The sequence below is a fragment of the Ahaetulla prasina genome, chromosome 12, assembly GCF_028640845.1.
Source record: "Ahaetulla prasina isolate Xishuangbanna chromosome 12, ASM2864084v1, whole genome shotgun sequence".
Lineage (NCBI taxonomy): Eukaryota > Metazoa > Chordata > Lepidosauria > Squamata > Colubridae > Ahaetulla > Ahaetulla prasina.
The window spans coordinates 5,990,752-6,134,930 of record NC_080550.1 but is presented as its reverse complement, the minus strand read 5'-3'; the positions used below and the strand labels follow the sequence as shown (position 1 = coordinate 6,134,930).

At 43.0% G+C, this 144,179-nt stretch overlaps 1 protein-coding gene across 1 annotated transcript; it reads right to left on the bottom strand.

Moving 5' to 3' along the window:
• Positions 1–32,273: 32,273 nt before the first annotated feature.
• TOX3 (TOX high mobility group box family member 3) lies at positions 32,274–138,461 on the bottom strand. The gene is made up of 8 exons (XM_058155571.1): positions 138,336–138,461; positions 65,122–65,184; positions 54,641–54,898; positions 40,959–41,228; positions 37,583–37,810; positions 36,462–36,542; positions 34,367–34,831; positions 32,274–34,022 (listed from the first exon to the last, which is right to left on the bottom strand). The coding sequence occupies exons 1-8, from the start codon at positions 138,435–138,437 to the stop codon at positions 33,717–33,719; spliced, it is 1,773 nt and encodes a 590-aa protein (XP_058011554.1). The 5' UTR covers positions 138,438–138,461; the 3' UTR covers positions 32,274–33,716.
• Between the last annotated feature and the right edge of the window lie 5,718 nt (positions 138,462–144,179).

The window sequence follows — 144,179 nt, the reverse complement described above, 5'->3', positions numbered from 1 at the left end:
TTTTACTTACACATTGAGTTTTGCTTCTTGGGAAGGATCCTGTCGCATCAGTAACCTCACGGCTCTGCTTTAAGATAATTATTGGGTTAGCTTGAAGCGTTCTTTTTTTTTTTCCCCTCCCGCTTCGAGAAATAAATGGTGGCAATTAAGTATGTTGATACAAGTCCCTTTAGCAGCTCAACAGCTGATGTGTAATGGTTAGCTCTGGAGCTGTGGCTGTTTTTTTAATAAGCGCACCTGGATACCTTGTTTTTCTTTTTCACCTACCTTTTGTCCTGTTGTCTTGCTACCTGCGTTATCATCCAGTCAAAAGACTATAATCAAATGTATTCTTTCAATTAAAGAAATATCCCTTTCCGTTATAACATCCCATCTCCTGCTGCAGGGAGCTTCATGCTTGCACGGGGGAGGCTTAAAAATAGCAATAGCAATAGCACTTAGACTTATATACCATAGTGCTTTACAGCCCTCTCTAAGTGGTTTTACAAAGCCAGACTCTTGCTCCCAACAATCTGGGTCCTCATTATTATAACTGGGAAGAGTAGGACAGGGATGGTAGACAATTTAAGGTAAAAGGTGTGGGGATTAACAACAGGATTAGATAGTGTTGTGTCTGCGCCCCCCGAGCCTAATTACCTAATTAAAATCATTATTTAACCCATGGGGGAAAGTAGGATGGCAACCCAGGAACGAGGGATCCAGTGGTTCCAAAATGAAACTCACAGCAAAAAACCATAATCTATTTCAAAGTTTCTTGACCTGGTCAACTTTAAATTGGGTGTACTTCAACTCCCAGAAAATTCCAGCCAGTGTATGTATGTATGTATGTATGTATGTATGTATTTATTTATTTATTTATTTATTTTGTCAAGCATGTATAAGATAACTGTTATGTCTGCACCCCCAGAGCTGGGCCCCCTGCCAGAAAGTGACTTGGAAAGTGAGGGGGAAGGGCCATCAGGACTTACCTCGGGAGCACCGGCTTCCCTGGCTCAGCTCCAGGAGTCAGAGGCAGGCCAGGTGGAGGAGATAACGAGGCCTCCGTCCCCTGACTCTTCCCCACCCCCAGGTCACACCTCCAGACCCAGCTGGCAACCAGGCAATCAGGCCTGGCTGGACCCTAGGTTTTGTAGGCAGGAGAGGCGGGAACAACAGAAGCAGGGGTGGGGCAGGCGTAGGAAGTGCTGAGTCATGGAGCCACACCCCACAGGATATAAAAGCAGCAAGGGCTGCTATGCCTCTTCGTAGCAGACAAATCAACTGCTTGACTAGAGCTGAAGTACTGTTTGTTGACTCATCGGCATCAAGGGAGATAACAGAGACACTTGGCAGATGCTCGCTAGTTTGCTGCCAGAGCTGATAGTGCCGGCTAATTAAGTCATCGCTCGGACTGAGGCGAGGGGGACAGAACAGGTAGAGTGTTCCAACATTTACTACTCTATTACAGAAGTCATATTTCCTACAATTAAGATTGGAGCAAATTACATTGAGTTTAAAATCTATTGATAGCCCTTGTGTTATTACGGTTGAAATTAAAGTACTCATTTACAGGTAGGACGTTTTGGTAAATAATCTTATGAACTAAGCACAGGTCGGAACGTAGACAACGTAGTTCGAGGCTATCCAGATCTAAAATTTCCAGCCTGGTGGTATAGGGAATTTTATTTCGAGCAGAAGATTTGAGTACTCTTCTAGTAAAATCAGCTTCAATTGCAACAATACACGAGCACACAATGGATTTAAACTTAATGTTAACCGCTCCAATGTTGATCGCAGAAAATATGACTTCAGTAACAGAGTTGTAAATACTTGGAATACACTACCAGACTCTGTGGTCTCTTCCCAAAATCCCCAAAGCTTCAACTAAAGACTATCTACTATTGACCTCCCCCCATTCCTAAGAGGTCTGTAAGGTGCGTGCATAAGAGCACAAGCGTGCCTACCGTTCCTGTCCTAATGTTTCCTTTCATTATATCCAATTAATATAGTTATTACGTACTTATGTTTATATATATGCTTATATATCGTATAGTTATTTCATGCTTATGCTTATATATACGGTTGTGACAAATAAATAAATAATAAAAAAATAAATAATAAAAATATCCCTCTCTAACGTAATGATGTCTGAAATACAGTGAGTTGCTGCATTTGACTCTAAAAACATGCTTTGGATCATGAGAGACTGTGGTTGAAACACCTTGTCTGCAACTCTTTAAAGTAGCTATGTCTTCATGTGAAACCATCACTGGAACATTATAATGCCTGACTTCCAAGATATATCAGGACAATAATGCCCGGAAGAGTGTAAGATTCAATTAATCACAGGGTGAGAGTGAGGGAGGAATCTTATTATCATCTTGCAATCCCTTCACTTACCTCTACCTGCTTTTTCCTTCTGCTTAATCTAATTACACATTAATTTCTGGAGAGATTTTTCTCATCACGTATCCGATGGGCAAAGACCAAGGAGTTCCTAGAGAAATAATTTCTGACATTAAATAGAACCTTCATACAATATATTACTCTAGGAATCCCTGACTTCTTTTTAAATATGCTATACAACATTTAAAGAAAACCGATTAGAATAATGGAAAGTTTGGTCTACTTAATACACTCTAATGACAGTTTTAAACGGCATCCTTTTGTTAAATGAATATGTTGGCAGACGTTACGGTTATTTTCTAATAATGAGATCTTAAGAATCGAGGGAGATTCTTTTTTTTTAAAAAAAAATTCAGCAATGTGGCTGAGCAGTCGTACTTAAATTTTACAAGCGTGCACCGACTCTTATTCTCTGGGTGTTGCGTGCATAATCTTCATAACACACCAATTTAATCAAGTTTGCTACAGTACCTTTGCTATCATTTAATTGAATGTGCTTTATATCTTGCATATTTAATACTTAGATTATTGAAAAAATGTAATGGTTTTAGTCCTTTAGCAAAGACACGCAAATATGAACACCTGTTGTACCCATTGCCTCCCAGGAGTTAAATTTTATGAGGGTTGTTTTTCAGATCGACCCAGTCTGGTTGTGGATGATGGGTCTTGCAGCCCAATGCAGAGGGAAGACACCCTATAGGGGAAAGTTACGCTCTACAGGTAGTCCTCGGTCTACGACTACAATTGAGGCTAGACTTTATGTTGATAAGAGAGACTCTTAGAAGAGTTTTGCCCCCATTTTATGACTTTTCCTGCCACATTTGTTAAGCAAATCATGGCAGTTGTCAGATTAGCACCACGGTTGTTAAGTAAATCTGGTTTCTCCATTGAATTTGCTTGTCTAAAGGTCGCAAAAGGCAGGAAAAGAAGCAATGGATGGAAACTATGGAGGTTCCCAGTCATCCAGGTCACGGTTGTCTCAAAGGTGCTTTTTCAAGAGACAACTGGACTTTCTGAAGAAGCTGAAGAAGCTTCTTGGATGAGAAACGAAATTTCTTCAAAGAAAAATCAGAAAGTCCAGTTGCCTCTTGAAAAAGCACCTTTGGTCCAACACTGGAGGTTTTTAAGAAGAGTTTGGACAGCCATTTGTCTGAAACGGTATTAGGGTCTCCTGCTTGAGCAGGGCATTGGACTGGAAGACCTCCAAGGTCCCTTCCAACTCTGTGACTTATATTGTAGAATATAATGGATTATTGCAATGCTCTCTACATGGGGCTCCCCTTGAGGTGCACCCGGAGGCTTCAGTTAGTCCAGAATGCAGCTGCGCGGGTGATAGAGGGAGCTTCACGTAGCTCCCACGTAACACCACTCCTGCGCAGACTGCACTGGCTACCGGTGGTCTTCCGGGTGCACTTTAAGCTTTTGGTTACTACCTTTAAAGCGCTCCATGGCTTGGGGCCTGGGTACTTACGGGACCGCCTACTGTTACCTCATGCCTCCCACCGACCCGTACGCTCACACAGAGAGGGACTTCTCAGGGTGCCGTCCGCCAAACAATGTCGGCTGGCGGCCCCCAGGGGAAGATCCTTCTCTGTGGGGGCTCCTACCCTCTGGAACGAGCTTCCCCCGGGCTTACGCCAAACACCTGACCTTTGGACCTTCCGCCGTGAATTAAAAACATATTTATTTATTCGTGCGGGGCTGGCTTAAATTTTATCGGTTTTAAATTTTTATTATTAATTTTTAGTGGGTTTTAGTTTTTATGTTCCAAAGTTTTAGGCCAATTATGTAATAAGTTTTTTAATTCGTATTTTAATTGTATATTACATTGTCTGTTTTACCTTGGCTGTACACTGCCCTGAGTCCTTCGGGAGAAGGGCGGTATAAGAATTGAATAAATAATAATAATAATAAATAATAAGGCCAAATATCAATGGTTGCTAAATGAACGACTTGTAAGTTGAAGTCTGCTACCTATATCTCACAGCTCCTTGTAGTTACAGTTTTTCTGAATTGATTTTTCACATAGGATGCAAGCCACCCTTTCAAAATGTCTTGCATGAGTCTGAATGGATGTTAAGAATGACCATCAGTAACATTTAGAGGTCTAACATTTCTCCACCCACCGCCAAGGACCAGTGGTGGGATTCAAATATTTTAACAACCGGTTCTCTGCCCCAATGACCGGCTGGTTTGGGTGTGGCCATGGTGGCCATGGCCAGGGGTGTGTGGCAGGTAGCAATCGGTCTCCTGCACCCCCCTGGGAGCAAAAACGGGCCACTGGGGGGACATGCCACCAGCCCGCACCACATTTTGGGCCAAGGAAGCCTCCCTGCACTTACCTGGGAACCAAAATCGGGTGCATGGGGACTCCTGGAAAGGAAGGGGAGGGGAGGGGCCAACCAGCAACTTAAATACCGGTTCTCCCAAACTGGCAGAATCCCACCACTACCGAGGATTTAGGAGAAGATCCGTCTTACTTGTGAGAACCATCAACTACGTAACACAGTTTTAATTACAACGTCAACCATTTGTGTATGTGGAGAACTTAGTGCACCATTTAAATGCTGCTTGAGTAAAAAAATAAAAATAACGCACAAACCCGCAGGAGCGTGAAGTGGGTCACCATTGTTTTCAATTATACTTGTCTTCCTAATATTATCTTAAATGATAATATTAGACCTACAAGCTAATTTTGTTGCTCCTGGATCAGAAGCAACAGGAATAAAACCCATCTTGATTTAATATTCCAAGTATAAAATATCCCGTTGGTTGTGTGGCCCTTCACAGACTGAATGTCAGCAGCTGGAAAGGGACCTTTAAAAAAAAAAATTACAGCAGAAAGAGAAATAGGCATGAATTCAAATACATTTGAAGAGGATGGAGAATAATTTTGGAACCGTTTAAGTCTCTCTCTCTCTCTCTCTCTCTCTCTCTCTTTGCATTCTGAAAATATTAAAAAAACTCTTCGCAAATCCAACACATCAGTATTTTATTTCTTTTAACCAAAATGGACAATATGTATTTCAGGGAAACATTTTGTCATTTATTATGTCACCGGCAGAAAAAGAATAAAATAAACTGTTTATTATCACACATAAAATGCTTTTGATCAGCCAACTGAAAAACTAATTTCATTTTCTCATTACACTGCCTCAGGCATCCTTTAACATCAATTTTTATTACAGACAAAGCTGGGGAAATTAAAATGATCAGTTACAGTGGAGGGAAAAATATTCATTTCAGGGTGTGTGTGTGTGTGTGTTTCAAAAAAAAGGTAAGAATAGCAAGTGGTGAACCCATTAGTCTTTGTAATTACAATTAATTTTGCAGAAACAGAGAGCCAGAGCTTATGAGCTCTCAATTGTTGTACTTCTTTTAGCAAAAAACTGATTAAAAGTTAAAAAAAAGAGAGAGAGAGAGATGTATCTGGGCAGCGTCTAACAAGAAATAATAAAATTTAGCTTAAATCAAGTTCATGGCATGTTCTATTATTTGCAGTCCTGAAGTCTATCCAGTTGCATTTCAGCCTTACAGTTCTACTCCCTTCTCTACTGATCTCACAAATTTGCCACCGATGGTTTAGTAACGCTGACCAGAGGTTCTCCCGAATGCCTGTGAACCCCCAGCAGCCCCACCCCTGGTCAAGATGTCTGTTCCGTAAACCATGGTTACCATACCTTGAAGCCCAACCTCGCTCAATAGATACCATCTATGAAAGACTACACCAATAAACCATTTTTATTTTTATTTTTATTTTGCAAAACCTCTAGTCTTTTTCTTCTTCTTCTTTTAATCTCTCTGGATGCTTGAAAGATTTGATAGCATTATCCTGTTCAAATGACAGCCGGATTTATTTATTTATTTATTGGCTGCTATTTTTAAGTGACTTTATAAGTGACAGCTATGTTACTTTTAGGATACACAGATCTACACCAGTCAGGATTTGAACTTGATCACAATAGGAGCTTTGTAACTGCTTGACAATGAAATGTCAAAAGATGTTGCCTGAAGCTTTCACTCAGTCCCTCTCCTTCTCAGAGTAGGCCCTAGTGAAGTGATGGGTCTTAGGTTAGATACGAAGCATAACCAAAGGACGCAATTACTTCACAGTTTCAGTTGGTAAATATATAGTAACCTAACTTCCCTCTTCCCCCTCCCTCTCTCTCTCTCTCTCTCATTCTCTCTCTCATTCTCTCTCTCTCTCTCTCTCTCTCTCTCTCTCTGTGTGTCTCATTCTCTCTTTCTCTGTCTCTCATTCTCTCTCTTTCTCTCATTCTCTCTCTCTCACTCACTCTCTCTCACTCTTTCTCTCTCTTTCTCTCTCTCTTTCTCTTTCTCTTTCTCTCTCTCTTTCTCTCCCTCTGCCTCTTGCTCTCTCTCCCCCTCTCTCCCTCCTTCCCTGTGTCTTTACTGCATGATGAACATCAATTATTGCAAAAATGGGGGGAGAGATTTGATTCCATCTTTCGTTTCCAACCCACCTGCTTTTCAATATAGCTTAGGAACTCTTTAGAGGTTCTTCCTCCTTTCTCATCACAACTCTGAGAATTGGCGCATTTATGACATTTGTTGAACTTTTAAGTCCGTGTTTTACAACCTTGGCAACTTGAAGATGGATGGATTTCAACCCCCAGAGTTCCCTGTGCTGGCTGGGGAATTCTGGAAGTCCCTACATCTTCAAGTTGCCAAGACTGAGAAATACTATTTTAGTAGTTTTAAGATGGCACACAATAGGATAGTTTTGGCCGGGATGTTTTGCAGGAGTCATTAACCCAACATCACCTAAAGGAATTAAACCCCAGGATTTGAACTTGGATCTCTAGGAGTGGTGCGGTGGCCTAGAGGTAGAGCTCTCACCTCACAATCAGGAGGCTGTGAGTTTGATCCTAGATAGAGGCAGATATTTCTCTCTCTGCTGAACAAAACTCTGTATTGGCGACAGGAAGGGCACCTGGCCAGTAAACACTCAGCTCCATTCCGTTGCTCAGACTCCACCCCCCAAATGATTATGGTGTCATTAAAAGATGATGCTGGTGATTGGAACCTGGGTCTCTCCAATTTTAATAAGACCTTTTAATCAGGATGCCATCCCAGCTCCTCCATATAGCTTGATTGCCTCTTTTCAGTAAAAAAAAAAAAAAAACATCATCTCACTGGAGTTTCGCATCAAGCACATCTGTTCCGATGTGCCTCGACACTGCTTAATTATTCTTTTATTTCAGATGTCACCACCTTTGATTCCAGCCCTAGTTGTTGATACAAAGACGGTGACAGATATCTTTCATGCTAATAAGATCTCTCTTTTTTAAAAAAAAAATCAAGAAAGCATGGGGGAAAATATATATTATTAAGCTTCCTTATCAGGATGTGATTCATCTTATATAAAGAACGGGAAGATCAATAGTGAATGCCCCAGGTGATGAGTTTAAAAAAAACAAAAAACCCACACAAACCCCAAAATGCAATTATTCCTTCCCCACCCCCCTCTCTCTCAATCTCTCTCTCTCTCTCTCTCTTTTCTTAGAATGTCATTCAAAATGGAAAAGTAAGAGATTCAGGCTGTTTCCCAGGCAAGAGAGAAATGGAGAAGGGAGAGGGGGGAAAAAACACACCACATTTCTCTTAACCAAAAGCAATATTCCTGAATACATCTTTTCTCATTTCCTTCCCTATTCTCCGGGGAGGTTAAAGCTTTTGATCAGAGGCATAATTAATGCCATCCTCTGACCGTTCTATTCCCTTGGATGGGAGTGAGCAATAGGTTACGGGGCAATAGAGCGAAATTAGATTTTAACTGAACATATGTCTTGACCTTTTCCTTAAAGCCAATCTATTTACTTCATAATGCAGCCCATCTTGCATCAACTTGTGTAGCCAAACGCAGTGTAAAGGTTAAGACATCTGCGAATCAGAAACTTTCTTTCTTTCTTTCTTTCTTTCTTTCTTTCTTTCTTTCTTTCTTTCTTTCTTTCTTTCTCTTTCCTTCCTTCCGTCTTTCTTTCTTTTTCTTTCCTTCCTTCCTTCCTTTCCTTCTTTCCTTCCCTTCCTTCCTTCCTTCCAGTGGTGGTATTCAGCAGGTTCTATCCGGTTTGGACAAACCAGTAGCGGTAGCTGTGGGAGGCTCCACCCACCTGCCTGGATGTAATCATGTCCCATTTACCCACCTTTTTGACACTCTGCGCATGTACAGAAGGCCCTGGGTGCAAGCTCACATTTGCAAACCGATACCTAAGGTAAGTAAATACCGCTCTTGCTTCCTTCCCTCTCCCCTCCACCCCTCTCTCTTTCTTTCTTTCTTTCTTTCCTTCCTTCTCTCCCTCCTTCCTTCCTTTCTTTTTCCTTTTTTTCCTTCCTTCCTTCCTTCCTTCCCTCCCTCCTTTCTTTCTTTCTTTCTTTCTTTCTTTCTTTCTTTCTTTCTTTCTTTCTTTCATGGAAAAACAAAGGAGAGAGAAGATTGAAAAAGAGATGCCATGAACAACCAGGTTGCAGTGAAGGTTATGGAGTTCACACAATGCTACAAGTCATTCCAAGTCATCTTTTTAGACAGCTCACTCTGAGTCCATTAGGAGGGCTCTTTGGGGAGCCAGCTGGAATGAGAATGGAAGACGTTAAGCCGATGGATGTTAAAGTTGATTCTCATGTTGCCAACACATGGGCCATGTTTACAGAACGTGAAAGGTTACAGGTAGTCCTTGATTTCTGTCCATTTGTTTAACATTTGTTCGAAGTTACAACAGCACTGAGTAAGTCACTTATGACAGGCCATGCGCTAATCCTCATGGTCATATGATCAAAATTTGAGCACCTGACATGTATTTACAATGGTTGCAGTTCCTGGATCATGTGATGCTGGCTGGAGGATTCTGGGAGCTGAAGTCCACAAGTCTTAAAAGTTGCCACGGTTGGACACCCCTGGTTTAGTGTGTCCTAAGAACTCAGATATTGCATTGTTAATAAATTAGAACACTGAGATCCTTTCTGGTTTTTATTCACTGTTATCCTGAGAGAATTAAGGGACACCAGCAGCCCCTGTTTGAATTCTTGGAGGAACTCAAAATAAAGAGACAACGATCCTCACAAAACAAACTTTATTTTTTGCAAGACTTGCTGGGAAGATGAGTCTATCGCATGCGCACAAATAGACACCCTCAAGTCTCCAACTATTAATCAGAAACGACAGCCTTTATTCATATATATTTAACTGAAGCTGCATAATTTTAAACTCCACTGGGCCTGGATAAATGACCCTAAGTATGGTACTTTTTCAAAATTGACAATGATTGATGACGGAGCAGGAAATTATGAACACAGTAACAGCCGATCAGAGTAAACAAGACAGGCCTTTTAAGATGGTGGGGACGGCGGATATTTGCATTTTCATTCTTGAGATTCTGTACAACACTTCTCCCACCACCACTCTTCATCTTCATCGTTCTGCTCAATACATTTCAGTACAGGGGATAGGGAGCTTGTGAAGATCCCTCCCCCACCCATTGAAACACAATTCAGTTTATTGTGTTATCTCATCGACTCCCCTATTCTCAACTTGGAGCCTGCAGGAGACAGCCAGGGTGGAGTCAAATGTGTCATCAGTTTGGAATCACTACGTTGCCACAAAAGTCCAGCCGCCCCTTGAAGTCCATTGTCTCTTATCTGCTGCCAATTCGCCTTGACTGCTAGTAGATCAGATTCTTGTTTATAGATAGCACGGAATAATAATAATAATAATAATAATAATAATAATAATAATAATAATAATAATAATAATAATAATAATAATAATAATATATTAAATAATAATATTAAATAATATTAATATTATTTAATATTAAATATTATTTAATATTATTTAATATTAATTTAATATTAATAATAATATAATAATATTTAAATTTTATACCGCCCTTCTCTCGAAGGACTCAGGGTGGTGAACAGCCAAGTAAAACCATACAATATATTACAATAAAAAACTATTTAAAAAACTTATTCCATATGGCCTAAATTTAAATATAAAATACATAATACATAATATAATACATAACATATAATGCATAATATAAAAATAAACCCCATTTAAATAAACTTGAAGGGCTTTGAACTCAACAGAAATGGAACAGAAATGGAACTGAGTTCATATTACCTCATATTCATATTACCTCATATTACCTCACCTTCATATTACTTTCATCAGAAATGGAACTGAGTTCATAATACCCAAACTGATATTAATGTTATTGTATCATCCCCATTGTTTTTTTTAAAAAAAAAACATTTCAGTTATAATATTTATCTGTTGTTGTTTTTTAATGTATCGTTCTGTACAAGATTATCTACAGACAAACATTATTATCCTCACATTTTCATCTCAACTGCTTTACTTTACTTTTCTCTGATGTGGGTTCGCTTTCACCATATTGCTGTTTTTACTTTTAATTAAGGTATAGTTGTTATGTTGAAAACCACTTTGGGCATTTTAGAAAGGCAAGAAGGCCAGTAAAAATGATTTGAGTGGAGAAATAAACATATACATAAGCAGCGTCTTTCTTCCCTCTCTTAAAAATACCTATAGCTAAGTAAGCCAAGATACATAGAAAGAAAAAAAGCAAAATAATTTCTAAAATTCGATATCCGGTACATGATTAAATCTCAGAAACATATTCATAGCTAACATGGCTTTGTTCAAATCTCCTGTAGCGATTCGGAAGAAATAACATTCCGTGTCTTCACATCAAATGAATATAATCTTTGACTTGCAGCCCCTGTTTGCTCTTTTGTAAATAAAGAGCCTTTCGTTCCAATTAAGCTGAAAACAGGCTCTTTCTGACTGCAGGTTTGGCTTGACGGCCTTGAAAAGTCATCAAATTACGAAAAAGAGAAGAAGAAAGATCGCCCACCTGGTTTGTAGGAAGCAATATCTGCTATCTTTTGAATCCTGTGTCATCGCTGGGTCAGGAGGCCCTGAGCCTATCAATGCTTTTCTGCCGGTGAATCCCTTGGCAAGCTCATCTACCTGCTGGCTTGCAAGAGATAAAGATAGCTCTGGTGTGTTTACCTAATCGCTGACCTTCTAATTGTCTAGAACATCCAAGCGGTAGACTCAGGAAAAAAATTTCCCCTAAGGTGCTATTGTTGTTCTCTCTCAGAGGAATTCTTCACGCTGTGGATTCCTTCAAACAGTTTTGTGCCCTTACAAGTCTCAAACGCCCAGAAGATATGAAGACAGGAGTAGCGGTTGGGACTATACGAAGCCTGGAACTGTGGCATGAAGTTGCTACAACTGAGTCCTCCATTGTAAAGTTCTCAACCTCCCCCCCACCCCCTGGAAAAAAAATCAGATTTGACTGGGTTATTTTTTTTATTTGCATTTATATCCCGCCCTTCTCCGAAGACTCAGGGCGGCTTACACTATGTCAAGCAATAGTCTTCATCCATTTGTATATTATATACAAAGTCAACTTATTGCCCCCAACAATCTGGGTCCACATTTTACCTACCTTATAAAGGATGGAAGGCTGAGTCAACCTTGGGCCTGGTGGGGCTTGAACCTGCAGTAATTGCAAGTAGCTGCTGTTAATAACAGACTGTCTTAGCAGTCTGAGCCACTCAAGGACCCTTCTCATCTTCAGCTATCTTTTTCAGTTATCTTTCCCTTTTTGTGTCTGGATGTTCTTCCCTCCATTCTCCACCATTCAATCAGAACCAAAGAAGCTTCTTGGATGAGAAGTGAAACCTCTTCAAAGAAAAACCAGAAAGTCCAGTGCCCTTTTGAAAAAACACCTTTGGGACAACTGTTACCTGGATGACTGATAATCTCCATATACTTTCAAATTTATGAGCTTCACAAGAAATGTCTTCCAACTTCCAGAAAACCTCCAGAAAGCCATGGTTTTCATCCCAAACTCTAAACAGAAAAACAGAGTAAAGCCCCAGCAGATATATGCTAAGCCAAGTTTGCTGTTAAACATAGAAATAGGGTGTGCTTTTTTTTTTTTTTGCTTTCTAAAACTTTTTAAGCTAAATTTTATGATCATCTTCTATAAGAAGCTTTGATAGCACTTTAAAATAATGAGGTTCGTTTTAATTAACGCAACATTAGTGAACATTTTGTAGGAACACTTAGCCAGAGCTATTGGAATATCAAATGAACTAATTTGGGATTCATTTTATTATAACATCAAATGAATAGCAAAGAGGGTCTTGCTATCCCTTCTTTAATTATTGATACTTCAAGATAAATCTTATGATGCCGGCTTCTGAGCGTTTGACTGACACAAGATTGGTCCATATTAACCATGAAACCTAAACATCTCTCACTTTTTTTTTAAAAAAAAAGGAGAATCTACACCATTAAAGCAACAGACCTGTACAATTTGCAAATGATCCAGCTGATCCAGTTCAGCTAGGCCTATGTATTCAGGAGAAGAGAGAAGAACAGAGTTAGAAGGGACCTTGGGGGGCTTCTAAGTCCAACCCACTGCTCATGCAGGAGACCCTAAAGGATTTCAGACAAATGGTTGTCCTGTCTCTTCTTAAAAACCTCCAGTGATGGAGTCACCCACAACTTCTGGAGGCAAGTTGTTCCACTGATTAATTGTCCTCACTCTCAGGAAGTTTCTCCTTAATTCCAGATTGCTTCTCACTTTGATTAGTTTCCAACCACTGCCCTTCCTTCCTTCCTTCCTTCCTTCCTTCCTTCCTTCCTTCCTTCCTTCCTTCCTTCCTTCCTTATTTTTATTTATTTATTTATTTTTGTCACACAGTATATATAAGCATAAGCATGCAATAACTATACAATATATAAGCATATATATGAGTATGTAATAACTGTATTAATTGGATATAACGAAAGGAAACAATAGGACAGGAACGATAGGCACGCTTGTGCTCTTAGGCATGCCCCTTACAGACCTCTTAGGAATGGGGAGAGGTCAATAATAGACAGTTTTTGGTTAAAGCTTTGGGGATTTTGGGAAGAGACCACAGAGTCAGGTAGTTTATTCCAAGCGTTAACAACTCTGTTACTGAAGTCATATTTTCTGCAATCAAGATTGGAGCGGTTCACATCAAGCTTAAATCTATTGTGTGCTCGTGTATTGTTGCAATTAAAACTGAAGTAGTCTTCGACAGGAAGGATATTGTAATAGATGATTCTATGAGTTAAACTCAGGTCATGCCATGTAGTTCTACATTTTCCTTCCTTCCTTCCCTCCCTCCCTCCTTCCTTCCATCCTTTCCTTCCTTCCTTCCTCCACCTCCCTTCTTCCATTCCCTCTACTCTTTGTCCTTCCTCCCTTCCCTCCCTCCCTCCTTCCTTCCATCCTTTCCTTCCTTCCTTCCTCCACCTCCCTTCTTCCATTCCCTCTACTCTTTGTCCTTCCTCCCTTCCTCCCTCCCTCCCTCCCTTCCTTCCTTCCTTCCTTCCTCCCTTCCTCCCTCCCTCCCTGCCCTCCCTTCCTCCATTCCCTCTCCTCTTTGTCCTTCTCTCCCTCCTTCCTTTCCTTTCCTTCCTTCCTTCCTCCCCCTCCCTTCCTCCCTTTCCTCTCCTCTTTGTCCTTTTTCCTCCCACCCACCCACCCACCCACCCTTCCTCCCTCCCTTCCTTCCTTCCTTCCTTCCTTCCATAGAACTATAGAATAACGAAATTGGAAGGGACTTTGGAGGTCTTCTAGTCCAACCCCCTGTACCAAGCAGGAGACCCTATACCATTTCAGACAAATGGTTATCCAATCTCTTCTTTAAAACCTCCACAACTGAGGCAAATTGTTCCACTGATTAATTGTCCTTCCTGTCAGGAAGTTTCTCCTTAATTCTAGGATGGATCTGTCTTTGATAGTCTTCCACCCGCTACTTCTTATCTTGCCTCCAGGGACTTTGTTCGGAGGATAGGCTGACTCAACTCTTCTTTTTGGCAGCCCCTTAGATAATGGAAGACTGCTATCACATCACCCCTATTTAACAGCCCCTCAAATATATTAAGCGGGTCTAAAATAACCAACCTTTTGTGCTGATGGAAGGAAACCAAAATGATGCCATCGCCACTGGTCCGAAGTCACACCTTCCAATTTCACATATAAGTGCTGTACGCAATTCTCCTGATTTGTATATTGGGGGGAGGGCCTTCTCTGTGGCGGCACCAGCCCTATGGAACGAGCTTCCTCCGGGGTTACGCCAACTCCCCGACCTCCGGGCCTTCAAACGTGAACCGAAGACGTTATTATTTCACCGAGCGGGACTAGCCTAAGACATATTTTAGCAAAATTTTAATGGGTTTTAATCGGTCTCTGACCGTTTTAGTGATTCGGCCAGTAAATATTTGTTTTTAATTGTTTTTAAATATTGTTATTTATTATATTTAAATTGTATTGGTGTGTGTATTTTAATTTTGGCTGTAAACCGCCCTGAGTCCTCCAGGAGATGGTGCGGTATAGAAATGTAATTATAAATAAAAATAAATAAAAATTTGTCCCCTTCCTCGTCCCGCCTCCCTTCAATGCACACCATCACCTCTCCCTCCAGCGTTCTCCCCTCAAGATTTATTTTCCTGAAGGCCTGAAGTTGAATCAAGTAGTGGGGGGGGGGAATAGTCTTCCAAAGTGTTCCATCACCCTCAGCTCCCACTTTTCGCCATGCTTAAAACTCTAAAAGGCCTATGTGAACAGATGCGTTTTGTGTCACCTCTTTAGCTGTAATAAGAGAGTCGGGAATTGGCTTTATCTCTTAGCAGAAATAAAAGAGCTGTTTTCTTCTCTCTCTCTCTTGGATTGATTGCATGGTCCTCTTTATTATTTCTTTCTTAGATTTATATCCTGCCTTTTCTTTGGGAGTTCGAAGCATCTTCTGTAGAAGTCCCAAAGGTGCTTTTTCTGGGTTTACTTTGAAGACGTTTCACTTCTCATCCTTCTTCAGTTCCAAGGAGGATGGATGAGAAGTGAAAGTTCTTCAGAGAAAAACAAAGAAAGTCCAGTTGTCTCTTGAAAAAGCACCTTTGGGACAGTAATGGGATTCAAATCCCAGCGCTACCGGTTCACTATTGGGAGTGTGTGAGCGCACGTGCGCGCTTGCTTTGAGAGCGTGTGGCACTTCTGCGCATGCACAGTGTAGGGTTCCAAGGGACACCCCCAACAAAATAAAGCTCTGAGGCCTGAGGATCCTCAAAGTTCCAATTTATTAGAGATGTCATGTTGGCACAGCTGGGAAAACCCAAATCTGAAAGCTTCCAGGTTTTCCACACCCAGCTGACAGTTCACAGCCCTGCCCCACACCTACAAGCTCATCACATTGTCCAATCAACTCTTCACACTCAACTGGATACAATCTTCAGGCAGTCTCCATCAGACGCAGGCAAAAGTCCTTGAATACGGAATGTTGTTACGACTAACTTTCTACCACTCCAACAACAACCCCCTTCCAAGTTCCCCAGCTAAAATATGTGGCAGTTAAGAAGCAAAAAAGAAAATTGTCTTCCAAAACTGACACGGTGCTTCTGCGCATGCGCAGAAGATTCTGCATATGTGCAGAACATTTTTGATGACGTCTAGGTGGATGATGGAGAATCCCGGTGCCACTACCGATTCGTCCGAACCGGGCCAAACCGATAGCAACCCACCCCTGCTTTGGGACAACCGCAGTCTGAATGATTGAGAATCTCCATAGTCATCCTTCTGTAGAGGTCTCATTTCACTTTTCCCCTATGATATTTAGGCTGAAGACAATGGGGCTGACCTACAACTCGTACCGGATACTCTTACAACTCCTGAACACAACCCTGAAAGTATTCACCTCCTACAGTATTTCTTCCTGCAGGCGGTCCTTTACTTCTGACCACAATCGAACCCAAAATTGATGTTGCTAAGTGAGACAATTGTTAAGTGAGCTTTGCCCCATTTTACCACCATTCTTGCCACAGTCGTCATTACTAAAATGGTTGTGAAGCGAATCTGGCTTGCCCATTGACTTGGCTTATCCGAAGGTCACAAAAGGGGATCACATAATCCAGGGAGATTGCAACCGTCATAAACACATGCCAGTTGTCAAGCATCTGAATGTCGATAATGTTACTATGGGACGCTGCGTAGTAATGGTCGCAAGTATGAAAAACGGTCATAAGTCGCTTTTTTCAGTGACAATTCCAAGCAGTCACTAAACGAATGGTTCCATTGGATGCTAAATAGCAATCATTGTAACGGAAGGGACAGTGTTTTTCTTCCTCGCGTTTCCTTCCAGAGCATCGGAGGGTAAATCCAATAAAATCAGCCATGTGGTTGTTTACAACATCCCACTCATTGTTAATAAATTAATCTAAGTGCAACCGCAACTCTAATTCCATAAAATGTTTAATATAACAGCTGAAATCCTCCAATTATGCAGTAGGAACTACAAATAATTTGGTTGTTGTTTTTTTAATCACTCTCTCGCCCTCTGTTCCTGCACGCTATCTAAACACCATCTGTAGAAAACATACAACCTTCCGTTTCTGTGTAATATTAGAGATTCTGAAGTGGGAAAGCAGATAAACAGTTACATATTATTTTTTCCCCTCCGTTCTCTTCCAGTCCCTGCAATTAAGTGGATCAATTACTCAGCTGCATTTACATTTCTCCTTTATCGGAGGGCCAAAGGCAAGCTGGGTGTTACCCATCGCCAGGATACCTGCCGCCTAGTTCTTTGCAACAGTTCCTTACATGCGTCCCGTGCCTCGACCCAAACCTACACCGAACTGCCTTAATTTGCACTCGAGTCTTGGTTCACCTGTCTTGCAAACTCTTCGCATGCTAAAGCCAGAGGTGGGCTTCAAAAATTTTAGCAACGGGTTCTCTGCCAGGAGTGAAATGCTTCCGGATCGGACGGGATCGCGCGATCCGGTAGCGATGGCGGCTGCTGGTTCGGAGGACCAGTAGCAAAAATCCCTGGCCCCGCCCCCCTGCCTCTGCTGAGCTGCAGCATCTGCAGAGGTTGTTTTTTTTTTACTTTTAAAAGCCAGTTTTGCTTCAGCCGAAACAGGCCTTTAAAAGTAAAAAACAGCAGAACCTTACTTGTACTCTTATTTGTAGAAAACATGTTTTCTACAAGTAAGAGTAGAGATTCTAAGGCACTTACCTGATTACTGAGGAACGCATGGCCACAGCCCGAAAGCAGTTTCAGTTTCAACCCAGACAGAATCAATCGCTCAGCTAATCTATTTCCTCAGTGATCAACTGGCTGGCTTTGCTGACTGAGGAACTCTGGGATTTGAAGTCCACAATAAAATAAAATAAAATAAAATAAAATAAAATAAAATAAAATAAAATAAAATAAAATAAAATAAAATAAAATATTTGTGCAGCTTTCTGAGATTTGGTGTGTTTTTGTAGTGTTTCACTCTAACTACACAAACACACAAAATCTCAGAAAGCTGTATTGTGTGTGTGTGTGTGGTGTGTGTGTGTTAGTTGTGTGTGTGTAAAGTGTGAAAGTTGGTTTTTGAGCTTTTTGTGGCTATGTGAAGTGTGAAATGCAGCTGCTTTTACATTGTGTGTGAGTCAGTTGTGTTGTGTGTGTGTAAAGTGTGAAAGTTGGTTTTTGGTATCTCTTATTGTTTTTTTATACTTTATTATTTTTATTATTTATTGTTATTGGCCACGCCCACCAAGCCATCTGACCACCAAGCCACGCCCACCAATTAAGCCACGCCCACAGAACCAGTAGGGGAAATTTTTAGATTTCACCCGTTCTCTGCCCAGTTGCTGGGTGGGCATGGCCATGGTGGGCGTGGCCTAGTCAGCCTCCTGCACCATGGGGGGGGGGAGTTTTTGCCCCCTCTGGGCTCTGGAGGCTTTCTTCGAGCCTCCAATAGGGCAAAAATGGCCTCCCCAGGCTCTGGAGGCCCTCTGGAGGCCAGAAACGGGCCCATTTCCACCCTTCCCAAACTTCCAGTAGGCCCGTTTTTCGCCCTCCCCTAGCTTCCGTGCGCACCCTGCATTTACCTGCATCCAAAACAGCCGTGTGGGGACACCTGGAAGGGGAGGGGAGGGGCCAGCCAGGAGTGGGATTTGGGGGTTCTCTGAACTGCACAGAATCTTAGCTAGAGGTTCTCCCGAACCCCTGCGAACCCCCAGCAGCCCACCCCTGGGAAAAGCCCATGTCAAAATGGTGAAGAAATGACCATTTTCCAGCTGAGACTTCTGGGGATTTTTACGAATCCTATAAAAAAGCTTTTCTCTCAATAAAAGGAAGGCTTCCTGTGAAGGTCAAGTATATGTAGGTTTTCGTTCTTACGTAAAAGTTTAAAAAGATGGAGAGAACGATTGATTTGGATTGGGAACTGCCCGGTATTGGTAAAGGTGCTTTTTCAAGAGGCAACTGGACTTTTTTTGTTTTTCCTTGAAGATGTCCAAGAAGCTTCTTCAGTTCTGACTGAAGAAGACTGAACTTCAGTCAGGACAGAAGAAGCTTCCTGGATGAGAACTGAAGTTGATGTGATGCACTAAAATTTCTTCTGACAACTGAGTATAACTCATAAAATCATCTGCTACAATGTCCTTCCTGTCAAAGACTACTTCATCTTCAATCGCAACAATACACGAGCACACAATAGATTTAAGCTTAACCTCTCCAATCTTGATTGTAGAAAATATGACTTTAGTAACAGAGTTGTTAATGCCTGGAATGCACTACCTGACTGTGGTTTCTTCCCCAAAATCCCCAAACCTTTAACCAAAGACTATCTACTACTGACCTCACCCCATTCCTAAGAGGTCTATAACGGGCGTGCATAAGAGCACCAGCGTGCTTACCGTTCCTATCCTAATGTTCCCTTTGATCGTATGGTTATTTCATGCTTATACTTATATATACTGTTGTGTTTGACAAATAAATAAATAAATAAAAAAATCTTGGTGAATCTCCTCTAGAAAGTTTATTTGGGGCCAGATTATTGAAAGGGCCACCTCTGCCCTATTACATCCATCCAGTCCATCAGGACGAGAAGGCAGGGTATGTTACAGGTTGTATTGAATGGAGATTCTTATTTGATGGGACAACGAAAAGGGCCCTTCTCGCTGATGGCCCCTTATTTATAGCAATAACACTTAGATTTATATACCGCTTTATAGTGCTTTACAGCAGTCTCGAAGCCAGTGATGGTGAACCTATGGCATGCGTGCCCAAAGGGGCATGTGAAGCCATGTTGCCCGGCACGTGCAGCCTTGCCTGTTGGTTTTCCAGGTTTCTGGTGTGCATTTATTATTTATTTATTATTTATTTATTATTTAGATTTTTATACCGCCCTTCTCCCGAAGGACTCAGGGCGGTGTACAGCCAGATTAAAACAATACAATATACAATTTTAAAACAACAAATTAAAATAACATATTCTATAATGGCCGAAAAATTTTAAAAAACCATCAAATTTGACCCAATAAAACAGAATACCCAATTTAAAATTATTAAAATTCAAAACATTCAAAATTTAAAAATTAAGAATTAAGCCAGTCCCGCTTGGATGAACAAGTATGTTTTCAATTCACGGCGAAAGGTCCGAAGGTCAGGTAATTGACGCAAACCAGGGGGAAGTTCGTTCCAGAGGGTAGGTGCTCCTACAGAGAAGGCCCTTCCCCTGGGGGCCGCCAGCCGACATTGCTTGGCGGACGGTACCCTGAGAAGACCCTCTCTGTGTGAGCGTACGGGTCGGTGGGAGGCATAGGGTAACAGCAGGCGGTCCCGTAAGTACCCGGGCCCTAAGCCATGGAGCGCTTTAAAGGTGGTAACCAACACCTTGAAGCGCACCCGAAAGACCACAGGTAGCCAGTGCAAACTGCGCAGGAGCGGTGTTACCCGGGAGCAACGTGTGGCTCCCTCAATCACCCGCGCAGCTGCATTCTGGACTAACTGAAGCCTCCGAGTGCACTTTAGGGGTAGCCCCATGTAGAGAGCATTGCAATAATCCAGACGAGAAGTGACTAGAGCGTGAGTGACCGTGAATAAGGCATCCTGGTCAAGGAAGGAGCGCAACTGGCGGACCAGGCATGTGCTGTCCTTTGCAGTACCGAAAACTGGTGTGCACATGTGCGCCGGCCAGCTAATTGTCGGGTGCGCATGTGCACCAGAACCCGCAAGTTCAGCTTTTCGGGAGTGCGATCCCTTCTCATGCATGGCAGTGCCAAAAACTGGTCTGCAAATGCACGCCAGCCAACTGATCATTGGGCACGCATGCTTGCTAGAACCCGGAGGTTCGCCATCACTGCTCTAAACCATTTACAGAGTCAGCCTCTTAACAATCTGGGTCCTCATTTTACCAAACTCAGAAAGGATGGAAGGCTGAGCCAACTTTGAACTGGTCAGGATTGAACTCCTGGGAGTGGGCAGAATTAGCCTGCAATACTGCATTCTAACCACTGCGCCACCACGGTTCAGTGGTGGAACATAATGTTCCACACACATCTGTGCGTGATTCGGGCAGCCTATTTGGTTAATAAAACGAATAGATAACATATAAAAGTGTAGATTTTGCTAACTCTTTGACAAGACTCTAAGGCGTAAAAAAATATACCCCGCACGTACATTTAGACAAAATGCACTTTACTCTCTCTGTACAGTTTGTAATGGGCGTGCTTCATTCTATGCAGGTTCTTCATTCTTTACTGTTCAATCACGTCTTTGTAGTTTACATTTATTACTATTTTGCTGCCCTTTTCCCCATCCTTAATTTATTGTTTGTTTGCGCAACCTCGCTACAGGGGTCCTTTAGGGTGAGAAAACGCGAGTTGATTTTATTCAAAGACAAAGCCACATAAATAGAGGTGGGGTGTGTTGTTGTTGTTTTTTTAAAAAAGTATGCAAACCCCACAATGCATTTCCTCCCCCCCCCTCCAAAAGCCAGCATTCCCCCACGCTTGCTCCTTACTACGCAGTTAATTAATGTATATTGTTACAGATTCATGTGTTCCTGGGACACAGGGAGGGGAGGAATTCCCATAGCACACCAGACAACCACTGTGATGGATTACTTCTACTTGCTGTGTCATATCCAATTAATTCAAATTGACTGTACACTCGCATTATGTGGTTAGTGCAAGGGGAGATCAATACGTCGGATGGAAATCCACCACGGTGCTCTTGGTTCCTCTCCGGCTGCAGGTTGGTCGGAGGGGAGATCGCGCGAGGCTGATCCGCAGCTGAAGGGGGCAGGTGGTTCATAGACACCATTCAAAGTTGGCCTATTCAACCCCGGCTTTTCTCACTCGCCATTCATGCATCGCAAAACACCATCTGGTCCTCTTTCGCCTCCAGCAATCACAGCTGACCAAAAAAACGATAATAACAGCTGTTGCGAAACAAAAGACAAACAAAGCAAGGAGGGAAAGGTTAGGATGAAATCCAGGGCTGGAAAATACTCCATGAATACTCCATGAAGTGAGAAATAGGGGAGAGGGGGAGGCCCCCCTCTTCATATGTCTTATTTTATTTTTATTTTAGTTTCAGCTTCTTCTTCCTCCTCCCCTTCTTCTTCTTCTTCTTCTTCTTCTTCTTCTTCTTCTTCTTCTTCTTCTTCTTCTTCTTCTTCTTCTTTTCTTTCTTCTTCTTCTTCTTCCTCCTCCTCCTCCTCCTCCTTCTCCCCTTCTTATCTTCCTTTTCCTTCCTTCCTTCCTTCCTTCCTTCCTTCCTTCCTTCCTTCCTTCCTTCCTTCCTTCCTTCTCCTTCTCCTCTTCCTCCTCCTCTTCCTCCTCCTCCTCCTCTTTCTCCTTCTTTAAGGCAACACTTGTATGGAATTTCCTCTGGTTAAGCTTGAAATATTCCATCCATCTGTTTCAACACAAGAAAAGAGAAAAAAGAAAGAAAAGGTGGGAGGGAAGGATGTGTATGAAAATACCCTTCAAGCCACAATGGGCAGGTGATCATATATCATGGAAACATTAAAAGGTTTATCATGTTTGAAAAGTAATGAACCTGTTTCCACGCAAAAAAAATAATAGTTAAAACTCCTTATGTTCCTTCATCATACGTCAGCTTGGGTTAATGTGAAAGTGGAATATAGTTAACGGGGTGATAAGTGGAGGGACCTTGGGAAAAAGCAGAGGGGGGAGAGGACTTATTAATGATAGGAGGGGAAAAAAAACATTATTTCACAGGTGTCAGATGGGAGAGTGGGGCTCCCTTAACCAACAACCGCCATTCCAGCACCGGTTGTACAGGAACACATTTTTAAGGGTATGTTGTAGCCTTGGAGGGGTGTGATAAACACTTAAGGATAGGGACAATTCAAAGGCAAGTTATGAACAGGAATGCAGCACATCTGCTGTGTCTGAGACTTAACAGGGATATCTTAGTGCTTAACTGCTTTGAAACTCATCAAATTCGGTACTCGATGCATTTTGGTGAGAAAATTTTTATCCCGGTACTCGTTGTTTGTTTGGTAATCAACGCACAAGCCAGAACGTCGGTGTCAGTTGCCTTGTATTCACTACATGAATTTGTACCCTATGACTATCATTAAGTGTTGTACCTTATGACTCTTGATGAACGCATTTTTTCTTTTATGTACACTGGGAGCATATGAACCAAAACAAATTCCTTGTGTGTCCAATCACACTTGTCCAATAAATTCTATTCTATTCTATTCTATTCTATTCTATTCTATTCTATTCTATTCTAGTCTAGTCTAGTCTAGTCTAGTCTAGTCTAGTCTAGTCTAGTCTAGTCTTGTCTTGTCTTGTCTTGTCTTGTCTTGTCTTGTCTTGTCCTGTCCTGTCCTAGTCTAGTCTAGTCTAGTCTAGTCTAGTCTAGTCTAGTCTAGTCTAGTCTAGTCTAGTCTAGTCTAGACTTGTCTTGTCTTGTCTTGTCCTGTCCTGTCCTATTCTATTCTATTCTATTCTATTCTATTCTATTCTATTCTATTCTATTCCATGATTCTACTCTCTACTCTACTCTACTTTACTCTACTCCTATTCTATTCTATTCTATTCTATTCTATTCTATTCTATTCTATTCTATTCTATTCTATTCTATTCTATTCTATTCTATTCTACATTATTCCTTATGGGGAAAATTGGTTTGGTACTCATCGTTTTTGGTACTCATCAACTGATTTAACAATGTATACTACTGTAGGAGCATTTTAGCAAAAAATCTATTAACAGGACAATGTTCTGCATATTGGAAGGTTCTCAGGTTATTTGCAGATGATATTTCCAAGCTCTTCTAGCTATGCGAAGATAGGATTTCATACCAGGTAGAAAGTTAGTCTAACTCTTCATACACACACATACACACCAGGGGTGGGATTCAACCGGTTCAGACCAGTTTGGGTGAACTGGTAGTTGTGACCTCTGGTGGCCACCTCAGCACTATGCCGTCCTATTTAGCTACGTTTTTAAGCCGCATGCGGGCAAGCACATGCGCAAACAAAGCGCATGCGCAGAAGGGGCACACATGAGCAAAGCGAGCATGCGGACATGCACCCTCATATTTTTGGTGTTGGGACGAACCAGTTGTTAAATTATGTGAAGTTCACCTCTGATACACACACACACACACACACACACACACACACCAAAAAAAACCAAGCCAAGGAAAAACTCAGTGTTTTCTCCTGCTTTACAGGTGATATGTTTTTTAACCTCTTCACTTTTCAGAGTTTTGAGGGTTAACAGTAACAGGGTTGGATGGGACCTTGGAGGTCATCTAGTCCAACCCCCTGCTCACGCAGGAGACCTGCACTAGGGATTCGAACTGCCGAACTGCCAACCTTTCTGATCGACAAGCTCAAGTGTCTTGTATCTGGTGGAGACGATGTTCCTCTCCTTCGTTGCTCTATTGCAAAGGTTCAAACACAAGGTACTACAGTACCCTAAAATGATACATGTATTCGTATGACCCGCCCCGGCATAACTACAGGTAGTCCTCGACTTGCAATCACAACGGAGCCCAACATTTCTGCTGTTAAGCGAGATATTTGTTAAGTGGAAATTTTGCCCCACTTTATGACATTTCTTGCCACCGTTGTTGAGTGAACCCCTGCAGTTGCTAAGTTAGTAACAAGGGGGTTAAGTGAATCTGGCTTCTCCATTGACGTCTCTTGTCAGGAGGTCGCAGAAGGAGATCACACGACACCGGAAATACTGCAACCGTCATAAATATGAGCCAATTGCCAAGCGTCTGAATTGTGATCACGTCACCGCATGAAACTCTCCCCTATTCTGTGAACTGAAGCTCTGCAATTTGGAAGACTCACATATATTCAGCTAGGATGGATGGATAGAAGGAAGGAAAGAAGGAGGGAGGGAGGGAGGGAGGGAGGAAGAAGGGAGGGAGGGAAGGAAGGAAGTAGGGAAAAAGGGGGGAGGGAGGGAGGGAGGAAGGAACGGAGGGAGAGAGAAAGAGTGGAGGAAGGAAGGGAGGGAGGGAGAGAGGAAGGAAGGAAGGAAGGAGGAAGGAGAGGGAGGAAGGAAAAGGAGGGAGGGAGGGAGGGAGGAACAGAGGGAGAGAGAGAGACAAAGTGTGGAGGAAGGAAGGGAGGGAGGAAGGAAGGAAGGAGGAAGGAGGGGGAGGAAGAAAAAGGAGGGAGGGAGGGAGGGAGGGAGGAAGGAACGGAGGTAGAGAGAGAGACAAAGTGTGGAGGAAGGAAGGGAGGGAGGGAGAGAGGAAGGAAGGAAGGAGGAAGGAGGGGGAGGAAGGAAGGAAGGAAGGAGGGGAGGTAGGAGGGAGGGAGGGAGGGAGGGAGGGAGGTGGGAGGGAGAAAGATGTCAAATCTACTTCAATCATAAATATATTTTGATGTTCTCATTTTTTTCAGCAGCATAATACTGACCCAGAATCAAATATGGTGTTCAACAGATCTCGCTCCTTTGCAACTAAGTTTGGATTTCAGGATGCCCTCGGTGATTTTAATGATCCCCATTTCCGTGCAAGACCGATCATCGATGGGTTTTCAGCCCTTCGTCTCATATGATAAAATGCAGGCTAGATGAGATTGGTTAATGGGTGGAATTGTACTGGCTTCTCTTCCCAAATGAAGGGAAACAGACTTGCTTTGTCATTAACTCTTATCGCTCGTGACATTTTCCTAGCAATGCAAGCCTGCAATTACAGGCCATATATACAATTACTGTCATATATGGTTTAGGTTTCATTGCTTGAAGGTAAGAATTTCAGGAGCTTTCAAGAGCATTGATTGCTATATTCAATTAGATGTAATTGAGGTGGGTGGATGTGTGTGTGTGTGTGTGTGTGTGTGTGTGTGTGTGTGTGCATATGCTTGGGGTTTTCTTCCATGTAAACCCCATTTAACTGAATGGTAACCATCCAACAACGAAAAGCTGAACTTCCATCATTTCAATGGGTCTTAAGACTTTTTTTTGCCTTGCTCAGTTAAAATGTTCAATTCAAAAATTCAAAGAACCTCAAATTTATTAGGTATCTTAGGAAAACTGCCCAATCTGTTTAGTCCAATGGAGCCTATTTTCCCAATGGAAACTTCTGTCTGGAGAAAGTTGATAGAACTGTGCTACGCTGTGATCCAATGGCTGGAACTTTTCTGTGATCGTGCTGGTCTGCAACTGAAAATGATCTTGATCTAGACATCCTGAGAAATGTCTAGATCAAGTATTTGCCGGTACTTGAGTTAGATTTAAATATAACATTTTTAAAAAATTAAGGTAGTTTACCTGAAGGTTGATTCTTTGTATTTACCATATTTATTTTATTATCACATTTTCTTTTATCTATTTTACCTGGAATTAGATCCTGTGTTTTATTTTCATTTTGATATGGTCGTAAGACAAATCAATTATTTCTCTCTCTCTCTCTCCATCTCACTATCCATCCATCTCTATTGATTGATCTATCAATCTGTCAGTCAATCACTCATTATCAATTCAACCAAGGAGAGTATCACAATAACAAAGTGGATCAAGGATTATCTATCTATCTATCTATCTATCTATCTATCTATCTATCTATCTATCTATCTATCTATCTATCTATCACCTACCTATCTATCTATCTATCTATCTATCTATCTATCTATCTATCTATCTATCTATCTTGTTTTCCCCAAAATAAGACATCCCTGATAATCTCCTGATAATATCTATCTATCTATCTATCATCTCCCACCCATTATTTATCTATCCTCTATCTAATCTATCTACTAATCTTTATGTACAAAATGTCATTATTTGCCTGCCTATTATCCATTTATCATTTAGCTGTATGTATGTCTACATCTACCTATTACCTATCATCCATCCATCCATCTATCTCTATCTAATCTATCTACTCTTTATGTCTAAAATATCATTATTTGCCTATCTGTCTACGTATCATCCATTTATCATCTATTTATCTGTATGTTTGTCTAAATCAATCTATCTATCTATCTATCTATCTATCTCTATCTATCTATCTATCTATCTATCTATCTAATCTATCTGCTCTTTATGTCCAAAATATCATTATTTGCCTATCTGCCTATTATCTATTTATCATCTATCTTTATTTACCTACCTCTGTCTGTCTATCATCTATCTATCTATCTATCTATCTATCTATCTATCTATCTATCTATCTATCTATCTATCTATCTATCTATCTAATCTCTCAAACTTTATGTACAAAATATCATTATTTACCTATCTGCCTATCATCCATTTATCATCTGTATATCTGTCTACATCAAATCTATCTATCTATCATCTATCTATCTATCTATCTATCTATCTATCTTCTCTCATCTCTTTCTCACTCATTTTCTGTCAGTCTATCAATCTGTTAAGGATGCTGATGCTGAAGATCTTCCAACTATCTATTTTTTTTCTCACTTTTGATTAAAGTTGACATATTCAAGGCATGAGCTAGGCATGCACATAATTAGTTCATTATTTTGACTTGAGAAATGGCTTCTTTTCTGAAACAAAAAAGTGCTTCTTCTCAAATAAAGCTTGATTGTTTGAAGGGAAGCCCCCCATTAAGTGCAGAGTGGAAAATCACCTAGTTGAGATGCAAAGATCATTCTTTGCATTGCTTCCCTAGCTGTATCGTTTCATCCTTTTATTTCTGCTACACTCCCGCAGTCTTTGAATGCTGGCCCTGTAGAAATGTGAGAAATAAATACCCGAATAAGTAAATAAATAAATAAATGAATTAATGGGGTCAAGACAAACATTTGATTTAATGAAGCAGCAGCTACCTCAAACAGCAGCTGCTGGAGCAGGATCCTTAATCCCTGCCATCTTGTCTCTTTCCAGGATAAAGAAATGGGTACCTTATGGCTTGCCCTGCAATCGCTAAATTAGATTAATACCCTCAGAAGAAGTTAAAAACTTTAATTTTTTGTTGCCAATAATTTTTTTCTTTTAGCTACACGTGACTTTTGAGGCACAATCCAAAAGTTAGGTAGAACTAGAGAGGAAAAAAAACCCAACAGATTTAAGGAAGGCTTGGAGGAGCTGAGAACTTAGGGTCTGCTGCACCATGTATGATGCCTTGGAGCTGGCTGCTATCGTTTCTATTCTTCTTGATGTGAATTTGTTAGGGAAATGGAGACTTATTTTCCCACCCTATTGGTGTTGGGAATCTTCAGAGTGGAGAGGTGATGAAGATGACAGATGTCACCTGACCAAAGAAGGTATCCAGTCAATCTCTTCTCTACCACAATATTTTTTGGAAGGCTGCAGTATCTTAAGTGCCTTGGATGCTGACTTGGGGTCCCACTGAAATTAACAACTTGCCTCCAGAGGTTGTGAATGCTACAACACTGGTAGTTCTTTTCTTTTCTATTCTGTTCTATTCTTTTTTTTTTTTTGCATTTATATCCGCCCTTCTCCGGAGACTCAGGGCGGCTAACACTATTTTAGCAATAGTCTTCATTCTATTTGTATATTTATATACAAAATCAACTTATTGCCCCCAACAATCTGGGTCCTCATTTTACCTACCTTATAAAGGATGGAAGGCTGAGTCAACCTTGGGCCCGGTGGGACTAGAACCTGCAATAATTGCAGGCAGTGCTGTTAATAACAGACTGCATTAGCAGCCTGAGCCACAGAGGTCTAGTCTAGTCTAGTCTAGTCTAGTCTAGTCTAGTCTATTTCTATTTCTATTTCTATTTCTATTTCTATTCTATTCTATTCTATTCTATTCTATTCTATTCTATTCTAGATAGGCTTAAGATACAGAAGGATCTTGACAGACCTGAACATTGGGCGCTGTCTAACAAAATGAAATTCAACAGTGAAAAAAGTAAGGTTCTACATTTAGGCAAGAAAAAAAAATGCACAGGTACAGTATATGTGGTATCTTGCTCAACAGTAGTAACTGTGAGAGGGATCTTGGAGTCCTAGTGGACAACCATTTAAATATGAGCCAGCTGTGTGTAGCAGCTGTTAAAAAAGCCAACACAGTTCTGGGTTGCATCAACCAAGGGATAGAATTAAGATCACGGTTGCAGGAACTGGGCATGTCTAGTTTAATGAAAAGAAGGACTAGGGGAGACATGATAGCAGAGTTCCGATATCTCAGGGGCTGCCACAAAGAAGAGGGAGTCAAGCTATTCTCCAAAGCACCTGAGGGCTGGACAAGAAGCAATGGGTGGAAACTAATCAAGGAGAGAAGCAACTTAGAACTAAGGAGAAATTTCCTAACAGTTAGAACAATTAATCAGTGGAACAACTTGTCAACAGAAATTGTGAATGCTCCAACATTGGAAGTTTTCAAGAAGATCTTGGATATCCATTTGCCTGAAGTGGTGTAAGGGTTTCCTGTCTAAGCTGCGGGTTGGACTAGAAGACCTCCAAGGTCCCTTCCAACTCTTATTATTCTATTCTATTCTATTCTATTCTATTCTATTCTATTCTATTCTATTCTATTCTATTCTATTCTATTCTATATTCCTATTCTGCGTTAAGCCTATTGATTTCACTGGGAATAAAATGCAATCAACTCAAATCTGTAAGCCACCCTGGCCTCCTACTAGGGCCATAATGCATGTAAACGGAAATTTCCTGCACTCTTTTTATGTTCTTCCTCCCAAAATTATTTAAAAGCTCCACAGAAGCCACAGTGGGGGAAAACACAGTGTAATATTTCTGGATGGATAGCAGCTTTAAAGCCAGTACTTTTGTGCATTTCATTTTTGATCCCCGTTTAAGAGGACGAGAGCCCTGGACGCTGCATCTATCTGATGTTGTTTTCCTCAAGATTAGGATTCTACTCAGGTTCCCGATTTGCTGTTTTTCCATTTTATGGTAAGCAGTTTAAGATGGTTTGCCAGTGGTAATTTGCAATTTTTATCAAGACCTCTTCATTATAGCTTCTGACAGGACAGATGCTGTAATTAATCATGCAAGGCAACTGGGGATAGTGGTCAAAATCTTTTCCTTGTATAGAGAAAAGAGAGGAGTGGGTAGGAGATGTAAAACAGTGAGTAAAACAGGGCTCCCAATTTCCTTTCTCATAGGACAGATACGATGATTTTTAAGGTCAACCTAGATAAAAGAGTTTGGTTTTTTTTTAAAAAAAACCCAATGGATTCTGAACTAAATACACAGAGGCAGATCTATGCAAAAAAAAAATAAATCTGTCACTGAGCATTATCCTAATTGCACTATAGATGTTGTTTTGTTGGTACGTAAGGCAAAAAAAAAATATACATGCATTTATTGACCCCAAAATGGGCAAAGATGGATTTCGACTTTTCTCCATCAGATACCCCCTTCTCGTGATTTTGGGGGGAAATTATTTTGCAATGTTGTCTTCATGAGCCAACTCTTCGCTCTTATCTATCACTAAGTGTTGCATTTATCACTGGGCTGTATCTTATGATTTATGATGAATGCATTTTTATGACGACTGTGATCCTCATTTATCACTGATAGCTTTTATGTACGAGAGCATATGCACCAAAGACAAATTCCTTGTGTGTCCAATTAACAATTCTATTCTATTCTATTCTTTATTCTATTCTTATTCTATTCTATTCTCCAATATATTAAAGGAGCTGGAAGATCTTCTCACCGTTTCTACACCTGCTTTAGAACTCTAGACAGAATGACTTATTGCATGGTCCTGCTTCTATTTTATGGGAATATTGAAAACTTGAAGAGTATAATTATATGTTGCTTACTCATGATGTAGATTGTTTACCCTGAGAGATCCAGAAATGCAATTCCTGCTTAAAGAGTATGCACTATTCATCAACATATTGCAACACAGTTTGGGGAGGAAACCCCCCAGGTTGTTGTAAAAGGCATTGATACATTCTGACGACTGTCTAACTAGCTTGCTCTGACTGATGAAGTACAATGAGAGCTGATGCACCAAAGACATAGTCCTTGTGTGTCCAAGCACACTTGGCCAACGAATAATTCTATTCTGTTCTAGAACTGCAGAAAAAAACAATGGCTATCAACCTGCCTTCCATTGAGGACCTGTATACTGCACGAGTCAAAAAGAGGGCTGGGAAAATATTGACAGATCCCTCGCATCCTGGACATAAACTGTTTCAACTCCCACCCTCAAAATGACGCTATAGAGCACTGCACACCAGAACAACTAGACACAAGAACAGTTTTTCCCAAACGCCATCACTCTGCTTAACAAATAATTCCCTCAACACTATCAAACTAGTTACTAAGTCTGCACTACTATTAATCTTCTCATCGTTCCCATCACCCATCTCCTTCCACTTATGACTGCATGACTTTAACTTTGTTGGTGGTACCCTTACGATTTATATTGATATTGACTGTTTCCTGATTGCTTACATGTATCCTACTATCATTAAGTATTGTACCTTATGATTCTTGATGAATGTATCTTTTCTTTTATGTACAGACAGCATATGCACCAAGACAAATTCCTTGTGTCCAATCACACTTGGCCAATAAAATTCAATTCAATTCAATTCAATTCAATTCAATTCAATTCAGTTCTGTTCTATTCTATTCTATTCTATTCTATTCTATTCTATTCTGCCACCTAATGAGAAGGAAGGACTCACTGGAGAAGAGCCTAATGCTGGGAAAGATTGAGGGCAAAAGAAGAAGGGGATGACAGAGAATGAGGTGGCTGGATGGAGTCACTGAAGCTTAAATGGACTCCAGGGGATTTGTAGAGGACAGGAAGGCCCGGAGGAACGCTATCCAGGGGGTTGCGATGGGTCGGATACGACTTCGCGACTGTTCTATTCTCATTCCCCCCTCCTCCTCCATTCTATTATTTTATTATTCTACCATGTTTCTCCAAAAATAAAACCCTGTCTTATATTTTTTTGAACCCCGAAATAAGTACTTGGCTTTTTCAGGGAGGTTTTATTATTTTGGGGCACATGGAGGAAACGAGAGGAAATGGGGGGGGGACCGGCTGCACATGTGTTTAAATATTTTCAGGGAGGGCTTATTTTAGTGCATGCACTCAAAAGCCCGATTTGGCTTATTATCAGGAGATGTCTTATTTTAGGGGAAACGGTATTGTTCTATTCTGTTCTGTTCTGTTCTGTTCTGTTCTGTTCTGTTCTGTTCTATTCTATTCTATTCTATTCTATTCTATTCTATTCTATTCTATTCTATTCTATTCTATTCTACTCTAGTCTACTGCTATTCCTCTTCCTCTTCCTCTTCCTATTTCTATTCTTCTAATAATATGTATTATTGGAATATGGCTGCATATTCCATAGTGTCAATATATTCCATAGTGTCAATAATTGTTGTTATTTTGGGCTCCATTGTGTTCATAAGTCAAGGAGTACAAGGTCGAAGGTTTCCAACCTTCGGTAGGTCACCATTGTCACCAGATGGACCCATCAAAAGTTCCATCCATATTCCATATTCAGCACTAATTACAATTTTGCAAACCTGGTTGGTGGTGGTAGTTTTTTTTTTCCTGAAATGTGTTTATTCTCTAGCAAGATAAAAGCATTTTTTTAGATAAGCAAAATACAAACAACTTAATTGCTGCTATTGTAACTCATAAAAAAGTATAAAACAGCATAAAAACACAATAAGCAATGCCGCAATTAAATCATTTGTGTTACCAGTGTTTACATTAAAGCCTCATTTATGAAAACTTTACAACACATGATCTGAAAACTTACAACCTTTTAAAGAAAATATTTACACTGATTATTCAGATGTGGCAACCCCCTTTAAATAATCTACTAATATTACATCGCATTTTAAAAACTCAACATTTTTTTTCCTTCTTACTTTTTTTTTTTTGTAATAACAGTTTATTTAAGTGCATTTCCTTTTTTTAAAAAATACAGTGTATTAAATCTGAAAGTTCACCCAAACACAGAATAGAATATTCAGTTTCTTTTTAATGGGTGGTTATGAGCAGAACTGAATTAAGTGTGTGTTTTATTCCAAAGTATTGGAGAATTTGGGGGAAAAAAAACAGGGTAAAATGAAAAGATGGCTTTTGATGTTGATGAGCTTCAGAAGACATTATTTAAAAAAGTGGGGGGAAAGACCTTTGGCAAAAGTCTGTGATATTTCTTTTACATCATTATTATCCATGGCAGAAAAACACTGTCACCTACTCATGTCATGGAAGCATGATTGTATGAAATCCAATCCACATTTTACAGGTAGTTACATCTGTGCTTTTAAGAGCTTCGTGGGTTCAAATGAATTCCAAAACTTAAACCGATCTGCCAATTTTGCAGGAAAGGAACGGTTTTAATCGGAAAATTGTAAAAAGGCCATCTTGTTTTTCTCAGTCTTCTTGCCCAGGCATTTCAGACTATTCAGTTCACATACTGTCAGTAAAGCTTGAAATAAATTAAAAATAGAAAATAAAAACGGGCCACATTAAAAAAAAAAAAGTGGAAAAAAGAGCACAGCTTATTTGCCTAAAAAAAAAGAGAGAGAGAGAAAAGGAAGGGGAAGGGGGGGAGGGGAAGAAGGAAGGGAAAGGGACAGGTGGAATGGAAGGAGGTAAAGAAGGGAACGGATGGGAGAAGGGGAAAGGGAAGGGAAAAGTGGGAATGAAAGGGGGAAGGGAAGGGAAGGAGGAAAAGAAGGGAAGGGAGAAGTTGGAATGAAAGGGGGAAGAGAAGGGGAGGGAAGGAGGAAAAGAAAGGAAGGGAGAAGGAGGAAGGGGAAAGGGAAGGGAGAAGGGGGAAGGGAAGGGGGAAGGGAAGGGAACCCTGGAAAACAAATATTTATAATTCAGCTAAAGGATTATACCCAGCTACACTGTAGTTCTTTTATTGCCTATCTAATAGACAGCTTAAAAGTCTCTTTTATGTGTTATGCATTCCTGCATAAACTCTTCCACAGCCCCGCACCATTTTCTGCCCCATTCACAGCTTTGCTTCCTCTGGGATGCAAAGCACGGGCTGACTTGGCAGGTCTTCAGAAAATACCGGCCTGCGATAAGAGCTGAGTTTGCGTCTGCCCTTGTATTTGGGATGGGTGCGGCTGGCTGGCTGGGGGCGGGCTGCCGATAGCCGCTATCGGCGAGGTGATCTGCGAGGAAGCCGGGGAAAGTTGTTGGGGGGAAGGCTGCGGCGGGTGCTGCTGCTGCTGCTGCTGCTGCATCTGTTGCAGCTGCATCTGTTGCAACTGCTGGAGCTGGATCTGCTGCAGCTGCTGCTGCATGTGGTGCTGGAAATGCTGCTGCTGCATCTGCTGCTGGATCTGCTGGTGGAGCTGCTGCTGGTGGAGCTGCTGCTGCTGCATTTGCTGCTGCTGCAGGTGCAGCTGCTGGAGATGCTGCAGCTGGTGCTGCTGGCTCTGCAAGGAAGGGCTGACTTGGGTGGGGGCCGAGGCCGGCGTGGGGGCCATGCTGGTCGTCATGGAGGTGGTCAGCGAGGGGAAATGTTTGCGGGCCGCTGGGGCGGCCTGCCGATAGCCGCTATCGGCGAGGTGATCTGCGAGGAAGCCGGGGAAAGTTGTTGGGGGGAAGGCTGCGGCGGGTGCTGCTGCTGCTGCTGCTGCTGCATCTGTTGCAGCTGCATCTGTTGCAACTGCTGGGGCTGGGTCTGCTGCAGCTGCTGGTGCATGTGGTGCTGGAAATGCTGCTGCTGCATCTGCTGCTGGATCTGCTGGTGGAGCTGCTGCTGGTGGAGCTGCTGCTGCTGCATTTGCTGCTGCTGCAGGTGCAGCTGCTGGAGATGCTGCAGCTGGTGCTGCTGGCTCTGCAAGGAAGGGCTGACTTGGGTGGGGGCCGAGGCCGGCGTGGGGGCCATGCTGGTCGTCATGGAGCTGATCAGCGAGGGGGAAATGTTTGCGGGCCCGCTGGGGGCGACGGAGGCGGGGGCGGCGATGGGGTTCCCGGGCAGCCTCATGGTTAACGGCTTGGGGGCGATGGCCCTGGGAAGGGGCTGCTGGAGAGTCTGCGGGGAGGTGACGACCGTGGCGTGTTGCGAAAGAGGGCTGTTCAGAAGCAAGGAAGAAGACAAATTCGTGGAGGCCAGAGTCTGCTGGACGGACCGGATCGTCTGCGCTTCCGCTGACTCAGCAGCAGCCTGTGCGCCAAAAAGAGAACGCAACAACAATTAAGGGGTTCGAGGTTAAGAGACCAGGATGGAAGAACTCCAGTGGTGGGATTCAAATAATTTAACAACCTCTGTCCTAATGATTTCTTCCAACAACCAGTTCAATCAACTGTTCAGAAAGTTAACCACCGGTTCGCCCGTTAAGTGGTACGAACCGGCTGAATCCCACCACTGAGGAACTCACTGGTAAGCCAATCCACCACGGCCAGCTCACAACGGGACAGCCCGCCATGGCCAACTTGCCAAGGGACAATTCGCTGCAGGACCATTCAACCATCCAATTTACATATTTAAAATAGTTTTTAAAAATGTTTTCATTTTTGTCATTCGCATTTCATTTTGTCCCTCCTTTGGCATCCTTTCTTTACTGATTCTATTCCGCTATTTTTTCAATCTTAGTGTAACTCTTGTGTTGTGGCAAGTTATTTATTTTATTTATTTAATTTTGTCAAAACAATATACACAAGCATAACACAAAAAGATTATATAATATATAAACATATATATGAGGAGAAACAAGGAAGTATAAACATATATATATATGTAGGGAAAGAAATAAAAGGACAGGAACGGTAGACACGTTTGTGCTCTTATGCACACCCCTTAGAGTCCTCTTAGGAATGGGGTGAGGTCAACAGTAGATAGATTTTGTTTAAAGCTTTTGGGGTTATGAGAAGAGATCACAGAGTCAGGTAATGCATTCCAAGCATAGATAATTCTGTTACAGAAATCATATTTTCTACAATCCAAACTGGAGCAGTTGACATTAAGTTTAAATCTATTGGTAGCTCTTGTGTTATTGTAGTTGAAACTGAAGTAGTCGTTGGCAGGAAGGACATTACAACGGATGATTCTATGAGCTAAAACCAGGTCCTGTCGAAGGTGACGGAGTTCCAAGTTTTCTAAACCCAGGTTTTCAAGTCTGGTGGAATAAGCTAATAAGTTAGCCGCAGCAAGTTGACTGCTGTTGAGTGGTTGTAGACCTTTAGGGATGAGGGTTATTTATGCAGTATAGGCAGCCTTGTCTCAGTATTAATGTATTTTGTCTTATCATAGTATGTTCTGTGATGGAGCGGCCTGGAGGCCTAGAGGTAGAGCTCTCGCCTGGAGATTATGTGAATTCAATCCTAGGAAACAGCAAATATTTATCTCTCTGGGAGCGGTGAGTAATTGTTTGCTGTGAACCCTGTGTAGGTGTCAGGAAGGGCATCTGGCTGGTAAACTCTCAGCTCCGTCGTCGTCCCGACTCCACCCCAATGCAAGGGATTACAGGGTCGTTTTTTAAAAAGTACATTCTGTGATGCTGCAGTGTTTTACATGACATTCCCTTGATCTTATTTGTTGAAGAAACTAAACCTGTTGGAGCTGCTATATAGCTCTTTTAAAAAGTCCTTATTTGTTTAACTCGCTCCTTCTTTTCTCACAGGTTTAGTTCCGCATTTGCAGGTAATTTTAGAAGGAACCGGAACCCCATTTCATACCTCAAGCAATGGGCTAGTTACTTATTTTTAAAAGCCTTTAACAAGATGATTGAAAAAGAAAATAAATCTGGATCAAAAACTGCTCCTATACATTGAACTGAAGTCGGCATTCAGCTCACCTTTGACACCAAACTGGCTCTGTAGGCTGCAAGGGCTTTCAGGTATTCCTTCTTGGCAGCTTCTGTTTTCCTTTTATATACCTGTTGAAAATGGTACAATGTTAACACCAGACCTTCAAGTCCAGAAGCTTCACAAAATACGGCGGTTCTTGCCTGAAGAGGAGCTGTTGGGGAGGGGGAGGAAGAGAAGGAGGAAAGGGAGAGGGAGGAGGAGGAGGAAGAGAAGGAGAAGAGGGAGAGGAAGGAGGAGGAAAGAGGAGAAAGAGAAGAAGGAGAAGAAGAATGAGGAGGAGGGGAGGAGGAAAGGAAGAGAAAGGAGAAGAAGGAGTGGGAGAGGGAGGAGGAGGAGGAGGAGGAGGAGGAGGAGGAGGAGAGGAAGAGAAGAGGGAGAGGAAGGAGGGGGAGGACGGGGAGGAGGAGGACAAGAAAAGGGAGAAGAGGGAGGAGGAGGAGGAGGAAGAGAAGGAGAAGAGGGAGAGGAAGAAGGAGAAGGAAGAAGAAAAGAAGGAGGAGAGAGAGGAGGAAGAAGGAGGAGGAGAGGAGGAGGAGGAGGAAAAGAAGGAGAAGAGAAAGAGGAAGGAGGAGGTAATAGTAGTAGTAGTAGGACAATTGCTGACATTATCAACACTGTAACTCCTTTTTAAAAGAATTTTTAAAAGGGGGATCAAAACAAAAATAACCAGAGTCCTTTTGTGAGATAGTAAAAAAACCTTTCTAAGAAAACCCCTATTTTGTACATGTGTGTGTGTGTGTGTGTGTTTCTACGTTTGTGCACCCGTGTGCGTGCACAAGCACTGCACCTACCAGGAGCACAGTATCGCCCGATAATCAAATGTCGGTGAAAAAATGAGGTTCTAATCAAGGTTCATCCATCGGTTCGTTAAAATCCTACCCCCGCAAATCCAAACCCATCGGGTAGATCTCGACTCTTTTTGAGTTTCTCAGGCGAGACTAAAAAGGCAGCCTGGTCGTGTCTCCCCCCACCCATCTGTGCTGGCTTCCTCATTAGCGAAGCCCCCCCCCCCAAAAAAAAAGATCAGCCCTCCACTGTTTTAATTAGCTGGGATTGTAATCCTTGGCGCCTTTCCCTCCGAACTCCAAGGCGGCTCCGCTCCGCTTACCTGTTTCTGCTCTTCTCCCAAGCTGTCCCACATCGAAGCCACGATTTTTGAAACCTCGCCAAAGGTAGCGTTGGGGTTCTGGCCTTTAATTGCGGCTTGCGTGTCCCTGAAGAACAGGGCATATGCGGACACCGGCTTCTGCGGTTCGTTAGGATCTTTCTTTTTCTTTTTCTTCGGCGTTTTGGGCTTCTTGCCAGGATCGGGGGCCGCTCGCTTTTCTCCGGCAACCTAGAAGAGCAGAAACGGGGGGATATTCACCCTTGTCTTTTCAGAGGCCAGATGTGATTAAAAAATAGCAGGCTTCGGATCTGAAGGGAAACAGATGTTTGGAAGGGAAGCCAGGATTTGTCTGCAGCTCGTTGAAACTATAGGGAGTCCTCAATTTACGAACACATATGTGGGGGTGGGGAAGAGTTTCTGTTGCTAAACAAGGAGGTTGATGGGGAGTCGGGCCTGATCTTGTGATCTTTATTTATTGGTATCCCTTTGTTACTTTTTGCAAATAAATCAAGGAAGCAGACTCAGACAACACACCTTCCTCCATCTATTTTCCTCCTCCAACAACAACAACAACCCTGTGAGGCGAGTTGGGATGAGAGGGAGGGAATGGCCCAAAGTCACCTGTCTGGATTTCATGGCTAAGGCGGGACTAGAACTCACTGTCTTCTGGTGATTGGCCCAAAGTCACCTGTCTGGCTTTCATGGCTAAGGCGGGACTAGAACTCACTGTCTTCTGGTGATTGGCCCTAAGTCACCTGTCTGGCTTTCATGGCTAAGGCGGGACTAGAACTGACTGACTCCTGGTGATTGGCCCAAAATCACCCTATCTAGTCAGTCAGTCAGTCAGTCAGTCAGTCAATCTGTCTATCTATCCATATTTGCCTGAAAATAAGACCCTGTCTTATATATTTTTTTTGCCAACAAAAAAGGCACCAGGTCTTATTTTCGCGGGGGAGGGGAGGAGGATGTCATCCACTGACTCACCTCACTTGTGCGCGTCACCACCGGCCTCCTTTTCGCTGTCAAAGGCCTTCAAGAACTTCTTCACCTGGCAAGGCTTTCCTGAAGGATCGATCTGGAGCTCTGTTATCGGCTGCAGAGGCCTTCGGGAAAGCCTTGCCGGCCGCAGAAGAAATGGGCCGGCAAGGCAGGTGTCGGGGTGTGCGAGGCCTGGCTGCAACTGTCCAAAGGTAAGTAGTATGGCAGCTCCACCACCACCCCATCCCCACCCTAGCTTAATTTTTACCTGTGCACCCTGGAATGGGTGAGGTCTTAATTAGGGCTTATTTTGGGTGCATGTGTAAAAATCAAGCCAGGACTTACTTTCGGAGAAGGTCGTATTTTCGGGGAAACTATCTATCTATCTATCTATCTATCTATCTATCTATCTATCTATCTATCTCTATCATTTCTCTATCTATATCTATCTATCTATTTATCTATCTATCTATCATCTCTATCATCTATCATCTCTGTCTGTCTATCATCTATCTCTATCATTTCTCGATCATCTCTCTATCATCTCTTTCATCTATATCTATCTATCTATCTATCTATCTATCTATCTATCTATCTATCTATCTATCTATCTATTTATCTATCTAGCTCTCTATCATCTATCTATCTATCTACTATCATCTTCTATATCTCTCTCTCTCTCTCTCTCATCTCTCTCTCTCATCTATATCTATCTATCTATCTATCTATCTATCTATCTATCTATCTATCTATCTATCTATCTATCTATCTATCTATCTCTTTCTTATCTATCTACCTTCCTACCTACCTACTATCTATCTGTCTGTCAGTCTTCTATCTATCTACCTACCTTCTATATCTATCTGTCTGTCTGTCTGTCTGTCTGTCTGTCTGTCTGTCTGTCTGTCTGTCTGTCTGTCTGTCTGTCTATCTATCTATCTATCTATCTATCTATCTATCTATCTATCTATCTATCTATCTATCTATCGACTCTGGACAGCCTATCACATTAAATTCTTCAGCTAGAACCTCTTAAGCATTAAAACTTTCTTTGGTGTCGGATGGACCCCCACTAATATTTGAGAAACAAGATATTACTCTGCATGAAAAGAAGAGGAAGAAACTCTTCGTACTTTTCCAGCCCTTTTGTTCGGCTGTTGCTAATGTCTCTGTTAATTCATCCAGGTCAAAGAGCAATGAGTAGAGTTATTTCTCAATCCTTTCTCACTGCCAATGTGTGTGTGTGTGTCTCTCTCTCTCTCTGCAGCTGCCCTGCATAGCTCGTAGGCTGAATTCTGATCAAAACGCCACTTGATAAGATCCACACCTTCTACATGTGTGCAAATCTCTTGGTTTTCACCCATTGACTGGCCTACCAATCTCTAGATGTAATTTGCCACAATCCTTTGGCTTAAAGTTAAATAATGGCAAAGATTTTCCTCCCCCCTCAAAGAAAAATAAGATGCTGTGCTAGAAACATGTATAAAACCCTGCTATTTGTTTCCAAAACGGATGGGCTGTGGGTTCAGATGTATTTCTCCACCTGCCATCTTTCTTTCGGATGGTCATTTACTCTTGAGATGAAAAACAAACTGAAGAGCACCACTTATGAAAAAGGAGAAGTCTGCTTTTTAAGGAAGCCATGCATCGGGTTTCTTGGTTTCTTTTTAAAGCATGAATACCCAACGAGAGGTGGCATGTGAAAATGTTCAAAAGCACTGCAGCCAGAGACGACAAACAAGAGGACTGCATTTATAAGGCAGGAATCTATTCATGAGGACCCTTATGTAGGTAACTTCCTTCTTTTGAAAAAGCCACAAAGGATCTCTGTGCGATAAAGCTGGATAAAAGTGGTGCCCATCTATATATTTAACTCGTTTTACAAAAACAAACAAACAATTAGCTAGCCAGCCAGCCAACCCACCCACCAATTACTATCTTGCTACTATCTGCTCATTTTCTCTTGCATGGTGTTTCAGGCCCTAGGTTATCCATCCTACCCACAGACAGGTAACTCCCCAAATTATCAGAAAATCTTGTTATTTGGGGCAACCAAGAGCAGTAGCACTTAGACTTATATACCGCTTCACAGTGCTTTTGCAGCCCTCTCCAAACAGTTTACAGAGTCAGCCTCTTGCCCCCAACAACCTGGCTCCTCATTTTACCCACCTCGGAAGGATGGAAGGCTGAGTCAACCTTCAGCCTGGTGAGATTCAAACTACCAAATTGCAGGCAGTCGGCAGTCGGCAGAAGTAGCCTGCAGTACTGCACTCTAACCACTGAGCCACCGAGGCACAAGGATTCTGAAATCTTTTCAGAGCGAAAGCATCAAAAATTTATGCAGAAAAAGCTTTGGATTGATTGATCGATTGGCTGATTGGCACATGCTGTAACTTACTCTGTTGGGATCGTCCGCATCTTCCTCGTTGATAGAACTGGACGGAGAAGGAGTCGCCGATTTGCTTGCAGGAGGGGAAGGAGACGTGTGTGGCAAGTTGGTACTCCCTAGATTTAATCCCAGTTGAGCACTTAGCTGGGACTGGTTAATAGTTGTAAGCTGGTTAGGAGTCATGATTCCTGAACGAGTAGCTTCCGTCATGTGGACTACAGATCTCATGATCAAAGAATGGTCCTGACGGTACTGAGGCATCCCTGTATGGGTATGATCCTGAAACAGAGAAAGAACGGAGGGCTGTTAATGGAATTCTTAATGTTAAGAGAGACAGGAGAGGAAGAATACCGACACTTTTGAACTTTGGTGTTGGGAGAACATCTGAGAAACCACACACAGAGAGAGAGAGCCAAGAAAACAAACTGATGGAACCTGGAATAGATCAGCCCAGAGTTGATTTGGGCACAAATGACCAGGCCTCCATTTCGCAAACACCTAGATCTCTGGAAATGGCTAGAATGTTCCCCCCTTCTGCATGGGGCTGCCCTTGAAGACTATACTCTAGCAATGTGGAGAGTGAGGGCAGCACTTGGGTAGGTCCATGTAAACACCTCTGTTGGGTGAGCTGCACTGGTTATCCGTAAGCTTCTGGGTACCAGTCAAGATGCTGGTTGTGATTTGGGGGCTTGGCTACTTGAAGGACCATCCAATAGTGGACTTGGCTATATGAGGGAGCACCCAACTTGCTCCAGGTCTTATCATTAAAGCAGTGTCATCTGATAGCTCCCAAGAGATGAGCGTTCTCTTGTTATAGCTCTCAATCTCTGGAATAGTATCACCTCCTCCATATTCTGAGTAGCCCCAAAACCTGCTGTCCCTTAAACGGGCCTTAAAGACTTGGCTTTACTTCCAAGCCCTAAGTGGAGATGTTATGCTATTCAGTAGATGAATAATTTTTTTCCTTGGCTTCCCGATTTCTTGATTGATCCCCCAAATTTGGTTTAGAAACAGTTCGCCATCACGGTTATATACCTTACATACAGACTTATATATAGACTTTTATACCGCCCCATAAAAGGGACGCAGTGGCTCAGTAGCTAAGACGCTGAGCTTGTCAATTGAAAGGTCGGCTGCTCAGCGGTTCAAATTCCTAGTGCCGCATAACAGGGTGAGCTCCCGTGACTTGTCCCAGCTTCTGCCAACCTAGCAGTTTCGAAAGCACATAAAAATGCAAGTAGAAAAAATAGGGACCACCTTTGGTGGGTAGGTAACAGCGTTCCGTGCACCTTTGGCGTTTAGTCATGCCGGCTACATGACCACAAAGACGTCTTCGGACAGCACTGGCTCTTCGGCTTTGAAACGGAGATGAGCACTGCCCCCTAGAGTCGGGAACAACTAGCACATATGTGCATGGGGAACCTTTACCTTTACTATACTGCCCCATAATGCTTTACAAATCTGGGAGATTTACAAAATCAGCTTATTGCCCCCAACAAACTGGGTCCTCATTTTACCGATCTCAGAAGGATGGATGGCTGAGTCAACCATTAGGATCGAACTCCAGGCTGTGGGCAGAATTTGCCTGCAATATTGCATTCTAAACACTGCACCACCAGGGCTCTTATAAAAGCTTTTTTTTAAAAAAAATCAATACTATTTAACAGTCCAAAAATATGATACTTGTCAGAATCGAGTAGGTAGGATTTCCAAATCTGCAATGAAACTTAACTTCAAATGTTTTGGGAAGCTATCCTTGTTTGTCTTTCTCCTTCTGCTGCTGTTTGCAAAAAGGCTGCAATTATATCCTTCCACTGTTTGGGGAAAACTATCTTGTTATATATTGCTATCTCTATATTCTGGATTTGCCAGCCAGCAAGCCATTCACAGATTCATCACAATCCCTTTTTCATACTAGAGAAGAGGAAATTTATTAAACACCTGAGGAAATCCAAGTTAAGGTAGGTAGTTAATGTTAAGTTAGATTGGAAAATATAAGAAGTAAATGAAGGTTAGGGATTTTTTTTGTGTGTGTTGGCTCTATCAACTCCTTTTTGGAAAGCGATTTGGTCTGGGCTGAATCAATGATGCACATTTTGGCTAGAAAATTGTGTTCCATAATTTTCTTCCCTTAGCAATGTCAATACGATAGCAACAATGTTGACAACACCTTTGAAATAACAAAGACTTTTTTTTACCAATCACTAAACATAGTAATGAAAGCTTGAAATAAAACGTTTTGGTTGTAATAGATGAAATAACACTGACGTTGTCCTAATTACAACCACACTCATTCAGACTATGAGAGAGTATATAATTAAAACAAATAAGACAACAAAATTGGAAGCATACATTTGATAAAGGAAGTAAGCTGCAATCGTGTCTACTACCCAGGTTTGCAATAACCTAAAGAACATAACCTAAAGAACAAAGAATAACCTAAAGAATCTACGGGACCATCTGCTGCCACCGATTGCCTCCCACCGACCCGTGCGCTCTCACAGGGAGGGACTCCTTAGGGTGCCGTCAGCCAGGCAGTGCCGACTGGCGACACCCAGAGGGAGAGCCTTTTCTGTGGGGGCTCCCACCCTCTGGAACGAACTTCCCCCAGGTCTTCGTCAACTTTCCGACCTTCGAACCTTTCGCCGCGAGCTTAAGACACATCTATTTATTTGCGCAGGACTGGTCTAGAATTTTAAATTTTAAATTTGGTTTTAATGGGGTTTTACTATTTTTATTGCCATTTTTAATATTCGGCCTTATTTAATAAGTTTTTTAAATTGGTGTTTTGTTCTGTATTCGTATGTATGTTTTTATTAGGCTGTAAACCGCCCTGAGTCCTCTGGGAGATAGGGCGGTATGCAAATGTGATTAAATAAATAAATAAATAAACATTCTCAAAAAAAAGGGGTAAGAATTTGAAAACCAATACAAATTTAGTTTTGTAGTGTTGTCTCCATAAAATTTCAAGTTATCTTCATTTGTTTCATTTGCAATGGCTCATTTCTTTTGTGCCATAACACAGTTAAAATTAAAATAAACAGATACAGACCAACATACAAAGATTAAGCTGAAAGATGCTTCAAACAACCTACAGCTGTTTCGTAACCTACATGGGTTAACAAGAATATTCAGTTTTATAAATCATGCTTTATTTAATGATATTCTTATAGCCCATCACCGATTCTTAAAAGAATAAGTTGATAATGCTGATTTGTAAACCATGGTAAACAGAAGATAAAATCTCCCTGTGTGTTGTATATCACAATGTGGGGTATTGTTTTAATAATGAAGCTAACACTTAGAAAGCAGGCATCTGGTGAATTTCCATGGAGTAGATGACAGAATTGGAGAGGGGGCCTTGGAGGCCTTCTAGTCCAACCCCCTATTCATGCAGGAGACCCTATACCATTTCAGACAAATGGTTTTTCCAATCTCTAGCTGTCTTGATGAACGTATCTTTTCTTTTATGTACACTGAGAGCATCTGCACCAAGACAAATTCCTTGTGTGTCCAATCACACTTGGCCAATAAAATTCTATTCTATTCTATTCTATTCTTAGCTTGATCAAAAAACCTTCTTCCTGGTGAATTTGATTCTTCTTTGATAAATGAAAGCGGCATAAATTTTACAGAGCAACATACCACATTATTCTTCCATAGTCTCCTCACAACATCTAAATTAAGACACAATCTCTAAGTTAAGATTGTGTCCCCAAAGCACTGTGATGTTTTTAAAATCTTCCAAAACCTCACATTTTTATAGGGAAAAATAATGTACACCGACCAACAGCCATACTACAAGAATGATGTATATATTTTTTTTTGTAAAAACCAGAGGTAATTTATTTTTAATAAAAAGAAAGAAAAAAAAAAAGACAGAAGAAAATAAAAACCTGGGCTGAAAAAAAAGTAATTATTTCCCCGTCTGTTTCTTAGATATCTGAAGGGAAGAGAAAAAAAAAAGAATTTCAAAATTCATCAAAGCTAACCTTCTCTTATGTACAACAGGCTAAGCTGAGAGAATGTTAACAAGTTCAATTTTCATTCAATCAGCACCACTGCTCCCTGAAATGTTTCATTGCAGGAAAGAAATAAAAAATAATCTATATGGTAATTATTAGGATGAATCCCTCAGTAACTTTCGGCAACATAAAAGGTCAGTTCTATTCAAGATATTTTATCAGTCCCTTGCACGTACTCTGGTGCTGTCATTTTAAATCTGAACAGCATTTTATTTTCCCATTTACAGCTACCTGCAGAATTAAGTATTTAAGCCAAATAAGAAAAGAGAGAGAGAGAGAGAGAGAGAGAGAGAGAGAGAGAGTGAGAGAGGGAAGAAAATCTTGAATGTTGGCAAAGGCTATAATAGCATGGAGATAAATTGTTCAGCTACTCTCTCCCAAGCCTCCAGGGCTACAGATTTTTCTTCTCCTGGTGCACTGTGGGTATTCAAAACTTGTTCAACATGATTTCATTTCATTTCAGGCAGTGCCTGAGAAAACTAAATTACAGAATCAATCATACAGAAGGTCAGAGTGAGACTTCATTACAAGTATTGCATGCTTGCATGAATATCTTTCATTTATGACTGACCCAATATGTCACAATAGCTGTCTGGTAAAAATAATCCACTTTCTGAAATTGATGTACTACTGATGTCAGTGCTACTCAGCGGGTTGGGCAGCTTATAGAGAGATGTTTAAAGGTTTGGGGATGTGGGGTGGGGGATGGAGAAACAGGGGACAAAAGGAGAAGAGAAGAATAAAAGTAAAATAATAAAATAAAATAAGGTAGAACCCTACGGAGCCCAAGGAACGGCTTTGTAGAACGGTCGTCCTTTGCGAATTAAAATAATTTCTCAAGTGATTGTCCACAGTCAAGTGATGCTTTGGTTTTGTAATGGCTTGTGATGGTGTTTGCTAACGGGTTTCCATCTGCTTATGTCTAGATGTATACATTTCCCCCCCACCATATTGTGATATGTGCCCTGGGTGCTTTTCTTAACACAAATGGTACTTTATTTAATTTCTCCCTCCAGTAATTCATTTAAGAATGTTGATATTTTGCATTACCATATTATTAAAATGCCAATGCTAATAATACTGTATGCCTTTTATCCCTCCCTCCCTCCCTCTCTCTCTCTCTCTTTTCAGAGAAAGAAAATCTCGACCAACAGAATGCTTTTAAATGAAGATAAATGGCTTTTTTCTTTCCTGTCCATAATCATAAACTAATCAGCAATATGAAAAATTGTCCCTTTCTGTTTACAAACACACACACACACACACACAAAGGCACAGGCTAGTTAGAGAATGTAAGACAAGGCGTCCTGGGCTGCTTTATTAATCTTTTCTTGAAAGAGGTAGGAAAATGTTAATCCAGTGGCAGCCATCTTTAATAATTGGGGAAACCGTTGAGTTTGACAATGAAACTGCTTACTTGCACTTAAAATACAGCCATCCAAACTTATTAATGGAATGTAAAGCATTATTTATTATTCCGATTGTCTTCTGGCAGCAAATCTAAGAGAAGTCTGTAAAGGTACCATTATGTAGCTAGTCAACTCAAGGCCCTGAGGGAAACATGGGTGAACCTTGACATAACCTATTTTTACTCGCGCCTCTGGCAGTTTTATATTCAAGTTTGTAGGTGCACATGTCAGGCAGTATTCAGAATAAATCTGGAGACATGGTATATTAATCATAGCTTTTGCCCAAGTAGATTTCATTTCTTCGCCGTTGACGCTTGAAAATTTCATGACATTTCTTCAAGGTGACATTCTGCTGGACATCTCAACAGGGTCAATCCATAAATCCAATTAAAAGAACGATCCGTGACTATATAAAACCGCCTGGAAGGGTGAGGTCTCCAAAAACATCCAGGGTTGCATGGGGTATATTAAAAGTTGTGTTCTCGGGGAACAACTCTGTTATATTTGGGGTATTGACGAGGCAGGAGACCAGGTTAGTGACAACAGCTCTTTAATATAGTGTGACCCAGCAAAACTCTGGAGAAAAACCTCTCCTTATATACACTTCAGCCTGAGGCTGCATCCAATCAGAGACGAGATATTTCCCGCCTAAAACTCCCGCCAAAACTTACAGTAATACATTACACTCCTTCCCTCCCAGAAGGCACTTTGCCCATATTTGCATACTACTTCTCTACGTAGTCCTGCAGGTACGTGGGCGTCTCCTGACTCTCCCGGACCTCGCAGTTCACTTTCTGGAGTTGAGTCGAGCTTGCGGAGGGACTTTTCGTTCCTCTGAGCTCCTCCTCCCGGCCATCCGGCCCTGGATTATTCGCCGGCTCGGACCTGCTGTCCTCTAGAGGGACCGGAGGGTGTCGCTGGACCTCGCCTGACTCAGATAAGTCTCTGTTTGGTTCTTGGCTTACGCTTTCTGTTTGTTCTCGGCTCCAGTCAGCTGTGGGGTTAATTATATCATAGTCAGGGCTGGTCTCGCCTAATTCCGTCTTATCGCTCAATCTGTTTCTTAATTGATCTATGTGGCGCCTCAGATTCTGCCATCGTCTATTTCCACTAGATAGATTTGGGGCCCGTTTGTCTATGATTCTCCCCTCTTCCAGCTAGGGCCGTCGCTGTAATTATGTGCCCACACTGAGTCTCCTATGTTTTCTCTGAGTTTCTATCTGGTTTTGTTTTGAACCCGTCCTGTATGTAGCTTGGGTGTAGCCGGTCTAGTGGGCATCTTAGCTTCCGCCCATTAATAGCTCGGCTGGGCTGCGGCGGTGGCCACACAGGGGTCCTGTGTTGGACAGTTAGGAATCGTCGATTTGTGCCTGCCAATCGCCGGGCCGCTTCGTGATAGCGCTTCTTCGCACTCGAACAAATCGTTCAGCAAGGCCGTTCGACGCAGGGTGGAACGGCGCTGAGAGGGCATGTCGGATGCCCTCTTCAGCCAGGTACCCTTCAAATAATGCTGCGGTGAACTGTGGGCGTTATCGGACACGAGGGTGTCCGGTAGCCCGTGTGGCGAAAAGGTGTTTTAGGGCTGCAGTGACAGCTCCAGCGGTTGTGGATTTCATTAGATGATCTCCAGCCATTTGGAGAATGCATCCACCACAATTAGAAATGTTTGGCCGTGGAATGGGCCGGCAAAATCAATATGTATGCGGGACCAAGGGCCTTGGGGTTTCTCCCACTCCAACACTGGGGCCGTGGGTGGTAGTGGTCTGGATTCCTGACAGACTTGGCATCGCCAACCCTGTCACTGATTTCCCTGTCCATTTGGGGCCACCAGACATAGCTCCTGGCTAACCCTTCATCCTCACAATTCCTGGGTGACCCTCATGCAGGAGTTCCAGGACTTTTTCCTTAGTTTTCGGGGACCACTACCCTATCCCCCAGAGCAGGCACCCCTTGTACAGACAATTCTTTTTCTTTACAAACTCTTTAAAACGCCGCTCGCGCAGCGGGCCATCCCTTGAACCCATCCAATCACAGTTCTTAATACAACGTCGGTATGAGGCCGAGCCACTTCCTGAGATGTGGCTGGGCCAGAGTCCAAAGAGTCAATTAGTAGAACGGGTGCGCCCGGGTGGGGTCCTCGATTTCCCTGGCAATGGGCATCTGCTCAGTGCGTCCGCATGCCCCAGCTCCTTTCCAGGCCGATGCTGTAGTTTGTAGGAGTAGGCGGCCAAAAAATAGTCCATCTGGTCAGTCTAGGTGAGAGTGCTACTGGCGTTGGGCGGTCGCCAGCCAGTAACCCCAATAGCGGTCTGTGATCAGTGATAATTTCAAAGTCTCGCCCAAAACGTATTCGTGAAATTTTTCACCCTGACACTATTGCGAGAGCCTCCTATCTAGCTGGCTGTAATTTCTTTCAGCCGGGACATCGTTCGTGAATAGAACGCTATAGGGGCTTCAGTGCCGTTTGGGAGTCTGTGGCTAAGTACAGCTCCTACTCCATAGGGGATGCATCACAAACCAATACTAACGGCAGCCTGCTACTGTACTGGACTAACAGGCTATCGCTTGATAGCAAGTTTTGACTGCCTCAAATGCTCTGTTTTCTGTCTTTCCCCAAGACCAAACAGTGTTTTCCTAACAACTTGTGCAACGGTTCAGCAACGGTTGCTTTGTTTCTTAAAAATACAGCATAAAAGTTTACCAGACCCAGGAAAGCCTGAGTTCTGTCTTGTTTTTGGGTGCTGGGGCTCTCTTTATCGCTTTGACCTTACTCTCAGTGGGGTGAATTCCATTCTTATCTATCCTATATCCCAAAAATTCCACTGACTCGACCCCCACCTGGCATTTTTGCTTTAACTGTCAGGCCGGCTGACCGGAAAATGGCCAAAACTTTCCTCAGCCGCTCCCCAGTTCTTAAATCTTCCCTGATACCAACACATCATCGAAATAGGGCACGACTCCTGGTAGCCTTGTAGGAGTCGCTCCATCAAATTTTGAATAGCCCAGGGCCACACTCACCCCAAACTGTAACCGGGTGCATTTAAAGGCACCCGGTGCGTTACAATGGTCTGGGCTTCAGCTGTGCTAGCATCTACGGGTAGCTGTTGGTACGCTTGTGCCAAGTCTAATTTGGCGAAAACTTGTCCGTGCCCTAGTGAGTGCAATAAGTGTTGCACTACTGGAACTGGGTAGGCGCTCTTTTGCAATGCTTTGTTCAAGGTAGCCTTGTAATCAGCGCAAATTCTTATGGACCCGTCTGGTTTTATAGGGTGACGATTGGCGTCTCCCATTTGGCATGGTCAACTGGCACTAGTATCCCTGGCTGACTAATTTATCTAACTCTTTGTCGATTTTAGGTTTGAGTGCAAAGGAACCCTCCTTGCCTTTAACCTAATGGGAGCTATTTGGGGTCTAAATTGAAGGAGATAGGGGTCCCTTGTACTTGCCTAAACGGTCCTCGAATACGCCTGCGAATTCCTCCATTAGGTGTTTTGCAGGTTGCATCCGTCCGTGGACGCCAGTCACCCCATTCCCAACGCCTGAACCAGTCTAGCCCCAGCAAGCTTGGCAAGGTTCCTCGACTAACGTGATGGGCAGGGTCTTTTCGTATGTCCCGTACTTGACCTCGACGGTCGTTGTCCTCGAACAGGGATGCGGTTGCCCTGGTAATCCTGCACCCGGAGCCGTTGTTTCTGTAGCTTGCGCTTTGCGATGTGCGGCAAGGCTTTCACAAAAGTGTCCCAGGACATGATTGTGATAGCTGATCCTGTGTCTACTTCCAGTCGGCACGGTACGCCTTCAATTGTCGGGTTTGTGAAGATCTTTTCTTCGATGCGGTAGCTGCGTGGTCTATGGTAACAGTCATTCGGTTTGACTTCGCGCTCTTTCTTTCCTGGCCAATCGCTGGTCGCCTCGCCGATCTCGCGCTCTGATTGGCTGGTTTGAAATTTCGGAATGTGGGGTTTGCATCTCTGACTCAGAGCCGCTCTGATTGGCGATTTGAATTTTCGGCGGAAGGTTGGGGTGCTCGGCAGACTTGAGCCAGGTGCCCTTCCTTTCACACCGCCGCAAATGGCGCCCTGAACTTACATCTTTGGCGCTGATGTCGCCCGCAACTTCCGCATTCCTCCGGTCTTCCTTGTCGATTTTCCGTGTAGTGGACTTCTTCCTCCTCTTCGCTGGTTGACTCACGATAGGTTTCTTCGTGGTGGACTGTGCTCGCTTTGCGCCCGCCATCGGCGTGAGTCGCTTTGTAAGGTGTCTGCTGCATGGTTGGACATCTCATGGGCTCTGGCTTCGTCCAGGCGTTTGCCAATGTCAGGTTGCTCTTGGCTAGCAACCGTCTCCTCAAACGGATGTCTCTGACCCCCGTATAAGTTGTTCCAGCAGCTCTTCGTCCAGATCGCGGTACTGCAATGCTTGGAGGCTTGTCTCAGGGCTGCCATGTAGTCGCTGATAGACTCGCCTTCTTGTTGCCTGCGCCCCAAACTCGCACTGGCCGAACGATTTGGACGGGCTGGTGCGTAGTGATTCTTCAGGAGGGTCTGAAGGGTCTGCCACGATACGGAGTGTAGCGGTGTTGGCTCCGCTAGGGCTTCTGCGACGGCGATGACTGCGGACCCACAGTGGCTTATGAAGTAAGCCCGCTTACGGTTGTCGGAGACTCCTGTAGCTCGTTTGCCTCCAGGAAACTTTCAAACGGGTCATATATATTCCCCATGTCTCCTGGGCAGGGTCAAACGGAGTGGGTGGCGTGTAGCCGGTCATCGCTGCATTCGCCACCTTGCTGGGTTTGATTCTCGTAGTGAGTTCAGCTCTGTTCTGGTGCTCTGCCTCAATATCCCACCTTCGCCGCCAATGTTAAGTTTGGGTATTGACGAGGCAGGAGACCAGGTTAGTGACAACAGCTCTTTAATATAGTGTGACCCAGCAAAACTCTGGAGAAAAACCTCTCCTTATATACACTTCAGCCTGAGGCTGCATCCAATCAGAGACGAGATATTTCCCGCCTAAAACTCCCGCCAAAACTTACAGTAATACATTACAAACTCAACATGGCTTAGGCCTGGATATGCATGAGACAGGTCTTCTCCAGGTAGCTTTCTGCCTGCTCAAAAAAAATCAGGATGGTAGGCAGCCATTTTGTCATCTTCAGGGACCGCAAGGATGAAGCTTCTGCATAGCCGAGACCTTCTTTAGAACAATGTTTTCCCAGAAATTAGATTGGTTCCATGCTGTTATTTTTTTTTTTTTTTAGAAATCCATCAAAATCTGGTTTTCATGCATAGATTGGTGTTGGCCAGAATGTTTCTCCTAAAACAGGGTGTCATGTCCCACTCCTCCTCTGACAGCCGGGTCTGGGAAGTCTGTATCAAGCGTGGCCACGAAGCCTCTGCAGCTTTGCCAAATTCCTGTCAGAGTTCTCAGGGCAGGCAGGAATCCAAGGTGTGACTTCAGCAACCAGATGAGACTTTGCTTGACTCAAGGAATGCCAAAAACCAGATCCTTTATATAAGCCATGGGGTGTGGCTCCATGACTCAGCACTTATCCAGGACTGCCCCTCCCTTCCTTTTGCTGACGTCGCCTCTCCATTCTCCGGAAGCGGGGATCCGTCCACTGTGTCTTTCCATCCTCCTGGTCTGCTGCCGAAAATTCTAGCACGTGGCTGGCTTCGTGCTCACACGCTGTAGGAGGGAGGTTTGTTTGCTCATTCTGTCCAGGCATGGTGCCAGGGCTGGAGGCATGCCAGACCATTCCTTTTCATTATCAGACTCTGGCTCAGATAGCAGAAGATGGGAGGGGCCCGGTTGTGGAGAGGAGGACGGGCGAGGCACAGCATAGGGCTTATTTTACTGTTGGGTCTTATTTTTAGGGAAACAGGGTAGAAGCTTGAGATACTAGAATAATGGAAGGGATCTTGGTAGATCGTCTAGTCTAACTCAAGCAGGAGACCCTATACCATTTCAGGCAAATGGTCGTCCAATCTCTTTTTAAAAACCTACAGTGATGGAGCCACCACAACCTCTGTTCCACTGATTAATTGTTCTCACTGTCAGGAAATTTCTCCTTGGTTCTAGGTTGCTTCTCTCCTTGATGAGCTGCCTGTTCTTGGAGGGTTTTTATTTATTTTATTTTGGAATCTGCTACAGGCACTGTTGGATTGAACGATATATAAACAGCAGGTAAAATGGATAAATACACTTGGGCTCACATAAGGAGAACATGTTGTGAGTACCACGATGGGTGTGGCGACAATCCGTTGCATAACATTCTACAGCTCCTTGGGTTATTTACTCTTAGTCTCCCTGCCATTTTTACTCCTTTGGTAGCCATTTGTTGCTTTTATTTTGTCACAATGAATATATGGGGAATCCAATAATATTCCTGGTAACACAGAATTCTCTGTTCTTTGTAACACACCCGGTTTCCTTTATAATTTTTTTAAAGCAATATTTTATCTTTATTAGGATAACAGGCGGTTCAGCAAGAGAGGTGTCCAGATGGACACTGTTGCCCATAGATGTCACCTTCAGATTTCAAGAATTATTCCAGTTTCAATATATCTTACCCAATATTGAAGCTTATATCTGTAGTATCTGTAAAGTCTGTGACTTAACTATCAATACCGATTTAACAACTTGACAACAAATATGCAATTAAAAAATCAAGAAGCAGAGCACTGCTGCATGCAGCCATTGTACGAATGTAGATTAATATCATAATTATTTTATGGCCCCATAGTTAGTTCTTTCAGATACAGCAAACCCAATTGACCATGAAATGAAATTTCATAGTTAAAATGCCTCTTTTATGTTTTTTTTATAGCAGTCATAAAAAAAAGGCCGGGGGGGGGGCTCCAAGAAAAAGATCATTCATAAATTATACAATTTAAATAAAGGAATTTTATTATTAATAAATATTTATCACTTTAATAAAGTGAATATTTTAAATAAGTAATGACGGGCATGTATCAACACGGCTTTGAAATATAAATTTAATATTTGGGATGATGTTAATCTTAAAGAGGCAAAGGAACTCAGTAGAAAATCTGGTTGATTTTTAATGGATCGGGGTTTTTTTTGCTTAGGATTACTTTGAGAAGAGAATATTGGTAGCTCGGAGCTGAACTGTGGGGTCCTTCATGTTCTTTGAGCTTGGTTGTTTTTCTTCAAGTTTCATTACCAAACTATGTGACAGCATCAGTTCCACAAGGAGATAGGGTTTGTGGAACAGAGAAGGACAATGGGAGGAGGAGGAGGAGGAGGAGGAGGCGACAACTGTGGGGTCCTTGATAATCTCTGAGCTTGGTTGCTTTTCTTGCAAAAGTTTCATTACCAAACTAGGTAATGGCATCAGTTCCACGAGGAGATGGGGTTTGTGGAATGGAGAAGGTGAATGTTATGCCTCGTCCTCCCTCCTCTCCTCACCCGGGCCCCTCCCATCTCCTCCCGGGCCTGCTATCAGACTCCGAGTCTGATAATGAAGATGAACGGCCTGTCATGCCTCCAGCCCCCGACCCTGGCCCCATGCCCGGACAGGATATCAGGAATGAACAAACAAACGTCACTCATACGGCGTGTGTTCCTTTGGCTCAGCCATCAGAGGAAGTCAGCCACGGATTGGAATTACTCAGGCCTACTCCTTCTGACCCCTCCCTTTCTCAAACAGCAGAAGACAATTCAAAGTGGGAGGATCCTCGCTTCCGGAGATCTGAGAGGCGACGCCAGCAGAAGGAAGGGTGGGGCAGGCCTGGATAAATGCTGAGTCATGGAGCCACACCCCACAGCCTATATAAAGGACCTGCTTTTGGCATTCCAACCTTGAGTCAAGCAAAGTCTCATCTAGTTTGCTGAAATCACAACTTGGATTCCTGCCTGCCCTGAGAAACCTCGGAGGAATTTGGCAAAGCTGCAGAGGCTTCGTTGCCATGCCTGATACGGACTTCCGAGACCCGGTCGTGGGAGGGGGAGGGGGACACGACAGTGAATGGGAAGAAGAGGAGGAGGGGGGGAGGGGGAGGAGGAGGAGACGGAAACGACAACTGCGGGCTCCTTGGTGCTCTCTGAGCTTGGTTGTTTTTCTTGGCAGAAATTTGATTGCCAAAGTAGGTAACATCATCAGTGCAAGTTTTAATGCTAGTTTTACATCCTCCACGTTGCTCTTATTTCTTTGCTGCAATAAAAGAGATACCATAGATACCCAGAAGATTGGGGGGGGGAAGAAAAAACAACAACAACCCAATATATATGTTCCTACCATATGTAATCCATTGCTTTGGATAATGCCATCTTGTTCCACCAAGTTTCGAGATACTGTAATGGAAGGCAGATCCAAACTCTGGGGTGGAAACTGAGGTGTGAATTCATTTCCTTGGGCTCCCAACTGGTCACTGAGGCCTTGAAAAGGTAGGAGAATATCAGCCATCCCTAAATTTGTGGGATCCAGTTCAGGGGGCGGCGTAATCGGTGGAATCTCAAACTCTTCGTCGCCAAGGCTTGGAGTATGGAATGTTTGCTAAAAGAAAAAGAAAGAAATAAAATCTTTTTTATTTTACGTTTTTAATTTTACGTTACGATTACGCAACAACAAATATCTTTTTTTTAAAAAATGTCTAGGTGGAGATCCTCAGTCATCCAGGTGCTGTCCTTGAAGACGTTTCGCTTCTCATCCAAGAAGCTTCTTCAGTTCAACTTCTTCTTCTTCAGAAGTGAAGAAGCTCCTTGGATGAGAAGCGAAACGTCTTCAAGGAAAAACAAAGAAAGTCTGGTTACCTTTTGCAAAAAAAAAAAAAAGCATTTTTAAAAAAGTTTTTAAAAAAAGAATTCGTTTACACTCCTCACAATCTGAATCTCAAGTTCTTCTCTCTCTCTTTTTTTTTAATTGTAAGTCACAAGTGTGTGGCACGCTTCACATCTGCCCAGCTCTTCAGATCCTTCAGATTAAAGATTCAACTCTCATTATCATATGGCTTTAATGATGTATCAGTATTAACTGTTTTTTAATGCACACTTAATTAGCAACATCTGTCTTTGTTGTTGGAGGGAACATCGGCTAGCCTGGGATGGTTTTTTTTTTAAAGCTGGAGAACAAATTGCCACTTTATCGATATATTAGTCAAAACAAAACAACGCAAATCGGCTTACAAATTGTTCTGACATGACCATAAATGCTCCCAATTTTGGTAGTGCACATATGTACTGGTAGTAAAGACTTGTAGCTCGTATACATGAAAGTTTAGAAAGACTTAACATAATAACAGAGTTGGAAGGGACCTTGGAGGTCTTCTAGACCAACCCCCTGCCTAGGCAGGAAACTCTACACCATTTCAGACAAATGGCTATCCAACATTTTCTTAAAAGTTCCCAGTGTTGGAGCATTCACAACTTCTGGAGGCAAGTTGTTCCACTTATTGATTGTTCTAACTGTCAGGAAATTTCTCCTTAGTTCTAAGTTGCTTCTCTCCTTGATCAGTTTCCACCCATTGCTTCTTGTCCTGCCCTCAGGTGCTTTGGAGAATAGCTTGACTCCCACTTCTCTGTGGCAGCCCCTGAGATATTGGAACACTGCTATCATGTCTCCCCTAGTCCTTCTTTTCATTAAAAAGAAGGACTTGTAGCTCATACACATGAAAGTTTAGAATCCTATTTCAAATTCCCTCTTATTATTCCATTTATTTATAATAGGCAGGCTATATATTTTTTTTTTATTTGCATTTATATCCCGCCCTTCTCCGAAGACTCAGGGCGGCTTACACTATGTTAAGCAATAGTCTTCATCCATTTGTATATTATATACAAAGTCAACTTATTGCCCCCAACAATCTGGGTCCTCATTTTACCTCCCTTATAAAGGATGGAAGGCTGAGTCAACCTTGGGCCTGATGGGACTTGAACCTGCAGTAATTGCAAGCAGCTGCTGTTAATAACAGACTGTCTTAGCAGTCTGAGCCACCAGAGGCCCTGCCATATCATGTTAAGGGAATGGTTACAGTAGTCAGAAGGTTCACTTACTACAAGAGTTCCTAAAAGGGGGTGCCTTAGTTTTGTTTACCTGGAACAAGATACAGATAGTCCTTGACTTACAACAATTCGTTTAGTGACTGCTTGGAGTCACAACGGCACTTGCAAAAAGCGACGTTATGGCCATTTCCCACACAACCGTTGCACCATCCCCGTGATCATGTGATCAAAATTCAAATGCTGGGCAACTGGCATGTACTTACGATGGGTCTAGTATCCCAGGATTACGGGATCCCATGTTGTGACCTTCTGACAAGCAAGGTCAAGGGGGAAGCAGGTTTCACTGAACAACTTTGTTAGCGATGTAACAACTGCAGTGCTTCGCTTAACAATCGTGCCAAGAAAGGTCGTAAAATGGGCAGAAACTCACTTCATCCCTGTCTTGCTCGACCACAGAAATTTTGGGCTCAATTGTGGTTGTAAAACAAGGATTACCTGAATGTGAGTGTTCGTGATAAGGTCTCTTCTGTAAAAAGAAAACACTGCCATATCCACACGCAAATTTCTACCCTCAAATTTACACTCCTCAATTTACAACTGGTGGAACATCCATCATTAAGTGATGCCAAGCATCCAAAGCTCAGTGACCGTGGAGGTTCGGGCCCACAATCACCAGAGCTTCAGGTAAGTCATAACTTCGACCAATCGTAAGTCAAGGACTACCTGCACCTTTGTTAATCACCTGCACCTTGTTGTTAAAGGTCTCTGGGGGCTTTTGAGAGACTCTTTGGACCAACACAGAAACATCATTGTTCCAAGTCATCTACTAAGGTGTAAACAGAATAGGCACATTCTAGGTCCAACCTTCAAAGTGATGTCATCTAATGGGACCCAAGAGGTGGACCTTGTCCATCACTGCTCCTGCCCTCTGGAATAGCATCCCCGAGAGGTTCAAGGGACCCCAAATCTGCTATCCTATATAGACCTGACTTTTTTTTAACCCAACAGTGTTTGGTTAGGAAAATAAGCCCTCCCTGTTGTGGTCCACCGGCAATCCTGCGGAGCTGGCAACGGAGTCGGACAGCAATGAGGCTAAGGAAGAACATGGGCCGGTCCTGGAGGCTGGGGAAGGCCCGGATGAGGGCTCTGCGTCGGAGGCAGAGGTGGGGCCAGGGCCATCTGGGAGCGATGCATGGACTCCAGAGCCTCCAGAGACTGACAGTAGTGAGGCAGAGGAACAGGAGGAGCCTGTTCCTAATGCATGCATGAGAAGAGCTGCCAGAAGGCAAGAGCAGCTAAAGCAAAGAGGACGACTTGGGATAAGGCCAAGAGATGATTGGCCCCTCCCATAGGGCTTAAAAGAGGAGCAACGGCATTTGGGCTCTTTGTCGGAAAACAACGTTGACTTGCTCCTTGTCTTGCTGCATTTATTTCTTGTCGGCGTCTTCTGCTTTTGAACTTTTGCCAAGAAAAGCCTTTGGCAGTTTGCCTAATTAGACTAAGTTGCGTCTACTACTACTACTATTTGGCCCTGGGTCACAACACTCCCCGGAAAAAAGCTCTCCCAGAAAATATTTAAACGCATGCGCAGTCAGTCCCCTCCATTTCCTCTGGTTAGGTTTAGGGAGACACAGCTGGAAATCAGGTAAGAGGGCAAGAGGAGTCCCGTCTTGCTCCATCTGCCCCAAAATAATAAGACCTCCCCGAAAATAAGGCCAAGCGCTTATTTCTGGTTTCAAAAAATATAAGACAGGGTCTTATTTTCAGGGAAACATGGTAATCTGTTGGTATATCAATCTCTGCCTTCATCTGTTATTTAGTACATTGAGTACAGATTCATTCTGAGTTGGATGCCCTATACATTTGATGAATAAAGTCAATAAATAAACACAGCCGTTAACTTTTAGAGTAGCAATCCCTATATGAAGGATTCCCTGCTCAGCCCAAAGTAGAGTTTTCACCCAACGAAGGCCAGTAAGTTCTTTTGATTATGAGCCCATCAATATTTCAGTTAGGCAGCCCTGGTTAGGGTGAAAAATGTCCCGTTCAGCACTACAGACAAACAAACATTGCCACTCTACAACTATTTGTTGCCTATTTTGAAAAAGCACTGTAGTTATTTTTGGGGCTTCTGCACAACACAAGCTCTCCATTTGCTTTCCCAAAATCAGCATCACAAATAAGCTACAACACAAAACCCTTAAAGAGGTTGAGCCATTGTTGCCAAGGGAAACCCAGAGCTTTAATAAAGATATTAACTAGTCCCAGGTGTTGTGTTGTTTTGGGGAAATTCTGTAGTGTGGTGGTCACAACAGATGGCGTCCCCCAAAACTGCATGGCCACCTCCTTTGGTCTTGCTGCCTAGAAAAATTCACAGCCTTCCTTCATCTAGTTACATGGAGCTGAGCTTGAATTAAAAGACTTTTACCTGATTATGTATTATTATGATAGGTTGGGTTTGTTTCGCTCAGCCTACAATTTTGCTTCCAAGGGAGGCTGCAATTTCGCTTCGTGCGTTATTTACATTGTCCGAAAGAGCGACTTAATGCCAGTTAATTTAAAAATGATACGTTCGTTGAAATTTCTCATTAAGCGGCTGGAAATTGTCATCCTTCAAACCGTTAATGATGATGATATAAATTAATAACTGCTCGGGAGAAAATGGAAACTGAAACGCGGGAGGAAGAGGGGAAAAAAAGGGAGGTTTCCCTTTGCTGGCCGATGAAAAACTGTCAGCTGTCATTACTGGTCTCCCATCACGAAGGCAAAGGCAGCAGACAGGCGTCTGCAGAAATAAAACCATCTCGAGAAAATTAAGCAAGGCTCATAAACACACATACACACACACACACACACTCAAAGCACATGGGAACAAACTTAATCTCAGTCCCGAAAGCCCCTGCTTTACATCCGGAGAGATATTTATTCCTGCTTCAATATTAAAAAATGGGAGGGGGGAGAGAAGAGAGATTCATAATCCACAAAGACTTGAAGTTCACCAACACAAAAGGATGGCATCGGGCACGGAAGGCGTTTGGCTAATAAAAATAACCCTATGGCTACATTTTACAGTTGGGCTTGGCACGAAAAGCTGCCTGGTAACAGATGCAGTGATAATTTGTGACTCATTTACTACCCCATTACGGCTTAATGAAATCTAACATATCGCATTAACAATATGGATAAACACTCGTTCCTGATATCTGGCATTTGACTGTCTTCATTACCATCGTAATGATCATTTGAAATATTATTTCAATAAATATTTAAGGTGCTCCAGGATGGGGGTTTTGCTTTTTAAAAAGGAAACAAAAGGGGGAGGCAGTTTTTGTGAAAACAGGCCCAGCTTTTAGCAAAAACAAACAAGCCACTTCAATTTCTCAGGCTAGGTTAAAGGCACAAGCAAACTGGCAGGCGTTAGATTGAAATGCAATATAAGCTTTAAGACGTGACAAGTACAGATTGAAAATGTTACCTAATGTTCTGGAGTTGGGTAACTAAATTTACCCATAATACGATGACTGCAAAGCAGTCATCCACAGCAGAATATGAGATAGATAGATAGATAGATAGATAGATAGATAGATAAACACTGCAAGTTTTTAAGAAGAGATTAGATAACCATTTGTCTAAAGTGGTGTAGGGTTTCCTGCCAAAGCAGGGGGTTGGACTAGAAAACCTCTAAGGTCCCTTCCAACTCTGTTATTCTGTTCTGTTCTGTTCTGTTCTGTTCTGTTCTGTTCTGTTGATAGATAGATAGATAGATAGATAGATAGATAGATAGATAGATAGAGAGAGAGAGAGAGAGAGAGAGAGAGAGAGAGAGAGAGAGAGAGAGAGAGAGAGAGAGAGAGAAGTTCAATTGTAGTCCTTCCAAATATAAATTCAAACATGGCAGTGGAATTCACTTTGCAAAAAGGGAGTATTCTATATAAAAAAAAACTAAATTGCAATCGTTTGGTTATCTATATGCTCCCCTGCAACAGAATTATTTTATTCTGCGGCACATTTTTCAAAGATGATCGTATTTCTCATGTTTTCTGGATGTATACCTCCTAGGGTTTAACTAAAAAAAGAAAAAAGAAGAATCAAAACTGTCTCTCATTCTATGATTGCTGTAAGTAACGTGTAGATAAGCGGATAAGACGAACCTAATCTAAATGAAGAGAAAGGCTGGCGCCGGAAATAGACTTATTCTAAAGGATTTGGCCTGCTCATATTCTGAAAAGTGTCTCCATGTTGTGCAATTTGAGTCTGGAGAAAGGCCCTCTTAGGATCTGGAGAGGACTATGCAATGTGTTTAAGAAGGTTGTGTTGCCCATCACGATTATAAGAGCTATTCACTTTTTTCTCATGCTTTCCTCTTTTAAGATTATTTTCAGGAAGACAGAAAATCCCCCAATCCTTAACAGCAACAACAACAACAAAAAACAACAACCCGGTGTGTGTGTTTAAATGCCATCTGCACCAAAATGTTCAAAACATTTGTTCCTTTTGATAAAAATGCAAATTTGGAGAGCTGTTGTATCAACATATAACAGCCAATGTCTGACACGGTGAATTATCACAGCTGGAATTAAATTGTCTTTGAACAGCTGCTGGCAGTAGAGCCTTCATCAATGTTTGATTCAAATGGAGGAATGAAATTCTACAGAATGAAACATCATGTTGTCATTACAGATTGAGGGAGGGGGGTGGTGGGTGGGTTCATTACCACAACCAACACTGAAGCAAGCCGGTGCCAAGCAATCTTCTCTTATCGAAGCGATCTTGTTTGGAAGGGAAGAAAGAGAGAAGGAGAAGGAGGGAGAGGGAGGCATTGTTTTAAAACTATGACCATAAAAAAGACCGCCTTGAATATAGCCACCTTTATCATGGCTCTCCCAACCATTTTTCACCTCTATAATTTCTTTTTTCTCTACTGTACAAGGATAGAGGAGAATACATTACCTGACTCTGTGGTCTCTTCCCAAAATCCCCAAAGCTCAACCAAAAACTGTCTACTGTTGACCTCACCCCATTCCTAAGAGGTCTGTAAGGGGCGTGCATAAGAGCACAAGCGTGCCTACCGTTCCTGTCCTATTGTTTCCTTTCATTATATCCAATTAATATAGTTATTACATACTCATATATTGTATAGTTATTTCATGCTTATGCTTATATATACTGTGTGACAAAATAAATAAATAAAATAAATAAATAAATATAGGAGATATATATATATAGAATATATATATTCTGGCTCAGAGGCAGAAAAGCTTGATTGCTGACCATATTTCTATCGATCTGTTTATGTTGTGTCTTGCCCGCCCTCAGAGCAGCCGGGGCCTTCTTATCTGCTCCCGAACACGGAGGAATGTATGCCTCCCGGCCCCAGTCCTGGCTCCATGCCCAGACAAACTGCAGAAGAAGGAGCACCTCCCGGCCTCAGCCCTGACTCCATGCCCAGGCAAACGGAGCAGCTAGACCCCTCCCCCTCCTCCACAGCATGTGAGCCTGAGGAGGGTTTATTACCAACAGCTGATTGGAGTGACCCTCGCATCAGAAGATTGGATAGGCGGAGGCAACAGAAGGAAGGGAGGGGCAGGCCTTAATGAGTGCTGAGTCATGGAGCCACACCCCATGGCCTATATAAAGGATCTGCTTTCTGGCAGTCTCTGAGTCAGGCAAAGTCGAACTTATCTTGCTGAAGTCACTTACTGGTCTCCTGCCTGCTCTGAGGACTTTGCTAGGACTTTGGGCAGAGCTGCAGAGGCAAGCCTGATTCGGATTTCCCTGACCCGGCCGTCAGCGGAGGAGTGGGACACGACAGTTTACGAGATCCGCTCTGAAGTCCAAGCCAGACGCTGGAGGAGTTTGCTGCAATTTTCGTTCCCTCAGAATAACAGAATGACAAGAGTTGGAAGGGGATCTTGGAGGTCTTCGAGTCCAGGGGTCTCCAACCTTGGCAACTTTAAGACTTGTGGACTTCAACTCCCAGAGTCACTCAGCCAGCTTTGCTGGCTGAGGAACTCTGGGAATTGAAGTCCAGAAGAACAGACCCCTGTTCTAGTCCAACCCCTTGCTCAGGCAGGACACCTTATACCCATGATGGCGAACCTATAGCACCTGGGCCACAGGCGGCACGCAGAACCCTTTCTGCAGGCACGCCAGCCGTCGCCTCAGCTCAGCTTCACCACACGTGCATGCGCACCTCCCGCTGGCCAGCTGGTCTTCGGCTCTCTGCCACACATGCGTGGGAGGCAGGGCGCATGTGAGAGGTGTGCATGCACAGTGGTGGGGCGTATGCGCCGGGGTGCTCGCATTGTACGTGCGCCCCCCCCCCCAAGTTCCGTTTTGGGCCTGGAAGGTCTCCTGCACCAACCTGGAAACCAAAACGGGGCACGGGGTGATATGCGCGCATGCGCGGGGGGGAGGCGCTCGCATTGCATTTTGGGGTTTGGGACTCAGCACCAAAAAGGTTAACCATCACTGCCTTATACCATTTCAGACAAATCGTGCTTCAATTTCGTTTTTAGTGATGTACCACCTAAAACTTCTGGAAGCAAGTTGTTCCACTGATTAATTGTTCCCACTTTCAGGAAATTTCTAGTTCTAGGTTGCTTCTCTCCTTCGTTAGTTTCCATCCGTTGCTTCTTGTCCTGCCTTCATCTGCTTTGGAAAATAGCTTGACTCCCTCTTCTTTGTGGCAGCCCCTGAGATATTGGAACACTGCTATCATGTCTCCCCTAGTCCTTTTCATTAAACTACTAGATCCATAGCAAGCAAAACTCCAAGGCAAGTAGATTCATCAAAGAATAGCTTTATTGGAAATACCATATTGGCACACATCTGGTGAAAACTGACTCTAAGGGGCCTCTTGGTAAAAATCAAGCCAGACAAATTCAGCAGGTAATGCCAAGATTTCCATTTCCATCCAAGCATGTATGTTGGCCAAAAAACAAAACAAAAACAGCTGTTAAGAAGACCGTCAAGGACAGGAGCAACAGACTGAAAAAACCCCAAAACTATAGGAATATTGGGGTGGCAAATGCCCCTCGGCCATCTTTCCAGATGTTGGTCAAGTCCATCACCCAGTGACCAAGTCAGACTTTATCGATTCACATATAATGCTTCCGTTGAACCAAGCCGCCACCAGCACAACTCTCTATGGAGAGCCTCTTTTCTTATTCCTCCCCCCCAAAAAAAAACAAATAATTCTACAAACGAGCTGTGTTCCCTTTGTTTTCCTAAGAACCTAAATTGAAAAATAAAGTGTTTGTATCTATGGCCCTAATTAGTTGATTAGCATTCAGTGAATTTGCTTTAAAAATGTATGCCTACTGGGCCTCAAATCTGCTTCCTTCTGGTTGCCTTTGTGTATGTGTGTGTGTGCATCTCTTTGGGTGTGAGTGTGTGTGTACACACACACACACACACCAGTGGCGAAATCTAAATTTCTTTCCTACCGTTCTATGGGCGTGGCTTGGTGAGCGTGGCTTGTGGGGGTCATGTGATTGAATGGGTGTGGCTATGTGACTGGGGGATCAAAAGACAGAAACTCACTAACAATGTCTTGCTGGAGCAGGGTTGGACTAGATGACCTCCAGGTCCCTTCCATCCCTGGATTATCCTCTGAAGCTGCGCCTAGTGCCAGGTTTGTAGTCCTTCCTTCCTCTCCTTTTTCCTCTCTCCCCCTCCCTCTCCCCCTCCCTCTCCCCCTCCCCTCCTCCTTCCCTCTCTCCTTCCTTCCTTCCTTCCTTCCTTCCTTCCTTCCTTCCTTCCTTCCTTCCTTCCTTCTTTCTCTCTCTGTCTCTGTCTGTCTCTCTCTCTCTCAAACGAACCCTCCCAACCCCCCATTTTTTGCCTAGCAGGCTTCAGTTTTTTTACCTTTTAAAAAATGCTTTTAAAAGTAAAAAAAAAAAAGCCTCTGACTGTGATCAGGCACCTCAGCTGGGATCATCAGAGCCTTGTTTTAAAAGCATTTTTTTACAACCTCTTCGGCCAAAGAGGTTGTTTTAAAAATGCTTTTAAAAGTTAAAAAAAAAAAAAGGCTCTGACGATCACGTGGCTCAGCTGGGCATGCGGGAAGTGGCAGGGATTTTTGCTACCGGTTCTCCGAACCACCTGCCGCCATCACTACCGGATCGGACGATCCGGTCCGAACTGGGAGCATTTCGCCCAACATACACACACACACACACACACACACACACTTCTGAATCCCCTATCTCCCTCAAATGGAACTATAATTATCTGTCCTGCGATTTGTTCTATGTAACAAATCGCAGGAGAAGGAGTGGCAGAACCTGTGGGAGGCGCTAAAAAAGCCACCAGCCTCCTTACGTAGCTACAAGCAGTCTCCCTTGAATTCTGTGGCCCCTTATTTAAATCCAAATAGGCAATAACCTTTACATAGGCATTTTAGCAATAAATCAGTTTAACTGGCCCCTTCACGCCTGGACTTGATTTTTGCGCCCGATACAAACACGTACGCGCGCACACATAGATGCAACACAAAGACGCCCGCGCATTTACACAGATTTGTTTTTTATCGAACATGCTACGTAAGTAACGCTCTTACAGACAACTAAATTGACCAGCAATGGTGAAGTGTCAAGTTATTTTCTCTCTCATTAAAGACTTTATTTTGTGCTCCATAAAACACAGATAATTTACCACTTTGCCCGTCATCTATCGAAAAAGGCTGCAAACGTTTATAAAAGTGAACAACAGAATTACAGTGTAAAGCAAAGAGGGGTAAAGTGTTTGTCTCGGGGGGGGGGATGGGATGCTTACCTCATTCGCTGCAAAAAATGCGTTATTTGCTTCTGCCATATTCATATAGTTATTGTTGCCAAACTGAAAGGAAAAGCATGCTATTAGTATATTGCATGATATTGCATTACGCTATATTATACTGTGCAACACACCTTGGACAACGTAAATGTTCTAAGAACAACTCTGATACTCATGCTATCGGAGCGGGTAGTGTAAAGGATTAATTTGGCACACTTCCGGCACTTGCCAACTTTCAACAACTTTTAAATCAAATGTTTTAGTTGGAAATTCTGAGAACTGACAGGCCTCGGCTGGTCTTTCTTCAAAACTTGGACGTTAACTGTTCCTTCTAGAACCACTGCACCCAGGGTGGATCTGATTTAAATCAAGTCGATTTAACTCACGATTAAATCATGATTTAAATCACTAGTAAAAAGGCTTGATTTAAATCAACACGATTTAAATCATAATTTTTAAAGAGCAACTGACATCTTTGTCACGCAGCAGCTCCTACTCTGACCACTGGTGACTCAATGACAGTCCCAATATTGCAGAATATACAGCCTCGTGCTACATAACTAAGCTCCATTTCATGCTGAATAAACTAAATTAGTAATGTATCTTAAAGAGAAAACTATCTTTAGATAGATTTTTTTTACTCCAAAGCATTTTATTAAAATAAATTTGATTTTTTAAAAATCCGATTTAAATCAAAAAAATCCTATTTAAATTTTAAAAGTCCATTTTTCTAAAAAAAAAATCATCAATTTTTATCCACCCTGACCGTATCCCAATATATTTTTACCATTTTTATTTAGAATTACTTTGCCCCTCCTTTTAGTCAAAGCCATTTTGAAAGCAGCATAATATAAGGATAATAATACAAATAAGGTATGATTATGCTGTTAGATATTTGCCTGACGTGGTGTAGAGTTTCCTGCCTAAGCAGGGGGTTGGACTAGAAGACCTCCAAGGTCCCTTCCAATTCTGTTATTCTATTCTATTCTATTCTATTCTATTCTATTCTATTCTATTCTATTCTATTCTATTCTCATATCTGCAAGAGTCATAAGATTATGACAGCCTGGAATAGAATCCAAAAAAGCTGAAACTGAATAAGTAAAACTTCCAAAAGTTGTTAAGTCAACATCAGGCAGTTAGGATTTTTCCATACACAACACAAGTATAAATAGTCCTTGACTTACAACTGTTCGTTTAGTGACCATTTGAAATTACAACAGCGATGAGAAAAGGGATTTTTATGACTCTTTTTCACATTTCTGTCCATTGCATTTCACACTTATGTCCACTGCAGCATCCCCATTGTGACATGATCAAAATTCAGATGTTTGATAACTGACTCATATTTATGACCATTGCTATGTCCTGGGGTCATGTGATGAGCTTTTGTGGCCTTCTGACCAGCAAAGTCAATGGGCGAGCTAGATTCACTTAATGACCATGTTACTAACTTAGCAACGGTAGTGATGTACTTAACAATCGGGGCAAGAAAAGTCATAAAATGAGGCAAAACTCTCTTAACTGTCTCGCTTAATGTCCTAAGTTTTGGGCCCAGTTGTGGTCATTCGTGGATTACCTGTACTTCCCTCAACACTGTCAGACTATTTACTGAATCTGCACTACTATTAATCGTTTCATAGTTCCCATCACCAATCTCTTTCCACTTATGACTGTATGACTATAACTTGTTGCTGGCAATCCTTATGATTTATATTGCTATATTGACCATCAATTGTGTTCTAAATGTTGTACCTTGATGAACGTATCTTTTCTTTTATGTACACTGAGAGCATATGCACCAAGACAAATTCCTTGTGTGTCCAATCACACTTGGCCAATAAAAATTCTATTCTATTCTATTCTATTCTATTCTATTCTATTCTATTCTATTCTATTCTATTCTACCTTGATGAAGATATCTTTTCTTTTATGTATGCCGAGAGCATATGCACCAAGACAAATTCCTTGTGTGTCCAATCACACTTGGCCAATAAAAATTCTATTCTATTCTATTCTATTCTATTCTATTCTATTCTACCTTGATGAAGATATCTTTTCTTTTATGTACACTGAGAGCATATGCACCAAGACAAATTCCTTGTGTGTCCAATCACACTTGGCCAATAAAAATTCTATTCTATTCTATTCTATTCTATTCTATTCTATTCTATTCTATTCTATTCTATTCTATTCTATTCTACCTTGATGAAGATATCTTTTCTTTTATGTACACTGAGAGCATATGCACCAAGACAAATTCCTTGTGTGTCCAATCACACTTGGCCAATAAAAATTCTATTCTATTCTATTCTATTCTATTCTATTCTATTCTATTCTATTCTATTCTATTCTATTCTATTCTATTCTATTCTATTCTACCTTGATGAAGGTATCTTTTCTTTTATGTACACCGAGAGCATATGCACCAAGACAAATTCCTTGTGTGTCCAATCACATTTGGCCAATAAAATTCTATTCTATTCTATTCTATTCTATTCTATTCTATTCTATTCTATTCTATTCTACTTTGTTTTACATAAATATCTACTTTATTTATTATTACGTTTATCTGCCACTCATTTTCCTCCTGCAAAATAGTCTATACATTTTGTATAAACACACCCATGCATATACACACCGATATACAATTTTATTACAGGCAGTGCCTGAAGCTAAAATACCATTCAGGACAATTAGTATAAATTTAGCAGAGTCACCTCTGTTGAGAAGGGAAGCTATAGAAATAAAAGAAGTAAAATTTAATAAAGCCCTTTCTACGCCTTATATGGCAAATCTGAAGGTTATAAAACTAATGTACTGAGTTACTGAAACAAATTGCTCAGCAAATTAACAATAGCGAAAAACAAAAGTTGCATCCTGTTTAATAATGAAATTATGATTAAACATTTAAGCTGTGTGAGTGATAGAAAGACACGTATAGAAAGGTTAGGTTAGAATTTAATTACTAACTCCTTAAATTACCCCCTCAATTTAACCCTGAAGACAGACGTTGATCCCAACAACACTGCTGAATCTCAAAACTTCAAATACCTGGTTTTATTTTTGTTATTTTTTTTGGGGGGGTGTTATTATTGTTTGGCTTTAAATTGCTAAATTTTATTAGAAAATTACATTTTACTCCAAAGTTTAGGAGAAAGAAACGTCCATTTACAATGTTTGTTATCCTGTATCCCTGCAGTAGGGTGCTGAGAAAGCTACAAACAATTCCTTACAAAACTTTTCAAGAGTTGTGAAAAGAACAATGATTCCCACAAGCACAAAAGTTTTGACAACCAGCAGGGAATGATTGTGCATTCTGGGCTATGAGTGCAAGATCCGTACAGCATCCATACATGCAGCAATTCACTTTCATGCAAGAGACTGCTTAATCTTGCTTGTAGCATAACCCAGTGTCAGGAATCTCGGTAAAAGAACAATTTAACCGATCGATCAATTACAAAGGCAATGTTTATTTGAACTGAGGACTTATCTTATATGTACACTGAGAGCATATGCACCAAGACAAATTCCTTGTGTGTCCAATCACACTTGGCCAATAAAAATTCTATTCTATTCTATTCTATTCTATTCTATTCTATTCTATTCTATTCTATTCTATTCTACCTTGATGAACATATCTTTTCTTTTATGTACACTGAGAGCATATGCACCAAGACAAATTCCTTGTGTGTCCAATCACACTTGGCCAATAAAAATTCTATTCTATTCTATTCTATTCTATTCTATTCTATTCTACCTTGATGAAGATATCTTTTCTTTTATGTACACTGAGAGCATATGCACCAAGACAAATTCCTTGTGTGTCCAATCACACTTGGCCAATAAAAATTCTATTCTATTCTATTCTATTCTATTCTATTCTATTCTATTCTATTCTATTCTATTCTATTCTATTCTAAGATATCTTTTCTTTTATGTACACTGAGAGCATATGCACCAAGACAAATTCCTTGTGTGTCCAATCACACTTGGCCAATAAAAATTCTATTCTATTCTATTCTATTCTATTCTATTCTATTCTATTCTATTCTATTCTATTCTATTCTATTCTATTCTATTCTATTCTACCTTGATGAAGGTATCTTTTCTTTTATGTACACTGGGAGCCTATGCACCAAAGACAAATTCCTTGTGTGCCCAATCACACTTGGCCAATAAATTCTATTCTATTCTATTCTATTCTATTCTATTCTATTCTATTCTATTCTATTCTACTTTGTTTTACATAAATATCTACTTTATTTATTATTACGTTTATCTGCCACTCATTTTCCTCCTGCAAAATAGTCTATACATTTTGTATAAACACACCCATGCATATACACACCGATACACAATTTTATTACAGGCAGTGCCTGAAGCTAAAATACCATTCAGGACAATTAGTATAAATTTAGCAGAGTCACCTCTGTTGAGAAGGGAAGCTATAGAAATAAAAGAAGTAAAATTTAATAAAGCCCTTTCTACGCCTTATATGGCAAATCTGAAGGTTATAAAACTAATGTACTGAGTTACTGAAACAAATTGCTCAGCAAATTAACAATAGCGAAAAACAAAAGTTGCATCCTGTTTAATAATGAAATTATGATTAAACATTTAAGCTGTGTGAGTGATAGAAAGACACGTATAGAAAGGTTAGGTTAGAATTTAATTATTAACTCCTTAAATTACCCCCTCAATTTAACCCTGAAGACAGACGTTGATCCCAACAACACTGCTGAATCTCAAAACTTCAAATACCTGGTTTTATTTTTGTTATTTTTTTTGGGGGGGGGGTGTTATTATTGTTTGGCTTTAAATTGCTAAATTTATTAGAAAATTACATTTTACTCCAAAGTTTAGGAGAAAGATACGTCCATTTACAATGTTTGTTATCCTGTATCCCTGCAGTAGGGTGCTGAGAAAGCTACAAACAATTCCTTACAAAACTTTTCAAGAGTTGTGAAAAGAACAATGATTCCCACAAGCACAAAAGTTTTGACAACCAGCAGGGAATGATTGTGCATTCTGGGCTATGAGTGCAAGATCCGTACAGCATCCATACATGCAGCAATTCACTTTCATGCAAGAGACTGCTTAATCTTGCTTGTAGCATAACCCAGTGTCAGGAATCTCAGTAAAAGAACAATTTAACCGATCGATCAATTACAAAGGCAATGTTTATTTGAACTGAGGACTTATCTTATACCCTTCACACTAAGTGGAATGTATCTGCTGCCAAGGTAAACTTCCAGACTGAATTCCTTGTGAAGTGAAAACTTCTTGCATAATGTAGGAAAAAAGCAGCGAAGGTTAAAAACTATGAAGGAGCACACACCCTTTTAGGTTGGAGGATCCAAGAACAACTGGAAAGTGTTTAAAAATTAGGCCTAAATTGGTATTCGTGCCCACAGTAAAAACGGTATCAAAAACCCAGCGTGGGGGTTTTTAGCTGCCCACTTCCATGGTAGAGAATAGAATAGAATAGAATAGAATTTTTATTGGCCAAGTGTGATTGGACACACAAGGAATTTGTCTTGGTGCATATGCTCTCAGTGTACATAAAAGAAAAGATACGTTCATCAAGGTACAACATTTACAACACAATTGATGGTCAATATATCAATATAAATCATAAGGATTGCCAGCAACAAGTTATAGTCATACAGTCATAAGTGGAAAGAGATTGGTGATGGGAACTATGAGAAGATTAATAGTAGTGCAGATTCAGTAAATAGTTTGACAGTGTTGAGGGAATTATTTGTTTAGCAGAGTGATGGCCTTCGGGAAAAAACTGTTCTTGTGTCTAGTTGTTCTGGTGTGCAGTGCTCTATAGCGTCGTTTTGAGGGTAGTAGTTGAAACAGTTTATGTCCAGGATGCGAGGGGTCTGTAAATATTTTCACGGCCCTCTTCTTGATTCGTGCAGTATACAGGTCCTCAATGGAAGGCAGGTTGGTAGCAATTATTTTTTCTGCAGTTCTAATTATCCTCTGAAGTCTGTGTTTTTCTTGTTGGGTTGCAGAACCGAACCAGACAGTTATAGAGGTGCAAATGACAGACTCAATAATTCCTCTATAGAACTGAATCAGCAGCACCTTGGGCAGTTTGAGCTTACTGAGTTGGCGCAGAAATAAGATAAGAGCTATCTCTTATCAATTCAGTCAGCATATCGTTCACAAGTTTGGTAGACGTCAGCGCCAGGGCTACAAAGAAGGCAACGGGTGATTTTTCTCATTACACCAGGCGCAGGGGTCAGCAACTTGCGGCTCTGGAACCGCATGTGGCTCTTTCATCCCTCTGCTGCAGCTCTCTGTCGCCAGTCGGCTCCAAAATTGATAAGGCTTTCGGTTAGGATAGGTAGAGGAAAAATGGATGCCATGCTAGGAGGAAATTCTATGGTGCGGGAACCAACTTCTGGTCGGCAGAGGAATAAAGACGCCGTGCTAGGAGGGGATTCTATGGTGGGGGAACTGGACTTCTGGCCGGCTCCAGAATTGAACAGGGGGGCTTCCAGTTAGGACCTTTGTGGCTCTTTGAGTGTTTGCTGACCCCTGCACCAGGGTTAACTTTGGTTTGTATAAGGGAGCGGTTCATCGGCCAAAGGCAGCACTGTATCCCAACACACCATTCATCATTTTAGCTCCGTAAAATCTGTTCTAACAAAGTTCTGAGATCTTAAAAAGATCATAAAATCATAGAAGGCAAGGATTGGGAAGAGACCTTGAAATCATCCCATTCAATCCTCGACCTAGTGAAGCAATCCAGTTATGACCCCAATCCTGGCAGAGAGCCATCTGATGGCACTATGACTATCCAAGGAAATCTGTCCCGTTGGGAAATGGCTTCAGGCGACTAGATTTCTGATGTTATAACCCAAATCAATTTTCTTTCCATATAAGCTCGTTGTTAGTTAAGGAGAAAACTTCCTAACGGTGATGACAATTAACCGGTGGGTTAACAGCTTGCCTGGTAAGAGACATTACCCTGCCAACAAAAGTGCTTATAGTCAAGGCTATGGTTTTCCCAGTTGCAATGTATGGCTGTGAAGGTTGGACCATAAGAAAGGCTGAGTGCCAAAGAATTGAGGCCTTTGAACTCTGGTGCTGGAGAAAACTCCTGCGAGTCCCTTGGACAGCAAGGTGAACAAACCGGTCAGTCCTAGAGGAGATCAACCCTGATTGCTCTTTAGAAGGCCAGATCCTGAAGAGGGAACTCAGATACTCTGGCCACCTAATGAGAAGGAAGGACTCACTGGAGAAGAGCCTAATGCTGGGAAAGATTGAGGCAAGAGAAGAAGGGGCCGACAGAGAACGAGGTGGCTGGATGGAGTCACTGGAGCAGTCAGTGTGAGCTTAAATGGACTCCAGAGGATGGTAGAGGACAGGAAGACCTGGAGGAACATTGTCCATGGGGTCGCGATGGGTTGGACACGACTTCGCAACTAACAACAACAGCTTGCCTTCGGAAGTTGTGGGTGCTCCAATACCAGAGGTTTTTAAGAAAAGACTGGACCGCCACCTGTCTGAAATGGTATAGGGCAGGGGTGTCAAACTCACATCGTCATGGCGGCGTCATCGGGACTTTTTTCCCTTTTGCCAAACTGGGCGTGGGTAGCACGTGACGTATTGGGCCCGTGGGCCGGGAGTTTGACAACCTGGTATAGGGTTTCCTGCTTGAGCAGGGGGTTGAACTAGAAGACCTCTAAGGCCCCATCCAGCTCTATGCTGACTGAATGGATTGTTTCTTATCCTATCTTCCGAAACATCTCTAAATCTATCCCATCTTCTCCATGGCAGCCCTTCTTGAAATCATCTTTCGTATTTCAACCAGACTTTCTCATTATAAACACTATGAATGAAGCTAAACCTCAATTAATTGTGAAATTTATCTGCCACCTATCTCACCGTGGAGATGCTCTAGGTGGCTAGCAGTAATAAAAAAAAGCATAAAAATAAAATGCGTGTAAAATAATGGTACAATAAACAATGACAAAGGGACACAATGAGAAGAAACGCATCAACATTATTAATATTGGTACTAATATTCATAATATTAAGCGTTAAATATTTTGGACGCCCTGGGCAAGAATCAGTGGATGCTTGCAGAAATTGAAGGCAATTGGAAAGGAGCCTAGCAGAAGACAATCCAATAATTCTAGAAAAAAAATGTCTATCGGTGAGTTAGAAGCGAGTAAACAACTCAATTACAATCAAAAAGTGATAATAATTTTACCATCTTTGGATTGATGGAATCTCTGCTTCTCACTAGCTGTTGGAAAGATAACATTGCTACACACTGTTCGTGCTTTTACTAAAAGGGTGCTGCTTGCATGTGGCTGGGATGGAAATTTCTGATTTGAAAAGCTACAGGTAGTTGCAACGGCACTGAAAGAAGGACTTATGACCGTTTTTCACACTTACGACCACTGTAGCATCTCCATGGTTACGTGATCAAAATTCAGATGCTCAGCAATGGGGTCATATTTATGACGGTTGCAGTGTCTCCAAGTCATGCGATCCCCTTTGGCGACCTTAGAACTGTCAAAGATCTGTCAAAGATCTTAGAACTGTCAAAGATCTTGGAGTTCTCATATCAAATGACCTTAATGCCAAAGCCCACTGCAACTACATAGCAAAAAAAGCTCTAAGATTTGTAAACCTAATTTTACGCAGCTTCTTTTCAAAAAACTCTACACTACTAACTAGAGCGTATAAAACATTTGCCAGACCTATTCTTGAATACAGCTCATCCGTCTGGAACCCTCACCACATCTCTGACATAAACACAATAGAACGAGTCCAGAAATATTTTACTAGAAGAGTTCTTCACTCCTCCGAAAACAACAAAATACATTACACCGACAGACTTGAAATCCTGGGATTAGAAAACTTACAACTCTGTCAACTTCAACATGACCTGTGTTTAATACACAAAATCATCTATTGCAATATCCTTCCTATAAAAGACTACTTCAGCTTCAATCGCAATATTACAAGAGCAAAAAATAGATTCAAGCTAAATGTCAACCGCTTCAAACTTGATTGCAGAAAATATGACTTCTATAACAGAGTTGTTAATGCTTGGAACTCATTATCTGACTCCATAGTCTCTACTCAAAATCCCAAAATCTTCAACCAAAAGCTGTCTACTATTGACCTCACCCCATTCCTGAGAGGACTATAAGGGGCCTGCATAAGAGCACAAAAGTGCCTACCGTTCCTGTCCTATTGTTCCCTTCATTATATCCAATTAATATAGTTGATGCATAATTTTAATTATATATATATATATATATATATATATATATATATATATATATATATATATATATATATATATATATATACACATAGCTCTCAGAAGCACGGTTGAAGCCTGAAGATGACTAATGAGACTTAAATGCCGCCAAGACACTTCCAATTTTACGGAGAAAACTCGAATAACCAAAGACCTATATATATATATATATATATATATATGCATATATATATATATATATTTTCTTCAAGATATGTTGTTTTATCTATGACATTTGTTTGTGTATTCTGTTGTGACAAAAATAAATTAAAAAAAAGCGAAGTCAATGGGGAAGTCAGATTCACTGAACCAACTGTGTGACTAACTTAAAAACTGCAATGATTCACTTAATAACAACTGTGGCAAGAAAGGTCATAAAGTGGGGAGAAACTTATTGAACAAATGTCTCACTTAGCAATAGAAATTTGGGGGCTCAATTGTGGTCATAAGTGGAAGACTATCTGTATATGCAGGAAAGAAGAGGATTGATAACGAAATGGATGTCATGATCTAGAGTAGAGCAGAGTAGAGTAGAGTAGAGTAGAATAGAATAGGATAGGATAGGATATTGGAATGTAGAATAGAGTAGAGTAGAGTAGAATAGAGTAGAGTAGAGTAGAGTAGAAAAAATGGAACGGAACAGAACAGAACAGAATTCAATTCTTTATTGGCCAAGTGGGATTGGACACACAAGGAATTTGTCTTCAGTGCATAAGCTCTCAGTGTACATAAAAAATGTAAAGATTCTTTTTCACATAAAAATGTAAAATCTCTTTTTTTAAAAAATCCAAAGACTTTTGCAACTCTTGTCGAGTATCGGGACCAAAAAGTAAAAAGGTGGAATTTGTTTTGTGATGTCTCCACTTCAGTTCTAACTCTTTTATCATCCTTAGCCCTATATCTTAACTTCAACTGTTCTCCCACAGTAACTCTTCCTCTTTAAAAAAAAGAAAAAAGAAAGCAAAAAGCAAAACCTTGAAGAAAAAGACACAGCCTGCCTGGATTCATTTTATCTCAACATTTCACAAAAACGTGCCAAACATAAGATGTTTGAAAGACCAGAGGCTACAAAAATGTAGAGTCTCTTGTTCATGGGAAGTATGTGAAGAATTTTAATCAAAATTTGTAGCTGAGGGGTGAGGACGTACCCTTCCATTCATTCCTCCGCTTTTTTTCATGTCTCTCCCCTTCCGAAGTTTTCTGGCAAAACTTTCAATGTACTGCATGTTCAGTTTATTACTGTTTCTACTCTACGTGTTCTTGATGCAGATGTAATCAGAATTAAAGATTGCAGTAAGGACCAGATGTATGTCAGATCAAACATTGCAGTGAGCAAATGTTTTGATTCTCTACTGGAAACAATGAGAAAAAAGCTGTTTGTTCTATTTCTATTTAAAAAAAAAAAATCCATAATCTAGAGCCGTGATGGTGCCTATGGCACTCATGGCGGAAGTGGTATGCAGAGCCATCTCTCGTGGTACGCGAGCCATTGCCCGTGACTCTTCCGGGTTCCGGCACATCGGCCAGTAAAGTCTTCAGAAAGCACTTCAGAAACCGGAAGATCATCTTCCCAGCGCGTGCATGCGCACCAGGCGGCTGCTCTTCCAGTTTTCAGCACATGCATGTGCATCGGCCAGCGGGTCTTCGCGCATGTATGCGTTCCAGAACCCAGAAGACCAGGTGGCTGCTCCTGCATATGCATGCCAGGAAAATCATCTTCCCAGCACATATATGCACGCTGGGTGGCTACGCGCTCCCATTTCCGGCATGCCTGCACGCTCCCGTTTCGGCACTCGGTGCCCAGAAGGTTTGCCAACACTGATTTAGAGAGAGGTTCCTTCTAATACAGAATAACAGAATAGAATAATTGGAAGGGACCTTGGAGGTCTTCTGATCCAACTCCCTGCTCAGAAAGAAAATCCTTTGCCATTTCGAACAAATGGTTGCCCAATCTTTTTTTTTTAAAAAAAACCTCCAGTGCTGGAGCACCTACTGATTGATTGATGGTTCTAACTGTCAGGAAATTTCTCCTTGGTTCTAGATCGGTTCTTTGCTTGATTCATTTCCATCCTTTGCTTCTTGTTCTCCCATCAGGTGCTTTGGAGGATCGGTTGACCACCCTCCCCTTCTTTGCGGCAACTTCTTAGCAATAGCACTTAAACTTATATACTGCTTCACGGTGCTTTTCCAGCCCTCTCTAAGTGGTTTACAGAGTCAGCCTCTTGCCCACAACAATCTGGGTCTTCATTTGACCCACTGGGGAGGATGGAAGGCTGAGTCAACCTTGAGCCGGTGAGAATCAAACTGCTGGCAGTCGGCAGAATTAGCCTGCAATAATGCATTCTAACAGTTGTGCCACCGGATCTCTTAGATATCGGAACGCTGCTATCATGTCTCCCCTAGTCCTTCTTTTCATCAAACTAGACATACCCAGTTCCAGCAACCGTTCTTTATATGATTTAGCCTCCAGTCCCCTAATCATCTTTGTTGTTCTTCTCTGCACTATTTCTAGAGTCTCCACCAATTTTACATCAATGCATTGTTAAAAAAAAATATATCTAATAATTCTAGACAGAGGAAAAAAGGCCACGATAGAAATAATCCTCTGAACAGTGAACATGTGCATGTAATTAATGTAAGATCTACAACTAATCAGCTACCAATTGTATCCATTAATTAGCACTGGCCCTAGAGAAATGGGGGGGGGAGAGAGAATCAGTAAAAACATTAGCACTAAAGTGTGCCAGCTCCTGATGAAACATAGCTCTGTTGGCATCTGAAATCAAGCAGCTGGCCCTAGCCGGCCAAGCAATTTAAGAATCTTTCACCTGAGGTCTGGAGAACTGGAGACACAAAGCACTTTCTCCCTATCTTTTGTATATCTCTATAAGGCTTATTATGAATGGTTTTTAATTTAGTAAATTTTTGGCGATCAGCTAGGAAATGCTATAAATCAGATCCAACAGAACAAAGAGTTTTGGAGAGGCAGTTCAAAAGGATCTGTCTTCAGGGCTCTTTTCTCATGCAATTTCCAGTGGTGAAATCTGAACCGGTTTGCCACCGGTTCGCTGGCCACGCATGCACAGTGCGCACCAAATGAACGCTGTGCGCGCGCATGCATAATTCGCACCGAATGCGAGCTTTGCGCAGAAAAAGGAGGCTTGGGAAGGTATCTAGAACAGCGAGGGAGGGAACAGCTGTGCTGCGTGATTTAGATTCACTAGAAAGCAGCATTTCCTGCTTTCTAGCAATTTTAAATCACACGGCACAGCTGGTCGTCGGAAATACCTGTTCGGAGGAACTGGTAGCTTTTTTTTTATTACCGGTTCACCTGAACCGGTGCGAACCGGTAGCGTTTCACCACTGTGCAATTCCCATTTCATAAGGGACCCGGGAGTTCTTGACTTACAACAGTTCATTTAGTGACTGCTTAAAGTTATAACAGCACTGAAAAAAGTGACTTAGGACTGTGTTTCACCATGATGACCGTTGTAGCATCCCCGGGGTCCCATGATCAAAATTCGGAGGATTGACAACTGATTCATATTTATGACGGTCGCAGTGTGCTGAGGTCCCATGATCCCCATTGGTGACCTTCCGACAAGCCAAGTCTATCATGTGACTCATTTTACAACTGCAGCGATTCGCTTAACGAATCTGGCAAAAGAAAAATCGTAAAATGAGACAAAACTCACTTAACAAATATTCTCACTGAAGAACATAAATTTTGGACTCAACTGTGTGTCGACCCTGAAACTGGCCTGGTCGAAGCCATCTTGGAGCTTCTGTACTGTCACATTGGAGCTGAGGGATAGGGAGGGGGATTAGTGACAGCTGGAGGTTGTGTAGTCAAAACAAAATACTTCCTCTTGGGAACCAAGGACGTTCTCACACCTGGCCAGAGGAACGAAGAGTTAATGTCACCAGATCTGCAGACGCTGCCATGATTGAGGCATTGTTTGGGGTTGAGGGGAAAAACTTTCATTTTTAGGTGAAAACCAAGAGGCTCCTCAGAGTCGGTTTTCACCAGATATGTGCCAATATACTTCCAATAAAGCTATTCCTTGAGGAATCTACCTGCCTCGGAGTTTTGCTTGCTATGGATCTGGTAGTTTAATGAAAAGGAGGACTAGGGGTGACATGATAGCAGTGTTCCAATATCTCAGGGGCTGCCCCAAAGAAGAGGCAGTCAAGCTATTCTCCAAAGCACCTGAGGGCAGGACAAGAAGCAATGGGTGGAAACTAATCAAGGAGAGAAGCAACTTAAAACTAAGAAGAAATTTCCTGACAGTGAGAATAATTAATCAATGGAACAACTTGCCTCCAGAAGTTGTAAATGCTCCAACACTGGATATTTTTAAGAAGATGTTGGATAACCATTTGTCCGAAGTGGTTAGGGTTTGCTGCCTATGCAGGGGGTTGGACTAGAAGACCTCCAAGGTCCCTTCCAACTCATCTCTTCTCTTCTATTCCTATTTCATTTCTTTTCTAGTCTAGTCTAGTCTAATTTAGTCCTTGGAACCCTGACACTGTGATCATAAGTCAACTTGGACTTTCTGCAAAAGTCCAAGTCAATTTAAGCATAAATAAGATATATTTTTGTTACAAAGATATGATAAAGGAAAAAAAAACTAGTCTGAGAACACCATTAATTCCATTTACACTGGTTTTCTTGATGCATGGTAAGTCAGGTGATTCATTCAATAAAGAGATCAGTAAGAGTTCTTTTCTTCTTTTAACTTTTCTTGGCTTCTGTCTTTCTCGTAGTCTTTGTCATTTGGTGCTAAGCAATTTTCTATTGCTAAAAAAATTGAAATTGGAATCAATTGTGTTCGGAGCAGTGTGGAGAATTAGAAATCAACATTACAGATGTAGAGGTTTAGTTAAATTGCCACATTTAGCATCCCATCCTTTTGCTTTGCATTTCTGGCAAGAAAAGGAGGAATGAACTGATTCCCAAAGATGCAATTAAGAACCAAAACTTAATTATTTTACAGGCTTAACTACTGTATCTTAATCACTTTACCAGATAACATCTTCTCTGCATTTGGAAGGGATTTGATTGCTTTCCAGGATTAATAATCAGAACTGTCTAGCAAATAAAATGTTGGATAAAGGCAGGAATTAAAAATTAAGTGTTTGGAAGCAGGGGGAGGAACATTGTTGAATTCATCATGTTCCCAGTTTCTTTGACTGGCTGAAATGCCAAATGAAGCGAATGGAGAATTTTAAGTTTTGTTTCACTAATGAGGAATCACATGGAAATCAGGATAACACAAACAATAAATCAAAAGATGAGGAACTGGATGGATGATATTTCAGCATGGTTAATCCAAACACTAGGATGTAGAGAAGTACTTTCTCTCAACAGCAACAGCAGCAACAACAACGACAATACAAAGACATATAGAAATACCGAAAATCAGCTTTAGCCAATCAAGTTTGTCATTAGAGATTTCTCAGAGAATAAATTAAAATATATTGGGCAATGTAATTTCTATTTTTGTTTGTAACGTGTCTCATTTTCCAAGCTCTTAAAAGAGACAGCTACCCCTAACCAGCTTTCCCATGATAAGAAACTATGATATGCCACGGTGTAAGAAAACCTGGCTTGGTCTCCCCTTTTGTCTATGAAGATCTGATAACGTTGAACAATAATGAAAAGAAGTAGGGAGCATAACTTTCTGATATAATATATACATGGGTAAAAGAATCGGCTGCATTTGTTTTATTTATGAATTTATTTTTGAGAATTGGTTGTATTTATTTATGAGTTTAGTTTTGAGTTTCTTATAATATATTGTATTTTATATAGTATTTTATATACTATAAAATAATAAAGGGCAAGATAAAGGATAGATAGATAGATAGATATATAGATAGATAGATAGATAGATAGATGATAGATAGATAGATAATGGATGGATGATAGATGATATAGATAAATAGATAGATAGATAGATAGATAGATAGATGATAGATAGATAAATAGATAGATAGATAGATAGATAGATAGATAGATAGATAGATAGATAGATAGATAGATAGACAGACAGACAGACAGACAGACAGACAGATAATGGATGGATGATAGGATAGACAGAGAGATAGAGAGATAGATAGATAATGGATGGATGATAGATAGATGATAGATAGACAGACAGACAGACAGACAGACAGACAGACAGACAGACAGACAGACAGACAGACAGATAATGGATGGATGATAGGATGGATGGATAGATAGATAGATAGATAGATAGATAGATAGATAGATAGATAGATAGATAGATAGATAGATAGATAGATAGACAGACAGACAGACAGACAGATAATGGATGGATGATAGGATAGATAGATAGATAGATAGAAAGAAAGATAGAAAGATAGATAGATATAGATAGATAGATAGATAGATAGATAGATAGATAGATAGATAGATAGATAGATAGATAGATAGATAGATAATGGATGGATGATAGATGGGTCAAGTGCTGGCCCCGCCCCCATATGGTTTAGCAAAGGGGGGGGTCCCAATATGTCATGTGATGATGATGTGACGATGCAAGTTTGACACCCCTTTGGTAGATGGAGATAGATAGATGATAGATAGATAGATAGATAGATAGATAGATAGATAGATAGATAGATAGATAGATAGATAGATAGATAGATAGACAGGTAGGTAGATAGACAGACAGACAGACAGACAGACAGACAGACAGACACATACACCCTACCCAATCTCTCTCTTTCCCCTTCCACACATCTTTTAATATATTCCTACAGTTTGGATTTGTGGATAAGTGTTACCCTATTGGTCCATCCACAATGTTATTTAATAAGCCAACATATGTTCATGGTGCAAGTTTATGATCACTAATCTAAAAAGTAGGCCTACAGGTAGACCTTGACTTACAACAGTTCATTTAGTGACCATTTGAAGTTACAGTGGCACTGAAAAAAGTGACTTCTGACCATTTTTCACGTTTACAACCATTGCAGTGTCCCCATGGTCAGATGATCAAAATTCAGACACGTGTCAACTGACTCATATTTATGACGGTTGCAGTGTCCTGGGGTCATGTGATCTCCTTTTGCGACCTCCTGACGAGCAAAGTCAATAGGGAAGCAGGATTCACTTAACAACCCTCTAAATTACTCAACAACCATAGTGTTTCACTTAACAACTGTTTCACTTAGCAACAGAAATTTGGGGCTCAATTCTGGTCACAAATCAAGGACTACCTTTATTTACGCAAAACAGATTTTTAGTAACTTCCAGTGAGGACACTGCATTTCTTTAAAGAGTTACAGCAGTCTACGTATTTGTTAACATTTTTAGAACATTTTCTTGTTCAATTAATCTGTTCCATAATGGTTAGTGTAGAAGTTGCACACAATATGACAGTGATGGCTAACCTTTTTGCCATCGCGTGCCAGGAGGGGGGGATTTGTGGGGTGTCTCCAGTGTCCACACCCATAATTCTATGCGCCCTGCCCCAGCACATTCGTGCGTGGACACACACATACACCCCGTTCCCAGCATGCGATGGCCCGGTAGGCCCATTTTTCTCTCTCACTTGGCTCCAGAGTCTTTCTAGGAGTCAGGGGATGCGAAAATGGCCTTCCCTCCCCACCTCCCCGGAGGACCTCCGAAGGCTGAAAATGGCCTGTTTGCCAACTTCCGGTAGAACCGGAAAGCCCGTTTTTTGCTGTCCCCAGTCTCCGGAGCCTTTCTAGGTGTCTGGGGAGGGCAAAAACAGCCTCCCCCCCTCCCCCGAAGGTCCTCTGGATGCCAGAAACAGCTCGTTCGCCAACTTCCAGTCCTACCGGAAGTTGGCAAACAGGCCATTTTCGGCCTCCGGAGGACTTCCAGGGGGGTGGGGGAGGTGGTTTTTCCCCCATCCCCCCCAGACTCCTAGAGAGGCTCTAGAGCCAGGTGAGAGAGAAAAACAGGCCTTCCCTACCACCACCCGAGGCCCTCCGGAGGCAGGAAATAGCCTGTTTCCCTACTTCTGGTGGGTCCAGAAGGCCTGAAAATTAGGTGGCCGGTCAACACATGCGTGCCAGAGCTGACCTCGCATTCCCACCAATATGGCTACACATGCCACCTATGGCACGCGTGCCATAGGTTCACCATCATGGCAATATGAAATGTAGGCACTGAATTTAAATCTTTTTTAAGTCTTTTATTCTTCAAATCCCAAAAGCTGGTTTTAGACCACCGTCAGACACGCCTACAATATTTCCTCCAAACCGATTTCAACCACAGCTAATTATATGGCCATTGGTCTCTTAAGTAGCTTTTCTTAGAGGCGTCTCTTCTATCAAATTTGACTTACGGAAGTGAAAACTCTGAATTCTAATCTGGAACGTTATTGGGTTCTATTGCACAACTCAAATTCTTGTGAATGAGGAATATGAGGAACAATAATGTAGAAAAACAGATGGAATTATGTTATAATAAGAATAATGAAAGGTTAGCGGAGATATTTTTAGTTAAACACGGCAGTGAAGATGCAAGATCTTACTTCTTTGATAGTGTCATAGCATTCCCCTTCAAAGAAACAGACTCTGCCCAGATTCTGAACTTAATTGCTAGATATGTAATAACCACCTAATGATATATTTCTTCTTATGAAACTGATGTGGCATTGAATAGTGGCGATACTATTTCTGGATAAAACACTTCAATTAAATAACAGATATTAATAATACAATGGGACGTTCACCCACTATAATAGTTCCTTGGTTTTGTCATGTCATATTAAAGTAACTTTCTTAATACCTTAGAACAGTGTGGGCAAACCTTTTCGGCACTGAAACGGGAGCGTGCACCTTGCCCGCAGGTGTAGCACCAGAAACTGGTATAGTAGCTCCCCAGCATGCACACGCGGGAGCACCGGAAACTGGAAGAGCAGTTCCCCAGTGTGCATGTGCGCACCAGGAAGCTGAGTTTCCAGTTTCCGGCATGCGTATGCGCGCCGGTCACCTGGTCTTCTGGTTTCTTGCACACATGCACGTGCAAAGACCAGCTAGCCGGTGTGCATGCGCGTGCCAGAAACCAGAAGCTCAACTTCCCGACGTGCACATGTGCACCAGGGAGCTCCTCTTCTGGCTTCCGGCGCTCCCATGTGCACGAAGACCAGATGGCGGAACTCGGAGGAGCAACAGGTGATGGCTGGCATACCCAGGGAGATGGCTCTGCAGTCCATTTCCGGCACGCGTGCCATAGGTTCACCATCACGGCCCAAGAATATTATTATTATTTTATTATTATTTATTCGATTTTTATACTGCCCTTCTCCCGAAGGACTCATATTACTGAGACACCTCACGCTACCTTTTGTATAAAACATGGCTGGGGAAAAAAAAATACTTTTTAAGACTGCCATCCTGAACAGAAACCCAAAACAAATGAAAATGTGTTTCAAAACAAAAATATGAAATCAACCCTAATTGGAAACCTGATCTTAGTTCAGGCGATACTTTCCCCTATTTAGTTGGCCACTGTTTTAGCAGAACGTTGTTTTCCTTCAATACCCCAACAACTCCCAACACGTGGTAATTCATGAAGATCACTCATGGTACTTTGACGTGAACATGAGACCATTTCAATTTCTCCTGTGATTAACATGGATGGGGAGGAGAACATGCCCTTCCATTTTCTGGAAGTTAATCAACAACAAATATGTAGAGTTGGGATGCCTGAACAATGCACATAAATGTGAATGTCAGGGTTCCAAGTAACACCCCCAACAAAAGAAAAGTCCAAGGCTTGAAGTTCCTCAGAGTTCCATTTTATTAGAGATGTCATATTGGCACATCTGGGAAAACCTGAATCCGAAATTTTCCAGGTTTTCCCACCCAACATAAAGTCCAAGTCCCTACCCGACACCCTCAAGTCCATTACATGGTCCAATTCAAGCACTATCCCGACTGGAGATGCCTCCCAGTTCCAGCCGTGCAGGACAAGATGTCCTTGACTCTCTGAGAAAGGAATGTTATTATGACTATGCATCACCCATGCTCCTTACCACCCACCTCCCAGTTTCCCACAGTAGTAAATGTGGCGGGCCTGAAGGCCCAATGCAAAAGATGGCTTCCAGGCCTGACAGTGAGGAGACTAACATCAACAGGTAGTCCTCAGATTGGAATATAGAATTGGAAGGGCCCTTGGAGATCTTCTAGTAGTCCAACCCACTACGGGAGAAGGAGACCGTATACCAGGGGTGTCCAAACTTGGCAACTTTAAGACTTGTGGACTTCAACTCCCAGAATTCCCCAGCCAGCAAAGCAAAGCTTTAATGGGACTACCCATAATCATCCTATGCAACAAAGTCAATGGGGAAGTCAGATTCACAACTGTAGCAAGAAAGGTCATAAAATTGAAGCAAAATTCACTGAAAAACTGTCTTGGAGGTTTTGGGCTCAATTGTGGTCATAAGTCAAGGTCTACCTGTATTTCAGCACCCAGCTATAGCAAACAATACAAGTGATACACATCATCAGCGGGTTAATAGAAACCTCTTTCCTGATCTATAATGTAAGATGCATTGTGATTGTAAGTGTTGTACCTTGATGAAGGTATCTTTTCTTTTACGTACACTGAGAGCATATGTACCAAGACAAATTCCTTGTGTGTCCAATCACACTTGGCCAATAAAAAAAAAATCTAATTCTAATTCTAAATTGTGATTTCAATGACCATAATCCTCAGCCATGTTGGCCAAACTTTGTTTGAAAGCATAGGAAACTCTCAACTTCAGTGCGTGCCGTCTCTCTCTCTCTAACACACACGTACAAACCCTTGGTTGCTATCACGGAAATCTGAACACGGTTCTTTAAGCGATCCTGTCACCTGCAGGATTAGCTTGCAACCAACAGAATTATATACAGAAGAGTTTTAAGTTTTAAAGTAACGCATCTGATTTATATCAGCTTGACACTTCCAGATAAGATATGGCAGCAGAACAGTTATAGATTCAATAATAATTTCTGATTGGCATGTCATTCCTTCTAACTACCGTTTGGCATTGCTCCAGAGAAAGAAGCAGGGCACTGTTGTGGAAAATAAAAAATAAAAAAAAGAAGAAGAAATCTCTTTGTATAATTCAGTATTTGCACAGCCTGGTCTTTCTCTGCTGCAAAGAGAAAGCATTTAAGCTGTTCAGCTTTAAAAGATTTGGATCACCATACCAGGCCCTTCTCTTCCCTCTCCCCCCAAAAAATAATGTGGGGGGTTGTTTTTTCCCTCCTTCCCTACAAGCAGGTGACAATTTTGTTTAAAAATGTTCCCAACCAACGGCTAAATAATCTCTCAAGATTAAGAGAGAGAAAGAGAAGGGAGACAACCTCTGATGGCTTCGGTGCAGCTGCTCAAACAGATTTATATCGCGGCAAGATTTGCATATTTCTGAATATTCCCTTTCAAACCCCCCGCATTTTTGTGAGCAAAATCAATTTTGTCTGAGACCAAAAAAATAAAAACGAGAGATTTGGCGTCATGATTTTAAGCTTTTAAATAAACATGAACTCCACAGCATGAAGAGGTCCGGCTTGGCTTTTAAAGAAATGGGGGGGTGGGGAAGGCAGCTTCTTGTTTGCTTGCACGGATATCCATTGTCGGGGACACATTTTTAACCGAAAAGAAGAAACAAAGAACAAGTCAAAGGCAACACAACGGAAAAGAAAAGAAAAAAAGAAAAAAGAAAAAGAACGGAGCCCTAATTACGCGGCCACCATTGCAGATGGGATACTGAATTTAATTTCGGCCGAACACCAAATGACAAAAATCAATATTTACAGAGGCGAAGTGAAAAATGCAAACAGGGGAGGGTTATATTGAAACCGTGTTCGAGAAAATAAAACACAAAGGCTTTAAAAAAACATTGCTCCTGTTAATAGTCCATTGGAACCTTTTAAACTCCCTGTTAATAGTCCATTGGAACCTTTTTAAACTCCCTGTTAATAGTTACTGTTTGCACACCTAGAAGTGAGCACCGTGGCCCAGTGGTTCAATCTATACGAATTTAAGAAACATGCATTGCCAGAGAATTACTCCATCTATCAGTCTATTATATGCTGCAGGACTGACTGTATTAAACAAATCACTCTCCGTACCATTGAGGAATACAAGCTATATAAAGAGCAGAGGTTATTGGGTAATTTAAATCTTGGCTGGCTTCCCAGGCCTCTACAAGACTCCAATTTGTGGGAAAACGGTTGCTCTCGGCTACTGCCAAAAAGCCTGCAAGAAAATGGGGTTGGGAGCTTTCCAGAAATATGTCTGCGAAATGCCAATCAACAACTCGCCAAAGATTAACAGTACGACTGTACCCAAAATTAATTTAAATTATGGAAACATATGGGGGTGGAAGGCTTGCGTTTACATTTTTTAAAATACCTGCTTCGACACCCACATTTGCAAAAACAAGGGCTTGCGTCACGCCATTGTGCTTTCAAACTTTTTATTCCACCGCTAAATGGTGTGTGTGTGTGTGTGTGTGTGTGAGAGAGAGAGAGAGAGAGAGAGAGAAGAGAAGGAAGAGAGAGTGGGGGGAGAGAGGAAAATTTTTTAATATTTTGCTAAAGGGCTTTGCAAGCCACTGTTTCAGAAGTCTGTACGAAATGGTTTTGTCGGAGGAGGAGGAGACGAAGGAGGAGGAGGGAGGAGGAGGAGTCGAAGAAGAGGAGAAGAAGGAGGAGTCAAAGAAGAGGAGAAGGAGGAGGAGAGGAGGAGGAGACGAAGAAGAGGAGACGAAGAAGAGGAGGAGGAGACAAAGAAAAGGAGGAGGAGGAGGAGATGAAGAGGAGGAGGAGACAAAGAAGAGGAGGAGGAGGAGGAGAGGAGGAGACGAAGAAGAGGAGACGAAGAAGAGGAGGAGGAGACAAAGAAAAGGAGGAGGAGGAGATGAAGAGGAGGAGGAGACAAAGAAAAGGAGGAGGAGGAGGAGATGAAGAGGAGGAGGAGACAAAGAAGAGGAGGAGGAGGAGGAGAGGAGGAGACGAAGAAGAGGAGACGAAGAAGAGGAGGAGGAGACAAAGAAAAGGAGGAGGAGGAGGAGATGAAGAGGAGGAGGAGACAAAGAAGAGGAGGAGGAGGAGGAGATGAAGAGGAGGAGAAAGAGGAGATGAAGAGGAGGAGGAGGAGAGAGGAGGAGACAAAGAAAAGGAGGAGGAGGAGGAGAGGAGGAGGAGACGAAGAAGAGGAGGAGGAGGGAGGAGGAGGAGTCGAAGAAGAGGAGAAGAAGGAGGAGACGAAGAAGAGGAGAAGGAGGAGGAGAGGAGGAGGAGACGAAGGAGAGGAGACGAAGAAGAGGAGGAGGAGACAAAGAAGAGGAGGAGGAGGAGGAGATGAAGAGGAGAAGGAGAAAGAGGAGATGAAGAAGAGGAAGAGGAGAGAAGGAGGAGACAAGAAGAGGAGGAGGAGGAGGAGGAGGAGGAGGAGGAGGAGGAGATGAAGAGGAGGAGGAGGAGGAGGAGAGGAGAGGAGACAAAGAAAAGGAGGAGGAGGAGGAGGAGGAGGAGGGGAGACAAAGAAGAGGAGGAGGCGAAGAAGAGGAGGAGGAGACAAAGAAAAGGAGGAGGAGGAGGAGATGAAGAGGAGGAGGAGACAAAGAAGAGGAGGAGGAGGAGGGGAAGAAGAGGAGAAGAAGGAGGAGACGAAGAAGAGGAGAAGGAGGAGGAGAGGAGGAGGAGAGAAGAAGAGGAGAGAAGGAGGAGACAAAGAAAAGGAGGAGGAGGAGATGAAGAGGAGGAGGAGACAAAGAAGAGGAGGAGGAGGAGGAGGAAGAGGAGGAGAAAGAGGAGATGAAGAAGAGGAAGAGGAGAGAAGGAGGAGACAAAGAAAAGGAGGAGGAGGAGGAGGAGAGGAGGAGGAGACAAGAAGAGGAGGAGGAGGAGGAGGAGAGGAAGAGGAGAAGAAGGAGGAGGAGAAGAGGAGAAGGAGGAGGAGAGGAGAGGAGGAGAAGAGAGGAGGAGGAGACAAAGAAGAGGAGGAGGAGGAGGAGATGAAGAGGAGGAGGAGAAGAGGAGATGAAGAAGAGGAAGAGGAGAGAAGGAGGAGACAAAGAAAAGGAGGAGGAGGAGGAGGAGGAGGAGGAGGAGGAGGAGACGAAGAAGAGGAGGAGGAGGAGAAAGAGGAGGAGATGAAGAGGAGGAGGAGGAGGAGGAGAGGAAGAGGAGACAAAGAAAAGGAGGAGGAGGAGGAGGAGGAGGGGAGACAAAGAAGAGGGGAGCGGGAGAGATGAAGAAGAAGAAGAAGAAGAAGAAGAAGAAGAAGAAGAAGAAGAAGAAGAAGAAGAAGAAGAAGAAGAAGAAGAAGAAGAAGAAGAAGATCATCATCATAGTAACAATTAGTTTGGTTTCTTTCCACTAAATAAGATGAAAATGTTTCATTTGCATAATTGGGATATGCTGGGGGGGGGAAAGAAAAGAAAATTCGTTATGCCTCAGCGAACAAATCCTAAATTGTGTGTGCATTTTAAATGAGGTAACTCTCTTTTTTTTTTTTTTTTGTTCTCTCACAGTCTCAGAATTTTAACTTGCCCTTCTGGAAGATTTCTATAAAAATCAGTTTTTCGGTTTCAGCCCAGAAACGCAGCATATGGAAACAGTGCCCTGGAAAGCACTCAGAAAATCTTATTTTACTTTTTCTCCTCCTTCCTTCGCAACCAGTATTGATATCTGTTTTACCGCCTTGATGTTGCCTTCCCTGTTATTTTACAGAACGTATGTAAGTGAGAAATGTTAAAGAAAAATCAATGTGAGGCTGGCTGTATTAGTGATTAGTATATGCTGGGTTTTAGAGGAGGGGGAGGTGTTGGAAACGAGGGTTTCATGTTTGCTGCATTTCTGCTATTGCCCAGCTAATGGAAATACATCAACCAAATGTTCTACAAGAGCCATATATATTAAAACTGACCTATTCATCAGGAGGGGGGGGGAACCTTGCTCACTTTCGGTCCAAAATATGACACTGATAAATGGAAACATGAAGTGCCACCACACCCCTTCGGTAACCTAAGCTGGGTGCCCAGTAGGTGATCCTTTCCTGGCCAAACTTCTCCATTCATCTTCATTAAATCGGCCCCTTCACAATGCCTGGAGCTTCATGTCAAATCTGGGCCTTCCTTTTTATTTTTTTCTGGAAGTTGGTGTGCGTGTGTGTGTGTGTGTTTTAAATACAAGCAGTTCTTGACTTACAACTATTCGTTTAGGGACCGTTCAAAGTGATATTCGGCACTGCGAAAGAAAGTGACTTATGGTTTTCGCACTTAACGACCGTTCAGCATTTCCCCCGTGGTCACCTGATCCAAATTCGGGGGTGGCTCGTATTTATGACGGTTGTAGCATCCCGGGGATAAACTAGAATAGGGTATCAGAGTTGGAAAGGGACCTTGGAGGTCTTCTAGTCCAACTCGCTGCCTAGGCAGGAAATCCTATACCATTTCAGACAAATGGTCTTTTTAAAAACTTTCAGTGTTGGAGCATTCGCAACTTCTGGAGGCAAGTTGTTCCACTGATTAATTGTTCTAACTGCCAGGAAATTTCTCCTTAGTTCTAAGTTGCTTCTCTCCTTGATTAGTTTCCATCCATTGCTTGTTGCCCGTCCTCAGGTGCTTTGGAGAATAGCTTGGCTCCCTCTTCTTTGGGGCAGCCCCTGAGATATTGGAACTCTGCTATCGTGTCACCATTAGTCCCCTATTAATACAAATGAACCAGCAAGACAAATAAAAATAATCATCATAACATGATGATCCCCTTTTGAGACCTTCTGACGAGCAAAGCCAATTGGGGGAAGCCAAATTCACTTAGCAACTGTGTCAGGAAAGATGATAAAATGGGGCAAAACTGACTTAACTGCCCGTCACTGCTTAGTGACAGAAATGTTGGGCTTGACTGCGGTCGTACGTCGAGTTCCCCTATTTACTAAATGTTGTCAAAATAGCATTGCTCCATGTTTCAGTCCCTTGGCTCCTTTGGAATGTCGTTGGGATATTATTGTGGTATTATTCTGCATTTTAATATTTATTGTCAAGTAGCTGGCGGGCATTTGTAGCCTAAGGTCAGAATGGATAGTGAGACTCATTGCCTTCTGCTGAGCAATTATTATCCACAACCACATTGGGTTCTGCTCAGGCCAACGGCTGGTATTATATTTGTATTAATTAATGGAGCCCCTCATACACGGAGAGCTAAAGAATAGTAATAAAAAATAATAATTTGGGTTGGAGTTACCCTGTTTGGGTTTTCTACCTCAGGCCTAAAATGTTTCTCTCTTTCCTGCCTGAAGCAATAAATGTGAACAGTAACCTCAGGGGGGGTGTAAGGAAGACTTCTTCACAACTTCCAGATCCATCCATAACGGCATGGCTAAACATCTGGCAGGCATTTCCCTCCATATTTAGAAGTTGTTGTTATTAGTTGCAAAGTCGTGTCCGACCCATCGCGACCCCATGGACACAATGTTCCTCCAGGCCTTCCTGTCTTCTATCATCCCCCAGAGTCCATTTAATCTCACACCGATGGCTTCAGTGACTCCATCCAGCCACCTCGTTCTCTTGTCATCCCCTTCTTCTTTTGCCCTCCATTGTCCCCAGCATAAAGCTCTTCTCCAGTAAGTCCTTCCTTCTCATTAGGTGGCCAAAGCATTTGAGCTTCCTCTTCAGGATCTTGCCTTCTAAAGAGCAGTCAGGGTTGATCTCCTCTAGGACTGACCGGTTGGATCACCTTGCAGTCCAAAGGACTCACAGGAGTCTTCTCCAGCACCAGAGTTCAAAGGCCTCAATTCTTTGGCGCTCAGCCTTCCTTATGGTCCAAATTTCACAGCCATACATTGCAACTGGGAAAACCATCGCCTTGACTAAACCATGGCAAATAATACATTAACCTGCCAATACTTTAAAAGCATCTGTAAAAGGTATCCCTCTGGAGCAATGGATGGAAGCTAATCAAGGAGAAAGAGCAGCCTAGAACTGGGGCGAAATTTCCTGACAGTGAGAATGGCTTGCCTCCAGAAGCTATGGGTGCTCCATCACTCGAGGTCTTCAAGAAAAGATTGAACCACCATTTGTCTGAAATGGTGTAGGGTCTCCTGCTTGAGCAGGCAGTTGGATTAGAAGACCTCCAAGGTCCCTTCCAACTCCTGTTATTCTGTTCTGTTCTGATTTGAAGAATTATAACCCTGATAAGACGGTTTAGTTCTATCACTCCCTTTCCAAATACTGGGGATGAAAATTGTGGAGGATTCATTTGGGGGTGGGCGGGGAATCACCATTATTTTGCACATACGCAAAGTAAGTAGTAAAAGGGACGCATTGGCTCAGGAGCTAAGACACTGAGCTTGCTGATCGAAAGGTCGGCAGTTCAGTGGTTCGAATCCCTAGTGCTGCCATGTAAGGGGATGAGCTCCCGCTACTTGTCCCAGCTTCTGCCAACCTAGCAGTTTGAAAGCACGTAAAAAATGCAAGTAGAAAAAATAGAGACCACCTTTGGTGGGAAGGGAACAGCATTCTGTGCTCCTTTAGCATTTAGTCAGGCCATCCACATGACCGCGGAGATGTCTTCGGACAGCGCTGGCTCTTCGGTTTTGAAACGGAGATGAACACCGCCCCCTAGAGTCAGGAACGACTAGCATGTATGTGTGAGGGGAATCTTTACCTTTACCTTTAAAGTAAGTAGTAATTTGCTGTTCTTTAAATGGATCCTTAAATCTGCCTCTCGAGATTGACATCTCAACCTTCCTAATGGTCCAGCATCTCTTCCATAAGATCCCCTAAACCTATCCAGAAGCAATTTTTCTTATCTGGGGGTCTTGAAAATGCAGCTCTGTATTCAAATGAATAAGGCAATAATGAAATTGCTTCCCCTTCATTCAATGTTTCGAGTGAGTTTGAACCGGGAGGTTCAGCTTTCTTAAATCAAATTCAATGAGTTTCATTACATTAAGAGACTGACGTTCTATCCTCATTATTTTCCTTTTTTTTCTTTCTTTCAATAGGACAGCAATAATGGCAGATGCCTTGATTATTCTACATTAACCAAGATGAGTATTATTTTGTTATGAAATAGCTATTATATTTTGAGGAGATGGGATGGAAGAAGGGAAGTTATTCAAAGAGGATTCGCAGCGAACTACGAGAACCGCAATCCTAACTTGATTATCAAAGGGAAATTGTATTCCCTCCCTAAAAATTATCTGGGGGGGGGGAAAGCATACAATCTTGACTCCACATCTGGATTTTCACAAATTGCCAGCAAGAAAGAGAAAAAGCTCCATCTTAAAGTAAGATTTCAGTTGGTGCAAGTAAGAGTGTTGCTGTTCTCCTTCATAATATTAAAGTTTGAGTTACCCAACGGAGAGAAAGTTAGGGACAGACAGAACAGGTTTTAGCTGAAAAAAAGGGGGGGAAATAGACTTCGTCTATCAGCAAATGGTAACCTGTGGAGTCCACTCCCTTAAAATAAACTCAAAGGAATTTAAATTTACTGAGGAGCCAGGCTCTCAAAGATACATGGCTGTATCTTCAGGACTTTAGACAGTTGGGTTTTCAGGGATAGATTGCAGAATTCTACACGGCAAAATCCTGTTGTCACATGACATGCTAATAGATCTCATCAGGATGGTCCAGATGGAAAATAGGCTATTGAACCAAATGGATTTAGGGTTAAAATAAAAACCGCGTCTATGGATGCATGCCTGCAAACACACAAACCTATTAAGTAGACATATGCAGGTATTCCTCAACTTACGACCATAATGAAGAACAGTAATTCTGTTTGCTAAGCAAGACAGCTGATAAGTAAGGCACACCCAATTTTACGACCTTTTCTACCACGGTTGTTGTTAAGCAAATCACCAGCAGTTGTTAAGTTCATAACATGTGAATCAGGTGCCCCGGTTGAGTTGGGTTTGTTGGAAGCCAGCTGTGACCACAAATGATGATCACCTGACTCCGGGATCCTGCAACCACCAAGTGCCCAACTTCTGATCACGTGACCATGGGTATGCTCCGTGGGAGTCCCAAGTGGAGTACCAATTGTAAGTCATTTTCCAAGTGCTCTTATACATTCAAATGGTCACTAAATGAAGGAGTTATAAGACCTATTTTGTTTCACTAGTCCAGAGTTCTTCTGTGGACTGTCACATTATTATTCTGCTGCCAGGAATGTGGGAATAACACACTTAGCATAGACATTAAGATTTGGAATAGGGGTTGAAGCAGCGGTGAAATGCTACCAGTTCAGGCGAACCGGTAGTAAAAAAAAAACCTACAGGTTTGTTTGAACCGGTATTACCGATGATCAGCTGTGCTACGTGATTTAAAATCTCTAGAAAGCAGGAAATCTGCTTTCTAGTGAATCTAAATCATGTGGCACAGCTGTTTCCCCTCTCGCCATTCTACTTACTTTCCCAAGCTTTCTTTTTCCAGGTGAAGTGCACATTTGGCTCGTACTGTGCATGTGTGCCTGTACAGCACGCATTTGGTATGCACCATGCATGTGTGGGCAGCTAACCAGTGGCAAACCGGGGAGGATTTCACCACTGGGTTGAAGACATCCATGCTCGACTCCCAAGAGGTCACAAAAGGAGGGTTCCTTAGGGCTCGCGATTGTTTTCTTGCTGACATTTCAATATCCAAACTGGGGAACATCAACAGCTCCTTATTTCCATCCTGAGCTACAAATATTCACCTTTATAGGTTCTGCATACCTATATGTTCAAGTCAAAATTGGGCCCATCTTTTCAAAGTGTGCAATAGTTTCTTTTCAACAATCTGCCTTCTAAATAAAAAAACTCCTATTAACTTTTTCTTCTTTATTTACAGTGACTTCTTCAAAAGAGTTATTTCATGGAGTCTCCACCGTTTTATAATGTAGAGGGGTTTATCCCAGAATACTGAGGTCAGGTTATCACTACAGGTTAATGGGTTTATGTTAGAAAAAAAGCCCCGATTAGAATAGGGTTATTCGCCAGTGACCTGTATTCCACATTATACAGCACAAAACATAACAACCTGATCATTATCATTATTCACAATAAAGAGATGGAGCCTTTTGTACTCAACATATTCAATTCGGTGTTTACCGCCTTTATGATTTCACAGATAGAAATGCTATATAAATGCTATATATTGTTCAGTCAGGTTCCTTTAGAAGAATCAAGTCCAATAAAAATAGGAACATCCTATTCTCCTAACCAACGTTTAAAAATATAAAAAGATGTTGCAGATCTTTACAAAACTGTATTTCTGAAGCCAGTGTGAGCCCAATTGATAAATGGAATTCTGCATTGATGTTATTTTATCTTGCATACTTTTCCATTACAAAGTACTCAAGCTATTGTTTACAAAGGCCAGCTCAGAAAATAGAGCAAGGATGAAAACAAGAATATCTGAACAGATTCTAGGATATCAGTATTTGTTTTCCTCTGGATCTTATAGCAGTGTCAGGCAAGTCTAAATACATTTTACAAGATACTTTTTCCAATGGAAAGAAAGCGTTCAGCTAGAGGAACACAACCTGAGGATCTAACCTATAATTATGTGGGCAGTGGGTGTTATTTCTTATCCACAGAGGTGCCAGCAAACTATAGAGAGTAAATTGGCTTATAAACACACACATATACACTCACAAGCAGACACAGTCAAGAGCTGACCAAGCGCACTGACGTTAAGAAGAGAATAACAGAAGAGTTTGGAAGGGACCTTGGAGGTCTTCTAGTCCACCTCCTATGCTCAAGCAGTAAACCCTATACCCGTGATGGCGAACCTATGGCACGCATAGCCATATCAAAGGGCATGCTAGGTCAGCTCCAGCGTGCATGTGTGTGTCACCCAGCTGGTTTTTGGGTCTTCTGGGCACACCAGAAGTAGGGAAACCGGCTGTTTCCTGCCTCCGGAGGGCCTGTGAGGGGTGGGGAAGGCCCGTTTTTCCTTCTCATCTGGCTCCAGAGCCTCTCTATGAGTCTGGGGAGGGTGAAAACAGTCTCCCCCAGGCCCTCTGGAGGCCCAAAACGGCCCATTTCCAAGTTGGACAGGAAGTGACGTTTTTTGCTGTCCCCAGCCTCCAGAGACTCCTAGAGAGGCCATTTGGGGAGGGCAAAACGTTTATTTGTTCTCTAAAATCTATAAATATTTACAGGTAGGAACTTGATAAATGTTCTCACTTCAAAAAAATTAACATAAAAAATGAACAACCCAGCCACTGTTACTGTCACCCCTTCAAAAGGAAAGAAGAAACTATAAAAAAAAAACCCCACACAGCCACACAGAACATTCAGATACTATAATGTAATTAGGCGTTCATTTCCAATATTTCAAGGCACAGTTAACCTTAGACGACTGTGAAGAAAACCTTTTAATTAGCATGTTATCTTTGGTGCAATTAATACCTTGTCACTCATATGTTATCTTCAAATTAAAAAGTGTTACTATCTAAGCTGCATTAATTAACCAACAAGCTTGTAAGAGCGTCAGGAGAATGAGGAGGAACACAGGACCTGTAATTCTTACACTGCTGCCGTAGCCTGTCTCACAAGGTCTTTTCGGGTGATGAGGAAGTCCTACTGCTCTATCCTGAACCCATCACTAACCACTAACCCAGCCCATCTCCAAAATACAATTAAATGCCATTTTTATTCCTAAAACTTTACAATGGTTTGTACAGCCCAAACTGGCAGACAGAAGTCTGCAGATCTGTTTGAAGTAATTCAAATAACCAAGCGTAGCGATGAACTTAGAACTTCAGGCCATAGCTCCTACTTACAGATAGTCCTTGACTTATCACCATCTCCAACTAGTTAACCTAACTGGTTCCTTCCAGCATCCAAGTTTTCTATTTATTGGCAAAGAACTACTTCCATTACCCCTAAAGGAAACTCAAAAGCCTATTGTTATTTATTTGCATCCCACCTTTAGTGTCTTTACAAATGACTCAAGATCTAGAACGTATCAAACATACCTTCCCTCTCCCATTTCCCCACAACTACAACCTTATGAGGTGGGTTGGGCTGAGCGAGAGTGACTGGCTCAAGGTCACCAAAACTGCTTTCACTACTAAGGTGGGACTAGAACTCACCATCTCCTGGTGATTGGCCCAATGTCACCCAGCTGGCTTTTATAGGTAAGGAAGGACTAGAACTCACAGTGTCTTGGTGACTGACCCAAAGTCACCCAGTTGGCTTTCATGCCTAAGGCGGGACCAGAACTCACTGTCTCCTGTTGATTGGCCCAAAGTCATCCAGCCACTTTCATGCCTAGGGTAGGACTAGAATTCCCAGTCTCCTGGTGACTAGCCCAAAGTCACGCAACTGGTTTTCATGGCTAAGGCAGGATTTCAATTGCCGATCTCCCGCTTTCTAGCTTGATGCCTTAACCGCTCGATCAAACTAGCCCTATATTGCACAAATATTATCGTATCAGAGTCACTAGTTCTTGGAGTTTTTTTTTTTTTTTACAAAGTATGAGATTCATGGCCCCAAAACAACAACATACGTTCCTTTACGTTCCTTTTGGTGAGGGTGGTTCCATTTGCACGGTAAGTGGGAGGGGCAGATATGGCGGAAGGGGGGGACCGCATCGTTTTGGGGGGGCGCGCGCTCGATGTCTGCAGGCGATCGCGCGCCCCGATCCCCCTCCCTTCTCCCGTCCCCCGGATGGTCAAGACCCTCAGAGCCTGGGCCTTCGTCTGATGTTATGCAACGCACGGTCCGTGGCCAATAAGGCCCCCCTAATACATGATCAGATTCAGGGGGGTGCCGCGGATATTATAGGCGTTACGGAGACCTGGTTGGGCACTGAAGGGGGCGTGCCCCTGGTCAAGATGTGCCCACTGGGTTTCCGTGCATTCCATCAGCCGAGGGCCCAGGGTAGGGGTGGTGGGGTGGCGGTTGTTATTAAAGAGAGTCTAGAGCCGAGGGAGACCACTGTACCTCAGATTGCCGGGTGTGAATCCCTCTTTGTGAGGTGGGGTCATAGGTGTCAGATGGGCTTGCTGGTCACGTACCTGGCTCCTTGCTGCGTGACAGCCGCCCTGCCCGAGCTCCTGGAGGTGCTGGCTGGGGTGGCAGTTGAGACCCCCAGACTTTTAGTCATGGGGGACTTTAACTTGCCATCTTCCGGCTTGTCATCGACGGCAGCCCGGGAGTTCATGGCTTCCATGACGGCCTTGGACCTGACCCAAGTAGTTGATGGCCCTACTCACATTGGGGGTGGCACTCTGGACCTGATTTTTGTCTCTGGTCAGTGGTTGAGAGATCTGGACTTAAAGGAAATAGTCATTGAACCTTTGTCATGGTCAGATCACTCTCTTCTTCGCCTGGACTTTCTAACCGCCATTCACCACCGCAGGGAGGCGGAGCCGATCGTTGGTTCCGTCCCAGGCGCCTGATGGACCGGATGGGTTCGGACGGAGCTTGGGCCATTTCCTGAGGTCTGGCTCACGGCTCGGTTGAGGAAGTTGTTGCGGCCTGGGAACGGGCCGCGGCGGGGGCCTTAGACCGTGTCGTGCCTTTGCGGCCTCTGACCCGGCGCAGGTCGCAACCGGCTCCTTGGTTCTCCGAGGAGCTGAGAGGATGAGCGCGGAGAAGGCGCCTAGAGAGTTCCTGGAGGTCTAGCCGTTCAGAAGCTGATCGGACACTAGTGAAGTCCTATACTAGGACTTACCTAGTGGCATTGAGGAAGCGAGGCGTAGCTCGCCTCCTCCTCATTGCATCGGCAGATAACCGCCCAGCCGCCCTGTTTGGGTGACCCGCTCCCTCCTACACCAGGGGCGGGATGACCCGTTGCAGGGGCGTGCTGAGAGTTTATGATTATCTATACGATAAAATCGTTCAACCGGGATGGTTTGGACCAAGATTGCGGTGATCTGGTGAGGCGGCTGAGGTGGTCTTGGTGACATTTTATGGGATGAGTTTGACCCTGTTGCTCCGAGGACATGGACAGGTTGTTGGGAGGCTGAATGCCACCACATGTTTACTGGACCCGTGCCCCTCCTGGTTGGTGCTGGCCACGCAGGAGGTGACCCGAGGCTGGCTCCAGGCGATTCTGGCGCTTCTTTGGTGGAGGTGTCTTTCCGGCCGCCTTGAAAGAGGCGGTGGTGAGGCCCTCCTCAAGAAGCCTTCCCTGGACCCGGCTGTTTTAGGTAATTATCGTCCGGTCTCAACCTTCGCCCGCGGCGAAGGTTGTTGAAATATGGTGGCATATCAGTTTCCCTTACACCTGGATGAAACTGTCTATCTAGACCCGTTCAGTCGGTTTCCGGCCCGGTTACAGCACGGAGACGGCTTTGGTCGCGTTGGTGGATGATCTCTGGAGGGCCAGGGATAGGGTTGTTCCTCTGCCCTGGTCCTATTAGACCTCTCAGCGGCTTCGATACCATCGACCATGGTATCCTGCTGCGCGGTTGGAGGGATTGGGAGTGGGAGGCACCGTTTATCGGTGGTTCTCCTCCTATCTCTCCGACCGGTTGCAGTCGATGTTGACAGGGGCAGAGGTCGGCCCGAGGCCCCTCACTTGTGGGGTGCCGCGGGGATCGATCCTCTCGCCCTTCTGTTCAACATCTACATGAAGCCGCTGGGTGAGATCATCAGTGGGTTCGGTGTGAGGTACCAGCTGTGCGGATGACACCCAGCTGTACTTTTCACACGGACCACCCCAACGAAGCTATCAGTGCTGTCCCGGTGCCTGGAGGCCGTCGGGTCTGGATGGGGAGAAACAGGCTCAAGCTCAATCCCTCCAAGACAGAGTGGCTGTGGATGCGGCATCCCGGTACAGTCAGCTAAATCCGCGGCTGACCATCGGTGGCGAGTCATTGGCCCCGATGGAGAGGGTGCGCAACTTAGCGTCCTCCTGGATGAGCGGCTGTCTCTAGAAGATCATTTGGCCGTCTCCAGGAGAGCGTTCTACCAGGTTCGCCTGGTGCGCCAGTTGCGCCTTTCTGGACCGGGAGGCCTTTGCACGGTCACTCACGCCCTTGTGACGTCTCGCCTGGATTACTGCAACGCTCTCTACATGGGGCTTCCTTGAAGGGCATCCGGAGGCTGCAGTTAGTTCAGAATGCGGCTGCGCGGGTGATAGAGGAGCCCTCGTGGCTCCCGCATAACACCATCCTGCGCAGGCTGCACTGGCTACCTGTGGCCTTCGGGTGCGCTTCAAGGTTTTGGTGACCACCTTTAAAGCGCTCCATGGCATAGGGCCGGGTTATCTGGGACCGCCTACTGCGACCAGATACCTCTCACCGACCCGTGCGCTCTCACAGAGGGACTCCTCAGGGTGCCGTCAGCTAGGCAGTGTCGGTTGGCGGCGCCCAGGAAGGGCCTTCTCTGTGGGGCTCCCACCCTCTGGAACGAACTCCCCAGGACTCCGTCAACTTCCTGACCTTGAACCTTCCGTCATGAGCTCAAGACACATTTATTCATCTGTGCAGGACTGGCTTAGATTTTTAAATTTAGTGGGGTTTTAAATTGATTTTAATATTTATATTTGATTTATATTTCTATTTTTAATAATTCGGGCGCTAGAATAAGTTTTTTAAGGATTATTTTAATTTGTATATTGATATTGATGTTTTATATGCCTGTAAACCGCCCTGAGTCCTTTGGGAGACAGGGCGGTATATAAATTCGAATAATAAAATAAAAATAAAATAAATAAAATAGTAGCTGTAACTGAAATTTGTAAATCTCAAAAGAAGCAACACAACGTGCCCCATTCATGTTAATGGATACAATGCATTCATTGTATTACCTGAACATTGTATTGTATGCTGAACAGCATAAAAATATATTTTAAATGATGTAAATACAAGGCAAATGGCATTTTTTTCCAGCCTTTAATTGGATTGGTAGTAGCTACATTTCTTTTGTAATGAATCGGTGTACTTTTTTCCGCTGTTAATGGGTTGATAGGCGAAGTCTGTCAGATGGGAAGAGAGCTTCTTACATCACGGGATACTACATGCTTCATAAACTCTTGCCTAAACAGGTAAACGAAGCTGTGTTTTCCTACCATGTGCTTGGAGGATTTCCAACTAGGCATACTAAAATATTCGCTCGAGATGGCAGAAATATTTTCTTCTCACTCACCGTTTGAGATGAGCTCGTCAAAACACGCTGACAGATTTAGCTACAAGTGATTAGTGCAATAATCAATTCACATTACGCCCGTTACAATGAGCAATGCCTGAGGCTCTCACTCATACCAGAAGAATTCAGAAGCTCTGTTCAAAAGGCTGAAGTTGCCAGAAGCCACAAAATTCCCTTTAAATCAGATCCCATGACTAACTTACTTCCTATGGTCTTGTTCGTTGTATATTGACTAAGTTTAGATGCAAATTAAACAGAGTTCAGTCGAGTTCGATTCGATTTAATTATTAAAAGTCAATTCATTAAAGAAGGGCTTTGGGATGGAGAATTACTAAACCTCTACAGTGTGTGTGTGTGTGCGCGCGTGTGTTGAGAGAGTTTCAGAACCAGCCCAAAACAATTTGTTGATCAGTCTGGATAGCTAAACCCCGATGGGGTTATAACTGAATAATTAACAGTATTTAAACATGGATATGCACACTGCTTTTAAATCACAATAGAATCAATTTCTTTCTGGCTTAATGTATTATGGAAACTCCAGCCCTAACGGGATAGCATGGTTGTGGGAACCTAGTTAGCATTTTCTGGGAACCAAGCCAATCATCGTTTAGATGACCAACCCTGATTAAATAAATTGGGACTTAGCATGATGTGCAAAGCAAATTACATGTCAAGCGCCGGGGAAATCAGGAGATTCAGGCAGTTTGAATGCAGTATTGGGCGCAGTGGTTAGAATGCAGTATTGCAGGCTAATTCGGCCGACTGCCTGCAGTTCGATGCTCACCGGCTCAAGGTTGACACAGCCTTCCATCCTTCTGAGGTCAGTAAAATGAGGACCCAGGTTGCTGGGGGCAAGAGGCTGACTCTGTAAACTGCTTAGAGAGGGCTGTAAAAGCACTATGAAGCGGTATATAAGTCTAAGGGCTATTGCTATTAACCTCTCTACAAGAATCTGAGCTACTAACAGTCATGGGTAATTAGTAAGAAAGGCATTCGAGATGGGCTGGATACGGCTACTTTCTGGATTCATTATTCCAGCTCAGCATTCTTAATGAGCATTTTTGTTTTTCTGTTCCTGTCTCTACATTTTATCTGGCTTTTGCACTGAAGGCAGAAATGTCAAATTTCCCACTGCCCTCGAATCAAATCTTTAGCTGATTTGAAGTTCGGCTTGTTCCCCAACTTGTAACCTTCATCTTCCCAGTTTAAAAAAAAACTAACAAGAACAGAAGGGTAACCGTCTTAAGATTTCAAATCTTAATTGCGGAGTGATCAAAGAGAAGCGAGAACCCGGCGTGTTCAAAAGCTATTGGAGTGCCTTGACCTCTTAAACAAAGTTATTACATTCCAAACAAGGACATTATCTTCCTCTGTGCGAAACTCCTGTTTTGTTTTTTGGTTTTTTTCCTTTCCAAGTTTTCTATTGCTTTGCACCAACAACAGAAGATCCAGACATCCAAATACTTTTTCAAGGGCAGGCACGTATAGAATAGAATAGAATAGAATAGAATAGAATAGAATAGAATAGAATAGAATAGAATAGAATTCTTTATTGGCCAAGTGTGATTGGACACACAAGGAATTTGTCTTCGGTGCATATGCTCTCAGTGTGCATAAAAAGAAAAGATACATTTGTCAAGAATCATTAGAATGGAATGGAATGGAATGGAATGGAATGGAATGGAATAGAATAGAATAGAATAGAATAGAATAGAATAGAATAGAATAGAATAGAATAGAATAGAATAGAATAGAATAGAATAGAATAGAATAGAATAGAATTCTTTATTGGCCAAGTGTGATTGGACACACAAGGAATTTGTCTTTGGTGCATAGGCTCTCAGTGTACGTAAAAGAAAAGATACCTTCATCAAGAATCCTAAGGTACAACACTTAATGATAGTCATAGGGTACAAATAAGCAATCAAATCATACTGGGAAACAATCAATATAAATTGTAAGGATTCAGCAACAAGTTACAGTCATAAGTGGGAGGAGATGGGTGATAGGAATGATGAGAAGAGTAATAGTAATAGTAATAGTAATGCAGACTTAGTGAATAGTTTGGCAGTTTTGAGGGAATTATTTTTTTAGCAAAGTGATGGCCTTCAGGAAAAAACTGTTCTTGTGTCTAGTTGTTCTGGTGTGCAGTGCTCTGTAGCATCATTTTGAGAGTAGGAGTTGAAAGAGTTTATGTCCAGGATGCGAGGGATCTGTAAATATTTTCACAGCCCTATTTTTGACTCGTGCAGTATACAGGTCCTCAATGGAAGGCAGGTGGGTAGCCATGGTTTTTTCTGCAGTTCTAATGATCCTCTGAAGCCTATGTCTGTCTTGCTGGGTTGCAGAGCCAAACCAGACAGTCATAGAGGTGCAGATGATAGACTCAATTATGTGATGTTACAAAAGTTTTTCTCAAGCTGCACGGAACGCTGTTCCCTTCCCACCAAAGGTGGTCCCTATTTTTTCTACTTGCATTTTTTACGTGCTTTCGAACTGCTAGGTTGGCAGAAGCTGGGACAAGTAGCGGGAGCTCACCCCATTACGCAGTACTAGGGATTCGAACCGCTGAACTGCCGACCTTTCGATTGACAAGCTCAGCGTCTTAGCCACTGAGCCACTGCATCCCCATGCTGCTATTATAATATATATGGAATATATTATATATATTCCAGACCCCACCCCGCCACCCCCCCAAAAAAATAAGAAGCTTAGTTATTTTCTCAAACAAATGTGCAAACTCTCAGAAGTCCAGGGCTTGATAAAAAGTTGCATGTTTCTGCTGGGCTCAGAAAAAAAAAAGCAGCCTACTTACTAGTTTAGCAGTTCTTAAACATCAGCCCAGAACTTTTGAAAAAGAGGGTGAGTCTACGTGAGTTGAATCTCAAAACAATCAAGCCTTCTTCACATTGAATCCTAGCCAAGATTTCTTCTTCGAACGACCACATTCAACTGGCAGATGGGGTCAGAGAGAACATTGTATCGGTGACAGGTCAGCCCCGAATCTTCTTAATTATATAACAAAGAGTGATACCTACAAAATTTCTTCTCTGTGCGCACACACCGCATATAAGATTGATAGCTTGCTCCCGTAGACGGGTGTCATTTGAACTTGAGGTCTCCGCTTACGCTGTTTTCTTGTCCCTTGCTGTATCTTCTCAGCAGTCAGAACATTGTTTTCACCCTTACTGCAAATTACTACTATGTATATCACCCCAAGAGGTGTTATGGCCTCAGCGGTTAAAAACGCTGAGTTTGTCAGCTGGAGAGCCAACAGCCTGGGTTCGAGACCCAGAGCCATGCAACGGGGTGAGTTCCTGTCCCAACTCCGGCCCACCTAGCAGTTCGAAAGCATGCAAATGCAAGTAGATTAATATGTACCCCTTTGGCAAGAAGGTAACGGCGTTCCGCACACTTCGGTGTACAGTCATGCTGGTCACATGACCACGGAAATTGTCTTCGGACAACGCTGGCTCCCTTGGTGAAGAAATGGAGCAAAGCACTGTGCCTTGAACATAACTGACAGGAACATGATTGACAGGGAAATTTTTACCTTTAACTTTTATCTTTTATATCAATCCACTGGAACACATGGAACTGTCTTCTACAAATCAATTTGTGGGCTTATCTCATTCAGCGCTGAGCTCACTAATAAGAAACTTCTTGGACAAGAAGCGAAATGTCTTCAAAGAAAAAAACCAGAAAGTCCAAGTTGCCTGTTGAAAAAAGCACCTTTGGGACAACCATGACCTGGAGGACGGAGAATCTCCCTAGACCAGTGATGGCTAACCTTTTTGCCATCACATGCCGGGGGGGATGGGGGGAGTCATGCGCGCATGTGCCTGTTGTGACCCAGGTTCCTGGACCCAGACTCCTGGACTCGGATGATTCAGAAAATGAGGGAGAAGACCTGGCAAGCCCTGTTTCTCTTGAGCCCTCTCCCTCCCTGGCACCCACTCAAAGGGAGGGGCCGGCACGGCCTGATTCTCCCGGGCCTTCTTCTGATTTGGCAACGCCCCAAGAACAGTTTTGGAGGGACGCAAGATTACGAAGGCTTGATCGACGTGCGCAGCAGCGGAAGAGTTGGGACAAAGCCAAGTCATAATTGTCATGCAGTGACATCTGCAGAGACTATAAATAGGAGGCGGGACTTCCTGGTTTTTTGTCTTGGACAAAGCAATGAATTTGGCGCGAGCTAACTATTTCATGGAGGAAGAATATATTCGTGAGTAATTCTGGCCTTATCTATAATTTCCTCGTTATCTCCAGAAACTTGGCAGGCCCGTGGGTAGGCGTGGCCAGGACATGTATCTATGTAAATAAAAGGAAAAAAAGGAAGGCCTCTGACGGACTCTTTGCTGGGAGTATTGGGGAAGGAAACAGAACATTTTGTCCAAGACCTGACTAAAACATCTTCCACCAAAGATGGATCAGCAGCAGGTACAGCAGCAGTTAGAGCAGCTACGCGGCTAATCAACAGCTCCAGCAGCAAGTGGCTCACTTGGCAGGCCAACTTGCTGCCAGGAATGTGCCTGCAGCCCCCCATCCTCCCACCTCCTCCTCGTCGCAGTGCCCGATAACCGTGCGGATAAGTTTTCTGGGCAGCCTGAGATGTTCCCGACCTTCTTGGGACAGTGCCAGCTCTACATGGCTATGAGGCCAGAGGATTTCCCAGACGACCGGGCTAAGGTGGCCTTCGTGATTAACCTTCTTTCCGGCTCGGCTGCTCGATGGGCCACGCCCTCTTGCTCCAGGACAGCCCCTGCTGGCGGACCAACAGCGTTTTGGCAGCACCTCGCACCATGTATGAGGACCCGTTCGAATGCTGACGGCAACCAGGCGCCTTAAGGAACTCCGTCAAGGAAACGCCCCTGCAGGAGTACATCGCGAATTTCGTCTTTTGTGCCAGGACTCTGACTGGAATGATGCAGCGCTGGTGGGCGCGTTCAGGAGGGACTCTCAGAGGAATTGCAAGACGAGCTGGCCCGCGTGGGCGCGCGGACCCTCGACAACTTGGTGCCCTTTGTCTCCGCCTCGATGCCCGTCTGCAACGGCGACCGTCCCGTCGCACCCCGGGACCCTCCGTCGACATCTGCACCCCACTTCCTGCACCACCAGCACCCAGGGTCGCCCCACGTTTTGTAACCGCTGCGGAAGAGCCCATGGAGTTGGGAGCGGCCAGACCTCGCCTAACAGCCCAGGAGGCGGAACCGGGCGCCAAGGGGATTGTGCCTGTACTGTGGGGAGCCCGGCCACGCCGCGCTTCTTGCCCCAGAAAGCGAAGTGGGGCACGACGCCGGTCCCGAATCACAGCGTGACCAATCGGGAAGCGGAGCAGGCCCGACCTCGGGAAACCCTAGGTCGGGCACGCATTAAGCCCCACTGGACGTTGCGGAAGTAGACTCTGGGCCCCCTCGGCATCTGATTCTGGACACACGGATATGGTTGGGGAACCAGTCGGACGGGCTCCAGGCGCATGCGCTGGTGGACTCAGGGGCCACAACAAACTTTATGGACCAGGCCTTTGTGACCCAGGTTGCGGTCCCGTGGTTCCGTGGACCCTCCGATGCGGTAGAGACAATTGATGGACGAGAACTGGTGTCCGGCCCCATTAAATTCGCCACCCAGCCTTTGCGCCTGGCTATTGGGGACCATGAGGAGGCGATCCAGTTTTATGTCACGGCGGACCTTCATTTTCCCTTGGTCCTTGGGTTGGCCTGGCTTCGGACCCACGATCCTCAGGTGGCCTGGTCGCGGAACGCCATCTCTTTCCCGAGTCTGCAGTGCGTCGATCACATCCGCCACACCTGTGCCGGCCAGAACGTCCCCACCGCTGCCATCACCTTGCCTCCTGAGCTGACGGACTTCGCCGACGTGTTCAGCGAGAAGGAGGCGGACCGACTACCCCCGCATCGGCCCTACGATTGCCCCGTGGACCTTCTGCCCAACGCACCACTGCCTGTGGGACGCCTGTATTCCATGTCGGAGCCCGAGTTGGCCGCCCTCAGGGACTTCCTGGACAAAAACCTGGCCCGAGGGTTCATCCGGCCTTCAAAGTCCCCTCTCTCGGCCCCGGTCCTCTTTGTGAAGAAGAAGACAGGGGACTTGCGCCTATGCTGTGATTACCGCTAAACGCCATTAGGGGGCGGAATCGCTACCCCCTGCCGCTCATCCGGGAGCTACTGGAAAGGTTGCGGGAGGCCACGATCTTCACCAAGCTCGATCTCCGGGGGGCCTACAACCTGGTGCGGATACGAGAAGGAGACGAATGGAAGACGGCATTCGGCACCCGATACGGACACTACGAATACACTGTCATGCCATTTGGGTTGACCAATGCTCCCGCCGTTTTTCAGCACTTCATGAGCAGCGTGTTCCGAGACATGTTGGATCGGTTCGTGGTTATCTACCTCGACGACATCCTGATTTACTCCCGGTCCAGGAAAGCCACCTTCGACACGTCAGTCTGGTTCTGCAACGCTATGGAGCAACAACTCAATGCGAAGCTGAAGAAATGCGTCTTCTTCCGGACTTCCATAGAATTCCTCGGGCATATCATCTCGCCCGAGGGCATAGCCATGGACCCATGTAAAGTAGAAGCTTTGTGTAGCTGGGAAGCCCCTCGTCGGGTGAAGGATGTTCAGCGCCTACTGGGCTTCGCCAACTACTACCGGACCTTCATCCCGGGCTTCGCCACACTGACAGCTCCACTTACCCAGCTCCTCAGGAAGAAGGTTGCATTCCGGTGGGGTCCCCCGCAGCAAGAAGCATTCACAGCCCTCAAGAAAGCCTTCGTCACGGAACCCGTCCTGAGGCATCCCGACCCGCTCCGGCCTTTTGTGGTGGAAACGGACGCGTCCAATGTGGCTCTGGGAGCGGTGCTGCTACAGGCTCCGACGAATGGTGGCACACTTTTTCCCTGCGCTTACTACTCCCGGAAACTCAACCCTTCCGAGCGCAACTACACTATCTGGGAAAAAGAGTTGCTGGCTATCAAGGCTGCATTCGAGGCTTGGCGACACCATCTGGAGGGGGCCCGACATCAGGTGGAGGTCCGACCGGACCATCGGAATCTCGAGCACCTCACCACAGCTCGGAAGTTAAACCAGCGGCAGATCCGGTGGTCGTTGTTTTTTGCCCGGTTCAACTTCCGCGTGACCTACATTCCCAGCGGTCACAACCGGAGGGCGGATGCCCTGTCCCGCAAGCCAGAGTACCTCTGCGCCAAGGACCCCCTTCCTCCACGGACAGTGCTGCCGGCAGAAGCCTTGGCCGCAGCACGGAGCCAGTGGACTTGCGGGCCCAGGTGCGAGGCGCAGCGCCAGGGCGCCTGGTCGCAGCAAAGGAGGCGGAGGTGGGCCCCGTCTCCTTGGACCTTGGAGGAGGACTTACTCAAGTTTGGGCGATTATATGTGCCCACAGGACCACTCCGAGCCCCCGTCATGACCCAGTGCCACGACAACCCTGCAGCAGGACATTTTGGGTTCTTCAAGACCCTCCACCTGGTGACACGGACCTTTTGATATACATGCCTACGTGACATCCTGCGTACCGTGCCGGCAAGCCAAGACCGCCACGGGGCCCCTCCCGGCTCCTCCAGCCCTTGCCGCCCCCCGACAGACCCTGGGGGGCGATCTCTATGGATTTCCTGACAGACCTGCCGCCGTCCTCTGGGTTCACCACGGTGCTGGTGGTGGTGGACATGCTCACCAAGATGGCACACTTCATCCCATGCCGCGGACTGCCCACAGCCGCAAAACGCCCGTCTCTTTCTGCAGCACATCTTCCGCCTCCATGGTCTACCGGACAGGGTGGTTTCGGACCCGGAGTTCAGTTCACAGCCCGCTTCTGGAAGAGCCTGATGGCGCGTTGGAGGTGCAGGTATGTCTGTCGTCATCGCACCATCCGGAGACCGGCGGGGTACAGAGAAGGTCATCGGTATCCTGGAACAGTATCTCCGTTGCTTCATCAACCAGCAACAGGACAACTGGGCTGATTACCTGTCTCTGGCGGAATTTGCTTTTAACAACTGTCAGCACACCTCTACTCAGATGACCCCGTTCTTTGCCAATGTGGGGTACCATCCGCGGCTCTTCCCTCTGGCACCACCGGACTCTCCTGTTCCCGAAACGCAGACCTTCCTGACGGAATTGCATGCGGTCCAACAGTTGGTACGTCAGCAGCTGAATCGGGCAAAGGAGGACTACAAACGGTCCGCTGACCGCTCCCGACGGGCAACGCCCCCGCTGGCAGTTGGAGACCGGGTGTGGCTCTCCACCAAACACCTCCCGTCCGACCGGCCGGTAAAGAAGTTGGACCACCGATTCATCGGCCCGTTCCCTGTCGAGGCAGTCATCAACCCGGTAGCCTACCGACTGACCCTGCCACGATCCATGCGGATCCACCCCGTTTTTCACTGGTCCCTTCTAGTTCCTGAGGCCACACCGAGTCCCCTTCGGTGCCCAACAGCACCCATCACTGTCGCCGAGGACGGATCGGAGGAATACGAAGTCCACAGCGTACGAGACTCTCGCTGGCTAAAGGGGTCGTTTCCAATATTTGATCGCGTGGAAGGGATACGGGACTGATTTCTCCTGGGTAGATGCCTCCGACGTTCATGCCCCTGACCTGGTGCAGGCCTTCCATGAGCAGAACCCAGCCCGACCGCATCCCGATCGTCAGCCCCGGGGGAAGGGCCCTGCGGTGAGGGATAGTGTTGTGACCCAGGTTCCTGGACCCAGACTCCTGGACTCGGATGATTCAGAAAATGAGGGAGAAGACCTGGCAAGCCCTGCTTCTCTTGAGCCCTCTCCCTCCCTGGCACCCACTCAAAGGGAGGGGCCGGCAAGGCCTGATTCTCCCGGGCCTTCTTCTGATTTGGCAACGCCCCAAGAACAGTTTTGGAGGGACGCAAGATTACGAAGGCTTGATCGGCGTGCGCAGCAGCGGAAGAGTTGGGACAAAGCCAAGTCATAATTGTCATGCAGTGACATCTGCAGAGACTATAAATAGGAGGCGGGACTTCCTGGTTTTTTGTCTCGGACAAAGCAATGAATTTGGCGCGAGCTAACTATTTCATGGAGGGAAGAATATATTCGTGAGTAATTCTGGCCTTATCTATAATTTCCTCGTTATCTCCAGAAACTTGGCAGGCCCGTGGGTAGACGTGGCCAGGACATGTATCTATGTAAATAAAAGGAAAAAAAAAAGGAAGGCCTCTGACGGACTCTTTGCTGGGAGTATTGGGGGAAGGGAAACAGAACAGTGCCCACACCCATAATTCTATGCACCCTGGCCCCGCGCATGCACACGCCACACACACACACACACACACACACTGCTTCCGGCACATGATGGCCTGGTAGGCCCGTTTTTCTCTCTTACCTGGCTCCAGAGCCTTTCTAGGAGTTGGGGGGGGGACAGCCTTCCCCACCCTTCTCCAGAGGCCGAAATGGCTCATTTGCCAACTTCTGGTGGGACCAGAAGGCCCATTTTTGCTGTCCCCAGCCTCCAGGGCGTCTCTAGGAGTCTGAGGAGGGCGAAAACGGCCTCCCCGACCCGGAGGTCCTCCGGATGCCAGAAACGGCCCGTTTGCCAACTTCCGGTGGAACCCCTGAGCTCATGTGCCCATGCGTGCCATAAGTTCGCCATCACAGCCCTAGACATTTAATGGGCAAATGGTTCATTCGAAATCAAGTCACCTCCAAATGCTGGCTTTATTAAGCAGAGCTACTTTACAACAATAGATGGTTGCTGGGAAAATACACATAAATACCATATACAGCTGATGTCATTGTGTTGGGTAATAAAAGGACCGGGTGTTTTATCCTTCCAATACAACCACTGGTCTCAAGTCTTCCCAGGCATTCTACTTAAGATTCTTTCAACTGTGAACCCCATGGGCTTAACATGGGGCTATCCCTGAAGTGCACTCGGAGAGTTCAGCTAGTCCAGAATGCAGCTGCGCGAGTGATTCAGGGAGCCACACGTTGCTCCCGGGTAACACCACTCCTGCGCAGTCTGCACTGGCTACCTGTGGTCTTTCGGGTGCACTTCAAGGTTCTGGTTACCACCTTTAAAGCGCTCCATGGCTTAGGGCCTGGGTACTTACGGGACCGCCTCCTGTTACCTTATGTCTCCCACCGACCCGTACGCTCTCACAGAGAGGGTCTTCTCAGGGTGCCGTCCGCTAGGCAATGTCGGCTGGTGGCCCCCAGGGGTAGGGCCTTCTCTGTTGGAGCACCTATCCTCTGGAACGAGCTTCCCCCCCCGGTTTGCGCCAACTACCTGACCTTTGGACCTTTCGCCGTGAATTGAAAACTTATTTATTTATCCAAGCGGGACTGGCTTGATTTTAAATTTTCAAATTTTGAATTTTTAGTAATTTTATAGGGGGTATTTTAGTCTGGGTCAATTTGACGGTTTTAATTTGGCCATTATTGAATATGTATTTTAATTGTATATTTGTATATTTGTAATTTGTATATTTAATTGTTTTAATCTTGGTTGTACACCGCCCTGAGTCCTTCGGGAGAAGGGCGGTATAAAAATTCAAATAATAAATAAATAAATAACCTGGGAACTTGTGCCTTCAAATGCAGCTCCTCTACCACTGAACAATCATGGACTACCTTTTGAATCACAAGCAGAATGACTTAAAGACCAGCTGCTAGAAAGAATCGATGTGGTGGTGGGGGTAGTTACAAGCTTGTGGGGTTTTCAGTCTGGTTGGACACCGCGACACGTCTTCTTTAAGAAGGTATTCCTCATGAGCGTATCCACCAACTGTCTGCTTTCCTCTTGGAATTGAGATCTCTGCACAATCCTAAATAAGTTATTTTTTAATCAGTGGAAATTCAGTAACAGGTTGTAAAAAAAAAAAAAATAGAACTGGCGTCACATCTCTCACCAATGTATTTTTGCATCTGATTAAGTGAAATCTGAATCAACAACATCTATCTGTCTTATTCATTTCTTATTAAAACACTGAACCTAATGCGACCATCCTGGCGTCATCTCCGCCATGCACACTAAAATATAAAACAAATATCATATATACTCTTCAAACATTACTAATTATATATGATTATTCTACTCAATGTACTCAGTTATGTTTGCATATATTACATCACATTTCGGGTTTACGAATCCTGGTTATTTCCTGTTCCAATTCCCACCACTCAGTTCCATCCATTGGTAAAATCTATTCCATATATCATTATATTCTGTCTCTCTTTTATTTTTTAATTCTAACGTCAATTTATCCATTTCTGTGCAAACCAATATCTGTCTATCTGTCTTGATTTCAATTGATTTTGCAGAAGAGATGTTTCTTGTGGACTGTAGCCTTTTTTTTTTTTTTTTGGGTAGCTTTAACTCGGTTTACATAGCTCTCAAAACAGGAATATAAAACTTTTTCTCATAACTGTTAATATTTTACTAAAATCAGGACAGATTATTATTATTACGTTTTGTTCTTTTCCATCACTTTCATGGGGATTATGTAGGAAATTCCTTCATTGGCGAATGAAATCTCAAAGCGCTCACCCTAATATCAAAGGTTAAAATTACATAATCATCATGAAGGAAACCAACTGTGAAAATGTTTATTACTTTAAGTATTATCAATTTGACATTAAAAATTCCTTTGGCACATCTTAACTTGTTTTCCTTAATTTTCAGAATTTGTCTGCCAACTACAATGTTATTTCGACACAGTACTTTGGAGATATTAAAGGATCACTCAAGCCTTATTATTTTCTTATTTCATCAATCTTTTAGCATGAGGAAAGCGGGGAGAGCTCTCCAAAATCCTTATTTTGTAAACTCTTCTGCCATTTACAGTCGAACTAGCATTTTAATACAGCCTCAATATTTAACTACTTCGCGAAATGAAGTGTGACGCTTACTGTGAAAATGTCAGTCTTTCCAGTTCATTAAATTCATTTATAGCATAGAGATCGTGTTTTATTTTTCCTCATCCTGAAGAAATGGGGTATTATTATTAACCAAGACGTAAATCTTTAAATTTAGCATGCCTTTTTGTCTGTCATCCACAGAATTAGCATTCAAGGTTTGATATGGATTTTTAAATTAGCGTGTTATCCTTACGTTCAGATGTCAATCACATCAAACATACAACAATTATATCCTGGAGAAGGACTATCTAGTTGTCACTGAAAGCTGTCGCCAGCTTGACAGAACGCAGTCAATCAATATAATTTCGCTAATTCAAACAGTATGATTCTTCTATGGAACAGAATCTTGAAGTTGATGCATTGATACAATCTAATTCAACATCTTCAATTCTCCTCCATCTCTTACACATAAGGGATGTATCCTACGGCTCCTGATGCCCGAATGGGAATATAAATTGATTTACGACAAGTCATTTAGCAAACGGTCAAAATTCCGATGGACATCGATGGGGGCTACTTACAACCCAGATCTGTAGATCCGACAGTCGCCTCTCCTACAGTCGTAGAACTGAACTTCGGACAGTTAGCAACTGGGTAGCATTTATGCCTGGTTGCAAAACCCTGTGGTCATGTGACCCTGTTTAGAACGGTTTTGCTTAAAACTGGCGGCTTCAGCAAAACTACCCCCATTGGTTTGCTTAAGAGCCACAGCGGCGACTTAACGACGGCCACGAAAACGGCAGGCTCCATGATGGCCATATGTCAAGGACTGCCTGAAGGCACTATGTGGATACAGAAGCTGAGTTTTGATTTAGATAGGATTCGTACAACAGGTCAAGTCATTCTTCAGCTGCTGAATAAACCAAAACTGGTTGGGTTCACACATCACACTAAATAAAGAACATTTATGGTTAGTGCAATATAAGCTAGTCAAGTAACCAAATGCGTCCTTACTGTATCCAAGATTTGTTATAACAGGCAGAAACCAGCACAAAGTATGAATCAGCAAGATTTGATTCAAATCTATAGTCTTAGTAGAATATATGCAATACAGAGCAAGTGTTGTCTTCTGCCCTTATTGTCCCAAAGGTGCTTTTTCAAGCGGCAACTGGACTTTCTGGTTTTTCTTTGAAGACGTTTCACTTCTCATCCAAGCATCTTCAGTTGGAGAAGCTCGGATGAGAAGCAAAACGTCTTCAAAGAAAAATCAGAAAGTCCAGTTGCCGCTTGAAAAAGCACCTTTAGGACAACCATGACCTGGATGACTGAAAATCTTCACAGACATTCTGCCTTTATGGTATTTTTTGGCACAGCAGCCAAAAAAATTACATTTTTTTGTTAACCACATTCTTACATTCAGAATACTTCTTACGCTAGCCTGCTAGGAAATTTTAGGATATGCTTTTAAAATTTCCTTTAGCCAATGTTTAAAAAAGCAGTATTTCTACAAAAGCAATAATAATTGTCTCGTCTGTAAAGGTTTTTTCCCCCAGAAATTACAGAATTCTAGGAAAACCAAGCTCAAAAGATATTTCTCTATGTTGCAAGAAAACAGCAAATCTGATTCATATATATTACTTATATTGACTCTGTTACTGAAAAAGGGTAGGTGTTATAATAAATTCTAAATAAAAATTATCCTCGTGTGGGAAAACTGTGCAAAGCAAACCTCGGAACTTAAGAAAATAAACTTATTTATGCTTTTCAAGCACCCTTCAAAGTGTTCTGGTTGAAGACCTTGCCAAACCACTGCCTGAATAGAAACAACCCCATTTAATGTGGTGAAGACGTCTCCGTGGTCATGTGGCCGGCATGACTCAACACCAAAGGCGCACGGAATGCTGTTCCCTTCCCACCAAAGGCGGTCCCCGATTTTTCTACTTGCATTTTTTACGTGCTTTCGATCTGCTAGGTTGGCAGAAGCTGAGACAAGTAATGGGAGCTCACCCTTTTAACGCGGAACTAGGGATTCGAACTGCTGAACTGCTGACCTTCTGATCGACAAGCTCAGCGTCTTAGCCACTGAGCTACCGTGTCCCCTTAAACAATATCTACATACTATGAGAAAGAGGCAATGAACAGGCCAACAAGGGAACAAAAAGACCGAAATACTTCCCCATCAGCAATCAGTAGCCATAGATTAACTCCAAGTTTAGCATCAGTTCAATGATCAAGAAGTAAACGCTATCCCAATCTAGGAACTGCTAAACAAGCCAACAGCCCAACCAAAGAACCTCTAAGACCACTTCCACCGACACTGATAGGGCAAGCAACTAGAATAGGGGTGTGACACTCAAGGCCTGGGGAAGGAAGGAAGGAAGGAAGGAAGGAAGGAAGGAAGGAAGGAAGGAAGGAAGGAAGGAAGGAAGGAAGGAAGGAAGGAAATAATGAGAGTGAGGGAGTCTCAGAGAAATCCTGCCTTAGCACTTGGCCACGACAAGTGCTTCCAACAAAGTCCCGTGTCACACTCACCATGGCCATGCCCCCACCCTGGTCCTCCGAAGTCAAACACAACCCTGATGTGTCCCTCAATTAAATCGAGTTTGACACCCCTGCGCTAGAATATAAACTGAGAGCAAACCCCACTCCTTACTAGCACTGATGATGTTACCTAGAGTGGATAATGAAACATCTGCAAGAAAACTACCAAGCTCAGAGAGCACCAAGGATCCAACGATCCTTCTTCCTCCTTCTCCTCCTCCTTTTTCCTCCCCCTCCCTTCGCTTTGCAAACCCACTCCCTTCTAGCACTGGTGATGTTACCTAGCTGGGTCATGAAATATCAGCAAAAAAGCAACCAAGCACAGAGAAAACCAAGGATCCCTTCATTTCAACCCGGAGCTACAAGTATCCTCCCTTATTGGTGTCCCACTTCAGACCTATTATGCAAAGACCCAATGCTCTGGAGAAGGTTGTGATGCCCAGAAAGTTGGAAGGAAAAGAGAAGATGCTCAACAGCAATAATAAATGGGCTTAGTTACACAGCAGTGATGAAGGCAACATTGGAAGAGCTGAAAGAGACTATTAGGGACAAATTGTCATGGAGAAAACCGAAGTGCTCGCCAAGAGTCAAAACCTACTTGATCAATCAAACAGTCAAACCAATCAATCCATCAAAAACAACAATCAACGGTAAAATAGATCCTACTGTTGTGATCTAGACTCACTTAGGCATAAAAGACACAATCAGTCCTAATTTATGCTGTTCAAATTTATTAGAGCAGCTGAGAATTACTTCATTCCCAGCTTAGTCCAAATTAATTCCAAAACAGAATCCTTCAGAAGTCGTCCTTCGGCCTTATCGCAAACCTTTATCTTCTTTGGCATCCTGCAAAAGGATTTTCTTGGCAAGTACCCCACAAAGCTCAGAAACAGGAGACAAGAAACAATTGTAGCAACGTTGCTTTCCTACAAAGAGCCCAAGAGCCTTGCTGCTCTTTTAAGCCTTCTGGAAGGGGCCAATCATCTCCTGGCCTTACCCCCGAGTCATCCCTTTTGCTTTAACTGCTCTTGTTGTCTGGCAGCTCTTCACATGCGTGCACTAGGAACAGGGTCCTCCTGTTCCTCTGCCTCTCTGCTGTCCGCCTCTGCAGGCTCCGGAGTCCGCGCATTGCTCCCAGATGGCCCTGGCCCCATCTCTGCCTCCGACACAGAACCCTCATCCAGGCCTTCCCCTGACTCCAGGACTGGCCCATTGTCCTCCCCAGCCTCCTCACTGTCCGACTCCGCTGCCAGCTCCGCAGGTTGCTGGTAGACCACAACACCTACCCTCAGGTTTATAATGTAGGAGTTATTTCACTGATTAAATTTATCTCAGACAACTACGTTTCTACTTCCTTGGTGTGTGTGGTGCTTCAAATGACTTCTATTTTTATATATAGAAATCTAAGGTGTATTCTATCTCCTCCTTCAAGCCTAACAGAAACAGCACTCTTTCTATAAAAATTTTCTATTCTGTAAAGCTTAACCTCTTAAACTCTACTCATCTTTTAACTAGCCAGTTTCATTTTCAAACTGCTTATGTTTCCTAGCTTGCTTTTACTTGAGTTACCCTTTAAAAGTTGAGATATGCAGATAACATAATGATGCCCTAGAGACATAAGTGTTCCAAATTTTATAAAAATTCCAACCAAGTTTTCAAAAACTTGTACAAATTTTTTTTGCAAATGATCTGGAATTTGAATTGACCCAAAAAACAAATAACTGAATGAGGAGGGAAAATGTTTTGGATAGGCCCTCCTTCCTGATATAAGGACCCTAATAGGGGTTGTTGATAGGCCCTCCTTTCTCCTTTCTTTCTTTCTTTTTTTTTTTGCATTTATATCCCGCCCTTCTCCAGAGACTCAAGGCGGCTAACACTATGTTAGCAATAGTCTTCATTCTATTTGTATATTTATATATAAAGTCAACTTATTGCCCCCAACAATCTGGGTCCTCATTTTACCTACCTTATAAAGGATGGAAGGCTGAGTCAACCTTGGGCCTGGTGGGACTCGAACCTGCAGTAATTGCAAGCAGCTGTGTTAATAACAGACTGCATTAGCAGCCTGAGCCACAGAAGCCCCTTGGTTTAAATCCTTCTTGGTTTAAGAACCCTACTAGTGGTTGTTTAATAAATCAGATGTAGGGGAGAACAGCATCTGTTTACTTTCAGCCATAATTTGCAACCACTGCACACTGTTTACAGCTTGTATTCATAACAAAAATTGCAGCTTTGCTATTGAGACTCGGACTGTTTTACCAACATAACAACTCAAGTCTGAAGTGTATCCATTGAAGAACCGTAGGATGGCACCCCACCCACCCCCCACACACACCAAAAATGGTTTGAGTTTCAGCTGCAGAACTAGAACCAACATCTAATTACATGCAACAGTGCCAAAGAAAAATCCGATGTTTTTATGTTGGGGTAAGAAACTGTAATCGCAAGGGATTTTCGAATAAACCACCTCTGGAAATGAATAGCTTCTTCATGTTGCGCCATGCAAGCTTTGTTGAAATGTGCAAAAAAACCCAAAAAAACACCCTTTTAAAAGACATACTGTCCTGTGAAAATACTTAAGTCCCTTAAAAGGCGAGGAACATGCTTGCAGTGAAAATGTTATTTTGAGATGAACTAAATTAAATAAAACACCCTTGTAGTTCTCCGGAGCGTGTTTTGATAAGGTAATTGAAAACGAAGGGTTTTTTTTTTTATTTTAAGTTCTGCAATTGCAACACAATAAAATGATTTGTAAAAGAGCTTAGTCATACATTATAACTAGTTTTTAAAATAAGCAGAACGTCAACTCCCTCGAGGGGCTGTTTTACTGTTCCTTTGCTTCTCTTATTTTTGGCCCCACGATTGAAATGGCAGAGACAGAAGACAAATGAGTACAAGGTAACAGCAGATATTTATTTTATGTTATTTTGTTTATTTATTTAACAAGTACGTATTAGATAATATATATACGTATAAGCATGAATTGAATACATAAAATGAATACAATTAAATGGAACATTAGGACAGGGATGATAGGCATGCTGGTGCACTTATGCACGCCCCTTACAGACCTCTTAGGAATGGGGTGAAGTCAACAATAGAGTCTAAGGTTAAAATTTGGGGGGTTTGGGGATGAAACCACAGAGTCAGGTAGTGCATTCCAGGTATTGACCACTCTGTTACTGAAGTCGTATTTTCTGCAATCGAGCTTGGAGCGGTTCACTTTAAGTTTGTATCTATTGTGCGCTTGTGCATTGTTGTGGTTGAAGCTGAAGTAGTCATTGACAGGTAGGACATTGTAGCAGATGATTTAATGAGCTACGCTCAGGTCAGACCGAAGGCGGCGTAGTTCTAAATTTTCTAAGCCCAGAATTTCAAGTCTGGTGGCATAAGGTATTTTGTTGAGAGCGGAGGAGTGGAGGACTCTTCTTGTGAAATATTTCTGGACCCGCTCAATTGTATTAATGTCCAATATGCAGTGCAGGTTCCAGACAGACGAGCTGTATTGGAGAATTGGTCTAGCAAATGTTTTGCTATATAAGTAATATAATATAATATATATTACTAATGTAAGTAATCTAAGCCTCCTGTGTGTCTAATTCATCCTCACTCCCACGTCTAACCCATTTTATGTATACAGGATGGCTTAGTTGAGAATTCAGCAGAAGGTCATCTTACATAAATGTTTATTATTCACCGATTACTTTATCCAGCCCTCCGTTTACATTTCCCAGCTGACATACTTCATAAACCCTTCTTGTGTTCAGTTTTTCATTTATAAGTAATGGGGTGTTTAAGAGGTCCAGAGCAGGAACAAAAGAAATTTAAATCCCCATTGATGTGAAGATTCACAGGGTGACTTTGTGCTATTCACCCACCGCCCTCGGCCTAACTAATTTCCTCTATTGGAAGGAAGGAATTCAGGAGAACCACCACAAAACCTTCCAGAAGAAAATGGAGAAGAAGGGGGAGGGGGGAAAAAACCATGAAGATAACAAGCTATTCCTTTTAACCGGGTTCCATGGATTCATTCTGAAAAACGTGTCGTGTAAACAAACATTCCTAACAGACAGGAAGCAGCAGGTGAAGCTAAGCAGAATCACATCAGATACCTGTACAATTAGCACAGGGGCCCCCCAAGGCTGTGTGCTCTCCCCACTTCTCTTCTCTCTGTATACCAATGACTGCATCTCTAACAATCCATCTGTTAAACTACTGAAGTTTGCAGATGACACAACAGTGATTGGTCTCATTCGAGACAATGATGAATCCGCATACAGACGGGAGGTTGAACAACTAGCCTTGTGGGGCGACCGGAACAATCTGGAACTGAACACACTCAAAACCGTAGAAATGGTAGTGGACTTTAGGAGAAACCTTCCATACTTCCATCTCTCACAATACTAGACAACACAGTATCAACAGTAGAAACCTTCAAATTTCTAGATTCTACCATATTGCAAGATCTAAAATGGACAACTAACATCAAAAACGTCATCAGAGAAGCACAACAAAGAATGTTCTTTCTGCACCAACTCAGAAAGCTCAAACTGCCCAAGGAGCTGCTGATACAGTTCTACAGAGGAATTATTGAGTCTGTCATCTGCACCTCTATAACTGTCTGGTTTGGTTCTGCAGCCCAACAAGACAGACACAGACTTCAGAGGATAATTAGAACTGCAGAAAAAATAATGGCTACCCACCTGCCTTCCATTGAGGACCTGTATATTGCAAGAGTCAAAAAGAGGGCTGGGAAAATATTGACAGACCCCTCACATCCTGGACATAAACTGTTTTAACTCTTACCCTCAAAACGACGCTACAGAGCACTGCACACCAGAACAACTAGACACAAGAACAGTTTCTCCTGAACACCATCACTCTGCTAAACAAATAATTCCCTCAAGACTGTCAAACTATTTACTAAATCTGCACTACTATTAATCTTCTCATTGTTCCTATCACCCATCTCCTTCCACTTATGACTGTATGACTGTAACTTTGTTGCTTGTATCCTTATGATTTATATTGATATTGATTGCTCCCTGATTGCTTATTTGTACCCTATGACTATCAAGTGTTGTACCTTATGATTCTTGACGAACGTACCTTTTCTTTTATGTACTCTGAGAGCATATTCACCAAGACAAATTCCTTGTGGGTCCAATCATACGTGGCCAATGAAGAATTGAATTGAATTGAATTCTAGTCTATTCTATTCTCCTAGTTTAATAAGCTAGTACTTTAATGACATTGTATGTAGTATTAAAAGGACTCTCAGCTACTCCACTCAGTTAACATACATTGTGCCGGGAAAAGATTCATCTGTCCCAGGCTGCTGACATTTCCAAACTCCAAATTATTGCTAAATGTTATGTGTTTAACAAACCACGGTTTAGAATGAGACGTGAACCCAGCTAAAAGGTCATTAAGATACTACATATGCTTCACATCAGTGGTGGGTTTCTACCGGTTCGCCCCGGTTCAGAGAACCAGTAGTGGCCTCAGCGGGAGGCTCCGCCCACCCACCAGGACATCATCATGGACGCTCTGTGCATGCGCAGAAGCACCATGCGCGCACGCTCACAATCCCGAACTGGTAGCGAAGGAAAATGAAAACCACTACTGGCTTCACATGCAGGAATGCTGATTTAAGTCATGTCTCCTTTGAGCCGAGTTTGAATCTTGGCAACTCCACGGACATAACCCTGCAGTCTTGTTGGTCACCACCTGGGAACCAATGGTTACAGTCTTCCTTCAAGGTGTTTTTTGACTTTCCAGTTTAATCTATCGTTCTGATATTTCCTACTTGCCTATTCAAGCCCATATTTATTTTATTTTTTTATTTATTTTTGTCACATTATATACAAGCACATATAATGAAAGAAAACAATAGGACAGGAACGGTAGGCACATTTGTGCTCTTATGCACGCCCCTTATAGTCCTCTTAGGAATGGGGTGAGGTCAATAGTAGACAGTTTTTGGTTAAAGCTTTTGGGAGTTGGAGAAGAGACCAAGAGTCAGGTAGTGTGTTCCAAGCATTAACAACTGTTACAAAAGTCATATTTTCTGCAATCAAGATTGAAGCGGTTAACATTAAGTTTGAATCTATTGTTTGCCCCTGTATTATTGCGATTGAAGCTGAAGTAGTCTTTAACAGGTAATTTAACAGATAATTAGATAAGATAAGGGTGTTTACAGATACCCGAGTCCAAATCCCTACACAAAACAGAACAGAATAGAGAATAAAAGAATAACAGAGGTGGAAGGGACCTTTGGAGGTCTTCTAGTCCAACCCCTTGGTAAGGCAGGAGACCCTATATAATTTGAGACAAATGACTATCCAGTCGCTTCTTTAAAAACTCCAGTGATGGAGCACCCACAACTTCTAGTGGCAAGTGGTTCCACAGGTTAATTGTTCTCACGTTAGGAAAATCCTCCTTAATTCCAGCTTGTTTCTCTCCTTGGTTAGTTTCCATCCGTTGCTTCTTGTCCTGCCTTCAGGGGCTTTTTGGAGAATAGATGGACCCTTTCTTGTCTTTGCAGAAGCCTCTCAAATATTGGAAGAATTGCCATGTCACCCCTAGTCCTCCTCTTCATTAAACTAGGCATACCCAATAACAGAATACCATACCTGACTCTCCCTAGTTTTTTCCAGATCAGCCAAGTCTACCTATTTCTGCTCAAACTGTGGGGAAATGAGTGCCAAGGAACTCTGGAAACATGATCAGGTTCGAATATTTTCATTTACTGAAATAAAAAATACAGAGACACGAAGAAAAATGAAGAGAGTGGGGAAAATAGGGGAGGGAAAGGAGAGAAGGAAAAAAAATGTAGGAGAAAGGGGAGAAGAAAAAGAAAAAGCAGCAACTTCCAGCTCCTTTTGACACAGTAGATTAAGATAACAACATAAAACCTTGACTTTTTATTGGTACATACTATCTACTGCATAGCCATGTCTATAACAACAAACCTATCTAATCAGCAAAATCAAAGTTTCATTTTTTTTCCCACCTCTAGCACAGAGTTCAGAAGAGGTTCCCAAGCAGGAAAAAAATTAATTGCATTCTTTTCTTTAATCAAAGCAGGTAATTTAGCCATCTCTGCTAACTCCGCCAACTTTTGCAGCCATTCGTTCAACTCTGAAACATTGTCAAAAAGTTTCTCATTGCTCCAGAATTGGGCAGAAGGTAGATCTTAACTTACCGACAGGTTTAATTCTGACCTGTAACCAGAAATCTATCTTCCTCTTCCAAAATTATATTCTAAACAGAATGCAAAGAAAGTTTGAGATAACAACAGGGTAGGTTGGTTTTTTAAAAAAAAAAATAAGTCTTCAAACTCAAAACGCATTTCTGAGCTCAGAATTTGTTTAATCTCAATTGCATACATCTCGCACTGAGATCCATCTCACTGTGGATTTCATCATGCTAATAATAAAACCCAAGTGAGATTTTGTAAGCCCATCCTTGAAGTAAATTGTATCTCTACCCAGTGTAAGGAAAATCAAACTTTTCAGCAAGATGACAAAGGATAAATATGGATTGATATACGATCCAGAGGATACTTGAATACCGTAACTTCCTACAAACACTTGAGTGCTTCTCAAACTTTAAGAAAAGGTTAACAGCGTGAAGGCATGAAACATGGGGGGAAACTACCAGTAAATTTTTATTGCATTAAAAAAAAAAGAAAAGCAAAACTATTTCAGTTTTTCTTAGAGCACTGGGGATTGATAGAAGCTTGGAAAACTGACTTAAAAGCCTCCAGAGAATTTGCTCGTTTTGTGAAGTTGCTGTAAAAATAACAAAAACCTTGGATGAATTCAGTGCTGCAAGCAAATATTTTGTCTGCTGTTGTTTGATCCATTTATGCAAACAGGAAGCTCCCGGCTATAGCTGACATGTTCAACCAGTTTAATCTGTTAATTGGTTAAGCCTTAGGTTTTATCATCAGAAAATATCCCATAGCACATATAACAGATTGTCCATGATATCGAAGTCATAAAACACAGAAGCGTAGGGCTAAAAAGGGGCTCTTGGAGGTCTTCTAGTCCAACCCCATGCTCAAGGCAGGAGGAGGCCTTATGTCAAATGACTGTCCAGTCTCTTCTTGAAAACATCCAGTGATGGAGCACTCACAACTTCTGGAGGCTACTGATTAATTTTTCTCACTGTCAGAATTGTCTCTTTTCTTTTAGGTTCTTGTTTCTCTTTAACAAGCTTCCACCCGTTATTTCTTCTTCAACCCTCTGGTGTTTTGGAGAATAAGTCGACCCTCTCTTTTCTGTGACAGCTTCTCAAATAGTTGAAAACAACTATTATATCCTCCCCCAATCCTTGTATTTATTAGGCCAGATATATCTAAACACCCTGTTCAACAGAAGCAGCTCAATGAAAATGTTCTGACCTTTGATTTTAATAAAAAGAAGAAAAAAACACCCCAACCCTACGACAGAATTGTACAAACTGCAGTTAACAGTCAACCATGTGGTTAACTGCTGAATAAAGCCAGCATGGTGTAGTGCTTAAGGAACCAAAACTGAGTACCCAGATTTCAAACTTACTTTCAGCTATGGAAGGAAAACGTTAATAATCCGTTATACAGATTATATTGAGTGAGGCCTGCAATAGGCATTAAAAAAGGAGGGTAACAAGTTTAGACTGTGGCACTCATCTTATCGAAGGACTACAAAAACAGGTTGATTGTATTTCCTTGATAAACTGCAAGAGATTCAAGCGAAACCTATCCAACAAATTGAAGGACAAATACTTTGGAAGAAGAAGGTAATTTGACTTTGGGAAAGGAAGTCCTAAGCTAAGCTGGTGTTCTTTGTGCCAACAGGAATCTTAGTGGAGAGATATTTGGGCAATTTATCTAGACGCCAGAAGGTTTCTGAGGCAGTCACACCCCAAAAATTCCTTAACAGATTTAAGGACCCTGGATTAAGAGGAGAGAATTAAGAACAAGTATGGGAATAAATAATGGGAGAATGTAAACAGTTGGATCCGCAAAGGTTAACACACACCAGTTGATCAATTCTTCTGACTAAGGATAGGTTATTAGAAAGAAGGTGCGTAGCTCAAGGAAAATATGTGGCCGTTGAGTTCATTAGCAAGGAAGCTAATTAAGAGGCCCATTAATTAAAAAAGGGATTGAAGAGAGAACTAGGTGTTTTTATACATCCTCAAAACCTTTAAATGGCTACACAAGAGCCAGAAAAACATAGAGGTTCAAGGATGGATGGATGGATGGATGGATGGATGGATGGATGGATGGATGGTATCAGTTTTCCAAGTAATGCACCCGTAGAAAGCAGAACTTTGAAGCAGGTAGATTGCTCAAAGTACAATTTTATTGGATACATCGTAATGGCACAATTGGTGAAAACCGACTCTGAAAGTTCCCGCGGTTTTCACCTAATTAAAAGAGCAAGTTTTCCCCCTTTCCACAAGTCATCAGTCACATGGCCCAACCAAGGTTGCTGGCCAGTTGATTGGTTACTTCGCTCCTCCTCTCCCAGCTACCTGTTGGTGTTGTGACCCAGGCCCAAGTAGGTAGTAGGAAATTCAGTCAGTGTAAAAACAAACAAACTTTATCAAAACAGCTGACAATTACTTCATTCTCAGCGTAGTCCAACTAAATTAAAGCAAATTCCTCCCAACACAATTCCTCAGTCCTATCACCAGCCTTGGTCCAATTAGGCAAACTGCCAAAGGCCTTTCTTGGCAAAAGTTCAGAAGACACCGATACGAAACAAATGCAACAAGATAAAGCTATCAATGTTATTTTCCGGCAAAGAATCCAAATGCTGTGGCTGGCCTTTTAAACCTTATGGGAGGGGCCAATCATCTCTTGGCCCTACTCCCGAGTCATCCTCTTTGCTTGAGCTGCTCTTGCCTTCTGGCAGCTCTTCTCATGCGTGCATTAGGAACAGGCTCCTCCTGTTCCTTTGCCTCACTACTGTCAGCCTCTGGAGGCTCTGGAGTCCACACCTCACTCCCCGATGGCCCTGGCCCCACCTCAGCCTCCGACACAGAACCCTCATCCGGGCCTTCCTCAGCCTCCAGGATTGGCTCATGCTCTTCCTCAGCCTCATCGCTGTCTGACTCCATTGCCAGATCCACAGGCTGCTGGCAGACCACCACACTTGGAATGGTCTTGGTTCCCACAGGAAAACTGATTTGATTCTGACTGCAAAGGTCCAGCTAACTATTTCCCTCCCGCTCCCATCTAATGGCAACCCTAAAGCCTCAGAGATGGCCCCAGCCAGGTTCGCTTCAGGGTTGAGAGATAGATGGATAAGATGGATGGATGGATGGATAGATAGATGACAGATGGATATAGACAGACAGACAGGCAGGCAGGCAATGACCCAAGCCAGTGGGTATCTTTTGCTGATCCAACTCAGTATCCATATTTTTTTTTATTACAAACTCTTCCAGTTACAAAGAAAAATAAGAGAACCCACAGAGGACTTGAACACCTAAACATTTAAGCAGAGCAGAGGAAAAAAAAATACCTTTAAAATATTCAGACCTCAGGAAAAAAAACTTCAAAACATCGAGCACTCGAAGGAGAAGAGTAATTTTTGCATGAAAAGTAGGCGCTAACTCAAATTTTGAACCTAATGGTTTCTGTTTCTAGGAAACCTGTGGGCTACTCTCTTTTGAACAGATGAATAACTAAGCATTCGTGCTGGGAAAATGCTCCATACGTCTTTACAAACAGCTCCCGTAAAGATTATGGGAGAACTCCCTTGCCAGGGTGCCAAACAGAGGAAGTTTTTGCTGTGAAAATACAGGTAGCCCTTGACTTACCGCCTTTCACTTAATGGCCATTCAGAGCCTCAGCCTTCCATCCTTTATAAGGTAGGTAAAATGAGGACCCAGATTGTTGGGGGCAATTAAGTTGACTTTGTATATAATATATAAACGGACGAAGACTATTGCTTGACATAGTGTAAGCTGTCCTGAGTCTTCGGAGAAGGGCGAGATATAAATTCAAAAAACCCCGATATCCTCGCATTTATGACCATTGTGCCGTCCCCAGGGTCACCTAATCAAAATTCGGTCATGGCAACCCAGCAGGCGTTTACTAGTGTTGCAGTGTCCCGGGGTACTGTGATCGCCATTTGTATCCTTCCCAGCCAGCTTTCCGCAGGCAAAGTCATTGGGGAAAGCCAGATTCACTTAACAATTGAGTGACTCACTCAACAACTTTGCTTAAGAACCGCGGGGGAAAGATTGCAAAATCGAGCACTGAACAATGTTTAGCTCTTGGTCGGAATAGAGCTGGAAGGGACCTTGGAGGTCTTCTGGGAGACCCTATTGTCAGGGTTCCAAGTAATACATCCATCGCAAGGATTCCTCAAAGAATAGCTTTATTGGAAATATCACATTGGCACATATCTGCTCCCAATTAAATTAATTTTCACCTAATTAAAAGTGAAAGTTCCTCCCCCCAATCCCAAACAATCAGTCACATGGCCCAATCAAGGCAGCGTGCGCTGGTCTGGTGACATCATTCTTCCTTCTTCCAGCCAGGTGTGAAAATGACCTTGGTTCCCAAGAGAAAGTATTTTGTTTTGACTACCCAGCCTCAGCTATCTCTAATCCCCCCGTCCCTATCCTTCAGCTCCAGTGTGGCAGCACTGAAGCTTCAAGATGCCTTCAGCCAGGCCAATTTCAGGGTTGACAATTTCAGACAAGGAGCTATCCACTCTCTTCTTTAAAAAAAAACAAAACCCACTGATGAAGCTTTTGAAGGCAAGCCCCTTCCACTGGTTAATTGTTCTCACTGTTAAGAAGTTTCTCCCTAATTCCAGATTGCTTCTCTCCTTGATTCGTTTCCATCCACTGTCCCAAAGGTGCTTTTTCAAGAGGCAACTGGACTTTCTTCGTTTCTCCATGAAGACGTTTGGCTTCTCATCCAAGAAACTTCTTCAGGTTCTTCAGTTGAATGAAACATCTTCAAGGAAAAGCCCAGTTGCCTCTTGAAAAAGCACCTTTGGGACAACCATGACCTGGATGGCTGAGAATCTCCATAGATGTTTCCATCCACTGCTTCTCGTCCTGCCTTCTGGTGCTTTGGAAAAGTAAGTTGACCCCCCTCTTCTTTGTGGCAGCCCCTCTCAAATACTGCCAGAATGGATATTAGCAATGAATATTCTGGTCCCAACTGTGATAGTTGAAGACTACCTACATGTTGTTTCTAAGTTCTTTACTCCAATATGGGTCACTGCCAGAGTTCCAAGTAACACCCCCAATGAAAGAAAACTCCGAGGCTTGAAGTTCCTCAAAGTTCCATTTTATTAGAGATGGCACCTCTGGGAAAACCCGTATCTGAAAGCTTCTAGGTTTTCCCCACCCAAAGGAAAGTCCAAGTCCCTGCCAAGCACCCACATGTCCATCACATGGTCCAATCAAAGCACCATCCCAACTGGAGATGCCTCTCAGTTCCAGTCTTCCAACTGCAGGGCAAGATGTCCTTGACTCTCTGAGAAAGGAATGTTATTATGACTATATTATCACCCTGGCTCCATACAATCCCCCCTCCCAGTTTCCCACAGCAGTAAATGTGGCAGGTCTGAAGGCCCAATGAAAAAGTTGGCTAACCCTAAGCCTAACCCTGACAGCCACCTGATGAGGTAAGGGACTTTAGTGCATGTTGCAGGGTGGGTGGAACACACAACAGGGCTTGTGAAGGGAGGTGTCTTCGCTAACCTATTTCTTAGGACTTTCCTGCCCACTGAATATTTTTTTTCAAAAGACGTGCAACCGATTCAATCACTTAGAAAGAAGGGGAAAGGGTTGTTTGTTTTAAAAACTCCTAAACTAAAGCCAATGCCCCAAATTAGTTCTCCATCAGCCAAAACCATAAAAGGACTCAAGATAGCAGCAGAATGTTGAACAGCTGGCCTCTTTCAAAGTAGAGCTTCCTTCCATTCATTTATTTATTTTTTCTTCCCAATGTGGGTTTTTCCTTCATAAAAAAAAAAAAGTTTTGTTAGAAGTCGGCAAAAGCCAAAATGACCCCCTACGCGAGCTGATCCGATCTTCCTCTAAATCAGAACTGAGCTTAAATGGCAGGGAAGTAAGCATTAGGATCTGTTTGCACTGTAAGCCAAGGGAGGAGGTTTACCGTTCGTTCACTGAAAACAGACGCCTATAAACCCACAATCACACACAGCTTGGACTGGCGAGTAGAAGGAATCCTGAGATGGAATTATTTCTTTTCTAAGCCACTATCCAATTAAAAGACGCTTGCTCCTGGGAAGGAAAGCTATGGCAAAGTTAGACAGCGTACGAAAAAGCAAAGACATCACCCTGCCAACAAAAGTGCGTATAGTCAAGGCCATGGTTTTCCCACTTGCAATGGATGGCTGTGAAAGTTGGACCATAAGAAAGGCTGAGCGCCAAAGAATTGAGGTCTTTGAACTCTGGTGCTGGAGAAGATTCCTGCGAATCCCTTGGACTGCAAGGCGAACAAACAAGTCAGTCCTAGAGGAGATCAACCCTGACTGCTCCTTAGAAGGTCAGATCCTGAAGAGGAAACTCAAATACTTTGGCCAGCTAATGAGAAGGAAGGACTCACTGGAGAAGAGCCTAATGCTGGAAACGATGGAGGGCAAAAGAAGAAGGGGACAACAGAGAATGAGGTGGCTGGATGGAGTCACTGAAGCCATCGGTGTGAGCTTAAATGGACTCCAGAGGATGGTAGAGGACAGGAAGGCCTGGAGGAATGTTGTCCATGAGGTCGCAATGGGTCAGACAAGACTTCGCAACTAACAACGAAGCCACTATCCACTTTGAAATTAGGGGGAATTCATTCAGAGATGGGAAGCCATACTTGGACTATCAATAATGGTCATTATGCAATCTGGATCGGTAATTCTCTGCTAGGAAAACACGGCTGGTCCTCAACTTATAACCGTTCGTTCAAAGTTACAACGGCACTGAAAGAAAAAAGTGACTTATGACCGTTTTTCACCCTTACGACCGTTGCACAATCTCCCCCTGGTTATGTGATCAAGGCTTGGCAACTGGCATGTACTTTTGATGGTTGCAGTGCCCCGGAGGGGGGGGGTGTCACGTGATCCCCTTTTGTGACCTTCTGGCAGGCAAAGTCGATGGGGAAGCCAGATTTGCTGAACAGCCGTGTGACTGACTGAACCGCTGCTCTGATTTGCTTAACAACGGTGGCAAGGAAGGTCGTCAGAAGGGGCAAAACTCACTGAACAACTGTCTTGCTTAACGACTCCATTGCTTAGCGATGAAAATTTTTGGCTCAATTGTAGTTGCTAAGATACCCTGGCTTCTTAGTGATGTGTACAGTGTGAAAGACCTTAGCATCGTGGCCCATTTACAGTAGTGGCCAAAATTTGTGGAACCCTTTTGGGAAAAAGTGTATTTTCTAAAACTAGCTAATAACAATACTTTTTCTGGGAGTAGTAGAATCAAAATATACATCAATGGAAAGATAATTGAATCGAGAATGCAATGCAATAACTTTTATGAAGGATTTGCTATTAGAATAGCAGTTAGAAAGAAAAGTGAAACACGTAGAAAAAACGAGATACACAAAAATTATCACCCTAGAAAAAAACGAGATATACAAAAATGATCACCATGTCAGTTAATGCTTAGTTGGGTAACCTTTAGCATGAACGACGGCCTTGCATGGTCTTCCCATGGAGTGAAGCAAGTCTTTTAGTTCTGCAGCTGTTATCATGTGAAACCAAGATTGAAGGATGGCTTCTATTAACTGGGTTTTATTGCTGGGTCGCTTCTGACTAACAAGTCTCTGTAGTCAGCTCCACAGATATTCAATTGGGTGAAGGTCTGGGCTGTTCCCAAGTCGTTCCAGCAGTGGAATAGGATTATCTTGAAACTCAAGTAGTGGTGCTATTGGCCATCAAACCTCAAAAATACACTTTTCCCAAAAGGTTTCCACAATTTTGGCCGCTGCTGTACAATGCTAGTTGTTCAACTAAGAAACTAACATCTACATCTGTGGATTGTGGATTCACAGCCTTTCATAAACATCAGTGCTCTTGTAACTCTGGACAGTTGCTACATGAATAGTTCTAAGTTGAGAACTACCTATACTACAGAAGCATATGTCTTCAGTGCAGGTAGTCCTTGATTTACAAGAGTTCATTTAGTGACCAAAGTTACGACAGCACTGAAGAAAGGGACTTATGACCGGTTTTCACACTGTAGCATCCCCATGATCACGTGATCGAAATTCAGATGCTTAGTTATTGGTTCATACCAGGGGTGAAATCCAGCAGGTTCTGACAGGTTCTGGAGAACCTGGTAGTGGAAATTTTCAGTAGTTCGGAGAACCAGCAAATGCCACCTCTGGCTGGCCCCAGAGTGGGGTGGGAATGGAGATTTTGCAGTATCCTTGCCAGCTGGCTGTGCATGCGCACTGCAACGCTCACTGTCCATGCATGTGCAGTGTGCACCCCGCATCAAATGTGAGGCGCACATGTGCGCAGTGCACAGCAAAAGGAGGCATGGGGTAAGTTACCTTCTGAAAGGGATAAGTGTAAATGTAATTAAATAATCTTCTTCTGGAACCAATTAGGAACAACTAAACAGAGTTTGATTGAAGGTTAACGCAAAAATAGCAGCTGCTATAAGCACCCCATGATCCTGTAACCTCTGCCCTTTGACCTCCTTACACCCACTTTTTCCATTAGGCAGCCTTCCATATTACCAAACGTTTCAATCTAAAACCAACAAATTTACTTATAGGAAAGGTAAAGGCTCCCCTCGCACATACGTGCTAGTTGTTCCTGACTCTAGGGGGCGGTGCTCATCTCCGTTTCAAAGCTGAAGAGCCAGCGCTGTCTGAAGACATCTCCATGGTCATGTAGCCGGCGTGACTCAATGCCAAAGGCGCACGGAATGCTGTTCCCTTCCCACCAAAGGTGGTCCCTATTTTTTACGTGCTTTCAAACTGCTAGGTTGGCAGAAGCTGGGACAAGTCACGAGAGCTCGCCCCGTTATGTGGCACTAGGGATTCGAACCGCTGAACTGCCAACATTTCAACAAGCTCAGCGTCTTAACTACTGAGCCACCACATCCCCTACTTATAGGAAAAGTTGAATACAAACCATTTTGGATAACCCCATGGCTGTGAAATTTCCATGCCACAAAATCCGAATCTATCGAACCCAAAATGCAGAGAGAAAGGGTTGAAAAAACCTTTGTAGGCGTCCCCAAATCCACGTCTAGAAAATATTTCCCACCTTTTTTGGGGGGGGGATTACTTCGAGTTATGGATTCAGGAAGAGCCGAAGCAGATAAGATGGCATGAAGCGAGATCTTATTCAACGCAAACAAACATCGCTGGATTTCTTAAAGAAGATCGGAAGGCCTCTGTGGCTCAGACTGCTAAGACAGTCTGTTATTAACAGCTGCTGCTTGCAATTACTGCAGGTTCAAGCCCCACCAGGCCCAAGGTTGACTCAGCCTTCCATCCTTTGTAAGGTAGGTAAAATGAGGACCCAGATTGTTGGGGGCAATAAATTGACTTTGTATATAATATACAAATGGATGAAGACTATTGCTTGACATAGTGTAAGCCGCCCTGAGTCTTTGGAGAAGGGCGGGATATAAATGCAAATTTTAAAAAAAAAGGCAGCCAAGAAAAAGGGGGAGGGATTGAAGTTTCTTTTCCCAGCCGTCCTAAAGTTGTGAGTAAGGGACAACTACACCGCCAACCTTTACTCTAGAAGATCTGCAAGGACCCGTTGGCCAACTGCTCCTTTTATCTCAGCCATCTATTTACCCAACTCCAGTGTTTGTGCAATGAATGTTTTAAGTGATGCAGCTGCAAAACTCATTTGCTATGCTTCCTTTTGTGAACCATCATCAACTATATTACTTTTTCCCCCTTCTGTGAAACAGGTCTATTGACAGGTGAAACATGCCCTAGCATACAATTTAGCTCGTGTCGGAGGCAATCTTTTGCGGGGGGGGGATACAGCTGCACGCACAGTCATAAAAATGAAGCGTGCCCCAAAAGGAACAATCACTTAGTTAAAAAAAAAAATCCTGCTTGCCAACTGAACGTTTTTCCTCCAGCTTCATGCACTTAGTGGTAGTCCTCCATTTACGACCACAAAAGGGGCACCAGAATTCCTGCTGCTAAGCAAGGCAGTCGCTAAGAGAGTTCTGCAAAAGCTCTGGCAACCTTTTTTGCCACGGTTAAACCAATCGCTGAGGTCATTAAGTGAGACATGCAGCCGTTAAGCAAATCCGACTTCTCCCATTGACTTTGCTTGTCGGAAGTTGGGTTGGGAAGGTTGCACATGGAGATCACATGCTCTCGGGATACTGAAAAACTATGATAATACATATATAAAGGTAAAGGTTCCCCTCACACATAGGTGCTAGTTGTTCCTGACTTTAGGGGGCGGTGCTCATCTCCGTTTCAAAGCCGAAGAGCCAGTGCTCTCCGAAGACGTCTCCGTGGTCATGTGGCCAGCGTGACTCAATGCCAAAGGCGCACAGAACACTGTTCCCTTCCCACCAAAGGTGGTCCCTATTTTTCTACTTGCATTTTTTACCTGCTTTCGAACTGTTAGGTTGGCAGAAGCTGGGACAAGGAACGGGAGCTCACCCCGTTATACAGCACGAGGGATTCGAACCGCTGAACTGCTGACCTTTCGATCGACAGGCTCAGCATCTTACCCTCTAAGCCACCGCGTCCCTCTTATCTTAATACATACATGCTGGTTGCCAAATGTCTGGATTTTGATCACGCGACTGCAAGCGGTATTGCAAGGGTTGTTAAGTGAAAGGACTGGTTATAATCACTTCTGTAACTTTGAACAGTCACTAAATGATTGCAAGTGAAGGGCTCCCTGGAAACTCTGATCTTCCACTACGATAGATTCATACTATGGACTATAGAGTCATAAAGCAGGGAGAAGCTCAAAAACGGTAACTGGGGACTAAGGACCTTGGAATCCTAGTCACTTAAAGATGATCCAGCTGTGTGCGGGAGCAGCCAAAAAAGCTAATACAATCCTTGCAGGGGTGAAATGCTCCCGGTTCGGACCGGATCAGCCAATCCGGTAGCGATGGTGGCGGGTGGTTCGGAGAACCAGTAGCAAAAATTCCTGCCCTCCCTCATGCCCAGCTGAGCCGCGCGATCATCATTTTTTACTTTTAAAAGCATTTTTCTTTGGCCAAAAAAATGCTTTTAAAAGTTAAAAAAAAAAACCTCTGTTGATTGAGCGGCTCAGCTGGGATCGTCAGAACCTTTTCAAAGCATTTTTTTCTACAACCTCTTCGGCCGAAGAGCCTGCAAAAAAAATGCTTTTAAAGGGTTCTGGCGATCAGGCAACTCAGCTGGGATCGTCAGAACCCTTTAAAAGCATTTTTTTCTACAATCTCGTCGGCCGAAGAGGTTGTAGAAAAAATGCTTTTAAAAGTTAAAAAAAAAAAGTTGGCCACCCCCACCCAGTCACATTACCACCACCCCACCAAACCATGCCCACAAAACTGGTGGTAACAAATTTTACATTTCACCCCTGAATCCTTCCTTGTATAAACAGAGGCATAGAATCAAAACCACGTGAAGTATTAGCACCGCTTTATAAAAGCTTAGTAAAGCCACACCTGGAATACTGCATCCAATTTGGGTCACCACGTTAGAAAAAAGACGTTGAAACTTTGGGACAAGTGCAGAAAAGAGCAACTAAGGTGATTAAAGACCTGGAGACTAAAACGTATGAAGAACGGTTGCAGAATTTGTGTGTCTGTCTAGTCTAGAGAAAAGAAGGGCTGGGTGGGGGGGGACATGTTAGCAGTATTCCAGTATTTGAGGAGCTATCACAAAGAAGAGGGTGTGTGTGTCAAGTTATTTATCCAAAGCATCAGAAGGCAGGACAAGAAAGAATGGATGGAAACTAATCAAGGAAAGAAGCAACCAGGAATTAAGGAGAAACTTCCTAACAGTGAGGACATATTAACCATTGGAACAGCTTGCCACCGGAAGTTGTAGGTTCACTGGAGTTTTTTAAGAAGAGACTAGACAGCCACCTGTCTGAAATGGTATAGGTTTCCTGCCTGAGTCCAAGGTCCCTTCCAGCTCTATTCTTGTTTGCGTAGGAGATGACCTGCCTGAGCCCAAGAGTGAGGTCAAATGCATCATCAGTTTGGAGACTCTACAAACACAGAGAGAGGGGGAAGGAGGGAGGGAGGGAGGGATGGGGAGAGAGAGAGAGAGAGAGAGAGAGAGAGAGAAGACCTAGCTCCTAACTGTTTTGCAATGGAAGTTATTATTTTTGTATAAAAGACATGGGTGTCATAGTGTCTTGTTTTACACATCATACTAAGCCAAAATGGGGTTGGATTCTACAGCACCTTTGTGACTTGGGTTGCCTTAATATGAAATCCAGTCACAACATTTTGCAAACCTTGGATTTAGCATCTCAATCATGCCATGTTACCTTGCTCAAATCATGGCTTGGTGCAACTTGATAAAAGAGGCAGTTACAGAACCTCTAACCATTCACTCCATACAAACCCACTGAATTCATGATAATCTGAATTGACTAAATGCTATGTTCCATGAGCAATAATTAGTCATGTTACACCAATTATGTGTTATGCATTACAGATCATCATGTTATAAGAGAACATCAGGTACCAATCAATGCTGGCCAATGTATATACCACGTAACATACACTCATATAGCATTAGGCACTGATTCAAGAAAACATTCACAAATTCACACTGCCTACCTATTATTGCTAAGTATTGCTGAGTTTGAGTTTACAGTCTGCATGTAAAGATTAGATAGATAGATAGATAGATAGATAGGTAGGTAGGTAGGTAGGTAGGTAGGTAGGTAGGTAGATAGATAGATAGATAGATAGATAGATAGATAGATAGATAGATAGATAATAGATAAATGATAGATGATAGATATAAATAGAAGACAGATAGATAGATAGATGATAGATAGATAGAGAGAGAGAGAGATAGATAGATAGATAGATAGATAGATAGATAGATAGATAGATGATAGATATAAATGATAGATAGATCTAGATAGATAAATGATAGATATAAATAGATGATAGATAGATAGATAGACAGACAGATAAAAGAAAGAAAGAAAGAAAGAAAGAAAGAAAGAAAGAAAGAAAGAAAGAAAGAAAGAAAGAAAGAAAGAAAGAAAGAAAGAAAGATGCAATTTTAGATGGCCAACCATCAGGAGCAGTTTGAACGAAACTAAAATTGAAAAAAGCAAGGTGTATCTAAAACAATTTTTTGCTAACAATGGTTTACAACTGCATAAATAAAGTTTAAAATCTATAATCACAGTCTTCAGGCATTTTACTCTACTGGAGTCACAGAGATGACTGGACTTGTGCTAGCTGTAAGGATAATCCAATATCTGGAAACAAGTTCTTACGTCCTGTCCATTTCCACAGCCCTCTTCGTCCTTTTATAGAAACCCAGGCCAAGTTATATTCTTCATTAAGCACAGGCAAAAAAAAAAAAAAAAGTATATGAGTTAATAGTTTCTAGCCGATCAGATGGGAGATGGATATTCTAGGAAACAGCATCCATCAGCTGCCCTCTTCCCTTCTTTCTAGAAAGAAAGGCAGTACAGTATTTTATTTCAAATGTGATTACAACTGCTTTTTCTCCACAAGCATCTGATTTAAAAACTGTACACATATTAAAAGTTGCAAATAAAAAACAACAACAACCAAAACCCTGCAGCGTTGTTTCATTCATTACCTACAAGAGGCATCCAGACAATACACAAATTATATTTTTTTTTAAAAAAAAGTAATGTATCACAGAAACGGTTTTTAAATTAACAGAGAGAATTCATGCTCGACTAAATTTGCAGCACTGTGCATTGGCTGTCCACCGAACGGCAGTGTAAGGTTGTTTAGGGCTTATTAAAACCCTTTAAAAAAAACAACAAAAAACTCTGCAACCTCTAATTTGTAACAACGTCTCTTCTTTCTCTTCAAATCATCAACACAGCAGCCTGCTTGATATTTTTCCATGCTGCATTTGCCAAGGAGAATATACACATAAGGCTTTGTTCAAAAACTGTTCCAATATCGCCTGGTGAAAAGGCACATGGGTACACACACTCACGTGCACACACATACACAAGCACACCCTGCATTTGGTTACACTGCCTTTATTAAATATTTGAAATAAGCTGTCAGCTCTAATTTATATAATTCTCAAGCCACCCGCTCCACGGAAAGCTACTGGAGATATTTCTTCCCACCACGCATATCTGAAATTAGAGCTGTCTTAACGGAAAAAGAAATTTCACTTTGCTGACATCCATCCACCGAAGATTAAATGGGTCCAACGAGAAACTTCTGAAAACAACGTGTTGTTATTGTTGTTTTTAAAAAAATAATCTTTCCCTTCCCTGCTGGCTTTCCATTTTCCCAAACTTTTATCTAGTGACACTAACAATAAACCCAGATAGCAGGGAAGCCTTTGCAAGGCAATGCAATTTCTCAGTATCTTAAGGCAGCATCTCACACCAGAGCCCTACCCCCAATCCCAAGGTTGCACAAACAGAGCCAAAGGGGACGAGTTCACTGTGAAAGGCCTCTTTATAATACAGGGACGAAGGCCCAGTGCTAATAACTTGGCGTGCTATTGACACAAACGTAATGCAAATAGCCAAGTCCTTTACGGGAGTAACATGAGTCACAGTGTACCTCTTTTAAGTTTGAAATTTTTCGCTTTCCTTGCCTGGCAGCTGGTGAAAACAAACCAGATACGGCTGAAACATATTTTGTGTAATGCATTTAGCCGCAGGGAATATCCGTCCCTCCTGGCTATTACATGTATTCTGTCATCTGTAATCTCTTGACAAGAAAAGGAGATATCAATAAGACACAGAACTAAGCAGCGACTACAACTTTTCCAGCTGGCTCAATTCAAGGAGACACATTAAAAAGGGTTCCTTTTTATTTATTTATTTTCCTCGATGAAGACAGGCGCTTAAGGATCTGGTAGTCACCTCCTTTCTCAGTTGGGTTCCTGGGGCTTGCTGGTATGGCTTTATGGTTTCCCCATAAACATGCTCAGTTAGTAGGATCAAAATATCCTTGCTTTGACATCCTGAACCAGGAAGAAATGTGGAGGAATGTGGAAAAGCCTTGGGACTATTGTGAGAACAGGGACAGAGAAATGGCAGGCAGCAAACAACACACACACAACCACTAGTAATCCATACAATTGTAATGCAATCTAAATACCCAGCCTTAAACACAAGTCTGATCTCCCTAGGAGCTGAACCAAAGGAAACATACCCAGCAGCTGCCTCCAAACTCCTGCATCCAAAGCAGATCCAGCACAACTGTTTATTGTTCCCACCCAGCCCCAAGACAAAAAAACACACCTTTAAAAATGCACTTTTTTTTTTTGACCTGGAAACCTCATGCACGGAGATTATTTTCTTCACCAGCAGGTCCCCTACGACCAAGGAAAACCACCATCTCCTGCAAAGAGCCCACTTTGGAAGAGTGGAGAGAAGGAGGAGAAAACTCTGCCTTATTTCCACCGAGCTGGGAGGAAGTTACAAGGGATTGCATTTGCAAAGGGGAAAGGGGGAAATAGAAAAGAACAAACAACAACAACAACTACCAAGGATGATTTGCAAATAACTGAGAAAGGATGGGAGGGGAGAAAGTTCTGGCGAGGAAAAAAGAAACTTTGGAAACTTTAAGGGGGGGGGAAAAACCCTAGTTCTAAAACCAGCACATCAGTACAAGTTGTAAGATCGAGACCATCTCTTTCCCCCACTTTCTCCTGCCTTCCCTCGAACTACCACCCAACCAGAGCCACCACCACCCCTCTAGAAGCCAAACCAAACTACGACAAAAAAACCACAACACCGTCCAAGGCAAGTCCAAAAACGGTAACACAATTACACACCCCCTGGAACAAAAGATTAAAGGGGGGTGTGAGATAGAAAGATATATACAGAGAGAGAAATAGAGAGAGAAGGGAGAGGGGGAGGGAGAGGAAGGAGGAGGAGGAGGAGGAGAGAACAGAGAGGGAAAAGGAAAGGAGAGAGAGAGGGAGAAGGAGAAGAGGGAGGGAGTGAAAAGGGAGAGGGAGAAGAGAGGGAGGGAAAGAGGAGAGGGAGAGAACAGAGAGGGAAAAGGAAAGGAGAGAAAGAGAGAAGAGGGAAGGAGGGAAAGAGAGAGAAGAGAGAGAAGAGGAAAAGAGGGAGGAAGGGAGGGAGAAGAGAGAGAGAGAAAAGGAAAGGAAAGGAGGGAAAGAGAAGAGAGAGAGAAAAGGAAAGGAGGGAAAGAGAAAAAGAGAGAGAAGAATGAGAGAGAGAGGGTGGGAAAGAGGGAAAGAGAGAGAGAGAGAATAATAAAAGATATTCACCTTGTTGTAGCTGTAGTAACCCAAACACTGGGTAAAGTCCAGGCTGGAAGGGTCTCCGGGAAGGGAGCTCCCCGAGGCAGCGGGATAAAACCTTACATCCATTTCGCAGGGCTGATATCTTGGGGGGGCAGCAGAGCGGGAGGGGGAGAGGGTGAGTTGGGGGCAGCAACCAGAGGGGCGATCAGGCTGGAGGAGGAGGAGGAGGGGGGAGTGTGTTTTGTGTTGGGGGGGTGGGGGCTAAAGAGAGGAAGAGCCGGAGATCTGCTTGGTCCAAAGAAGCGAAGTTCTGCAGAAGCTTGGACTAGATCCACCTTTCAAAGGGCTGCCCTCTCCACCCACCCACCTCCTGTCCTCCTTCCCCAGCACACCCACAAAAAAAGGAGGAGAAAAAAAACAGGCGCGCGCGGGCGCAGCACACACACACACACACAGAGAGCTGCACTCTCCGAGCAGGGAACGAAGAGCAAGTTGGCGAGCTCTGCGGGGAGGGAGGAGGAGGAGGCGGGATGATAGAGAGGGGGAGGGGGAGAGCGGCAGGTGAGCCGGAAGGGACAGGTGAGGGACGCTCTAGGGGGAGGGAGGAAAGGGGGGAGCCACCACCGAGACGAAGGAGGAGGAGGAGGAGGAGGCTTGAAGTGGGAGTGTGGGGGGCGGACAGAGCGCGCGTTCTCGCCCCTCGGCTCCAACCACCACCACCACTCCTCCCTCTTCTTCCAAATGGGGAGCCCGGTCGCCTTCCAGGTGCGCCACACAAAGGAGCCACGCGCCCGGCACCGAGAGCCGAAGAACAGCGGCGGCAACGGCAATGGCAACGGCGACTCTTCCATCCGCTCTTTCCCCCCCCCTCCGCAAATCAGCTCTGGGTGGGACGCCGACTGCGGGGGGGGGGAGGGAAAGCTGAGGGGGGGGAAAAGAAGAGCGGGGTGCGCGCGCAGCCCCCCTTCTCTCTCTCTCTCTCTCTCTCTCTCTCTCTCCACCCGGCTTGGAACTCTGAGGAGAGGCGAAGCTTTCTTTCCTCAAAGGGGCCCCGGAGCCCCGGCTAGGCGGAGGGGGCTCTGTTCTCTGTCCCTGATAACACCCCCCCTCCCGGGGAAGAGTCTCCCCGAAAGGCCGAGAGAAGGCGGCCACGTTTGGGGCGGGAAAGTGGGGAGCAGCCCCGGAATACGGAGGCGGCGGCGGTGGGTGGGTGGGTGGCCCCGCTTCGCTTTCCCGCCGCGACCTCCGTCCGTCCCCCAATTCGCCTCAGAAAGATGGCGCGCTCGCCCTCCAGCCTCCTGCCCCGGACGGCTCGGCTCGGTTATCCCGAGTTTTTCGGGGAGCACGTGGGAAGGGGCAAAGTTTCGGTCGATGGTCCGGCCGGTCCTTGTTTGGCGAGGCTGGGTGGGAAGAAGGGAGGTGGGGGAGACTTGGACGACGCCCGAATAATGGGACGTGTGGACGTGGTCTGATGGGGGGAGGAGAAGAGAATAGAATAGAATAGAATAAAAGAAGAGAGAAGAGAAGAGAAAATAGAATAGAATAGAATAGAAGAATAGAGAAGAGAATAAAAGAAGAGAAGAGAGAATAGAATAGAACAGAATAAAAGAACAGAAGAGAGAAGAGAAGAAGAAGAGAGAATAGAATAGAATAAAATAGAATAGAATAGAGAATGGAATAGAAAGAGAATAAAATAGAATAAAGAATCCAATCCTCTCCACTTTGAGATGAATGGGACAAGAGCCCAGAAGAAAAGGTAAATTAAGTGCATCCTTGGATTATAAATAGAACATAAGAATCATAAGGCTGGAAAGGACCTTGGAGGTCGTCTAGATCAACCCCCTGCACAAGCAGGACAAATGGTTGTCCAGTCTTTTTTTTTTTTTTTTGGAAACCTCACAATGATGGAGCACCCACAACTCTGGGAGGCAAGGTATTCCGTTGAAAGTTTTCTCCATGATGTATGCACAGTTCTTATTGTGGCTGCATGTATGAAACAGAACAATGTTTTGAAGAGAACCACCTGGCATAGAGAAGAGAAGAGAATTTTTTATTGGCCAAGTGTGATTGGACACACAAGGAATTTGTCTTGGTGCATATGCGCTCAGTGTACATAAAAGAAAAGATACCTTCATCAAGGTACAACACATCACATCCAGGACATAAACTGTTTCAACTCCTACCCTCAAAACGATGCTACAGAGCACTGCACACCAGAACAACTAGACATAAGAACAGTTTTTTCCCAAACGCCATCACTCTGCTAAATAAATAATTCCCTCAACACTGTCAAAACTATTTATTAAATCTGCACTACTATTAATCTTATTGTTCCCATCACCAATCTCTTTCCACTTATGACTGTATGACTGTAACTTTGTTGCTGGCAATCCTTATGATTTATATTGATATATTGACCATCATTTGTGTTGTAAATGTTGTACCTTGATGAAGGTATCTTTTTTATGTACACTGAGAACATATGCACCAAGACAAATTCCTTGTGTGTCCAATCACACTTGGCCAATAAAGAATTCTATTCTATTCTATTCTATTCTATTCTAATGATAGTCATAGGGTACAAATAAGCAATCAGGAAACAATATCAGTATAAATCGTAAGGATACAAGCAATAAAGTTACAGTCATAAGTGGAAGGAGATGGGTGATGGGAACCATGAGAAGATTAATAGTAGTGCAGATATCCAGACAGGCAGCACCTGTGTAGTTTAATATCTATATTAACACACTTCTGAGGTTCACTTCATGCAGTGACACAAAGTAACAAAATGCCCTGGGTTGGCACAGGGATTTTAAGCCATCACAACACAGGTTTACAGGTAGGATGACAGATTGTCACAGATAAATGACCTTATTTCAGAAAGCACCCAAAAAGGGTGTTAAAGAATTATGACATCATGATGCTCCTGACCTCCTCCGGATTCCTACAGTAGAAAAACCTATTGTTTTGTTTGTTTTGTGTCTTTAAAACAGTCCTCACTTGAACAAGTGGTTGCAATTTTGGCAACATTTTCAGAAGTAGTTTGCCATGGCCTCCTTCCAAAGGCTGAGACACACCGGGCATCTGCCCCTAAGAAGGCAGGAGTAGAACTTGGGAGTTTTCAGCTGATATTATTTTATTTTCCTTCATAATTTTCTAATAATTCCTTCATATTTTCCTTCTTATCATTCCCATCACCCATCTCCTTCTACTTATGACTGTATGACTGTAACTTTGTTGCTTGTGTCCTTACAATTTATATTGATATTGTTTCCTAATTGCTTATTTGTACCCTATAACTATCATTAAGTGTTGTACCTTATGATTGTTGATGAACTTTTCTTTTATGTACACTGAGAGCATATGCACCAAGACAAATTCACTGTGTGTTCAATCACACTTGGCCAATTAAAAATTCTTTTCTATTCTAGAGTCTTCGGAGAAGGGAGGTATAGAAATGTGATAAATAAATAAATAAATAAATAAATATAACTACTTTAATCTATTTTTTCATATTTATTTATATGCAAAATCTGCTTCTGACTTGGGATTTAAGCAAACTTCCACCACTATAGTTCTATCACTAGCATCATTTGCAAAATGTTCCAGGATGTGCTTTCAAACACTTCATTTTCTTGAAATAAATAAATAAATTGCCATTATTCCACCAGTTGTAATGGATTTTATTGATTCATACTAATTTCTGGCTGCCTCAGTTTAGAGGTGACTATACAATTATTTTTTCTTTCTAGCATCCAAATAGGATTTGAAACATCCACAGTAGACCACTTTAAAATCTTTTCCTTCAAAGATGTTTAAGAAAAACACTTGAGGCCTAAATTAGATATGGGACATAAGACAGAGGAGTGTTAACTGTAGTGGAATTGCAGAAGCATAAGCGGGATTAGGAACTGCATGCATAGATGGTAGAGTTCTGTTTTCATGTAGAACACCAGATTCTGTCATTTATCTTTCAAGCTTAATTTTTGAACTTTCCTCTCTGCCTTTAGTGAAACTAACATATAGCGAGCATTGTCTCCAGAGGAAATGGTAGATACAGCACCATAGTCATATCCCATGTATGTAGAAAGGGGCGGGGCTCAGATTGTGCTGCTGTCTTGATTTTTTGGGAATCCTCCCATGGAGATTCCTGTTCACATCTATGAACTGTCATTAGGAGGAAAAACAAACACTTCATAGTTGGGTGTAAGAAAGAGATTGGCAGTCCCAAAGGTGCTTTTTCAAGAGGCAACTGGACTTTCTGGTTTTTCTTTGAAGAAGCTTTGCTTCTCATCCAAGAAGCTTCTTCAGTTCAGAATTGAAGAAGCTTGGATGAGAAGCGAAACGTCTTCAAAGAAAAACCAGAAAGTCCAGTTGCCTCTTGAAAAAGCACCTTTGGAACAACAATGACCTGGATGACTTGAGAATCTCCATAGACAAAGAGGTTGGCATTGAAACAGCAAGTATGAGGTAGAACAGTGATGAGATTCACAAATTTAAGCCCTAAAGTGGTTTGATTTTGCCCTTTCCAGTTGTATGAATTATGCTTTGTAAACCACAGTTTGGTTTGTTCAATAAAGTATGTCTGAATAATGATTAGCACAGTAAGGTAACTCAATGAGTTATTCTGATTCTATTCTTACAAGTAAATTTTTATGCAGCCTCAAGTATTTTATGTATCAATTTTTCCAATAGTTTGGATCTGAACATTAAAAACGAAAGGTTTTATTAATTACAGGTTGGTTGGTTGGTTGGTTGGTTGGTTGGTTGGTTGGTTGGTTGGTTGGTTGGTTGGTTGGTTGGTTGAGATTCTAAATTAAGCAAACTTTAAAAGTATAGAAGAAAATCGTATCTTTGTCAGAACAAGCAGGATCGTTACAATAACACTACGCAGACTGCATGTTGTTATATGCAAATATATAAAAAGGCAAGGGCGGATGACAAGAGCACACACAACCCTTTTGAGATTTTGACCCTTCAGGACAAATACCAACTGCCCTTCCCACTGGCAAAGAACTAGTTTGAAGTTCACTTGGTGTGCCCAGATAGGAAAAAGAGACGTATAGTTTGAACCTTTGGACTTCTAAAGATAGGGAGTTGGCAGTTCCTGCTTCTCTGCTCTAAGTACCTTTTCCCTAGAAAACCAGCTGTGAACTAGAAAGCCTATAAGTGTCAATATACTAGGACTGATGAAACATCTGAACATCATTAGTTAGTCATGAAACATCTGCAAGAAAACAACCAAGCACAAAGACCCCCTTTTCGAGTTCAGCTGTGAATGGGCTGACGTGGTTAATCATGTACCATCAAGTCAGTGTCAACTCTCGGCAACTGCACCAATAGAGGTCCTCTAGCATAATCTGGAGAGGAAAAATTAAGAACTACGCCACCTTCAGTCTGACCTGAGCATAGCTCATAAAATCATCTGCTACAATGTCCTACCTGTCAATGACTACTTCAGCTTCAACTGCAACAATACACAAGCACACAAGAGATACAAAATTAAAGTGAAATTTAAGTGCTCCAAACTCAATGGCAGAAAATATGACTCAATGGCAGAAGATATGACTTCAGCAACAAAGTGGTCAATGCTACCAGACTGGTTTCATCCCAAAACCCCCAAAATTTTAACCTTAGACTGGCTACTGTTGACCACACCCCATTCCTAAGAGGTTTGTAAGGGGTGTGTATGAGAGCACCAGCGTGCCTGCCGTCCCTGTCTTAATGTTCCTTTTAATGGTGTTCATTTTATGTATTCAATTCATGCTTATACTATATATGTTATCTAATACGCACTCAACAAATAAATAAATAAAAATAAATAAATCGCCTTGTTTGTTCTTTCTTGACTTTGGTGAGCAGTTTGTC

Excerpts from the sequence above, each read along its gene's own strand:
- TOX3 (XM_058155571.1), bottom strand. The coding sequence starts at position 138,437 with ATGGATGTAAGGTTTTATCCCGCTGCCTCGGGGAGCTCCCTTCCCGGA. Across the intron at positions 54,899-65,121 it reads CATTTTTTGCAGCGAATGAG|CAAACATTCCATACTCCAAG; the intron begins GTAAGCATCCCA and ends TTTTTCTTTTAG. Across the intron at positions 34,832-36,461 it reads GAGCCAGTTTGGTGTCAAAG|GCTGCTGCTGAGTCAGCGGA; the intron begins GTGAGCTGAATG and ends TTTGGCGCACAG.